The following is a 144179-nucleotide window of genomic DNA, read 5'->3' as shown; positions in this document are numbered from 1 at the left end:
CTTAAAAGGGCCTTTTGCAGGGCATGCCCCAAAGAAAACAGCTCTTTTGCCTGTAAAATAAAAATACAACCCCCCCCAACATTAAAACCCCTCACCCACATACCCCTACTCTAACCCAAACCCCCCTTAAATAAACCTAACACTACCCCCCTGAAGATCATCCTACCTTTAGCCGTCTTCAGCCAGCCGACCACCGATGGAACCGGAGAGGAGATCCAGAGCGGCAGAAGTCATAATCCAAGGGGCGCTGAAGAAGTCTTCCATCCGATTGAAGTCATCATCCAGGTGGCGCTGAAGAAGCCTTCCATCCGATTGAAGTCATCATCCATGCGGCGTCTTCAATCTTCATCCATCCGGAGCGGAGCGGAGCTGATTGGTTCAGCCAATCGGATTGAACTTGAATCTGATTGGCTGATTCAATCAGCCAATCAGATTTTTCTACCTTAATTCCGATTGGCTGATAGAATCCTATCAGCCAATCGGAATTCGAGTGACGCCATCTTGGATGACGTCACTTAAAGGAACCGTCATTCGTCGTTCATTCGTCGGTGGATGAAGATGGCTCCGCATAGGCTCGTCTGAAAATGGCTCAGCTCCGGATGGATGAAGATTGCAGACGCCGCCTGGATGATGACTTCAATCGGATGGAAGACTTCTTCAGCGCCGCCTGGATGATGACTTCAATCGGTCCTGGAGCGGCTGTTTAGGGGTTAAACTATTTATTTAGGTGCGACGAGGTCCGGGATCTGCAGGATAGGGGTTAATAACTTATAGGTGGTGGCGGTATAGGGGGGGGGGCAGGATAGGGGTTACTAGGTATAATGTAGGTGGCGGTGGGCTCCGGGAGTGGCGGTCTAGGGGTTAATACATTTATTATAGTTGCGGCGGGGTCTAGGAGCGGCGGTTTAGGGGTTAATAACTTTATTTAGTTGCGGGGGGCTTCGGGGGCACCGGTATAGGGGGTAGAACAGTGTAGTTAGTGTGGGTGCTTAGTGACAGCTTGTCAATAAAGCTGTCAAAAAGCCGAAGAGCAGCGAGATCGGATGAGTGAAAACTATCACAGTCCACTGCTCATCGCCCCGTACTTGGTGCGCGGCTTTTTGACAGATTTATTGATAACTTAGGCGAGATTTTTCAGGTCCGCGGCGGCGATGGTAGGCGAGCTTAGGCGGGCGTATTGGGGCAGCGAAGGCAGGTAAAGTAGACACATTGATAACTAGAGGCCTAAGGGTTTGATGATCTAAAGCAGACTTTTTTAAACTTGTCTCACCGGTTACCCCTTTTTGCATTTGAGATTTTTTTTCGACCCCCATTTTTTTTTAAATATTCATCATTTTAGCACACAAGTGAGCAGATTATTAGGATTGATAAGGAAGTTCAACTCCATGTACATTCCATATAGGCTTCCTCCCACAAATGGTGATGAGCAATGCCCACACATTTGAAGAGATACAAAATTACCTATGTGCTAACCTTACATTAAGCAAAATATTGAAAAAAACTACACACATACACAAACACACACTCACAAAACATTATCAAATTTTGTGGGGAGCCCAAAACATTTTTAAGTCCCCCCCAGTTTAAGAAGCATTGTTCTTTTTTTATATATATATATATATATATATATATATATATATATATATATATATATATATATATATACAAGAAATAGGAAGGCGCAGAAATCCACAGCTAATTACCACCAGAATGGAAGGTGATATAATCAACAGAACATCAATAATAAAAAATGAATGATAAAAGGGACTGAAGTTATATAATCATGGCAGATAAATATCAAGGTGTATAGTACAAAACAATTCAGAGCATAAATTCAGAGCATAAATTAGGTAGTAAGTAGTAAGAAGCACAGTCCCAAAAGTAGATAAATAAAATACTGGAACACAATCTTCATCAATCTTGCCCCCTTTTTGATGTGCACTTACTTCCAGCAACCTCAATCCTATAAGGTAAGAGTGTAGCGATATCACTGTTAGATTAGGCACCTCCCGTAGTATGGATGGATCGTAGGTCTCTCAGTATGAAGCTTGCAGTTCCTTCTGCAGTCGTGAACCTGTGATACACACCCTTGCTTCTCGTGCTCCTTTCGTGAGTAGAAACTCTCAATTCCTCGGTTATGCAAATAAAACCAGAAATATGCACATAGTGTAAAACCGTTTATTTAACACATATAAAAGCATATAATAAGTCAAACTCACATTTATAATCCTCAACAAATGAGGTATGGGTTCAGCACAAATCACAAGACACTGTGAGGAGTCCAGCAAAGAACATAGAAGAGTTCAGACAGCCACAGGAAGCTCCAGACACACGGTATCAATAAAACAATGTACAGTCCAATACTAGTGACAAATCTAGAAACTCTATTTCTGTATTACTATGCTTCTCAGTGAATTTAAGATTCATGTCATTCATATTGATGTATTCAAAAAATCGAAGGAGAGTTTCTTCCTCCCCCTTCCAAATTAGAATAACATCATCTGTTGGAGAAGGGATTGTTTTGCCAGATGTATTTCTCTTCCCAGTACCCCATGTACAGGTTGGCGTAGCTGGGGGTAAACTTAGTGCCCATCGCCGTACCGCCAACCTGTACATAGAAGTCATTCTCAAACAAGAAGTAGTTTTTTTCCAAGATAAAACCAATCGCTTCTTTGAGGAATAGTTGTTTAGTCTGTGTCAGGTTTGTTAAGGATTGTAGCCAGTGTCCAACAGCTTCAATACCTAATGAGTGTGGGATATTGGTGTACAAAGCGGTTACGTCAATCGTCGCCCAGATGAAATCTTCCCATTTTATTTTACTGATCTTCATTATAGTATCCGGAGTATCCCTAATATAGGATTTCATCTCTGGTACTATAGGCTGCAGGAAATGATCCACATATTCTGATAATGGAGAGGTCAGTGAATCAATTCCTGCAATTATAGGTCTACCTGGGGGATTTTGGGTGTCTTTATGGACCTTTGGTAAATGATAGAAGAGAGACGTTTTTGGCTCTCTTCTATTAAAGAACAAAAATTCATCTTCGTTTATAATCCCTTCATGTTTGGCGTTATCAAGTAGATGGAAATATTGTCTTAGAAACATATTAGTGGGATTTCTTGGTAGTTTTTTATATGTTTTCTGATCGTCTAGAAGTCTCTTGGCTTCCTTAACATATTCATCCCTGTTTTGGATTACTACTCCCCCACCCTTATCTGCCTCTCTAATCACTATTTCTGTATTAACAGAGAGTGCTTTAAGTTCTTCTTTATCCTTTTTGCTCAGATTGTCTTTTTTAATTTTATAATTCTTACAATACTCATCAAATTCCTGGCCTACTAGATTTTCAAAGACAGGAATATAGTGACCTTTTGAGGCAAGAGGATAGAAGCTTGAGGGTAATTTCAGATTAGTAAATTGTTTATATGCTATTTTCATATCGTTATGTTCCATATCTATTTCTAGATTAGATAGGCCCCCACTGGCCCCCAATTCCTCTAAGACTAATATGCTTTCTAAATCCTCCTTTTCAAGAGAGATTTGTTTATTCTGATTTTCTTTAGCTGGTTGATCTTTCTCTATTTTTGCATAATGTCTATTTAAAGTAAGTTTCCTTACAAACTTCTGTAAGTCTATATACAAAGAAAAGGGGTTGGGTCCCCTAGTGGGGGCAAAGGAAAGACCCTTTCTAAATAAGTTTAAAGTATTCTCAGAAAAAGTTTTATCTGTTAGATTGAATATCTTAACGCTCTTTAGTAATCCCAATCTGTGTTGGTTCTGTTCCTTTTTGAATTTTCTACCTCGTACCAATTTTCCCTCTCTACATCCCCTAAATTTCTTTCTAAGCCCCTTTTTTGGCTTTGTCTTCTCCATTGCAGAGTAGGTGGTGGGTTCCAGTATTGTTGGTGAGGACTTAGGTGTTGTTCCCTGGTGCGTGGCCCTAAAAAAAGACTGCTGTTTCTGTCCACCCTTTCTGTTATTCTCAAAATTTTGATGTCTCTTTTGTTTTTGTGTATTTATATGTCCCTGTATTCTCAGGTTGTTTCCTACATATTTGGTATGACTTATCAGTTTGTTTTACCCTGTTAGACGGTGTTCTACCTTTATTACTATTAGTCATTTTCCTAAAGTGATCTTGGGTATTTCCTATTTTGTCATTTTTATCATTTTTATTTTTATTTTTATTTGTATTTTTATTTGGAATAGTTTTATGATGTTCAATCTCAGGATTATTCGGATTATCACTCCAAATGGTACCATCATCTTTGTAATCAGGGGAATATATATCTGTCCAATCCCAATTGGATCCTCCTTCCTTGGGATCATTGTTCCCTTCTTCCCACCTTTCATGGAACACCTGGTCTTCTAAACTCTCTGTATTCATATTCAGGTCGTTATGAGGCCCCTCCCCTGTAATCTCAATACCTGGTATTGGTTTCGTGAGATCTTCCTCTTTTTGTTTCTTTAATTTATAGTCTTTAAGAAATTTAATTCTTTTTTTATTTTCTACTTTTAATTCAAAGGTATCTATTTTCTTTTTGTTGGCCATATCTAGTTCTTTGTAATAAAGATCCCCTTTAAAGTTATTCAGTCTTACTCTGATATCTTTTATTTGGGTAGTAATAGTCAGAACTTGTTTTTGTCTGTATCTGATTAGGATATCCATTAGTTTGAAGGAAATATCCTCCAAGCTAGTATCCCATTCCGTTAATAATTCTACTTCTGAAGGGTCCATGATTGCTACTTTCTCAAACTTGAGACCTTTTGGTATAATTTTGTAATTTACATATCGTTCTACATTTGTGCAATCATGCCTGTTCAGAAGTTGTTTTTTGGGCCCTATTTAAGGTGAGTCGAGACAGTCGGACTCTCACCTCTGATGAAGAAGTGAATACAATATTTAAACCCCTTCGAAACGCGTAAGGATATATGTATAGGGAAGGTATACCCCTACCTGTATTATTGGACTGTATATTGTTTTATTGATACCGTGTGTCTGGAGCTTCCTGTGGCTGTCTGAACTCTTCTATGTTCTTTGCTGGACTCCTCACAGTGTCTTGTGATTTTTGCTGAACCCATACCTCATTTGTTGAGGATTATAAATGTGAGTTTGACTTATTATATGCTTTTATATGTGTTAAATAAACGGTTTTACACTATGTGCATATTTCTGGTTTTATTTGCATAACCGGGGAATTGAGAGTTTCTACTCACGAAAGGAGCACGAGAAGCAAGGGTGTGTATCACAGGTTCACGACTGCAGAAGGAACTGCAAGCTTCATACTGAGAGACCTATGATCCATCCATACTACAGGAGGTGCCTAATCTAACAGTGATATCGCTACACTCTTACCTCATAGGATTGAGGTTGCTGGAAGTAAGTGCACATCCAAAAGGGGGCAAGATTGATGAAGATTGTGTTCCAGTATTTTATTTATCTACTTTTGGGACTGTGCTTCTTACTACTTACTACCTAATTTATGCTCTGAATTTATGCTCTGAATTGTTTTGTACTATACACCTTGATATTTATCTGCCATGATTATATAACTTCAGTCCCTTTTATCATTAATTTTTTATTATTGATGTTCTGTTGATTATATCACCTTGCATTCTGGTGGTAATTAGCTGTGGATTTCTGCGCCTTCCTATTTCTTGTATTTGTGTCTTAATCTTTGAGGTGGTCAGGGACCCCTTTGCCCTCCAGGAATTAGCTGCATTATCTTTTACAGCTATACTTTTTTATAGAGGTACCCACAACGTACAGGGCACTTTAAATAATACTACATAGTAGCGCTATAGGGTGAGTTAAGGGACCTGGTTCCTTATCTCATTCATTTTTGTTGTATATATATATATATATATATATATATATATATATGCACAAACAAACATATACACCTAGAATCCCAGTCCCGCACCTTGTCATATACAGTAGCCGTTTAAATAAATTTTAAAGATTCTTGTTATAAATTAACCTTTGCTATAAATGTATTACGGATAATCACATGTTAAATTCTTTATTTACATATCATTTAAATGTCTTTTGTTATGCCAACTATCAAGCTATAATTTTCGACATCAGGTTTCCAAAACTGCAACATTTTCAGACGTGTTTTGTATTGTGCTTGAGTGGAATACTTAATTCACCACTAATATGTTGATAATGAAAGTAAATTTTTTAAGGTTTTTTAAAATTGTAATTTTGACTTTAGTTTCCTTTTAAGAATATCTGGTTAAATATTTTTTAACACCCACCTTGCAATGACAGATTGTGTGTTATTTTTTATTCTGGGACCGAGCGCAAGTTAATGCATCCTGCAAGCTCTCCACTTATAATCTAAGCCATTATTTTAAAGGTTATTTTTGCCATAGTCCCCTTTTGTGAATTCTCTCCACTATTACATTATTTCTTGGAAATAGTTCAAGAACATTTGTGACAGAAAGATGCTAAACAAATCATGTACCCAGAATCCAACGTTGGTCTGATGAAGGGGAGCGTTCCCCGAAACGTCACTTAATTAAAAGCATTTATTGCATTATTTAAGACCAGTGACAGTGAGTGCTGTCTTCTATCTTATAATATAATAATAATATTAATATACAGTGTGTGTACATATATATATATATATGTATATATATATATATATATATATATATATATATATATATATATATATAACACACAGAGAAAGTCCAGCATTCACTTACAAGCTCTCAGCTAAGATGAAAAGCAAAAATGGAAGGGTTAGTTACTGCATTTGGCCAAATGGGACAAGCCCAGGTAGCAAGTCAAGGTCCCTTCCAAAACCTGGGACCCTAAAACAGCCTCACAATGCAAGCTCTTAATCCAACAAACTGGGAACAAGTGAAGGGTGTAATTACCATAGACATATATAAAACACGGAAGGGGACTGCACTCTCAGACTGAACTGTGTACACATCCCATGACCCTGCAACATGCTCAGCCCTGGATGCTCACTGGCACTCACAGGAAGCTGTGCTGTCCCCAGAGTCACAGGCAGTTAACCCCAGACATGTCTGGGTGCAAGAACAATAGGGAAAATTACAAAATAAATTAATACAACACACAGAGAAAGTTCAGCACTCACAAGCTCTCAGCTAAGATTAAAATAAAAAATGGAAGGGTTAGTTACCGCATTTGGCCAAATGGGACAAGCCCAGGCACCATGTCAAGGTCCCTTCCAAAACCTGGGACCATAAAACAGCCACACAATGCAAGCTCTCAATCCAACAAACTGGGAACAAGTTAAGGGTGCACAGGCGTATGTAATCACCCTAGACATATACAAAACACAGAAGGGGACTGCATTCTCAGACTGGACTGGGTACACATATCATGACCCTGCAACATGCTCAGCCCTGGGTGCTCATTGGCACTCACAAGAAGCTGTGCTGTCCCCAGAGTCACAGGCTGTTAACCCCAGACAGGTCTGGGTGCAAGAACCATAAGGAAAATTACTAAACAAATTAATACAAAACACAGAGAAAGTCCAGCACTCACTTACAAGCTCTCAGCTAAGATTAAAAGCAAAAATGGAAGGGTTAGTTACCGCATTTGGCTGAGCATGTTGCAGGGTCATGGGATGTGTACCCAGTCCAGTCTGAGAGTACAGTCCCCTTCCGTGTTTTGTATGTATATATATATATATATATATATATATATATATATATATATATATATATATATCAAAATTCATTAAAATGATGGTGGAGATAAAAGCATGAGATTAAAATCCTCCATATCGCAGAAGTAAATCAATAGAAATTATTGCATAGGCAATTAGCACACGTAGGCAAATATCCCTGCTTGCCTTTACCCCAAAAAACTCCATATACATTGTTACCAATGCACCAGAGGATTCTGGGTAAGATAGGCATATTAGATATGCAACATCTCAGGCTTTTTTCTTCAAATACTGTGTTAACACACAGCGATCCCCTAATCGGGTAAGTGCAGCAAATACAAAAATCACTACTGAACAGCTGTTTCGTTCTTATTAGAACTCATCATCAGCAGTAGATAGATTTTTGATTGCTGCTAGATAAAGCTCATTCCAGGGATAGATTTTTGATTACTGCTATGTAAAGCTCATTCCAGGGAAAATTCAAAATGCATATCTAGGGCTCCATGTACTAAGCAGTCAGCGAGCTACCCGCAACAAATCTCGCGTCAAAATTCGCAAAATGATATGTACAAAGCCGTCAATTATGTTAAAACTCGCATCTTTAAAATTGCGAGCGTACTTATCCGCCAAACCTCGCTACCGCTCCATTTTTCACTGTAATTAGACACATTTGACCACCAACTCGCCAAAAACGAATGTACTAAAAAATCTATTTGTCCGCTCGCTACAATTTCCGCTCCCACCTCGTTATTTTTGCCTCGCCACCTTTTAGGTGGCGGGCAAGGTACAAAACAATAGGAAAGTCAATCTAGACGCCAGTCTAGACATATATAAAAGGCAGTAATATCAGCATTGTACTTACAGCATAACTGGCGTCTAATTTGTCTCTCATTTCCATGTACATAAATTGCGCCCAATTTGTCGACTGTAATTAAAGAGTAATCTATATTTTAAATTTGTATTGTATAGTTGTCAATCTTTATAATTATTTTTATATTAATATTTATATATTATCAGATCCAGATGAAGCCATATCCAAATTGTAAATAAATATTACAAAAATAACGCTCTGTTATCACTCTTCAAAAAATTTTGAACAATAATAAAGTTATTTAGATAAGTTGAACTTTTATAGGAGCAAAATTCTATTCCCGTGACTACTATGATGTTCGTGACACCTTGCATGTCACGTGTTAATAATTGGCCAGACAATTCAACTGAAAGTTAAGTACATCAGCTTAGTCGCGGCGAGCGAGGCGTCAAATTTATCAACAATCCGCAACTGCTCGCGGCGGGCTAGACTTGTCTATTTATTGGGGGAATATTAGTACATAGCGACAGCGGACACCATTTCGCCCGCGGCGAGTAACGGCGAGTTTATCCGCGTCTACAATGACGGATGAATTGATGGCTTAGTACATGGAGCCCCTAGTTTGCATATCTTATGACCACTGCTTCTTAACTTCCATTTCAGGCGGACCTGAAATGATGGGGCTCCACAGCAGCATCCTCTGCTTAATAAATGGAGCCCGAAGTGCGCAAAAAAGCCGAACTTAAAATATTACACGTGCCATAACCTATTCCCCATAAAAGTCGAAGGAGCAATAAAGTGGAATAAAAACACTCCACTTGCACACAAACCCGATTGCATATTCTCAGGTGCACTAACCAGACATGAAAATATGAATGTTTCACATTCCATTGTTTTTCACATACAAGAATATGTGGTATTTATTCATAAATAAATAAATATTTCTACATATATCTGATGGTATTTTGGCTCAATATATATCTATACCAATCAATCAATCAATATATATATATATATATATATATATATATATATACACATGATTATATACATATATACAGTGGGGCAAAAAGGTATTTAGTCAGCCACCAATTGTGCAAGTTCTCCCACTTAAGAAAATGAGAGAGGCCTGTAATTTTCATCATAGGTATACCTCAACTATGAGAGACAAAATTTTGAAACGAATCCAGACAATCACATTGTCTGATTTGGAAAGAATTTATTTGCATAATATGGTGGAAAATAAGTATTTGGTCAATATCAAAAGTTCATCTAAATACTTTGTTATATATCCTTTGTTGGCAATGACAGAGGTCAAACGTTTTCTGTAAGTCTTCACAAGATTGTCACACACTGTTATGTTGGCCCATTCCTGCATGCAGATCTCCTCTAGAGCAGTGATGTTGTGGGGCTGTCACTGGGCAACACGGACTTTCAACTCCCTCCAAAGGTTTTCTATGGGGTTGAGATCTGGAGACTGGTTAGGCCACTCCAGGACCTTGAAATGCTTCTTACGAAGCCACTCCTTCATTACCTGGGCGGTGTGTTTGGGATCATTGTCATGCTGAAAGACCCAGCCACGTTTCATCTTCAATGCCCTTGCTGATGGGAGGAGGTTTGCACTCAAAATCTCACGATACATAGCTTCATTCATTCTTTCATGTACACGGATAAGTCGTCCTGTTCACTTTGCAGAGAAACAGCCCCAAAGCATGATGTTGCCACCCCCATGCTTCACAGTAGGTATGGTGTTCTTTGGTTGCAACTCAGCATTCTCTCTCCTCTAAAAACGACGAGTTGTGTTTCTACCAAACAGTTCTACTTTGGTTTTATCTGACCATATGACATTCTCCCAATCCACTTCTGGATCATCCAAATGCTCTCTAGCATACTTCAGACGGGCCCGGACATGTACTAGCTTAAGCAGGGGGACACGTCTGGCACTGCAGGATCTTAGTCCCTGGCGGCGTAGTGTGTTACTGATGGTAGCCTTTGTTACGTTGGTCCCAGCTCTCTGCATCTCTGTGTTTGCTCACTGTTCTTGTGATCATTTTCACCCCACGGGGTGAGATCTTGCGTGGAGCCCCAGATCGAGGAAGATTATCAGTGGTCTTGTATGTCTTCCATTTTCTAATTATTGCTCCCACAGTTGATTTCTTCACACCAAGCTGCTTGCCTATTGCAGATTCAGTCTTCCCAGCCTGGTGCAGGTCTACAATTTTGTTTCTGGTGTCCTTAGACAGCTCTTTGGTCTTCACCATAGTGGAGTTTGGAGTGTGACTGTTTGTGAGGTTGTGGACAGGTGTCTTTTATACTGATAACAAGTTCAAACAGGTGCCATTAATACAGGTAATGAGTGGAGGACAGAGGAGCCTCATAAAGAAGAAGATACAGGTCTGTGAGAGCCAGAAATCTTGCTTGTTTGTAGGTGACCAAATACTTATTTTCCACCATAATATGCAAATAAATTCTTTCCAAATCAGACAATGTGATTGTCTGGATTTGTTTCCACATTTTGTCTCTCATAGTTGAGGTATACCTATGATGAAAATTACAGGCCGCTCTCATCTTCTTAAGTGGGAGAACTTGCACAATTGGTGGCTGACTAAATAATTTTTTGCCCCACTGTATGTATATACATACATATACATCTTTAGACATGTACATGCATGTATCTCAATGTTAAAGCCATTTGTCTGCCTTTTTTTTCCTAACACCTGAGACCTCATATCTTTGAGTCCTTACAACTTTTGTGTGCAATATTTTATTTTGAATATTTTTATTAGATGGTGGTATTATGAGTGTAAGTGTAATTTGTAATGTATTTTTTATTTATTTTGTGACACTTTTTTGTTCTGCTAAATAGTTAACCACAGCTCTGAGGACGTAGTGATAATTCTAGCATAAATCGTGATTGCACTCACGCGTTCACATTTACTTTCAACTTGAAATACCTGAGCAATTTAACCTGCACGCAAATGACCGCACAAAATGATATAGCTTGCGTGCAAACATTTGCACTTCACTCGTAATCTGGCCTTAATGTATTAGTAGTTTGTATTCAAGCTTTGCTTCTAAAGAACACATATATACAGTATGCATACATATATAGTATATATATCATATGCCTTTGTACTCTATTCTACTTTTCTATTCTCCTAGCAGAGCTTAACTAGAAAGTGCGGGATATAATAGACAGATAGTGCTTGGCTCTATAGTGAGAATATTCATTAGCTAAAACACTCTTAGCTAATTAAAATACCTGCTAAATAAAATAATATGATTGACATAACGCTAGACACACCTGCAAAGCCTGTAGGTTTAATTATTAGAATTGCTAAGGGGGGACAAGGAGTCTGCTGGTTAACATCTTGGAGAGAAGTAACTGCCTGTATTCTGCTGAATGATGACTCTCATGATATTTGCATGATATTAATACCTTATTTGAAACCCGAAGGTGAGTAATGTGTTTATAAGTTTATTCACTGCTTTGTTATACCGTACTGTAATCACTGATTTGTGTTATTTCAATAAGTTTATAATAAACACTGTAATTATTCTACTGCATTTTTGTGTGTCAGTTTCCTTTTACAGTGCTATAGTGAGACCTAGTTTGCACTTTCCCCAGGACCAGAACATAACACTTACTTACAAATAGCATATTATTTTATCACTTAACTATACAATGTCCTTTTTATTTATTTGACACACTCTTTGTTTGTCTGTTATTGTTTCCACACTATTGCCCACTTCACTGCCTTTGTCTTTTACCATCTATCAGTTTATCATCACTCAGATATCTACAGAATGAGTGACATTATTGCAATACGTTTGAGATATTATACACATCTTGAATATTTTAGAGTTGAACAAAGAGAATACAATACCATGAAATGCCTTGTCTGCAGCATCTCTGCAAGTGAATGGAAAATGCATTCCGATTAAATCTAAACTCTTTTATAGAAGAGATATGGTTTAATTCCAAACAGAAATGGATCTGCTGTCTGTAAAAAGACTCTTCTACAAACTAAACCAACATACTCAACAAAAATATGTATCTCATGTGCATAACAGTGGCCTTGTCATAGTAGATACCAATATATTTTATCACTTAGTATAAACAGCATTTATTTAAGACTCTTAATTTAGTATAATTTAATTTAAAGGGACCTCTTGCTTTTATATAAAAATTGTGTTTTTTCCCCTACTCTTTAAAGAAACCAAAAAGAAAAATGCTACATATTGCATAAATCAGCTATTTTATGTACAGCATTTTCAGGCTACAGAATTTGCTATTTGTCCTTCTAAGGAACATGGAATAAGCAAGAGATTTTTCAGTACTGTAAATATATCGACATTATCCCCAATTTATCATGGTGCGTGCAGACAAGGATCCCATACAGGAATCCTGTACACATACCTCCAGGGCTTCCGATGTAGCATCCACTGCCAGACTTTAACATTGCGCAAGCAAATGCCCGCCCCTTGCTCACACGAGAGCAGGGCTTGTCAATCATAACATACGAATGAGCCTGTGATGTTTGATATCTCTAAAATTGTATAAAATATTTACATTTCATATTGCAAATTATTCTTATTGGTTTAACCCTTTCCTAGAATATATTTAATTGTCTCACATATAGTCATCAAACAAGATAAGGAGAAGAGAGGAGATAAATGAGTACATTTATCTAAAAAAAAAAAAAAAAAAGGACAGAGACTACAGCACTCTTTTAAAGGATAATTAGTATTGTTGTAGTGTAAATACAGCAAAACATTGTGGGTTACACATAGGGGCATATTTATCAAGCTCCGTATGGCGTTTGATGCCCCGCTGCTCCATAACCTGTGGCGAAAAGAAATCAACAGAAATAAACCCGATCAAATACGATTGGGTTGATTAACACCCCCTGCTAGTGGCCGATTGGCCGCAAACCTGCAGGGTGCAATGATAAATGCTGAGAGCATATGCTGTCTGCATTTATCGATGTGCAGCGGACATGATCCGCAATATCGGATCATGTCCGCTCGCACGTTCTTAAATAGGCCCCATAGTAAAAGCAGCTGCATATAAACATATGCAAAATAAGTTATAGATTTAATAACCAAGATTTACTGGCTCTCGGGCTAGACCAAATACACCCCCGTAAGGCAGAATATACATATATAAATATCATGAACAAAACGGAAGAGAAAGGTTCAATATATTTAACCTGGTTAACCACACCCCTACTGTACCCAGAAACCCCCCTGAAGTCACCAGGAGGCTGCTCCTGGACAGTATAGTGATGGCGATCTAAGTTACCATTTATTGTTTCACCACAAGTACAAATTTGCAGAGAAATGCATTTATATGTACGTAGTGTGAAAACAGTCCAGTTACACAAAGCTATCACAATGAATAGGCATAGAGGATGTGTAGAAGTTACAATAGAGTAATAAGGCAACACGCTCTATCCACAGAAAGTTAATACGATCCTAAAAGTTAGGTGTAATACATACATCAGTGTGAGAATATATATTCAATATTTGCAGATAAATAAACTGGTTAATCTCAGTTATATAAGCAGTTCATTCACAAATGCATCAAAGCCAAAATGTTCCTCATGGGGGGTCAATTTATCAAGCTCCGCATGGAGTTTGATGCCCCATGTTATAAAGTAGCAGTCTAAAAACCGCTGCTCCATATCCTGTCCGCCTGCTCTGAGGCGGCGGACAGAAATCAACCCGATCGAATACGATTGGGTTGATTGACACCCCCTGCTAGCGGCACCACAGCAAGTTGCTCATTCACGGACAGTGAGCGTTCTCTCCTCTGTATCCCTCTTCCTCGGAGTCTGTGCACAGCGCAAGATAACAACAAACATCCCTATATATAGCCTAAGTATCGCTGCATTTATCTTGCCTAATATTTAGGTCTGTTACGGAAGACAAAAGATCTGTGACATTTATTTGCATACATTCTTTTTAGTTGTATGCGCGCACTAATACCATAGTGATTGCACAGTACTCCTCATTTTTTATGACGTTTCTCTTGTTTTATCAATTGTGAATTGTTTTTAGTCTGTTATTCTATCAACTATTAGACCCCTCTGTTTAGACGTATTAATTTGGGTCTATAGCATATTTTTTAGATGCCGGCATCACTGTATTAATAACATTATATTATTAATATCTTATTATTCTTCTTTGTGTCATCTTTTTGTGCCTTCAGACAGTTTATTAAAACTATTTTTACAACAATCTTGGGGTTTTAATATATATTATATTTTGGCTATCCTTATTTTGGTATTTTATATTTAAGACATTTTTTTATATATATATTTTATACATACTTTTTATATTTTTTATTTTTGGTCTTATATTATTCTGCCATCTGTCAGTTTCTCACAACACTAAGATTTATCATATATATTTACTTATTGCCAATTTTTGGTCAGCTCTATTTGGAGCGCTTGTGTCCCCCCCCCTTATAGCCTGTTCATTCAATCCCTGTTTATGAGATTACAGGGATTTATAGGGATTTATAGTTAAGACCATTAGTCAGCTCCTACACCATTTCTCTCTCTTTGTACCAGCAGTTTACAAGAACTGCTGGTGCAATGATAAACGCTACATCATATCATGTCCGCTCGCGCTATTATAAATTGACCCCATAGTCTCAGTTTGTATGTCTCCACTTGTTGCTCCACTACATTCAGCATTAGAATATACACACCACTGGTTATGGAGTGGGTAATAAAAGGGATTATCTATCTTTTTAAACAATACCAATTCTGAAGAAGACTGCCCCCTTAAAGGGGCAGTCTTCCCAATAATTTTTATTGTTTTAAAAAGATAGATAATCCCTTTATTACCCATTCCCCAGTATTGCATAACAAACACTGTTATATTATTATACTTTTTACCTCTGTGATTACCTTGTATCTAAGCATCTTCTGACAGCCCCTTATCACATGACTATTATCTATTGACTTGCATTTAGTATTGTGTTGTGCTAACTCTTAAATAACTCCCCGAGCATCAGCACAATGTTATCTATATGGCTCACATGAATTAGCACTCCCCTGTTGTGAAAAGCAAATATAAATCATGTGATAAGAGACAGCCTTCAAGGGCTTAGAAATTAGCATATGAGCCTACCTAGGTTTAGCTTTCAACTAAGAATACCAAAAGAAAAAAAGCACATTTGATGATAAAATTAAATTGGAAAGTTGTTTAAAATTACATGTCCTATCTGAAAAATTAAAGTTTAATTTTGACTAGACTGTCCCTTTAAGTATCTTTGTCCTGTCTCTATTAATCCCCTATGCAATTAATTCTTTTTTAGATTAATTTAATGCTCAAAGTTTCGCAACTTCTATTTAATTATAGTAAAAGTGTTGATTTTTGCAGCTACTTTAAAATATCTAGAAATTATTTAAAGGGACAGTCAAGTAAAAAAAAACTTTCATGATTTAAATAGGGCAGGTAATTTTAAAAAACTTTCCAATTTACTTTTATTACCAATTTTGCTTTGTTCTCTTGGTATTCTTAGTTAAAAGCTAAATCTATGAGGTATATCTGCTAATTTCTTAGACCTTGAAGGCCACCTCTAATCTGAAAGCATTTTGACAGTTTTTCACCACTAGAGGGCGTTAGTTCATGTGTTTCATATAGATAACATTGAGCTCAGGCAAGTGAAGCTCCTAGGAGCAAGCACTGATTGGCTAAACATGCATGTCTGTCAAAAGAACTGAAATAAGGGGGCAGTTTGCAGAGGCATAGATACAAGGTAATCACAGAGGTAAAAAGTATATTATTATAACTGTGTTGGTTATGCAAAATTGGGGAATGGGTAATAAAGGGATTATCTACCTTTTTAAACAACAAAAATTATGTTGTTTACTGTCCCATTAATGCCTTCTCAAAGTTTTCTGAGTGATGCTAAACTCAACCATATTCTTTGTTTAAACCAACATTTTGTTTTGTTTTAAGTGACCCCTGTCTTTCAAATTGCTCTGCAGAAACATTCCCCCGGAAATCATTATTATTCAGCATTACCCTTTAACCTCCCAATGGAACAACGATGAGAGGCATTATGACTGTGGTGGTGCCATTAAGTTTACTCTAATACTAATTATTCTGCACCTCTGGTAATTTCATTCATCACCCAAGCTTTAGTTTTTTAGGTACCCACAGTGTCAAAACCTATATGTCTGCAATTTGTTTAACTGTTGTGTACATTTTGAATCCCACGGATTTTATGACACATAGACAAAGAAAAAATACATTGGGGTGTTTGAAGAATGTTTGACTTGAGGGTTTACTTAAAGCAAAATTCTGAATACCTTTTTACGCTTCTTAAATTCATGATTTCACTATATTTGTAACAATAAAAAAATGCATTATTTGTGAACCGAGTATGCTCTAGCATTGCCAATGAAGAAAATAAGGGAGACTAGGGAATTGACAAGTTTCACATAGAAAATCCACAAGTTATATAGTAGTTAATAATAAAATGATTCTACAATTTGATACAGTTTGGTACAACAAAATTCTTCATGCAAATCATCTTCATTCACACAGTCTAGCTTCATTCATTCAACAACTTTCTGCAAAACTGAATTCTATTTCTCATTTAAAGGGAAAGTCAAGTCAATTTTAAATTTTCATGATTCAAATAGGGCATGCAATTTTAACAACTTTCCAATTTACTTTTATCATCAAATATGCTTTGATCTCTTGGTATTCTTTGTTGAAAGCTAAACTTAGGTAGGCTCATATGCTAATTTAAAAGGCATTGAAGGCCGCCTCTTATACATTTTGGCAGTTTTCACAGTTAGACAGTGCTGGTTCTTGGGTGCCATATAGATAAAAATCATGCTCACTCCTGGTGAGTTATTTATGAGTTAGCACTGATTGGCTAAAATGCAAGTCTGTTAAAAGAACTGAAATAAGCGGCAGTCTACAGAGGCTTAGATACAAGGTAATCACAGTGAAAAGATTAATGTAACAGTGTTGATTATGCAAAACTAAGTAATGCGTAATAAAGGGATTATCTATCTTTTAAATACAGATACATCAAAATGATTAACTAAGAGTACAAGAATACAATATTAAGGGCCAGATTAGAAGTGGAACGTTAATTAACGCTCCCGCTCGAATGTTAACTTAGCTAGAAGTAAGCTTTTTGCACGCGTCGGGTAGCGCTTGTATTACAAGTGGAAAGTAAACTGTTTTTGCTCGTGCGCTAACCTGATGTGCGTGAAAATCCAAATTTAAAATATTTCTCGTGCAATAACCTATTCCCCCATAGAAGTCAATGGAACAAAAAAAGTGGGAAAAAACCCCTAATCAAGTGTGCTAACCCGACATAAAAATATGAATATTTCACATTCCAATGTTCTTGACAAAGCAGAATATGTTCTATTTATTCATACTGTAAAAACACTTTTCTATATATCTGATTTTTTTTTGGTAAATTATTTATTTATACCTAGGGTAACCATATCGTTGCTTCAAAAAGGTACGCATATGAAAAATACATATGTCAGGGTTCAAATAATGGAACATTATTCAAAACATTTCTTTAAACAGCCTTGACATATTTATTTTTCATGTGTCCCTTTTTAAAGAGGCAATATGGTCACACTATCTATACCTATATATATTGAGGATTATATATTGGTATAGATATATACAGATGTATATATATATATATATATATATATTTATAATGAATAATATCTATTAAAAATGAATATTGCATAAATATGTTTTTACATGTTTTATCTACTTAAGGTTAGGGGTCTTGGAGGGATTAGCTGTTAATGGTTAATACATTAGGGGTTATGGTGAAAAGGGGTTGTGTCAGTTAGGGGATTAATAAGATAGGGGTTATTACACTAGTGGTTGTGGTGGTTAGGGGTTAATAGTGTTGGGGGTTTATTCTGGTGTTGGTAATGGGGTATAAGGGTTAATAGTGTAGGGGCTTTATTACAGTGGGGTAGTGGTGGTATAGGGGTTAATAGGTTAGGGTGTTTATTGTGGTGGGGGTAGTAGTGGTATAGGGTTTAAGTAGTTGCATGTCAATGTTTTTAATATTTGTTTTAATAAACTAAACTTGATTTATACAAGCTTTGGTCCATTACCTTCTATAGCAGTCATAACCACTGCTACTGACTATCCACCAGCAGTGAATGCGACAGGATCCCCCTGCACTGATTTATCTACGCCTGGAGAGGGTTAGCTGGTACACCTTAAGCTACCAGCCTGAACCTACCAGTACATAAGTGTACTTGGGCCAACTATGAGTACCCATTTGGCTGTCTATGCTTCTATATTGTTTGGTATACTGATGTACACATGAGGTGCCCCTCTTGTCTCTTATCTTATATTTAGCTCTGGATTATTCTGTGAGGAGGAGAGCAGCCACATAATTGTAATACTGTGCTACATTGATGAAGTTGGATCACTTCGCCATACTGGAAAGTAGTTAGCTGGTACACCCTGAGTTACCAGCCTGCACCTAACAGTACATAAGTGTACTTGGGCCTAAAGTAAGTACTCACTTGGCTTTTTTCATTATTCTTATTGTCTGGCATACTTATATACACATGAGGCGCCCCTCTTGTCTTCTATCTTTTATTGAGGATTTAAGTAGTGTAGCGGTTATTGCAGTGGGGGGGTTATGTCGGTTTTGGCTGTGGTACGTTTATTTTGTTGTGTGATGTATGCAAAAGGGAGGTGGCGATGATGCTTGGAATATTTCCCCAGAATTGCCACCCATTACAATGTATAGTAAATCGACTCTCAGTGATGCTGTCTTTAAATACTGATGTCAGACAATTGCCATATTTAGCTGGCTTTCTTGATGGATCCGTTTTGAATATATTACTGCATTGCGGTTCAATTATCATCATGATCATTAGGGCCTGTGCATATAGTATGAAATAAGATTTGGTGTAAATGTAGCTGTAATCTTATGAAGTCTCTCCCTGCAAGCTCAGTCCATTTTATTGGGTTGTGGTTTAAATTAGACCACTATTTTATATACAAAAATAAACATAAAGGAGAAATGTCTCATATATTTTAAATTCTTCAGCTAGTATAACAAGTCATTGAAAACACATTAAGGAAAAACTAATTTTACATTATAATGTTCATTTAAGAGTAAATACAATTATCTCAGTACTGAAATATATTTCTAATAGTGCTGGAAGAGGAAAAAATCCTTTTTTTCTATTTTTCTATTTTTTTCTATTTTCTAAGATTGCTTTGCACTGTTATACTGTATAGAAAGAACACATACATATACTTACCACTGTTTGTCTACATATAATAAATATCTAGTTGTAGCTGACATTTTTTACAGAAGAGTTATATCTGAGAAGGTGATATTTATCATTTTACATGTGGAAATTTACAGGTAGAAATCTAAGGATAAGCCTAAGATTGAATTTAAACGGAAAAAAAATGACACTCACAACACATATGTGTCTGCATTTGCTCAGAATTTTATTTTTTTATGCTGAAACAGCCTTTGGTTTGTGGTTGCAGATGTCATCAGATTTCAGGAAACCAGATCTGTAGACTTAGTATCAGATGAGTTGCTAATGTTAGAAAAAAAGCAAAAAACATGTTTCATGCCTCTGTTTTATAGCTGCTATTGAAGTAAGCATTTGTGATTGCAATTTGATCTTAGTCTCCCAAGATGTTTTTAGTATTGTCAAAGTAATTGAAACTCCAGGCTAAACTAAAAATGATAGGAAGATTACTTGTTCTCAAAAGTTATTGTAGTGAATCAATTAGCCTGGTTTATGGGTGGTTAGCAACAAAGTTGAAAAAGTCTTTCTAGATCAAATGCAAATATTCATGAATCAGTTATGATAAATACATGACTCACAAATAGATCATCCTAATATAGTTTAGATACATTTGCAGATTTTTATTTTTTTGATGGATAAAAAACAGTTCTGATAACATGGCTTTAATTGTAATTAATTGAAAATTAAGGTCATTGTAATTTTGAGAAGCAAATTAACAGATTTCATTATGTTATGACTTCACATTAAACGGACAGTAAAATCATAATTAGACATACATGATTTAGACAGAGCATACAATTTTAAACAACTTTCCAATTTACTTCTGTTATTTAATTTGCTTCCTTCTCTTGGTATCATTTGTTGAAGGGTTTATCTAGTCAAGCTTAGGAGCAGCAAAGAACCTGGGTGCTAGCTGCTGATTGGTGGCTGCATATATGCCTATTGTCATTGGCTCACCCCATGTGCTAAGTTAGAAACTAGTAGTGCATTATTGCTCCTTCAACAAATGATACCAAGAGAATGAAGCAAATGTGAAGTAAACTGGAAAGTTGTTTAAAATTGTATGCTCTACCTAAATCATGAGGGAAAATTTGGGTTTCATGTTCCATTAACATTACATATTTTCAAATCTGTCTATAATCTTTTCATAATACAAAAATACTTCTAAATATATATAATCCTTACTCGTGTCACTAACTGTCTTTCTAATATTTCAACCTGGATGTCCTCTCACTACCTAAAACTAAATATTTTTAAGATTGAGCTCCTTATTTCCCCCCTTCTTGCAAAATCCCTACCCCCAAATCTCTCTTTCACTCCTCACATCCAGTATTTGGCCAATTCTTGCTGCCTCCACCTTAAAAACATCTCCAAATTTCCCAACTTCCTCACACAAGACACAACTAAGACTTTAATCCAATTTCTAATCATTTCCCGCCTTGACAATTGCAACTCCATCCTCTTCGGCCTCCCTAGCTGCCATCTATCTCCCTTGCAATCCATAATAAATGCTTATGACAGGCTGATCTTCCTTATGCGTCACTCATCGGCTGCACCTCTCGGCCAGTCCCTTCACTTGCTTCCTCTAAACTCCAGAATAAAACATAACATCCTGACTATAACTTTTAAAGCTCTCAATAACACTGCTGAACCCTATATCTCCGACCTAGTTTCCAGATACTCTCCCTTCCATCCCCTTCACTCTACTCATGACCTCCTTCTCTCCTCCTCTCTTGTTATCTCCTCACATTCCCATCTACAAGACTTCTCCAGACTGGCCCCTATTTTGTGGAACTCTCTGCCCTGCTCTACACGACTCTCCCCTAGTTTTCAAACTTTCATGCGCTCCTTAAAGACTCTACTGTTTAGGGATGCAAATAATATTTCAAGTATCAATTGAAACCCAGAAAACTTCAAGGCATTAATAAAGTTGAAATTTATGAATTCATGGAGAAACAAAGAAAAATAATAAAATCATAATAGGATCATCAAAGTGAACATGTTCACTCTGATGATCCTATTATGATTTTATTGTTTTCCTTTGTTTCTCCGTGAATGAATAAATTTCAACTTTATTAGTGCCTTGGGTTTCATTGATACTTGATGTGCAAATTAACCACCCGGCTCGAGCTTCAGCACTTTGGATATCAAGCAGTGCTTTTGAATGACAGCTCACTCGGGAGGTAGGAGCCCCTATCTACAGATCAGTCTGACAGTGAGGAGGAGCTGAGGTTTAGAACGGCAAGAATATCCTCAAGTACGACTAGGAAGCGGATGCGAAATGGCTAACCTGAGGCCAGGAGCTGAGCACAATCTTATTGAAGCAGAGGTCTGGATAGTTAGTCCTGTCGCTGGTGACAGACAGATATAGACCAGAGAGTGATCCTCTGTGAGCGAGCACCTGTGGAGAGCTGAACGGTGGCCACTAAGAGGGGTGAGTCTTATCTCCCATTACTTTGGGACTTTATCTATGTCCATGTATGCATCACACACCTAGAGCCACACTTAAGGAAGGAATTTCAGGTTTGGATTATTATGCATATAATATACACTAACATTTTCCAATTTTAGCTCCTCTCCTCTGTTAGCTATCCCCTTGAACCCCATTAGCTTGTAAGCTATGAGCCTAGCAGCTTTGTAGATCACTTTTATGAGAGATGATTTACAACAGTGAAACTCTGGGCAAGACTCTCTATCCCTTTGTCTCTTATAACTGTAACCTTGCATATTAGACCCATGTCTTTAGCGCCGCGGAACCTGTTGGTACTCTACAGATAACTAATAATAATATTTCCAGATGTTGAAAAAAAACAGCATGGCCTGGGGAGGTTGTTGAGGCCATGCAGTTAGGCTACCATCCAGAGTCTAAACAGTCTGGATACGGGCTGGGACTTCATAAATACAGGTTCTCAATGGGGTTCAGATCAGGTGAACAAGGAGGCCATGTCATTAGATTTTCTTCTTTTATACCCTTTCTTGCCAGCCACGCTGTGGAGTACTTGGACGCGTGTGATGGAGCATTGTCCTGCATGAAAATCATGGTTTTTCTTGAAGGATGCAGGCTTCTTCCTGTACCACTGCTTGAAGAAGGTGTCTTCCAGAAACTGGCAGTAGGACTGGGAGTTGAGCTTGACTCCATTCTCAACCCGAAAAGGCCCCACAAGCTCATCTTTGATGATACCAGCCCAAACCAGTACTCCACCTCCACCTTGCTGGCGGGAGTCGGACTGGAGCTCTCTGCCCTTTACCAATCCAGCCACGGGCCCATCCATCTGGCCCATCAAGACTCACTCTCTTTTCATCAGTCCATAAAACCTTAGAAAAATCAGTCCTTGAGATATTTCTTGGCCCAGTCTTGACGTTTCAGCTTGTGTGTCTTGTTCAGTGGTGGTCGTCTTTCAGCAATATAGGTATCAGTTGAATCAGCAGACCATAATGCTTCTGTAGCTAGCAAGATTGAGTAGGGATGCTGTAGATTCCAAAAAATAATCAGTGAATTAGTTGGATCACACCAGCAGCCTCAGATATTGTGACCGATCATGGCCACCATCCACATATGCCCCCCAAGTTTTTTGAACTTTTTAACAAACATAGACAATCATTTTTCTCACTGCATGCTCCAGTTTAAAAGGTGTATCGAGCATCTGGGAGGTGATCAATTGCTGGACAACTTAGAGGACCCAATCTGCTCTTACACAATAGGTGCTTTCTGTTTGTGAGTATACAGTTAAAAGATATGTTGCCAGGATATGTACTATGCTTGTATTTGTCTTCCTCAAGTTATAAACTGACCCAATACTTTATAAAAAAAAAATATATATATATATATATTTATTTATTGCAAGAAGTACACAGTACAATAAAAATAATCCACAGGTACTGTCAAATAATTAATCATAAATCCAATAACAATGATACAGTCACATATTATCTTTATCGAGACATTTCTACTACCCTACCAGGAAAAAAAACATGAAAAAAAAACACTTACCGGTCTAAAAAACAAATATTGAATGTCTCAGCTAAATGTACAATCTAAATCCATATATACTGTATATATATATAAAATATTATAAAATCCATATATATATATATAAAATCTAAATCCATATATATATATATATATATATATATATATATATATATAAAATCTAAATCCATATATATATATATATATATATATATATATGTATATATATATATATATATAAAATCTTAATCCATATATATATAATATTTATAGTACAATTAATTCTCTTTTTCTCTTTGAGACTAATTTGCAAACTTACAAATAATTATATGCCACTTATACAATGAACATAAATACAATAGCCCCCCACATTATTATACACCAACTCTGGAACATTCTATTTTAATTCAAGACAATGGGGTGTATTTATTATAGTGCGAGTGGACATGATACAATGTAGCGCATCATCTCCGCTGCACATTGATAAATGCCGTCAGCATATGCTGTCTGCATTTATCATTGCACCAGCAGTTCTTGTGAACTGCTGGTGCAATGCCGCCCCCTACAGATTTGCGGCCAATCGTATACTTTTAGATAAAGGGAAAGGGAAAAAGAGAAAAAAAAGGGGAGAAAAAATAATAAACTCACACACAAAAATGAATCATTCCCCTTCTGGACCCAACACCTAGCTCCCGATGTTCTTAAGTCTCTCTCAACATTCCTATTCGTGGATAACCAACACAAAGGTAAAAAAAACCTTCCTGTATAGCTAAAAAAAAGAAAAGGTGATTTCACTAATGGTGAGATAAATTATAATTGTGCTGCTAACGGCCAAGATAACATAATTCCTTTCAATTTAATAAAAAATAATAGTAAACTGAACCTCAGACAATAACTTTATGTTATAGAGATCTATTGTCATTTGCATTTGCTATTCATTAATCAATTCCACAATACTAGGTGTGTTAAAAGCTTTCCATCCTTTAAGTATTAAATTACGTGCGTCTAGGATTGTAGCATTTATCAGACATTTATCCCCTCTATTAAGCGTATTGTTGAATAAAAAAAACATGATAACATAAAAATACTTATTCTGTTACTGAAGTACTTATTCAACCAATAATAAACTCTGTTCCAGAAGTACCTAACCTTTGGGCATGCGCCCAAATACAATGTATAATATCTGCCGTATCTGCCAAATATTTAAAGCATTTACTTTGCTTACAGCTTTTTTTCCATGTACTGTATATATCTTGGAGGGGGTAAAGTTATTAACCAGATTTAATTGGGACTCTCTCCAACTAACTGATGTAGCCTCAGATAGATTAATGCTGTTTTTGAAATCCTGTGTTCCAATTTCAAGAAAGTATTTCTGCAAATTAGAGTTAAGTTTATTTAGATGCTCTTGTCCTAATCTAGTCATCAAGATCTTGTGCCATATTGCGATAGACAGCATTCCTGCTTTATATCACTTAATCCCTTTGTAAATATCCTCCCAACTCCACTCAAACCCAAATGTATGTGATAACTGCAAAAAATAACTCTTAGGGGCCGATTTATCATGTGTCTGGGGGACATGATCTGGTGGTGAACTGCTTGTGCAATGCTGCCCCCTGCAGATTTGCGGCCAACAGGGGTTGTCAATCAACCCGATTGTATGCAATTGGGCGGATTGCTGTCCGCTGCCTCAGAGGCGGTGTACGAGTTAAGGAGGAGCGGTGTTGAGACCGCTGCTTCTTAACTCCTGTTTCCGGCGAGCCTGAAGGCTCATGCAGAAACAGATATATTTGGCCCCATTCGGGCCATGATAAATCAGCCCCTTAATCTGTAAATATGCAAATTAATTTTTAGAAGGAAGTAAATATTTGCCGGATATTGCCTTGAATGTTTGTATTGAATTCATATATTTATGTTTAAATTAGCCAACATAATTGAGACCTTGAGTATTCCAATTTATAAATACTGCATTATATAATCCAAGCACAAAGTCTGGATTCCCCAGGATCGGTAGATAGTGCGAGACCTGAAAATTATACCCAAGTGCAACGCAGTATTTTTGCCATGCTAATACAATATTTGCAAAAGTACACAAATTGAGGATATTGACTGGTAGCCTGGCATGTTGATAATGTAATATAGCTTTCCAATTAAATGAAGTTACTAATTATTCTTCTATATCATAGCAAGTGACATATTCTAGCTCAGTAAGCCAATCAATTCCAAATTTAATCATAGTAATCAATTTATAATAGTTGATGTTAGGTAAGGAAAAACATCTGTACATCTTTAACTGCTTTAATCTTTCTTGTGAAATACATGTTTTTTTCTTACCCCATAGGAACAAAGAACACATATTATTAAACGTAAAAAATTTTTTTAATATAAACAATAGTAGGTTCTGCAACCTAAACAACAATCGCAGGAATAGAATCTAGACCCAATACTTATTCTTTATTACTTATTGTTACATACAAGACAAGGATTTTGCAATGTGTTCCACGTCTTTAAGCTTGTAAGAAGTACATTAAACGTTTAAATAATCATCGTTTGTTAGCAACTGAAAATGGCTGCCTAGCTCCACCCACAGATTTCTTCTTGTGCAGTTAGCGGTTTTCATGCATGACAGTATAGCAGTGCACGTTTAATATTTTACAGTTATCTATTTCAAATGGCACATGCAGAAATCAGCATGTGCGAGTAGGAAAACTTATTTAATAGTCGATCATTATTATTATTATTTATTATTATCAGCTATTTATAAAGTACCAGCAGATTACGCAGCACTATACAAGTAACAGTAAAACATTACAGGGATGCATTACATACACAAACAAACAAGTACAGTATTGGGGTACATTACAGTTGTAGGTGCAATAATTGAGTTATACAAAAGGAGATGAATGCTCTGCCCTTGAGCACAATCAGTAGTAGTTCACTTGAAATACAAAGTGTCCTGCAGGTAGGAAGGCTCTGAAGCTTACAATTTAAGGGAGAGGGAATGGACACAAAGGCAAGGGAAATAAGTCTGATATAAGGCAGGGTAAACTGAGAGTGGGTGAAGTGTGTGGAGAGCAAATGAGAGTTGGGAGCGTGTAACAGAATATGGTAAAGTGTTAGTACAGAGGCTGTGAGTGTGAATTATTGTCTCTAACCTGGTTTGTTAGTGACAGCTGCACCTAATTGCTGTTAGGAGGTTTTTATATATTAAAGGTAAACACCAGGGTGGGTGGTGGAGGGGGGCTTGGAGGGCTAGTGCGTGCAGATTTTCAGAGATATTGCTGTAAGTGTGAGCTGTAACAAAGAGAGTGGTAAGGTAAAACTTCCTGTTGATAAAGTGAAGGAATAGAGGGAGGTGTGTCTTGGAAAAGAGTAGAGGGGGAGAGAGAAGATTGGAATGTACAATAATAAAGGTTAAAACCATCATGATTGGAAAAACTTAACATATCAAAATATACACAAAATAGGTGAGCAGAACTTGGTGGCCATTTTCAGCTCCTAACAAACAATGACTATCTAAAGGTTTCATTTACTTTTTACAGTTGTAGGATGCTTCTCTGGTATGTAACAATAAGTAATCAAAATTATGTATTGGGTCTAGACTTTGGGGCCAATTTATCATAGTGCGAGCATACATGATACAATGTAGGGTATCATGTCGGCAGCACATCGATAAATGCTGAAAAGCATACGCTGTCAGCATTTATCATTGCACAAGCAGTTCTTGTGAACTGCTTGAGCAATGCTGCCCCCTGCAGATTTGCGGCCAATCAGCCACTAGTAGGGGATGTCAATCAACCCGATCGTATTCAATCTGGTTGATTTCTGTCCGCTGCCTCAGAGCAGACGGACCAGTTAAGGAGCAACGTCTTTAGACTGCTGCTTCATAACTGCTGTTTCCGGTGAGCCTGAGGGCTGAGCCTGATTTTTTTTGTGACCCCTTTGCCTTTAAAAGTTGCCAGTTGATTGATTCCTGCATCAGTAATAGGTATGTAAGCTTCACTTTTGTTCTTGGCCAAGCTTGACCTCATGGGAGGATTGCTCAAAAATGTAAGGCCATTGCTTGCCAGTTTTCTTTCTCATAATAATTAGCCAGCTTGCTGCTTGCTTGTCTTACCAGTGCCATTGTTTGTACACAATAAGACAGAGGGCCTGATATTCAAAACACCCCCGGCATGGAGAGAAATCACACAAATTCTTTGGGATTTTTTTTAGACCCTATTTTGTAATATAGGAATCTCTGCTTCACATACAGAACTCTGCATTGTGAGATAAACAGATTTCATGATAAAAAAAAATTAAGGGCCTCACTGTACTGATGAGACTTTGAATATCTTGTCCGAGCAGCAAGGTTTTGAATATTAGACCCGGAGAGAGGAGATGCTACCAGAAAGAGAGGCTTGATGAAAAGAGTGAGAGGAAGAGAAAATAGGTAGGAGATGTTTTACTTCTGCTCACTTGAAGAAGTAAAACTAGCTACTGCCCAGTTGTTCATATGCTGTCCTGTAATTGTTACCTATAGAAATTGTGGGTGAATGGATTTTAAATAAAAAAAATTAATTTCAAACCCCATGAACATGTATTTACTTTTTTTTTTGTCTGCGTACATGTCTACTCCCTTCTTTGGAGGAACACCATCCCCGTGAAAGAACAAAGCATTTCAAAGCATTTAAAAAAAAATGATCTAATATTTTTTTCCTACAAAATGTGTCATTTGATGAGATCTTTTTTAAAGATATTGTATGCGTTTTTTAAAGAATTGTGGCAAACCCCATAATTAGCAAAGTAGAATAAGTAGATACAAGCAAAGACTCTTTCATTCCTAGCTAACCGCAGCCAACCTCTCTAAAGGAAATTCAAAGATTTTGGGTTTTGTTAACTTCTATGGACATTTTATTAACAATATAAAGTAACAGCAATGAATATTGCTTAAAATAAGAAGGGATATAAGTTTAAGAACTATTCCCCAACTGCCATTACCACTTTCAGCCTTTTTAAAGAGGGGTGTTGCACATTTCCTGTTCTTCATTATCCAGACCCCCCTCTAGTATTGTTTAGATATTGACACCTCTTACATTGGTGTGAGGATTTTATTCTCTCAGAAAAACCCTATTTCTGGACATCAACACTAAGGAACTTACAGATGTAATACATTTTATCCTTAACAGAATTTAATTAGCATATCAAAAGCAAATAATAACTAACAATCACCTAGATTACAAGTTTTGCGTTGCGGCTTGTAACGCTGAAAATATGGCATTTTCAGCGTTAAAACAGCACCACAGCTATTACAAGTGTTGTCGGTATAGGTGTACCGCACATCTTTTAGCCTGTAACGCACCGTTAGTCCCGCACACGTAAAAATGAAGTTTTTTCATGGGATTCCCATAGTGCCGGTATTACTAGTTTTGCGTTACAGCTAAAAAGCGAGCGTTACAGCCTAAAATGACAAGATCTGTACTGCCATATAAAGTCAGTAGTTATGAGTTTTACGCTACAAAATTGTTACATAAAACTCATAACTAAAGTGTTACAAAAAACCGAGGCCCTCCCACATCGCAAACACTATAATACATTTATTAACCCCGAATCTGCCTTTCCCAACATCGCCGCCACTAAAAAAATGTATTAACCCCTATTCCACTGCTCCCCGACATTCTCGCCACTAAAATAAACGTATTAACCCCTAAACCGCCACCCTCCCGCATCGCAAACACTATTTATTAACCCCTAATCTGCCGTCCGCCCACACCGCCGCTATAATAAACCTATTAACCTCTAAACCGCAAGTCCCCACAATGAAATATACTAAAATAAACTATTAACATCTAAACCGAAAGCCCCCCACAACTAAATAAAATAATTTAAACTAGTAACCTCTAAACCTAACGGCCCCCTAATTGTATATTAAAATTAAAATTTCCCTAGCTTAAATTAAATTAAAACTTACCTGTCAAATTAAAAAAAAATATATTTTAAACTAACAATTAAACTATTTAATTATTAAACTAAAATTAAACTAACTACCAATTAAATAAAATCAAACTACCAATAAAAAAATCCTAACACTACTCTAAAAATTACAAAAAGTTTCTAATTACAAAAAATAAAAACTAACTAAATTACAAAAAAAACCCACTTAATTACAAAAAATAACAAACAAATGATCAAAAATAAAAAAGAATTACAGCTAGTCTTATCAAAATAAAAAGCCCCCCCAAAATAAAAAAAAACCCTAGCCTACAATAAACTACCAATGGCCCTTAAAAGGGCCTTTTGTGGGGCATTGACCCAAAGATATCAGCTCTTTTACCTGTAAAAAAAAATACAAACACCCCCCCCAACAGTAAAACCCACCACCCAACCACCCCCCCAAATAAAAAAACTATCTAAAATAACCTAAGCTACCCATTGCCCTGAAAAGGGCATGTGTATGGGAATTGCAAACAATCCCTCTTCACTATTAGCCCCTTAACTGATAACCTCCCAAATGCCCATATATTACACAAGTTGAAAGTAAAAGTTTTGTACGCGAGCAAAACCCGCCACGTCCAAAGGTCTTTGGATATCGCGACCACACTAATTTATTCTCCCCAATGGAGGGCACAGAAGAAAAAACTTAACACATTGCTTGTGCGCTAACCCAACAGGAGTTATTAATATTTCACATTACAATGTTCATCACAAACAGGAAAATGTATTAAATATATAGTTTTATATATATATATATATATATATATATATATATATATACACTCACTGGCCACTTTCTTAGGTACACCTGTTCAATTGATTGTTAACACAAATTGCTAATCAGCCAATCACATGGCAGCAACTCAATGCATTTAGGTATCTAGACGTGCTAAAGAGGACTTGCTGAAGTTCAAACCGAGTATGGAAGAAAGGGGATTTCAGTGACTTTGACCGTGGCATTGTTGGTGCCAGATGGGCTGGCCTGAGTAAAATACTGATGATCTACTGGGATTTTCACGCACAACCGTCTCTAGGGTTTACAGAGAATGGTCCGAAAAAGAGAAAATATCCAGTGAGTGGCAGTTGTGTGGGCAAAATGCCTTGTTGATGTAAGAGGTCAGAGGAGAATGGACAGACTGGTTCGAGATGATAGAAAGGGAACAGTAACTCAAATAAACACTTGTTACAACCAATGTATGTAAGCTTCCATCTCTGAACACACAACACATCAAACCTTGAAGCAGATGGGCTACAGCAGCAGCAGACCACACCGGGTGCCACTCCTGTTAGTTAAGAACAGGAAACTTAGGCTACAATTTGCACACCCCTTGGAAAAAATAACTGAAATCAATTGCTTCATGTAACCATCAATGAGTTTCTTACACCTCTCTACTGGAATTTTGGACCACTCTTATTTCACCAACTGCTCCATGTTTCTCAGATTGGAAGGGTTCCTTTTCCCAACTGCTTTTTTGAGATCTCTACACAGGTGCTTTATGGGATTGAGATTGTTGGCCAATTCAGAACTCTTCAGCACTTTATCGTAAATCATTTCTGGGTGCTTTATGCATGTGCTTTGTCGTGCTGAAAGACCCATGACCTCTAACGGAGACCCAACTTTATAACACTGGGCCCTTCATTGCACCACAGAATTCTTTTGTAGTCTTCAGATGTCAAAATACCATGAACACAGTCAAGCATCCAGTGCCTGAAGCAGCAAAGCAACCCCAAAACATCAGTGAACATCCACCATGTTTGACTTTAGGGACTCTGTATTCTTTTCTTTAAAAGCTTCATTTCTTTTTCTGAAAACAGTAGAATGATGGGCTTTACCAAAAAGCTGTAATTTTGTTTTGTATGTCCACAGCACATTCTCCCAAAATGATTTTGGCTTTCTCAGGTAAGTTTTGGCAAACTCCAATCTGGCTTTTTAATGTTTCTGTGTCAGCAGTGGGATCCCCCTGTGTCTCCTACCATAGTGTCCCTTTTCATTCAGATGGTGACATATAGTGTGAGATAACACATTTGTACCCTGTGCCTGAAGGTCAGCTTGAATTTGTCTGGAAGTTGATTGAGGTTCTTTATCCACCATTCGAACAATCGTCAAGGGAGATTAGCTACAGTGCCATGGGCTGTAAACTTCTTGACAATGTTTTGCAGAGTAGACACAGGAACATTTTGAGCTCTGGAGATGGACTTGTAACCTTGAGATTGTCCATGCTTTTCCCCAATTTTTGTTCTCAGATCCTCAGACAATTATTTGCTGCTCTTTCTCTTCTCCGTCCTCACTGAGGCACAGAGAGACACACAACAGAAAGGTTGAGTACATTTTTCACCATTTTAACTGGTTGCCGGTGGGATTTCTATATTGTCAGAACTTATTAATTGATACAGGTGAGTTTAATTACAAATTACAGGAGCATCACAAACTTGGAATACAATTATTTCTTACAATTTTGAGAAGGTGCCAATAATTTTGTCCAGTACATTTTTGGAGTTTTGCATGGAATGTGTCAGATTGGGCTTTTTTTCTCCCCTTTTTTGGGTCATACCAATACAAAGAAAATAAATAAACATGAAAATGCCTAAACATTTGTAATTGCAACAATTTTCTGGTCAAAGTGGTGCATTATCTGACAGAAATGCAGGAGTGCAAATATTTTTGGACATGACTGTATATATATTCTATAAAATGTTTAGAATTTTTCATTACATCTATAATTATTTACATTAATTAATTAATTAATTATTAATATTTTTCTATCTTTTTTATTTAATAAATACATAACGCACCGTAATATAAATCAGGTTAGTGCACCTGATGAATTAGTGTACTCCTGTTGGGTATATAAAACCAACAGGATTATCTTAATTATTTCTGTACTCTAACCCAACATGAGTTTTATTAAGGTGTGTTTATATTTATTAAATATAACAGTTTATTAGCAGCAACAGTTTATTTAAAGGTATTTATGTTGTGTTTAGTGCAACTTTTATTTTAGCCCTAACCCTTTCTGTGAAGTCTTCAGCCGCGCTAACTCAACGTGGGTTAAATTTAATTACATTCAAGCAAACGTTTACTTTCAACTGACTTACTTAATATTCCTATATTGCAATGTTAGCGCGCCACTTTCAATCTAGCTCAAAATTGTTAAAAACATTGTTTTGCATTTCTGCATCATTTAGTTCTCAAAACACATGCACAGTCCTGAGCCTATCTCTGTATATTCTCATATGCTAAGTTTCAACAAAAGGTTACCAGAGAGGTTAATTTGATAACAGAAATAATTTGAAAATAATATTTTGTGTAACTGGAATCTTTATCTAAGTCATAATTTAAATGTAAACATTATTTAATTGCATAATTTAAATTTAATTTAAACATCCTTGTCCCTTTAAATTCTCGTGTTTGTGTGTGGGTGTGATCTTACGAGCATGCATATGTGAGTGTACAATCATTGGTGCATTGAATTGACTGTATACAGCACACACTTCATATATAATAAACTATAACTCATATTGTCATAATTAACATAATAAACACACTATATACACTATTACTATATTATACATAAACTAAGTAAAACTGTGTACAATAATATCAAAGTAGGCAATGTTAAAGTAAACAGGCATAAAAAATGAACTTTTACATTAATTCTGAGCAAAAATCTATCAAGTGCTCACAAGTTAAAAATTACCAAATAATTTTATTACTGTACTACTGGGATATATTATATGAATTCACTAAATAAATTATTTATATTCACTTAACCTTATAACCTTTACTAGACGTTTGTATATATAGATTTATTTTCAACTTAGAGCCCACAGTACAGACATAAAGTTTTTGAGTATTTCTTCTCTAATTACATTTTTTTTTTTATACTTTTCAACTCACTCTTGGAAGATTCATGGCTTAGAGTATTTTTGTTATGAATGGGGCTGTTAAATGTTTTCTTTTGCATTTAATGTATCATTTTCTGTAGTCTTTCAACACCACGCTGAATGTGAAGAAGTAAAGGAATTTTGTGTGGTTTAAGAATAAAAAAAAAATAGTTTGAGTTAAAAAGAAAAAGAGAGAAGGAAATGACACACACACATATTCTCATGTTTAAGTTTGATGTTGTAAATTTGAGGCTGATTATTTCATGACTTTATGGTTAGTTGAAAATACAGTAAAGGAAAACATATTAAAAAAAAGGTTAGTTTTTGGAGACTCTGTCAATATATATTTTCAAGTTCCATGGTTCCTTGTCTACCATAAAAATTTTCCCATAATTTCTAGTCATATGAAAATTGATCCAATAAACATGATTAAAGGTACAGGAAACCCCAAAAATGTATTTCATTATTCGGATAGAAAATACAATTTTTAACAATTTTAAAATGTACTTTTATTATCAAATACGCTTCATTCTCATGTTATCCTTTGCTGAAGGAACAATTCCTTTTTTTTTTTTTAAAGTAAGTCCTGAAATAACCCTGGTAATCCCCAAGTATTCCAATTGGTACATGTGCCACAGGTTGAGAAAATAGGTACTGTATCTACATTGTGAGCATAGTAACATAATTTTGTTACAGCATATGGCTTACCAAAGATCATAATTAACCCCTTAATGACCACAGCACTTTTCTATTTTCTGTCCGTTTGGGACCAAGGCTATTTTTACATTTCTGCGGTGTTTGTGTTTAGCTGTAATTTTCCTCTTACTCATTTACTGTACCCACACATATTATATACCGTTTTTCTCGCCATTAAATGGACTTTCTAAAGATACCATTATTTTCATCATATCTTATATTTTACTATAAAAAAATTATAAAATATGAGGAAAAAATTGAAAAAACACACACTTTTTCTAACTATGACCCCCAAAATCTGTTACACATCTACAACCACCAAAAACACCCATGCTAAATAGTTTCTAAATTTTGTCCTGAGTTTAGAAATACCCAATGTTTACATGTTCTTTGCTTTTTTTGTAAGTTATAGGGCCATAAATACAAGTAGCACTTTGCTATTTCCAAACCATTATTTTTCAAAATTAGCGCTAGTTACATTAGAACACTAATATCTTTCAGGAATCTCTGAATATCCATTGACATGTATATATTTTTTTTTAGTAGACATCCCAAAGTATTCATCTAGGCCCATTTTGGTATATTTCATGCCACCATTTCACCGCCAAATGCGATTAAATACAAAAAATCGTTCACTTTTTTACTAATTTTTTCACAAACTTTTGGTTTCTCACTGAAATTATTTACAAACAGCTTGTGCAATTATGGCTTAAATGGTTGTAAATTCTTCTCTGGGATCCCCTTTATTCAGAAATAGCAGACATATATCACTTTGGCGTTGCTTTTTAGTAATTAGAAGGCTGCTAAATGCCACTGCGCACTACACGTGTATTATACCCAGCAGTGAAGGGGTTAATTATGGAGCATGTAGGGAGCTTTTAGGGATAATTTTAGCTTTAGTGTAGTGTAGTAGACAACCCCAAGTATTGATCTAGGCCAATTTTGGTATATTTCATGCCACCATTTCGCCAAATGCGATCAAATAAAAAAAAACTTTAAATTTTTCACAATTTTAGGTTTCTCACTGAAATCATTTACAAACAGCTTGTGCAAACATGAGACCCCCTGATCCCTCCCAAACAGCTCTCTTCCCTCCCCCACCCCACAATTGTCCCCGCCATCTTAAGTACTGGCAGAAACTCTGCCAGTACTAAAATAAAAGATATATTTGGGCTTTTTTTGTGGTTTTTTTAGCATATTTACATATGCTGCTGTGTAGGAATCCCCCCTTAGCTCCCAGCCTCACTGATCCCCCACCAAACAGCTCTCTAACCCTCCCCCTCTGCCTTAATGGGCGCCATCTTGGGTACTGGCAGCTGTCTGCCAGTACCCAGTTTAGTAAAAAAATGTGCCTTTTTTTAAAAAAAAATGCCCTTTTCTGTAGTGTAGCTTCCCCGCCCCCCAAGATCAACCCCCCACCCCTTCCAGATCCCTTAGCTGTTTATTTACAGCTTTAAAAACTTTTTATTTTTTTACTTTTCACAGTTTATTTTTCTGTAGTGTAGCGGTTCCCTCCCGCTCCCGCCCCGTGCATGCGCCCGTCCGCCGCCCCCCGTGCACGCGCGCGCTCCCATGCGCTCTCCCGCCTGTCCCGCCCCCGATCCCGCCCCCCTCCACACCACTCGGCACATCGATGGCCGCCCACCCGCCTCCCAGACTTGCTCCCACCCACCAACGATACCGGCCACCGATGTCCGGTGCAGAGAGGGCCACAGAGTGGCTCTCTCTGCATCGGATGGCCAAGGGGGGTTATTGCAGGATGCCTCGATATCGAGGCATCACTGCAATAACCGGAAAGCAGCTGGAAGCGAGCAGGATCGCTTCCAGTTGCTTTCCAGACCAAGGACGTACGCCATACGTCCTCGGTCATTAACTGTATTTTTTTTGAGGACGTGTGGCGTATGTCCTTGGTCATTAAGGGGTTAAAGGAAATCCCTAAAATTTTCTATGATGATTCGAATAGAACATACATTTTTAAACAACTTTCAAATTTACTTCTATTATCAAATTTGCTTCATTATCTTGTTATCCTTTGCTGAAGGAACAACATTGCACTACTGGCAGCTAGTTAGCCAATCACAAGAGACAAATGTGTACAGAAACCAATCAGCAGCTAGCTCTCACTAGTGTAGGATATGTGCGTATTCATTTTCAAAAAGGGATACCAAGAAAACAAAGCACATTTTAAAAAAGAAGTGAATTTAAAAGTGTCTTAAAATTACTTTCTGTATCTAAATCATGCAGGTTTAATTTTTACTTTCCTTTTCCTAAGTTAATCATTACTGTAGGATAGACATCCGCAAACTTGGCCCTCCAGAGGTTTTGGAACTACATTTCTCATGTTGCTCAACCAGTTGATATGCTGGCTAAGCATCATGGGAGATGTAGTTCCAAAGATGTCTGCTATAGGAGCTGATCGGAAGCTATGTAATAATCCTGTACTACACAATCAGAGATAATATAATAAACTATTTGTAACAAGTCTAACCTGAAAAAGGAAACATAACAATGTATTAAAGTATATTATAAGAATTATAAATGTAATCACTCATAAAGTTTATATTTAGAATTCAAAGTAGTGCACATAAATGTACCCTTATTAGCAGTTTTGTACGATGCATTAATGTAGAAAAAGAGTTGGTTAGTATAGTTTAGACAGGTATTGTGATAAGTCAAAGGGTGCTCAACTCTTTTATGCACAAGATTAAGATGTCCATGCCCATGGTCTACTGTCTCATGGTTGTTGGGTGTCATGCACCTCAAAAAAGTAATTGCACAGATTAAAAATAGGTAAATATTATGTAACAGGTTCAGAAATGTTTTAGGTAAAGTGTATCCCTTTAAAGGGACTGTCTAGTCCAAAATAAACTTTCATGATTCAGATAGGGCATGCCATTTTAAACAACTTTCCAATTTACTTTTATCACCAATTTTGCTTTGTTCTCTTGGTATTCTTAATTGAAAGCTAAACCTAGGTAGGCTTGTATGCTAATTTCTTAGACCTTGAAGGCCTCCTCTTATCGGAATGCATTTAAACAGCTTTTCACAACTAGAGGGCATTAGTTCATGTGTGTTATATAGATAACATTGTGCCCACGCACGTGGAGTTACCTAGGAGCCAGCACTGATTGGCTAAAATGTAAGTAGCAGTTTGTAGAGGCTTAGATACAAGGTAATCACAGAGGTAAAACGTGTATTAATATAACTGTGTTGGTTATGCAAAATTAGGTGTCATGAATACCTCATGATTTAGATGCTAATAGGTTAATTTTCTTTAGCTTGTGTGCTAAAATCATTTGTTTTTTTTCAGAAGAAATTTGTTGCTGTGTTTTCCCTTAGATAATCCAGAGCCCTAATAAATATATTTTGTAAGATCCACAAGAGAGGACTTTATAGTCTAAATGTTTAGTTTTTTGACCCAACCTTTCAGCACAGAATGATGGAACACAGTGCCTCTATCCAGGAACTACACTGATGCCTTTGACTGGACAACCAGCCTTGCAAATAAATATACTTGTATATGTTATAATGCATCAGAAGCATAAAGAATGCAAAATATATGGTGTTTGGTATCAAAATACTCCTCACAACGTCACTTAGGGATTGACTATATGTGTATATGAAATAGATATACATATCAGAAGTTATAAGATGCTATACAATTTCAGCCAAAGACTCTGAACTTTATGACATGTCTTAAAAAGAGAGGAGTGGATATTTCTGGCCCTTCTGTAAGAAGGTTGGGTTAAGCAATTGATATCAGAGACAGGTATAAAATTTTGTGTCTAACAATTAGGGTTGCCACCTCAGCCATTTTTTCCTGGACACTTATGAGTTACACATGCTGCAGGATATGCAGGGAGGAACATGTTTCTGGAAAGCACTATTCATATTCCCCCCTGCACACCCTGCAGCATGTATAACTTATAAGTGTTCTGTATTTAAGGGATGGGTGGCAACCCTACTAACGATACAAGTTGTTCATTCTACATGGGAGGCTGTTACAGCATGAGTGACCATCTATTCTTAAAATTCAACAAAAAAACAGAACTCCACGAGATAGAAAATAAGCTGGAAAAAACCTTCCATGTATGTCCATTTTTATAATAACTCCACAGGGTGCACAGTCTTTTAGCACACTATGTCTCTTCACAGAAAAAAAATATCCTGAAGCATATCAGACTGACCCTGCCCAATGACAGTCCAGCACCAAAATACCAGGCAATTCTTCTCTGAACAAGGGAAGCAACAACCCCAGACGATCATTTCAGCCTTCTATGTGCCTCGTCAGTGAGGTGCAGTTGTATCTCTCTAAGGGCAAGTGTGCATGGAGTCCACGTCTGGTTTCCCCATTACTCTAAGGTTGACCCAAGAGTATTTAGATAAAATTCAACGAAAGAATAGCACTCCATGAGATAGAACAGAAGCTGGAAAAAACCATCCATGCATGTCCATTTTTATAATAACTCCTCAGGGTGCACAGTCTTTTAGCACACTATGCCCCTTCACAGAGAAAAAAATGTCCTGAAGCATATCAGTCTGACCCTGCCCAATGACAGTCCAGCGCCGAAATACTAGGCAATTCTTCTCTAAACAAGGGAAGCAACAACCCCAGATGATCGTTTCGGCCTTCTATGGGCCTCGTCTGGGGTTGTTGCTTCCCTTGTTCAGAGAAGAATTGCCTGGTATTTCGGCGCTGGACTGTCATTGGGCAGGGTCAGACTGATATGCTTCAGGACATTTTTTCTCTGTGAAGGGGCATAGTGTGCAAAAAGAACGTGCACCCTGAGGAGTTACAATAAAAATGAACATGCATGGAAGTTATTCCAGCTTCTGTTCTATCTCATGGAGTGCTGTTCTCTCTCTTTCGAATTTTATGCAAATTGCTCTTAGGTTACCCTAAGAGTAATGGGGAAACCAGACGTGGACTCCATGCACACTTGCCCTTAGAGAGATACAACTGCACCTCACTGACAAGACCCATACGAGGCCGAAACGATTGTCTGGGGTTGTTGTTTCCCTTGTTCAGAGAAGAATTGCCTGGTATTTTGGCGCTGGACTGTCATTGGGCTGGGTCAGACTGATATGCTTCAGGATATTTTTTCTCTGTGAAGGGGCATAGTGTGCAAAAAGAACGTGCACCCTGAGGAGTTACAATAAAAATGAACATGCACGGAAGTTATTCCAGCTTCTGTTCTCTCTCTTTTGAATTTTATGCAAATTGCTCTTAGGTCACCCTAAGAGTAATGGGGAAACCAGACGTGGACTCCATGCACACTTGCCCTTAGAGAGATACAACTGCACCTCACTGACAAGACCCATAGGAGGCCGAAACGATCGTCTGGGGTTGTTGCTTCCCTTGTTCAGAGAAGAATTGCCTGGTATTTTGGCGCTGGACTGTCATTGGGCTGGGTCAGACTGATATGCTTCAGGATATTTTTTCTCTGTGAAGGGGCATAGTGTGCAAAAAGAACGTGCACCCTGAGGAGTTACAATAAAAATGAACATGCATGGAAGTTATTCCAGCTTCTGTTCTCTCTCTTTTGAATTTTATGCAAATTGCTCTTAGGTCACCCTAAGAGTAATGGGGAAACCAGACGTGGACTCCATGCACACTTGCCCTTAGAGAGATACAACTGCACCTCACTGACGAGGCCCATAGGAGGCCAAACGATCGTCTGGGGTTGTTGCTTCCCTTGTTCAGAGAAGAATTGCCTGGTATTGGGCAGGGTCAGACTGATATGCTTCAGGATATTTTTTTCTCTGTGAAAGGGCATAGTGTGCAAAAAGAACGTGCACCCTAAGGAGTTACAATAAAAATGAACATGCATGGAAGTTATTCCAGCTTCTGTTCTATCTCATGGAGTGCTGTTCTCTCTCTTTCGAATTTTATGCAAATTGCTCTTACATCACCCTAAGAGTAATGGGGAAACCAGACGTGGACTACATGCACACTTGCACTTAGAGAAATACAACTGCACCTCACTGATGAGGCCGAAACGATCTGGGGTTGTTGCTTCCCTTGTTCAGAGAAGAATTGCCTGGTATTTCGGCGCTGGACTGCCATTGGGCAGGGTCAGTCTGATATGCTTCAGGATATTTTTTCTCTGTGAAGGGGCATAGTGTGCAAAAAGAATGTGCACCCTGAGGAGTTACAATAAAAATGAACATGCATGGAAGTTATTCCAGCTTCTGTTCTATCTCATGGAGTGCTGTTCTCTCTCTTTCGACCATTTATTCTTGCCAAGCTCTCTGGCACAGACATCTAAGCTATGAAAGTTTAGGTCTGTTATTTATCCTTTTTATTTTTAAACAACTGTTTGCTTGTGTATAATTCTATTTGTTAACATGTTTTTATTAATAATGCTCTGTGCATGATGTTTTGCATAATAAGTAATTCCTTTATTAATTTTTGCCTTTGTCTATTATTTGAACCACATTACTGAAAGAGACTGGTAGTATTTATGCTGTGATTTTAGGTTATTTTTTGCAAAATTGTGTTCTGGGATTTAATTTGTTATTCTGTGTTTTCCTTAAAATATCCCATATAATAAATAATACGTGATGGCAGCTTAGACATAGTTTAGAGTGGGTGGTATTAAAGGGGAGTTTGGGGCATTTTTTCTAAGTCTAGGACAGTCTTTTAGGGAGACTAAATACACACAGAGAGAAATGCACTCACAGGAACGCACAACCAGCTCAATACCATTGTTAGCCTGTTCTATGGCGATTTACCACCTGGGTGCAACTTCTTTTAGCCCAGCAATGCTTTTCACAGAGTAGAACTTTCCTGTAGTATATCAGTCTGATCCCGCCTATTACGGTCAGTCCAGCACCGAAATACCAGGCAATTCCTCTCTGAACAAGGAACACAGCAACCACAGACGATAGTTTCGGAGAACCCAATATGCAAATTATAAAGCACCCTGGGGAGGTCTCCCTATGGGTGATGGGGGAAACCAGACGTTGACTCCCTGCCCAGTGTGCCTAGAGGAATGTGGCTGCACCTCACTGACGAAGCCCATAGGAGTCCGAAATGATTGTCTGGGGTTGTCATGTTCCTTGTTCAGAGAAAAATTGCCTGGTATTTCGTGGCTGGACTGACTTTGCATGGTGGGATCAGATTGATATACTTCAGGAAAGTTTTCCTCTGTGAAAAGCACACTGGTCTAAAAGAGGCTGCTTCTGGGTGGTAAATCACCATAGAACTAGCTAATGAGCTGTTGTTCATTCCTTGTAGAGCGCTTCTCTCTTAGGAGAACCCAATATGCAAATTATAAATCACCCTGGGGAGGTCTCCCTATGGGTGATGGGGGAAACCAGACGTGGACTCCCTGCCCAGTGTGCCTAGAGAAATGTGGCTGCACCTCACTGACGAGGCCCATCAGAGGCAGAAACGATCGTCTGGGGTTGTCATGTTCCTTGTTCAGAGAAGAATTGCCTGGTATTTCGTGGCTGGACTGACCTTGCATGGCGGGATCAGACTGATATACTTCAGGAAAGTATTCCTCTGTGAAAAGCACACTGGTCTAAAAGAGGCTGCTTCCGGGTGGTAAATCACCATAGAACTAGCTAATGAGCTGTTGTTCGTTCCTGGTAGAGCGCTTCTCTCTTCGGAGAACCCAATATGCAAATTATCTATCTTTTAACACAATAAAAATTCTGGTGTAGACTGTCCCTTTAAAAATACAAGAAACACTATGGCCTAGATTTAGAGTTCGGCGTTAGCCGTGAAAACCAGCGTTAGAGGCTCCTAACGCTGGTTTTAGGCTACCGCCGGTATTTGGAGTCAGTGATTAAAGGGTCTAACGCTCACTTTTCAGCCGCGACTTTTCCATACCGCAGATCCCCTTACGTCAATTGCGTATCCTATCTTTTCAATGGGATCTTCCTAACGCCGGTATTTAGAGTCGTTTCTGAAGTGAGCGTTAGAATTCTAACGACAAAACTCCAGCCGCAGGAAAATAGCAGGAGTTAAGAGCTTTCTGGGCTAACGCCGGTTCATAAAGCTCTTAACTACTGTACCCTAAAGTACACTAACACCCATAAACTACCTATGCACCCCTAAACCGAGGTCCCCCCACATCGCCGCAACTCGATTACATTTTTTTAACCCCTAATCTGCCGACCGCAACCTACGTTATACTTATGTACCCCTAATCTGCTGCCCCTAACACCGCCGACCCCTGTATTATATTTATTAACCCCTAACCTGCCCCCCACAACGTCGCCGCCAGCTACTTACAATAATTAACCCCTAATCTGCCGACCGCAAAGCGCCGCCACCTACGTTATCCTTATGTACCCCTAATCTGCTGCCCCTAACACCGCCGACCCCTATATTATATTTATTAACCCCTAATCTGCCCCCCTCAACGTCGCCGACACCTGCCTACACTTATTAACCCCTAATCTGCCGAGCAGACCTGAGCGCTACTATAATAAAGTTATTAACCCCTAATCCGCCTCACTAACCCTATCATAAATAGTATTAACCCCTAATCTGCCCTCCATAACATCGCCGACACCTAACTTCAATTATTAACCCCTAATCTGACGACCAGAGCTCACCGCTACTATAATAAATGGATTAACCCCTAAAGCTAAGTCTAACCCTAACACTAACACCCCCCTAAATTAAATATAATTTTAATCTAACGAAATTAATTAACTCTTATTAAATAAATTATTCCTATTTAAAGCTAAATACTTACCTGTAAAATAAACCCTAATATAGCTACAATATAAATTATAATTACATTGTAGCTATTTTAGGATTAATATTTATATTACAGGTAACTTTGTAATTATTTTAACCAGGTACAATAGCTATTAAATAGTTAAGAACTATTTAATAGTTACCTAGTTAAAATAATAACAAAATTACCTGTAAAATAAGTCCTAACCTAAGTTATAATTAAACCTAACACTACCCTATCAATAAATTAATTAAATAAAATACCTACAATTACCTACAATTAACCTAACACTACACTATCAATAAATAAGTTAAATACAATTGCTACAAATAACTACAATTACATAAACTAACTAAAGTACCAAAAATAAAAAAGAACTAAGTTACAAAAAATAAAAAAATATTTACAAACATAAGAAAAATATTACAACAATTTTAAACTAATTACACCTACTCTAAGCCCCCTAATAAAATAACAAAGACCCCCAAAATAAAAAAATTCCCTACCCTATTCTAAATTAATAGAGTTAAAAGCTCTTTTACCTTACCAGCCCTGAACAGGGCCCTTTGCGGGGCATGCCCCAAGAAAATCAGCTCTTTTGCCTGTAAAAAAAAACATACAATACCCCCCCAACATTACAACCCACCACCCACATACCCCTAATCTAACCCAAACCCCCCTTAAAAAAACCTAACACTAAGCCCCTGAAGATCTTCCTACCTTGTCTTCACCATCCAGGTATCACCGATCCGTCCTGGCATCCGGTGCTGAAGAGGTCCAGAAGAGGCTCCAAAGTCTTCCTCCTATCCGGCAAGAAGAGGACATCCGGACCGGCAAACATCTTCTCCAAGCGGCATCTTCGATCTTCTTCCATCCGGTGCGGAGCGGGTCCATCTTGAAGCAGCCGACGCGGATCCATCCTCTTCTTCCGGCGTCTCCCGATGAATGACGGTTCCTTTAAGGGACGTCATCCAAGATGGCGTCCCTCGAATTCCGATTGGCTGATAGTATTCTATCAGCCAATCGGAATTAAGGTAGGAATATTCTGAATGGCTGATGGAATCAGCCAATCAGAATCAAGTTCAATCCGATTGGCTGATCCAATCAGCCAATCAGATTGAGCTCGCATTCTATTGGCTGTTCCGATCAGCCAATAGAATGCGAGCTCAATCTGATTGGCTGATTGGATCAGCCAATAGGATTGAACTTGATTCTGATTGGCTGATTCCATCAGCCAATCAGAATATTCCTACCTTAATTCCGATTGGCTGATAGAATACTATCAGCCAATCGGAATTCGAGGGACGCCATCTTGGATGACGTCCCTTAAAGGAACCGTCATTCGTCGGGAGACGCCGGAAGAAGAGGATGGATCCGCGTCGGCTGCTTCAAGATGGACCCGCTCCGCACCGGATGGAAGAAGATCGAAGATGCCGCTTGGAGAAGATGTTTGCCGGTCCGGATGTCCTCTTCTTGCCGGATAGGAGGAAGACTTTGGAGCCTCTTCTGGACCTCTTCAGCACTGGATGCCAGGACGGATCGGTGATACCTGGATGGTGAAGACAAGGTAGGAAGATCTTCAGGGGCTTAGTGTTAGGTTTATTTAAGGGGGGTTTGGGTTAGATTAGGGGTATGTGGGTGGTGGGTTGTAATGTTGGGGGGGGGTATTGTATGTTTTTTTTTACAGGCAAAAGAGCTGATTTTCTTGGGGCATGCCCCGCAAAGGGCCCTGTTCAGGGCTGGTAAGGTAAAAGAGCTTTTAACTCTATTAATTTAGAATAGGGTAGGGAATGTTTTTATTTTGGGGGTCTTTGTTATTTTATTAGGGGGCTTAGAGTAGGTGTAATTAGTTTAAAATTGTTATAATATTTTTCTTATGTTTGTAAATATTTTTTTATTTTTTGTAACTTAGTTCTTTTTTATTTTTGGTACTTTAGTTAGTTTATGTAATTGTAGTTATTTGTAGCAATTGTATTTAATTTATTTATTGATAGTGTAGTGTTAGGTTAATTGTAGGTAATTGTAGGTATTTTATTTAATTAATTTATTGATAGGGTAGTGTTAGGTTTAATTATAACTTAGGTTAGGATTTATTTTACAGGTAATTTTGTAATTATTTTAACTAGGTAACTATTAAATAGTTCTTAACTATTTAATAGCTATTGTACCTGGTTAAAATAATTACCAAGTTGCCTGTAAAATAAATATTAATCCTAAAATAGCTACAATATAATTATAATTTATATTGTAGCTATATTAGGATGTATTTTACAGGTAAGTATTTAGCTTTAAATAGGAATAATTTATTTAATAAGAGTTAATTAATTTCGTTAGATTTAAATTATATTTAAGTTAGGGGGGTGTTAGTGTTAGGGTTAGACTTAGCTTTAGGGGTTAATCCATTTATTATAGTAGCGATGAGCTCCGGTCGTCAGATTAGGGGTTAATAATTGAAGTTAGGTGTCGGCGATGTTAGGGAGGGCAGATTAGGGGTTAATACTATTTATGATAGGGTTAGTTAAGGCGGATTAGGGGTTAATAACTTTATTATAGTAGCGCTCAGGTCCGCTCGGCAGATTAGGGGTTAATTATTGTAAGTAGCTGGCGGCGACGTTGTGGGGGGCAGGTTAGGGGTTAATAAATATAATATAGGGGTCGGCGGTGTTAGGGGCAGCAGATTAGGGGTACATAGGGATAATGTAAGTTGCGGCGGTTTACGGAGCGGAAGATTAGGGGTTAATAATATAATGCAGGGGTCAGCGATAGCAGGGGCGGCAGATTAGGGGTTAATAAGTGTAAGGTTAGGGGTTTTTAGACTCGGGGTACATGTTAGAGTGTTAGGTGCAGACGTAGGAAGTGTTTCCCCATAGGAAACAATGGGGCTGCGTTAGGAGCTGAACGCTGCTTTTTTGCAGGTGTTAGTTTTTTTTTCAGCTCAAACAGCCCCATTGTTTCCTATGGGAGAATCGTGCACGAGCACGTTTTTGAGGCTGGCCGCGTCCGTAAGCAACTCTGGTATCGAGAGTTGCATTTGCGGTAAAAATGCTCTACGCTCCTTTTTTGGAGCCTAACGCAGCATTTTTTTGAACTCTCGATACCAGAGTTAATTTTATGGTGCGGCCAGAAAAAAGCCCGCAGAGCGTTAACAGCCCATCTACCGCCAAACTCCAAATCTAGGCCTATGAAAGGTGACAGGTAAAGTATCATCAAAATGAATTGCATTTAGAGCATTTCATGATAAAATGTGCCACTAAAATATATAAATATACATAAATATACTATATAAATATGTGTGTGTGTCTATATATTTAGCAAGGAAGGCTTGTACTCACTGGATTTTCATATTTTTTATTTAATTCCATGCAAATATGTGACACCATAACATTTCAACATTTCAAAATTGTAAGATTATAAAATCCACAGCACTGTAACACTCATAATCATTACTTTATTGAACACAGGTAACAGTACTACAGAACTGTTACTGCTACATACATATGTCTCTTGTCACTGGCTCACCCGATGTGTTCAGCTAGCTCTCATTATTGGTAGCTGTAAAGCTGTCTTTGACTATAATATATATAGGTTAAACATAGTTATATGCAAACATTAGTGTAATAATGTTCACACTAGAATATTTTTGCACTTTTATATCCCTTTAAAGGGACATTATACACTAGATTTTCTTTGCATAACTATTTTTTTTTTTGCTATAAACCCACTTTCAGTGGGTGTTCCAGATAACCTTTTCAACAGAGCTAAACTGGGAGCTTCTAAGTAAGCTTTTAAATGGTTTTATACTGGATTTTTATATCAGTATCTGTGCATCTTATTCTTTATAGTAGTGTCTATTTCATGCAGTTGTATGGAAATTGGTGTATACTGTCCTTTTAAGTATTTTAAGTGCAGCAGTGCTGTGGACATTATAATCTTAAATTTTATTAGAGACTTGCGGTTATTCTGGTACTATATGTACTTATATATTAAATAAGGGATTAATGTGCTGTGTGGTATTGAACTTTACATCTATAACGTGTTACTGTAGCTTCAGCAGTGGGAGATGTTAAAGGGACAGTAAAGTCAAAATACAACTTCCATGATTTAGATTTAGACTATTTAAGCATCTTTCCAATTTACTTCTATTATTTCATTTGCATCTTTTTCTTGGCATCCTTTGTTGAAAAGCATATTTAAGTAGGGTCAAGAGCAGCAGTGTATTAAAGGGACAGTTTAGTCAAACATAAACTTTCATGATTCAGATAGGGTATGTAATTTTAAACAACTTTCCAATTTACTTTTTTTTTTTATCAAATTTGCTTTGTTTTCTTGGTATGAAAGCTTAACCTAGGTTGGCTCATATGCTAATTTCTTAACCACTGAAGGCTGCCTCTTATCTGAATGCATTTTTTTTTTGTAAATAATTTTTTATTGAGGTTTTTGCATAACAAACGTAAAATACAATACACCTTTTTGTCAAAAAAAACAAACAAACAAGATACAGACAAGAGTAACTGAAATATTTCAGCATCTATAAAGTACATTGGTGATAAGCTAATGAGACCTCTATTTTTCAATAATATATCATGTATGACTGACCAGTTGGGGACACAGTTTTAGGTCCTGCGTGCCAGAAGCTTAGAAAATAATATGTATCTGATGGTCAGATGTCCAGCTCTTTCAGAGCTGCAGTAGGAGCATAGATGCATGTATAGAGAAGTTGGGGGGGAATTCAGTGGGTAAGCACCACTATATATATTAGGGGAAAGGGTGGAGGGCGGAGCTATATATGTATGAAAGATTTTTCTTTAGTTAACGTGGAGGGGACTCTTGGACTAGTCAATATAGTAGAATAGATAAGTTATTTAGCTGGGCCTACTAACTATATGTTATTGCCCATGCATAAGAATATTGGGGGCGTATAAAAGGATATTCTAAAATTAAGCCGGGAAGTTGAACAAACTACTGGAGATAAGACAATACATACTGCACTGGTTCCTTACCTTACAAAAGGAAGAGAGCTACAGCATGACGAGTTGTCTATAGTTAGGGGGGGATATAGTGGGGAGTAAATCATATGATCATGAAAGAATGTGTTATAAGTGGAAAGTAATATTATATAACAATCAGGAACATATTGGCCACTAATTTTACAGTATTTTGAGTATAAGTAAACCTTATGCTAGCCATAATCTCCAGGTAGTCTGGATTACACACCACGTTGCAGGATAGATCTCTGCTACCAATAACATGTGGCATATGCCTGCCAATTGAAAGTCTCTGCCTAACTAGTATAACCATTCTGTAAGCAAGTAGCGCATCATGTATTTAGCATATACCCTGTAGGATCTATATTATATTCTAGTCCCCTAGGAAGCATAAGTGAATATACCAAACATATACCTACCTATCGCAAAAATATGTATATAGAGTAAGGTTAACAAACCCTAATATATAATGATGCACACCATTAACTGCAAAGGTGTCTATTCATAACAACACTATAAACTGTGCGAGGTGAATGAGCTATGTAGTTAGCTAATACCTAATTCTAAACCTTTATTACAAGTAAATGGATGTAATCAGTGTACATCATATATGCCAAAATAAATGTATATGCAGAAAAGGACAAACCTATACCAGTAGATAGCTATAAAGTTACAAGGCCTATAGTAAACTTTGTACAGGCTGGGCACAATCATATAGGATTTAATAATGATAATGGTCTGTTCTGTCGTGTAGCGTATATACTTTGCTTTTAACGGCTGAGTCATATTGTCTATTGTAGGCGTGACTTATAACTAAGAAGGGCCACGTGAGGTCACAGATTTAATGATAAAGAATGTGAATCCATGTAAATAAATACTGGAGACTACAAGCTATGTAGATATAGCATACCAGTGAGGTTATCATAAGAACTGCTATAAGGGGATGCAATGGGGCTAGCAAAAGAGCCAATCACCCATTGCCCACTATGTCTCTTCTATTATTAGGAACTCACGCAAGAGCAGAGCTGAGGCTTAAAGAATAAAACAGCCCCATTAGGGTATGTTGGGCCTTAAAAGTACGTATACATGTGTAGGTCTTGGTAAGCGATAGATTATAAGGAGCATTCAGGGAGACTAAGACGTTACAAGCATTAACTATAAAGATATTCATACATGTCACAATAATAGCAATACACATAGTTGTTCAGGGTTGGCCGAAAAGAGTAAGGAAGCAAACAATATATGAACTTATCTAAACATTGCGTGTTAAACTTGTCCACTAACCAAAATGGAGCATGAAAAAAAACAAATATTTCCATATAACATTTGAGAAGGCAGTAAATAATTATATCTAATAAATATAAGAACACACATTTCTCACTCTAATGCCTAACCTTTCTCTATTACTGGGCCATGAGAGGAGACTACAGCCCCCACTAGCTCAGGTATGTAAATCAGAGGAGAATATAGGGATTGTAACCTAGGCCTATCTGTATTTGAGCTCTATAAGCAGTTTTGTACCCAGAAAACAAACATGTGTTCTTCCATTTTTGTTAGGAGTCCGCTATGACATATAAGAGAGCTAGGTCCCTTAGCATCAGACAGCTGATATGCATATTTAACTGTATTTTAGCATTTAGAAAACTATAGCTACATGCCATATAAATGTACAACCATTTCACATAACATTTAAGGAGTAATATAATCAGAGTGGAGAATTAAGCCATTGGTAGCAGGCACTTGTATAATCTATTTCAAACAGTCCTAAAAAGTCTGTGAGTCAAATATTTCAGACCATTTAGTCGTCATGTTAAGATCCAGCAATATGTGGGGTTGATAAGGAGTCTAGGTGAGGATTTAAGTGTGCACACGTACACAATCCCTCTAGAATAAAGTGAGATACTCTACCCCACTCCTGTTGTCCTGAACAGTGAAGGCCTTGCAGGAGGAAAAGGTTCACGGGGGGATCGCATGATCCAGCAAACTGGAAGGAGGTATAGGAAACAGACCCGGCAACTGAGCAAACAAGTTGAGGCTAATCTTATCAGGGAAAGAATGGGAGCCAGACCCTCGTAAGGGTATTTTTGAGAGTATGGTGTAAGGGTTGGGTAGTAACTTAGCTCCGCTTTTAGTAGCCGCTATTTGCCCCAACTTCTGAGGTGCTGCACTTCTCCAGAGCAGTGTGCTGCGCTCAGCTCCCGGTACAGCAGCCTCACCCGGTTCGGCTCTAGCATCCGTAGGGGGGTCTCCAGATAAGTTAGCCACCTCAGGACTTGAGGGGCTAAATACCGTTATTCCAAGACTGCGTGCTCTGGCCTTTACTTGTATCTGTGTCTGCGACATCATCTGATCTGTTACACTCTGTAACCCCGGCCTCAAGGGGACCAGAGAAGGCAGTCGGGTACAATTGACTGGATCGGTTCCTTGCCGCTGCGCTGTCCCCAGACAGGGGATCTCCATGTTCACTGCAGACCCATCTGCATAATTCTGGTGTAAGGCTGTGTTAGACTGTGGCAGGTCTAGTTCCGGCCAGTCTGTCTCCTCTTTTACTGCTTTAATCAGGATAGCATTCTGTGACGGAGCTACCGCAGCTCTCAATTCAGAAATGAGATCTTGGTGGTATAAGTCCAGAGAGCGTAAGAAAGTAGATAGTGCCCCAGTGATTTGCTTCTCCATTGAAACGCTGAAGGGGCGAGTGCAGGAGGTATGTCTCCTTCTGCCAAGATGTCGCGTGGGCTTATTCAAGTATAATGGAGCACGTTTGTAGTGGCTTCAGATAGCCTATAGGCCTTAGTGCCAATATTTTGTCGATGACACACTAGCCTGGTCTCCAACTGGATAAACTTTATCTTGATATATATTAGGAGCCAATTGTGTGAATTTATACGTTCTCAGGGTGCCATAAAATAATATTTTATTGTTAAAATCCAAGGAGCTCCATGTTGGCACGTCTTGCTGCTTAGGCAGTTGGCTCCGCCCCCCATCTGAATGCATTTTGACAGTTTTTCACAACTAGAGGGCGTTAGTTCACATGTGCCTTATAGATAACATTGTGCTCGTGGAGTTACCTAAGAGTCAACACTGATTGGCTAAAATGCAAGTCTGTCAAAAGAACTGAGATTAGGGGGCTGTCAAAAAAGGCTTAGATACAAGGTAATCACAAAGGTAAACGTGTATTAATATAACAGTGGGGAATGGATAATAAAGGGATTATCTATTTTTTTAAACAATAAAAATTCTGGTGTAGATTGTCCCTTTAATAGGGACTAGCTGCTGATTGGTGGCTTCACATATATTCCTTATGTCACAGGCTCACACAATGTGTTTAGCTAGCTCCCAGTAGTGCTTTGCTGCTCTTTAAAAAAAGCATACCAAAAGAATGAAGATATGTTATAATAGGAGTAAAGTGAAAAGTTGTCTAAAACTGTGTGTTCTATCTTTATCACAAAAGAAAAACCTTGTGTTTCCTGTCTCTTTAAAACAAATCCCATAATCTTGAAATATTTTGAACTCTTATTTTTTTTGTCCTGGTTCATAAACACAATCAGTAATAGTTACATATTATGATTGGGAGTAATTATATATACACACTAGGGCCGATTTATCAAGCTCTGTATGGAGCTTGAAGCCCCCTGTTTCCGCGCGAGCCTTAAGCCTCGTCGGAAACAGACGTTATGAAGCAGCAGTCTAAAGACCGCTGCTCCATAACTTGTCCGACTGCTCTGAGGGCGCGGACAGAAATCAATCCAATCGAATACGATCGGGTTGATTGACACCCCCTGTTAGAGGCCGATTGGCCGCAAATCTGCAGGGGGCGACATTGCACCAGTAGTTTACAAGAAATGCTGGTGCAATGATAAATGCCGACAGCATTTATCGATGTGCAGCGGACATGATCTGTTACATCATATCATGTCCGCTCGCACTTTGTTAAATATACCCCTATAAATAAAAATGTCCTCTGAATGAAAACAAAGCATTTTTAATTTGAAAAAAACATGAAGAAAATACTTTTTAGATTCAAAACAGCTGTATCAGTTACCTCCTATTAATGTGCAGGAGCTTATAGTACTTCCTGTTAACCCTCATTGTTTGATGGGCACTTCCTGTTAATGCTCAATAAAAGGTAATATAAAGTAAGTATAAGATAAATAGCATTAGTAGCAAGTGTACAACTGATACATTAGTTTATATTTAAGTTTACCATATTTTTATTTCATATTTATTTTTTGGCAAAATATTATTAATATTGTTGCTTTTTCATATGGATGATAGAACATTTTTTTATTTCAGTGTCCCTTAAATTGAGAATCTATGTATGACAAGGCTTTTGTGTGTGTGTGTGTGTGCATGTGTTTAGGTTTCACATACAAAGGATTTTTTTTAGCTATGAATATTATATTAATAATTGGAACAAGTGAAAGCATTGGTCCATAAAATCGTTAAACTGTTAATAGATGTGGGTGTATTCAGATATTTCCACCACCTAGGAATTAGATTAGCCAACATTAAATTGATTGTGAAAACACTGGCTATGGCTGCTCCATATGGTATAACCAGCAAACCTGACTTATTCAATTTATTAAACGTGGTTGTGCTGAGAAAGGTTTATCTTGTAAATAAAGTCCTTATGGATTAGGATACTTTCAACAAAGTATCAACTTCTCAGTTCTTCCCTATACTGTGTCTACCAAGTTGTTTCTTGGCAGGTTTTTTATTTTGTTGAACTAAAAAACCATGACTTGAGGCAGAAAAAAAAAATCATCATGTTCAGAATATTAAATCAAATGTTATGAGTGTACAGGTTACATGAATTTTAAGACCTGCTGGACTGGTGCCATAAAAGAAATGGAAACATTCTTAATTGCCAAGAAAAATGGCTATTTTTTTTTATGAGTCAGTCAGTTTTCTGCCACCTTGACCCAAGGCCACATCCTGCTTAAAATGCACTTCTCACTCATCTAATTAGAATAAAAACTCTGGTGGGCAAAACCAAATATTTGTTAAGTTTTCTTTCACTCTTTTCCAGCAGTAAAATAGTTAAAGTTTGTGTAAGTTTTCTGGTTATCATTTTTCAGTTTGAAATAAGGTACTAAATATACTTTAATAACAAACGCCTAAACAAGTTATGCGCTAAATGTAGCAGTACCGCACTTTCCATATTGCTGCCATTAAAAGTTACAGAAAAACCTTCTTGTGTTGTGGGATATGGTGTGATAAGCTCAATACCGCACAAAAGCCAAGTCCTCCTGACTTGACGTGCTCATGTAAGTTTTCCGCCAAAGACATCAATGGAGAAAACACCTGCAATTGCGGAATGGCGATCGCTATAACGCATTCGCCATTGATGTCTATGGGGATAAAAAGGTTATGTATTAACCTAACACCCTAACATAAACCCCTAGTCTAAATACCCTTAATAGCCCTCCGACATCACCAACACTAAATAAAGTTATTAACCCCTAAACCACCGCCCCTGACATCGCCAAAACTAAATGAAGTTATTAACCCCTAAACTGCCGACCCCCCCCACATCGCCAACACTACAATAAACCTATTAACTCCTAATCCGCCGCCCCTGCATCGCAAATACTAAACTAAACCAATTAATGCCTAAACCACCAAACACCCAAATTGAGACAAAGTAAATTAATCTATTAACCCCTAAACCTAACACCCCCTAACTTTAAATTTAAGTTACAATATAACTATCTTAAAGGGACACTGAACCCAATTTTTTTTCTTTTGTGATTCAGATAGAGCATACAATTTTAAGCAACTTTTACATTTACACTTGTTATCAAATTTTCTTCATTCTCTTGGTATCTTTTTTGAAATGCAAGAATGTAAGTTTAGATGCCAGTCCATTTTTTATGAGCAACCTGGGTTGTTCTTGCTGATTGGTGGATAAATTCACCCACCAATAAACAAGTGCTGTCCAGCGTACTGAACCAAAATATAGCTTAGATACCTTATTTTTCAAATAAAGATAGCAAGAGAACGAGGAAAAATTGATAATAGGAGTAAAATAGAAAGTTGCTTAAAATTGCATGCTCTATCTGAATCACGAAAGAAAAAATTTGGGTTCAGTGTCCCTTTAAAATAAATAAAAACTTACCTGTGAAATAAAAAAACCTAAGCTTAAACTATAAATAATAACAGGATTATTTAAAAAAAACTAAAATAAACTAAAAATAAAAAAAAACTAAATTACAAAATTCAAAAATCCTAACACTATGAAAAAACAACAACTAAAATTATAAAAGAACGCTAAAATTACAAAAAATGAAAAAAAATAAGATTACAAAAATAAATAAACTAAATAATTCAAAATATCTAATACCCCAATAAAAACAAAAAAGCCACCTCAAAATAAAAAAAAAACCTAATCTAACAATAAACTACCTATAGCCCTTAAAATGACCTTTTGTAGGGCATTGTCCTGAAGCAATAAGCTCTTTTACATTAAAAAATTACAAAGTACCCCCTAACAGTAAAACCCCCTACCCACCCAACCCCCCAAAATAAAAAAACTAACTATAAAAAACTAAGCTACCCATTGCCCCTAAAGGGGCATTTATATGGTCATTGCCCTTAAAGGGAAATCAGCTCTTTAGTGCCCATTAAAAAAAAAAAAGCCCTAATCTAAAAAAAAAAAAAACCCCTAACACTAACCCAAAAAAATATACTCACTGTTCCTCAAGTCCAGACATCCATCTTCTTCAAGGCAGCGTAAAGTCTTCATCCAGGCAGCAACATCTTCTTTCCTTATCCCGGTGGCGGGTGGAGAAGGTTCGGTTCGCCGGCGGTACGGACGTCCAACACAGAGCCTCCTCTTCATGCGATTACCACCGCACACTGAAGATTGAATGCAAGGTACCCCTTTGATATTGGCTGAAATTTTCAAATCAGCCAATAGGATGAGAGCTGCTTAGATTCTATTGGCTGTTAAAATAGGATTAGGGGCTAATAGGTTTATTATAGTATTTGCAATGCCAGGGGTGGCGGTTTAAGGGTTAATAGATAGTTTATGGATGTTAATGTACTTTGTAACATATTTGTTATGAGTTTTGTGAAACATAACTACTGGTCTTTTTTAGCGGAATGGATTGCGGAGGTATAAGCTATAGCGCTAGCGTAATAGCCGGATCGCACAACCTGTAATACCGGTGAGCTGAAAATTCCACACTGAAAAGCCATTTCTTAAGTGCGGAATAGAGAGTTGCAGTATAGGCTAAAACGCTAGGGGTATAGCCGTACCACTGCAACTTGTAATACGGGTGAGCTGAATATTCTGCTCACCAAGGCCAATTTTTCAGCGTTATAGCCATACTTGTAAACTAGGTGAGTGTTTGGTAAAATGCTAAATAACCTATAAAAAAAACTAGGTTCACAAATATCTAACAATATATTTAATTAAATTTCTTAGGTTTTATATAATTGTTTCAATAATCCCATAAAAATAAATATATCATCAATTAACCAACACAAAGAATATGACATTTTAAATGGATAAAACTGACGATATGGCTACAATTGCCTCTTGCTATGGACATTCATGGTCTGATAAAAAAAAAATTGTGGCTGCACATGTCTAACCGTCATAATTATAATGATAAGATATCAGTAACTGTTTATTTTATTAATTTATTTATTTTGTGTTTTAAATGTTACAAGTAATAGATACATGTACTCTGAACCAAACATTTTTTCTTAATAACCAAAATAAATAGGAGAGCCAGGTTAATATAAAAAAATAATGTATATTGGTAGAACTATTTAATTTTTTTACTTAAGTTTTTTAATACTGAGTGTTTCCAGCCCTGAAATACCAGGTACTTTTAATTAGAGCAACAGAAAACAACTAACCCCAGACATAGAACTTAGCTTATTTGGGACTTATCAGTGAGGTGCAGTTACATCCTTCTAGGCATATAATCAAGGAATCCACATTTTTTTTTTTTTATTTATCTTAAGGTGACCCTAGAGATATTTGCATACACAAAGAAACTATAGTAATGTCCCTTAATTGAGAATGAACAACATTTAGAAAAAAAATATATGCTTCTTTGAGTCTTCTTTGGGTGCCATATCTTTTATCTGTATGTCCTTTAATAAAAAATATACTGTATTATATCATTGTGATATTAAATATTTTTTGGAGGAACATTAGTATCAGGGTGTGTATTTATTGTCTGTCCAGGCAAAGGACCCAAATGGTAAGTAATGAATAGGATAAGCATTCTAGCACAGTAATTAATAGAGTCATGTACCTGACCCACAGATATATGGTCCAAAACTGGAATATTTGGAATATTTAAAGAAGCAATCTGGAAAATAGACCAATAAATAACACTAAGAAATATTAACCTGTAAGATGTCACTAACTCAAAAAAAGGCTAGTTTGTCTGCAGTTTTGTTAGCCCTGTTTTGTTGCCATCATGAGTCTTGAGCCTCATAATTAATTCCATAAGCAGAACAGGTTATTAGGTTTTATGTCTTTTCTTTTCTAATTCAGTTGCTCATTATATTTTCCTTATGTTTATTTAATTTTGATACAGACATATTTCTTACATACTCTGGAAAAGTAGACATATTCTGTAATGAACATCTTATTCCAGTCTGTCATCATTGTGTTTGACTAGCTACTATCTGTAACATTTGTTTTGGAACCTCAATAAAAAAAATAAAAATAAAAAAAAAATAAAAAAACAATGATAGGCATGACAATTTGAGACATGGGAGAGGGGTCCTGACCCATCTACAAATGTGTTCTTAAATGATGATGTTAAACTCCTTACTTTAAATGGGTCTCTAGAATCTCCATATTCTGTACTGATTACAGGAAATTCTTATCAATTTTCAATGTACACTATGTTAGTTTAAATGTTTTACTTAACTTTTACATAGTGTTCAACAAAAATCTTACATATTTTGCTACTATAATAACAACAACAACTGGAACTGCCATGTTCTTCTCAATAAACTCTTGTTACATTTTTATCAGTCCTAGAATGTTAAAGTGACAGTCTACACTAAAGTTATTATTGTTTTAAAAGATAGATAATGCCTTTTGTACCCATTCCCCAGCTTTGCACAACCAACATTGATATATTAATATACTCAATAACATTTAAAGCTCTATATTTCTGCCTGTTTCTAAGCCACTATAGGCAGCCTCTTAATCACATGCTTTTTTATTTGTTTTCACAAAGGGAGACTGCTAGATCATGTGGGCCATATAGATAACATTGTGCTCACGCCCAATTAGTTATTTAAGAGTTAGTGCAGCACAATACTAAATGCAAGTCAATAGATAACAAATATAAAGTCATGTGATCAGGGGGCTGTCAGAAGATGCTTAGATACAAGGTAGTCACAGAGGTAAAGAGTGTATTAATACAACTGTGTTGGTTATGCAAAACTGGGGAATGGGTAATAAAGGGATTATCTATTTTTTAAAACAACAAAAATTATATTGTAGGCTGTCATTTTATCAAGAAAATGGAGAAACGCACTCACTGAGACAGAACAATAGCTAGAAAAACTTCTGTGCTTGTCCGCAAGGCCAGTGCCACTCAGGGTGCGGTCTCTGTTTGCACACTATGCCTTTTCACAGAGAAAAACCATCCTGTAGCATATCAGTCTGATCCTGCCCAATGACAGTGCAGCACCGAAATACCAAGCAATTCTTCTCTGAACAAGACAAACAACAAACCCCAGATGTACGTTTCGGCCTCTCTTGGGCCTCGTCAGTGAGATGCAGTTGCATATCTCTAGGGCATGTGTGCAAGGAGTCCAACGTCTGGTTTCCCCTTTTACTCTTAGGGAGACGCAAGAGTCATTTACATAAAATCAAGAAAATGGAGAGACGCACTCACTGAGACAGAACAATAGCTAGAAAAACTTCTGTGCTTGTCCACAAGGCCAGTGCCACTCAGGGTGCGGTCTCTGTTTGCACACTATGCCTTTTCACAGAGAAAAACCATCCTGTAGCATATCAGTCTGATCCTGCCCAATGACAGTCCAGTACCGAAATACCAGGCAATTCTTCTTTGAACAAGACAAACAACAAACCCCAGACATACGTTTCGGCCTCTCTTGAGCCTCGTCAGTGAGATGCAGTTGCATATCTCTAGGGCATGTGTGCAAGGAGTCCAACGTCTGGTTTCCCCTTTTACTCTTAGGGAGACCAAAGAGTCATTTACATAAAATCAAGAAAATGGAGAGACGCACTCACTGAGACAGAACAATAGCTAGAAAAACTCTGTGCTTGTCCACAAGGCCAGTGCCACTCAGGGTGCGGTCTCTGTTTGCACACTACGCCTTTTCACAGAGAAAAACCATCCTGTAGCATATCAGTCTGATCCTGCCCAATGACAGTGCAGCACCGAAATACCAGGCAATTCTTCTCTGAACAAGAGAATCAACAAACCCCAGATGTACGTTTTGGCCTCTCTTGGGCCTCGTCAGTGAGATGCAGTTGCATATCTCTAGGGCATGTGTGCAAGGAGTCCAACGTCTGGTTTCCCCTTTTACTCTTAGGGTGACCCAAGAGTAATTTACATAAAATCAATAAAATGGAGAGACGCACTCACTGAGACAGAACAATAGCTAGAAAAACTTCTGTGCTTGTCCACAAAGCCAGTGCCACTCAGGAAGCAGTCTCTTTTTGCACACTATGCCTTTTCACAGAGAAAAAATAATGTTTCGGCCTCTCTTGGGCCTCGTCAGTGAGGTGCAGTTGCATATCTCTAGGGCATGCGTGCAAGGAGTCCAACGTCTGGTTTCCCCTTTTACTCTTAGGGAGACCCAAGAGTAATTTACATAAAATCAATAAAATGGAGAGACGCACTCACTGAGACAGAACAATAGCTAGAATAACTTCTGTGCTTGTCCACAAGGCCAGTGCCACTAAGGGTGCAGTCTCTTTTTGCACACTATGCCTTTTCACAGAGAAAAAATATCCTGTAGCATATCAGTCTGATCCTGCCCAATGACAGTCCAGCACCGAAATACCAGGCAATTCTTCTCTGAACAAGGCAAACAACAATCCCCAGACGTACAGTTCGGTCTTGTCAGTGAGGTGCAGTTGCATATTTCTAGGGCAGTGCCACTAAGGGTGCAGTCTCTTTTTGCACACTATGCCTTTTCACAGAGAAAAACTATCCTGTAGCATATCAGTCTGATCCTGCCCAATGACAGTCCAGCACCGAAATACCAGGCAATTCTTCTCTGAACAAGACAAACAACAAACCCCAGACGTACGTTTCGGCCTCTCTTGGGCCTCGTCAGTGAGATGCAGTTGCATATCTCTAGGGCATGTGTGCAACGTCTGGTTTCCCCTTTTACTCTTAGGGAGACCCAAGACTAATTTACATAAAATCAAGAAAATGGAGAGACGCACTCACTGAGACAGAACAATAGCTAGAAAAAATTCTGTGCTTGTCCACAAGGCCAGTGCCACTCAGGGTGCAGTCTGTTTTTGTACACTATGCCTTTTCACAGAGAAAAACTATCCTGTAGCATATCAGTCTGATCCTGCCCAATGACAGTCCAGCACCGAAATACCAGGCAATTCTTCTCTGAACAAGACAAACAACAAACCCCAGACATACGTTTCGACCTCTCTTGGGCCTCGTCAGTGAGGTGCAGTTGCATATCTCTAGGACATGTGTACAAGGAGTCCAACGTCTGGTTTCCCCTTTTACTCTTAGGGAGACCCAAGAGTAATTTACATAAAATCAAGAAAATGGAGACACTCACTCACTGAGACAGAACAATAGCTTGAAAAACATCAGTGCTTGTCCACAAAGCCAGCACCACTCAGGGTGCAATCTCTTTTTGCACACTATGCCTTTTCACAGAGAAAAAAATATCCTGTAGCATATCAGTCTGATCCTGCCCAATGACAGTCCAACACCGAAATACCAGGCAATTTTTCTCTGAACAAAACAAACAACAACAACAACAACAAACAACAAACAACAACAACAAACAACAACAACCCCAGCCGTACGTTTCGGCCTCATCAGTGAGGTGCAGTTGCATATCTCTAGGGCATGTGTGCAAGGAGTCCAACGTCTGGTTTCCCCTTTTACTCTTAGGGAGACCCAAGAGTAATTTACATAAAATCAAGAGACGCACTCACTTTATTATTATTATCGGTTATTTGTAGAGCGCCAACAGATTCTGCAGCGCTATAAACAAAGGGGAGTACAACAAAACAATTATAGGGTAGAGGGCCCTGCCAAGAGTTGCACTGTTGTAGTCAGCTCGTAAGAAGGTGATCTACAAACAGCTGGACTTTTAGGCTTACATGCTAAGAGGGTTCAGGGGATTGCAGTGGAGGAGAGGAACTGGTAATAGGAAAGGTTAGCGTAGGTTGTATGCGTCCCTGAACAGTAGAGTCTTTAGGGAGCACTTGAAGCTTTTAAAAGTAGAAGAGAGTCTTGTGGAGCGAGGCAGAGAGTTCCACAAGATGGGAGCCAGTCTGGAGAAGTCCTGTAAACGGGAGTGTGATGAGGTGACAAGAGAGGAGGAGAGTAGGAGGTCATGAGCAGAGCGAAGGGGACGGGAGGGAGAGTATCTGGAGACAAGGTCTGAGATGTAGGGGGGAGCAGTGCTGTTGAGGGCTTTGTATGTAAGAGTGAGAGTTTTGTGTTTGATCCTAGAGGCAAGAGGAAGCCAGTGAAGGGATTGGCAGAGAGGCTCAGCAGATGAAGAGCGACGTGTAAGGAAGATGAGTCTGGCAGAGGCATTCATTATGGATTGTAAAGGAGCTAGGCGGCAGGTGGGGAGACCAGAGAGGACAGAGTTGCAGTAATCAATGCGGGAAAGAATGAGAGAGTGGATTAAAATCTTAGTTGTGTCTTGTGTAAGGAAGTGTCTAATTTTAGAGATGTTTTTAAGGTGGAAGCGGCAGGCTGTAGCCAAGGACTGAATGTGAGGAGTGAAGGAAAGATCTGAGTCAAATGTGACCCCGAGACATCGGGCATGCGGGGTAGGGGTAATGATGGAGTTGTCGACAGTTATAGAGATATTGGGGGTGGAGATTTTGGAAGAAGGGGGGAAAATGAGGAGCTCAGTTTTGGAGAGATTTAGCTTGAGGTAGTGAGAGGACATCCAGGAAGAGATGTGAGAAAGACAGTTAGTGACACGGGTTAGCAAGGAAGGAGATAGTTCTGGTGCAGAGAAGTAGATTTGGGTGTCATCGGCATACAAACGATATTGGAAACCGTGGGACTTAATAAGGGAACCTAGTGATGAAGTATAGATTGAGAAGAGAAGGGGACCGAGGACAGAGCCTTGCGGTACTCCGACAGAAAGTGGTGACGGGGCAGAGGAGGCCCCAGAGAAGGCTACACTGAAGGTACGGTTTGACAGGTAGGAAGAGAGCCACGAAAGGGCTGTGTCACAGATGCCGAAGGATTGGAGGGTTTGGAGCAAAAGAGGGTGGTCGACAGTGTCAAAGGCTGCGGACAGATCAAGGAGGATAAGCAGAGAGAAGTGGCCTTTTGATTTAGCTGTAAGTAGGTCGTTGGTGACCTTAACAATAGCTGTCTCTGTGGAGTGATAGGGACGAAATCCAGATTGCAGCGGGCCAAGAAGGGAGTTTAACGTAAGGAAATGGGATAGGCGTGCATATACTAGTTTTTCAAGAAGCTTTGAAGCAAGAGGGAGGAGGGAAATAGGGCGGTAGTTGGATGGGGAGGTAGGATCAAGGGAAGGTTTTTTGAGGATCGGTGTGACCAGTGCATGTTTCATTGATGAGGGAAATGTACCAGTGCTGAGGGAGAGGTTGAAAATGTGTGTTAGTATAGGGGTAAGGGTAGCAGAGAGAGAGGGGAGCAGCTGTGAGGGGATAGGGTCAAGGGGACAGGTAGTGAGGTGAGAGCACAGTATAAGTGCTGAAACTTCGTTCTCAGTAACAGGGGAGAATGAACTAAGTTTCAGGTTATGAGGGTTGTGGTTGAGTGAGAGTATTTGAGGGGGGGAGAGAATGGAATTGTGTTGAGAGCTGATTTCATGTCTGATGGAATCAATTTTGTCAATGAAGTGACTGGCACTCACTGAGACAGAACAATAGCTAGAATAATTTCTGTGCTTGTTCACAAAGCCAGTGCCATTCAGGTTGCAGTCTCTTTTTGCACACTACGCCTTTTCACAGAGAAAAAAATATCCTGTAGCATATCAGTCTGACCCTGCCCAATGACAGTCCAGCACTGAAATACCAGGCAATTCTTCTCTGAACAAGACAAACAACAAACCCCAGATGTACGTTTTGGCCTCTCTTGGGCCTTGTCAGTGAGGTGCAGTTGCATATCTCTAGGGCATGTGTGCAAGGAGTCCAACGTCTGGTTTCCCCTTTTACTCTTAGGGAGACCCAAGAGTAATTTACATAAAAATCAAGAAAATGGAGATACGCACTCACTGAGACAGAACAATAGCTAGAAAAACTTATGTGCTTGTCCACAAGGCCAGTGCCACTCAGGATGCAGTCTCTTTTTGCACACTATGCCTTTTCACAGAAAAAAAATATCCTGTAGCATATCAGTCTGATCCTGCCCAATGACAGTCCAGAGTAAAAGGGGAAACCAGATGTGGACTCCTTGCACACATGCCCTTAGAGAGATGCGACTGCACCTCACTGACGAGGCCCACAGAAGGCCGAAACGATCATCTGGGGTTGTTGTTTCTCTTGTTCAGAGAAGAATTGCCTGGTATTTCGGTGCTGGACTGTCATTGGGCAGGGTCAGACTGATATGCTACAGGATATTTTTTCTCTGTGAAGGGGCATAGTGTGCTAAAAGAGTATGCACCATGAGTGGCACCCTATTATAAAATGAACAGTCACGGAAGTTTTTCTAGCTTTTGTTCTGTCTCAGCTGAGTGCATCTCTCTCTCTTTTTATATTTATGCAAATTGCTCTTGGGTCTCCCTAAGGGTAAAAGGGGAAACCAGACGTGGAGTCCTTGCACACAAGCCCTTAGAGAGATGTGACTGCACTGATGAGGCCCACAGAAGGCTGAAATGATTGTTTGGGGTTGTTGTTTCTCTTGTTCAGAGAATTGCCTGGTATTTTGGTGCTGGACTGTCATTGGGCAGGGTCAGACTGATATGCTACAGGATTTTTTTTCTCTGTGAAGGGGCATAGCGTGTTAAAAGAGTATTCACCCTGAATGGCATCCTATAATAAAATGAACAGGCACGGAAGTTTTTCTAGCTTTTGTTCTGTCTGAGCTGAGTGCATCTTTTTCTCTTTTTATATTTAGGCTGTCATTTTAAACATTGAAACACCACTGGTAATAAACCCATGTATATTCCTTTATTTTAGTTGCAATAGCTTCTTATATCAATGACATTTTCCTGCAGATACAATCATGTGACCCAATGTATATCCAAAATAAAAGAACAAACATATTTTGAACCACTGTTAATCTTTGGTAAATCTTAGGCTTTAATTTCCATGGATTTTATTCTTGACCTGTAATTTTCCTAGCAGTTCAGTATGATCCTTTGTATATTAGATCATTTTATTCTTAGGAATTGCATTCCCTCTTTCTTCTGCCACTAACAATTTTCTGTGTTTGTAAAGGATTTTTTTTTAGCACTGTATGTGATTCCTGAGGGTGCTGTATCTGATGATGGGTTTGAAAGCTTCTACTTATTTAGGAAAGCATTTAGAGTTGGTTAGTATTAAATATCTCTAGTCTTTTTATTACCCTTAACAGAACAATTAAAATATTATCCTATGCCAAAATGAACATGTGACACTATCACTCTAACATTCTGACATTGCTTTTTCACTCACCATTCATTCCTCCTGATCAAACACATCTACTTTTTCACCACCAAAAATGTGTTGCTGATGACTTCCTTGTGCATTTGATTGTTGGTTTGCATTGTTTCATGGGAACATGTGAACATGTGTAATATATCAGGTTTTTAAATATATTAATCAATACAATACACAGCTAAGTCATGAAACCTAATGTGGCAGGAGGGAGATTAATACAGAAAAACAGAGATAGTAGCTAATTGACTTCTGCATTTGTTTTGTTCTTTTTTTTTTTTTTAAATCTTTCTTTTTTATTATAACCAGCAAACAATACATAGGCATTCAATATAACTCATAAGCCACACAGGGCTTAGTACAATTTGATATGTACAAGCAAAAAGAGAGCATTTTGGCATGCATTGAAAGAACAGATATAAAATAAAAATATTCATCGCCAATATGTAACAAATTTATTGTCCTGCACGGTTTGCTGGAATTTTTTACCTTTTAATGACTTAACACAAAAACTATAATGAACACTCTATTATAAAATTACCTAATAATAATTTTCTTGACTATGAAAACCCATAGTCACAACAAAAAAAACAAACAAACAAAAAAAACAAAAAAAAAGAGGAAACCCCCAACATCCCCGTATGGGGGGATCTCTCACTCGGGCCCCTCCGCGTCCGGGTCCGACTACCCCCTCCATCCTCCCGTACAATTACATATCAAACTTATTTCCAATAATCCTTATACATCCACTTCCCTTACAGTTGAAAGCCAACTTGTAGGAAACACATTGGATATAACCAGCTCAGCAAACGAGATGGAGTTCAAAAAGGGGGCTAAGATCCGTCTTTGTATAGAAAGTGGATAGGATTTAACCACAGGTAGCCAGTCTAGCAAGAAGATTTTTATCTTTGCTTCTGTTGAAAAGACTGTATAGTATGATTCATATAATATCTGGTATTGTATTTCCTTAAGAAATACTGAGAAACTGGGTGCCACATGATCTTTCCAGCTCTTCAATATTAAATGTCTTGTAATTAAAATAATAATATTCAGGATTTTAGAGTGCCTTTTAGACCTATAATCAGAGCTTGTAAGAAAAAATATGTCCATCGCCGTATACTTATTATAATCTTGATAATATTTGCTATACCAAAACCAGATCTTTAACCACAATTGCTGTATTTTTGGACACGACCAGAATAAATGTAGGATATCTGCTTTAGGAAATACACAGCGAGAACAAACAAAGCTTTGAAGAGGATAGAACCTGGACATTTTCTCCGGTGAGAGATAATAATTATTTATAAGTTTCATATGTGATTCTTTCCATGCTGTAGATACCAATACTTTATCTATCATCCCAAAACTCTGTTTTATCCTATTCTGTTCTAGGTCTGGAAAATACCGCTTCCAGAAGTTATGTAGATTATTTTCATGTAAATCCCCTTGCTTAGCCAACATAATGTCATAAATTAAAGAAATTGGTGTAAATCCTGACGCAAATCTACGTATGATATTCGTAATATCTGACCAATCCAATAAAGCTTTACTATCCCATTTCTGTGAAAAAACAAAATGTCGCAATTGGAAATAAGCATATAAATTTGAATTTGGAAGATTAAACTTCTGAAATAGTCCTTCCGAAGTCATTAATCTATCAGGACCAAAAATTTGACATACATAGGAAAGACCAAGCTCAGCCCACTTTCTAAAAACCCCTTGAGCAATACCTGGCAGAAATTCAGGATTTCCTATAATGGGAAGAAACTCCGAGAATGCTGGCGATACCTTAAGGTAGTTACATATCTTCTGCCATGCAATAACAATGTTTTTTATCGACCTTAATTTCATAATATTAAGAGGTAGTTTCTTTAATGGGCAATGCAAAATAGCCTTTAATGCAAAAGGTGTAACTAGAAATATCTCTAAATCTAATGAAGTAAAACGATTTAATTCTGTAATCCATTCAAAGGCGATTTTAGCCAAAGAGGCCCAATTATAAAGTCTTAGGTCTGGCAGTGCTAGTCCTGCCGTCTCCCGTTTTAACATTAATTTTTTAAGCGCAATACGAGGTTTCCTTTTCCCCCAGATAAAGTTAGACTGCCATCGCTGTAGATCTAATATATCCTTATTAGATAAGAATAAAGGGAGATTTTGAAGCAAATACAATATTCGGGGGAAAATAATTGTTTTTGTCAAATTGACCCTAGCGGTAAGAGAGATAGTTAATGAGGACCATAAATCCAAGTCAGTTTTAATTTTTTGCAGTAGCGGGCCATAGTTCAGCTTATACCAAGTTTCGGGGTTTCTATGTAAGATAATACCCAGATACCTAAAACAGTCAACCATTTTAAATGGATGCGGCAGTAGCTTTAGTCTAGATTCAGAAAAGACCAATAATTCACTTTTGCTATAGTTAATCTTATACCCGGAAAAGGAAGAAAAAAAATCGAACAGCCGCACGATCAAGGGGATAGATTTATGCACGTTATCTATAAATATCAATAGATCGTCTGCATACAGTAATATTTTTAAAGTATGACCCCCCATCAATAACCCAGCTAAACTATCCCTTAAAAGAATTGCAAATGGTTCTAATGCCAGATTAAATAATAAGGGCGACAGCGGACAACCCTGTCGCGTCCCTCTTTTCAACTCAATCTTAGGGGATGAAATACCATTGACACATAAATAGGATATAGGGGCATTATAAAGGTTACGAATAAATTTCAGAAATTGATTCCTAAAACCGAATTTCTGCACTGCCATAAATAGATAATTCCAGTTGACTGCATCAAATGCTTTTTCAGCATCGACCGTAAGTATAGTTCCCTCGCTATACCTTTTATATTCTCGTCCCTTCCTATCTAAGTTCCAGATATAATCCAACACCGCCGTAACTTGACGAATATTTCTAAACGAGTTTCTATTTTTCATGAATCCTGTCTGATCTAAATGTATGATTTTATCTAGGGAAATCATAAGTCTGGCAGCTATAATAGATGTCAATAGCTTATAGTCTGCGTTAAGTACTGATATAGGTCTATAAGCCCCAGGATCCAAAGGGTCTTTGCCTTTTTTTAAAATTAAGGAAATACGAGCTGCGGTAAAGTTGCTAGACATTTTATTTCCAGCAAAAAAATAATAATTAAATAAGCTGCCCAGAGGAAATCTCATTTCTTCTGCTAGCATTTTGTAGAATTCAACTGAGATGCCATCTGGCCCCGGAGTCTTATTACTATTTGCTGCTTGGATCGCTTTTAAAATCTCTTCCTCTGAAATTGGTTGATTTAAAGCATGAAGTTCCTCCTCCATAATTCTAGGTAATTTAACTTTCATCCAGAAATTTGTAAAATTATCAGATTTCACTTCTGTTTCTGAATATAATTGCTGATAAACATTAAAAAATATTCCATTAATATCCACCGGATCCGTATATATGGCATTCTCATCTCTAATGGCTGATATACCGTTTTTGTTTTTTCTAATTTTAACCAATGTAGCAAGAAATTTAGCAGAATTACCGTAACTGCCCTTAAATTGATATTTTGTTTTCTGTTCTTCCTGGTGTGATCTTTTCCTCAGAAAAATATCCCTCTCCCTTCTAACCTTGCAGTACTTATCCCAATTTTGAGGAGATCTATGGATACAATAATATCTAAAAGCATTTCTCGTTTGTGCAGCTAACTGCAATTCATATGCCATAGTTTTTTTCCTCCAGATAGAGAGATAGGACTTGATGTCCCCTCTTATTACCGCCTTCGCAGCTTCCCAAAACACCTCAATTTTATTAAATTGAGCGATATTAAATGTTGTGTAATCCTTCCATTTCTGTTTTAAAAAATTAATAAATCTTGGGTTATTCACTAAGAACCGTGGGAAAAAAAAATGAGTGAGCCTGGCCTTTTGCAGATGATGCTGTCAACAGAGTAACTGAAACTATCGCATGGTCAGATATAACGATATCTTCAATACTTGCCTCTGACCTACAGGTAGCCAATAATTTGGAGATAAAAACTATGTCTATTCTAGAAAAAGTTTTATGAACTTTTGATTCACATGTAAAATTTTGTTGATCCGGATTTTTCAACCTCCAAATATCTACTAACTTTAATTCATGAATAAATTTCTTAAAATATTATGCACTATTTTGGTATTCCCTGCTATTCTTTAATGACAGTCTGTCCAATTCAGGGCAGATAGACATATTAAAATCCCCCCCTAAAATTAAATTCCCTCCTGAGAAAGGAAATAACTTTTGTTTAATATTATCCCAGAAGTCTACTGAAAATTTATTTGGTCCATAAACATTACACAAGACAAACTCACATCCATTCAATTGTATATGTAGGATAATATATCTACCCTCTAAATCAACTTGAATATTATTAATTTTATAATCTAAGTTTTTATGAAGTAAAATTGCTACTCCCGAACTTCTTTTCACTGCAGGGGCTGCTACTAATTCACCTATCCATTTACATTTTAATTTAGGTAATTCTGCTTCCTTTAAGTGTGTTTCCTGTAACATAACAACATCTGGGTTAAATTTCGCTAAATACTTAACAATAAGTTTACGCTTCCTGGGGGAGGTAATACCCCCTACATTCCAGGACAAGATTTTTAAATTAACCGATATTGTTGTCATCTAGCTCCTATCCATTATACCACCAAAGACCAATAGATAGAAGAGGGCCGACCCGGGGTGGAAGAGTCCAAGTGAGAGAGAGGAGAAAAAAAAAAACAAAAAACAAAAAAAACACACAAACTAAAAATACCCCCTCCTAAATTAAAAAACAAATTAAACTGATTCATTATTATATATAGAGTGATTGACCAGCATAACCAGATTTTATAACAAGAATAAACCATATAGCCATACATTTTCTTATAGACATACCTAACTAAACCCTTTCTTTTATAGGATATATTAACCCTATCCATGTTACCTTTTCAGTGTTTATTTAAGAGAGAGCATGTCTTTATTGTATAGCCTCTATAAATTCATGCGCTTCTTGACAGTTATTAATTATCCGCCTACTATCCTTGTCTTGGACTATAATCCTAGCAGGATATGATATCCATGCTTTTAAACCTTTCTGGATTATTTTTGTACAATATGGTACCATAAGTTTCCTTTTAGCAGAGGTTTCTGGGGAAAAATCTTGGAATAACAGCAGCTTGTTATTATCTAATAAAAAAGACTCATTTTTCTTATATAATTTCAGTAACTCCATCTTATCCTGATACCTTAAAAGCTTAAAAATGCACATTCTACTTCGAGTATGACTACTTTGCCCAGAGTTCCTAGGCCCTACCCTATGCGCCCTTTCTACTATTAAGGGAAGTTGGTTTGATGGAATTCCTAGCGCTTGAGGGAGCACAACTGATGTAAAATTCAAAAGGTCTTCATATTGAGAAGTTTCTGGTAGGCCTACAATTCTAATATTGTTGCGCCTGGAGCGATCTTCTAGATCCTCCAGGCGCAATTGTAGATTCATGATCTTATCATCCTGTTTCATAACTATACTTTCATGTGTGTTGACTAGATCTTCTAAATCTGAGATTCTACTCTCCGCCTCATTCATTCTTGTTGCAAATTGTTTAACTTCATTAGCCAAAGATCCAATTTCTGAAGATATATGATTAAGCTCCTTCTTAATAGTGTCAAACTGTGGAGTGAACATATCTGAGAGTTGTGACAATAAAGATTGTGTATCTAATGTAGATAAAGACGTGTCCGCCAGCCCTTCTGCAGGGACGTCTGTATTCTTATTCCTCCTGTCTTTTATTTTTGGAGGCATCTTAGGAGAATTTTGCTTAACTTGAGTAATGTACCTATCCATAGGCATTTAAAAAGTGTAAATAAGTGAAAATTATATATTAATATCAAAATATTATGAATTCAACACAGCTAATGTGACAAAAACAAAACGTGAAAAAAGAAAAAAAAAAAAAAGTGATCTGGCTAATCCAAAGTAGCCTTCCTATCCCTGCGTATTCTTGTCCCCCCCCCCTTTTTTTTTTTTTCCCCCTTGTTATATAAGTGAACTAAGTAAGTGAATTTTCAGAGCCTTTATCCTAAACCACAAAATGTTTTATCCTGCAGACAATGAGGAATATAAAGTTCTACAAAAGATTTTTTTTTTTTTATCCCCTTTTCTTTCTTTTCCTCCCTTCCTCTCGAACCTAATGCCCCAATTTGTTACTTAATGAGGGCGCAGAATTAAATAATTGCAACAATCTTTGGTTGCAATATCCCAGAAATTATTTCAAACAAGTGTACGTATAGGCAAATAAGAAAAAAAAACAAAAAAACATCCCTTTTTCAAAGCATAATATAATCAGTCCTGGGATATAGCAAAGTTCTGCCAATAGAAACTGCAAAAGCTTGAATATTCAGAAAAACTTCTCAGGGTAAACCATCTGATACTTGCAGTGTCCCAACATGCGAACACAACTTCAGAGAACCTATAGTTTTTGCTAGCTAAGTAAGCAAGCCAGCTACCGTCCACCAGATATTTTAAATGACTGTCTTTAAAATACTGTCCAGAGAGTAGGATGAAAAAACAATTATACTATGAGTGGCCTTTTAGTAATCTAAGGCCTCCCCTGATTTTACAAACCGCATAATAGAAAAGTACCTGTTAGGCCAGCTTACTCCAGCTATATTCCCATCTATGTTTCTCAGGTAATGCTGCAAACAAGCTGTTTTATAAACTTGCTTTTTTAGCAGGTTAAGATCTTCAAATGGGTGCTACTCCATACTGCTGTGTCTTCCTCTTGCATATAGTAGTTACTGTTACTGTGACCTCCACCTCCTCGGGGTAATCTCAAGGCTACCTCTTAGCTGTATTCCGCCTGTGTGTCAGCCAATAACCTCCTGGCCCAGTGGATAGCAGCGACTTCTGTCTCAGCTCCTTCACCGCGAGGAGGAAGCGCCACTAGCGGATCCCTCCGCCCAGTGGAAGCCTCGACCTACCAGCAGCTAAGATATGTCGTGTATCCACCGGCTCTTACGGCTCCTTCTGTCTCGGCGGCCCGATTAATCTATTGCCGCCAGGATTTGCCGATTCACAGTGCTCAATTTGCGCCCCTTCAGAGTGGAGTGTGTGGTTCCTTACCACTGGGCAAAAACCGCCAACTCCGGGACTGTTCCGATGCTGAGGCTTCAGACGCAAGCCTCACTCCCCGACTCTCTCCCAGAACCAGGCTGGGTAAGCGGGTCTCAGCAGAGGGTAAACGCTGTATTGGTTGGGCGACTCGTAGCCACCATGAAGCTGTGCAGCAAGCAGCGTGTCTGTCAGCTCCTCCCTCACCGGAAGTCATGCCGCCGCATTTGTTTTGTTCTAACTAATTTTATAGAAGACAAACAAATACTAAAGACATTCATCAGCATTCATTTCCTTTAAATTAGCTTTAAAGGGTTAAATACTTATCTTTAGCATGCTGGAGAGCCACACTAATCCCAACCCTTCTTCACAGAGCTCCTGGCCGCACTAACCAGAGGCTTAGCACAGCGGATCCCAGAGTCTGTGCTAAGGGACCTTATCCTTTAAAGGGCCACTGTAAGTAAATATTTTCTATGCCTGTTACTAACTAACTACCCCAAATACGCTTTTTATCAATAGCATTTCACTAACATATCTCTACCGTATATCAGAAATCTTGTCTGCAAATTTAATTGTTTTCCAAACCCACTCCGTGGGTATCCTTTGCTCTGTACCAATCCGTTTACAATACCTAGGTTTCAAAATGGCACTTTAAACACAAAGTTATTGGTTTAAGTATTTTGAACACTCAGTACTGAAAATAATGGGCAGGATAACGTGACATCATTGGCGAATAAAAGATATAACTTTTAGAACGTTATGAAACTTCGTTTTGGAGAAAATATAGGTCAGTAGGTTTTAATTAATGTTTATTAACTTTAATATGTTAGTTGTTTTGCTTAAAAATTATAACAGAAAGTAATCCTTTAAGGCAAGATCTGGGATTTTGCTTAGCAGGATCTGTGATGCAGAGTCAGGATTAGTGCGGCTCCCCAGCGTGATAAAGGTAAGTATTTAACCCTTTAAAACTAATTTAGTGCGGCTCTTCAGTGCACTAGAAGATAAGTATAATCCTACAGGTGAACTTTTTTGCCTGTAGAAAGGAACATTTAAATTTGTTTAACGAAATAACAAATGTAAATGTTCCCCGGATATTTAGCATTAATTTAATTTTAAATAAAACAAATATTAAATAGCGCAGCATACAAATATTCTCAAAAACACATTTTTCTAAATATTCGCTCTCAAAGATTCGTTCGAAACACATTTTTCAATGCTACGCAAGTCTAGTAGCTAACTTACTGTGAGGAAGTTATTCCAGTCTGAATGTGCATGAAAGTTGAGTCTATGGTAACTCTAGAAATAATTGAAAATATATTCTTCATGCATTATGCTGAAACTTTTCTATGTAAAAGGGACACTGAACCCAATTTTTTTCTTTTGTGATTCAGATAGAGCAGTGTTTTTCAACCAGTGTGCCGTGGCACACTAGTGTGCCGTGAGAGATCCTCAGGTGTGCCGCGGCAGACTGACAACAGTGCGGGGGTGTCCCTCTTTCAAATGTTGAAATATTGGGAGGTATGCGACAGGCTCATCAGGCATCATTTACAACCATGACATTGATATTCATTCACAGACAATCATTATGATTGTTTGTGAATGAATGTCAATATGTAATGTATAGTTTGTAGGAGGCATGGCATGACAGAACAGTACAGTGTGTTTATATATATATATATATATATATATACTGTATTATATATCCTGTATTAGGCTACAATGTGTGATTTTGTAAAATTTTGGGATGGTGGTGTGCCACAGGATTTTTTAATGTAAAAAAGTGTGCCACGGCAAAAAAAAGGTTGCAAATCACTGAGATAGAGCATGCAATTTTAAGCAACTTTCTAATTTACTCCTATTAGCAAATGTTCTTCAGTCTCTTGTTATCTTTATTTGAAATGCAAGAATGTAAGTTTAGATGCCGGCCCATTTGGTGAACAACCTGGGTTGTTCTTGCTGATTGGTGGATTAATTAATGCACCAATAAACAAGTGCTGTCCAAGGTTCTGGGCGTTCTTTTTCAAATAAAGATAGCAAGAGAACGAAGATAAATTGATAATAGGAGTAAATTAGAAAGTTGCTTAAAATTGCATGCTCTATCTGAATCATGAAAGAAAAAAAAATTGGGTTCACTGTCCCTTTAAAGGGACATAATACTCATATGCTAAATCACTTGAAACTGATGCAGTATAACTGTAAAAAGCTGACAGGAAAATATCACCTGAGCATCTCTATGTAAACAAGGAAGATATTTTACCTCACAATTTCCTCAGCTCACCAGAGTAAGTGCTGTGTAAAAAGTTATACTCAGCTGCTGTCCACCTGCAGGTAAAAAAAAAAAATATGAAGAAATGAACAGCAGCCAATCAGCATCAGCAGTGCTGAGGTCATGAACTCTTACTGTGATCTCATGAGATTTGACTTATCTCTCATGAGATTTCATAGTAAACTTCCTTTACCTGATTGGTGAAATAATATGAGAGTTCACGATGCTCATTCCCTAAGATGTCCCGGGACAGACACACTAAAATGCTGCTTAGAAATCCTTTACAATGGGAGGTGGCTACTGAGGAACTTTTGAGGTAAAATATCTTTCTTTTTTACATAGAGATGTTCAGGTGATATTTTCTAATCAGCTTTTTACAGCTATACTGCATCACTTTCAAGTGTTTAAACATTTGGGTATTATGGCCCTTTAAGTATAAGTTTATTGTGGTCCACTGTCAGTAGATAATGGTCTCATTGATTGCTTAGAAAAAGCTTTTGGAAATACTATAACATATCCCAAAAGCCAATCTACTCAACTGGAATCTAGACTATTCTTACTGCTTTTCTAGCTACAAGTACACATGCCCTAGCCTGAATTTAACCATAAAGCCCTTGATACTCATGGAAAATAATATTATATCATTTTTGTCTGTTTTAATTCTATATTTTAGCATACAGACATAACTTTATGCAAACAATGAAGCCCATGATACTTTATTCAATTGGTGTGCTGTGGTAAAAAGAACAAAGATATTGACTCACAGAGATATAACAGTTTGCAGTTTATTTTAAATATATCAAATGTAAAAATAAATATGCAATTGGTTATATCTCTAATAACATAATATAACACTTTGTTTCTCAATTACCCATACCAGGTCATAATTCATGATCTTTTTATTTATGCATATTTTCATTATATCTTAACTAGAGCACAGGTGAAATAATCAGGTGATCAGTAACCATGGTTACTAACCTGCTCTCACCCTTCATGATTATTTCACCTGTGCTCTAGTTAAGATACCATGAAAATCTGGCTTGTTAAAGAGACATTAAACCCATTTTTTTTCTTTCATGATTCAGATAAACAACATTCTAATTTACTTCTATTATCTAATTTTCTTCATTTTCTTGGTATTCTGTGCTGAAAAGCATATCTAGATAGGCTCAGTAGCTTCTGATTGGTGGCTGCACATATTTGCCTCATGTGATTGGCTCACCCATGTGTATTGCTATTTATTTAACAAAGGATAGCTAAAGAATGAAGCAAATTTGATAATAGAAGTAAATTGGAATGTGGTTTAAAATTGTATTCTCTGTCTGAATCATGAAATCATTTTTTGGGGTTTAATGTCCCTTTAAGGGTTCTGAGGACTGGAGTTGACAAACATTGATTAACATATTAATTTATTTTCTTTTGTATATAGAGCACATATATTTTGCAATTTTACTTATGAAGTTCATTATAATTGTAAAATGATTACATATTTATAAAACAATGCAATTGAAAGGTAATATATAAAAAAAAAAATATTATTATTATTTATTTCAGGGAGCTAATGGAATCCAGAAAATGAAATATTTTGCTTGTGTGTTTCCACAATGTATAACACTCTATTATACCTTTTCCAAGGGAATTGTATGTGGAACACGAGTTTGAAACAAATTTGATTTTTTCCAAACACCATAGCTGCTCAGATCATGTTATCTTCAGCTTTTTTGCCTAACCAAGGAAAGGAAAAGTGTTTGGCAGCATGCCCACACATAGGAAATGTCTGATTTATTGTCACTAAAACAAGCTGCAGATGTCCGAGAGGTCTGTACTCTGCTGTCAATTAGAGTGCCTCACGCAATGAAAAACATTTGTATAGCAGAGTATTCTGTAACTTGAAGAAAGGTACAGTGTCTTAAAACAATGCGGAGTTTTCTTCAGGTGTATGCTGAACACTTAGACAAGTTCTGTCCTCTAGAATATTATATTGATTCAGTGACAATTAGATGATTTAGTAGATTGCATGTAAGTGCCAGACAAAAACACTTCAGGTGACATTTATAGTGGCATTTGAAATGCAAAACATTTTTGTAATACGCTTCAGTGCTTAAGTTTGCAAAAATGATTCAGTTAATCCTAATGTATTTAATTCGTAAGCAAAAACACTGCAACTTCTTATCGCAACAGTGAGCTCCTTTCCAATATTTTAGAGTTTGCTGTGTTAAAACATCTGTTTATTCTCAGAGATTTTTTTTTATTAACAGCATTTAGTGAAAGTTCTACTGTCTTTCAGATTTCATCTCCCATTGTGCTAAAGAGGAGGGAGAAAAAAGAAGCTCACTGGTAATTTCCCCCCCATCTAGTGATAACCCTGGACTGCCTTTCTACACCCCTAACTGCCCAATAATGCAGATGACCCATTCTGCATCCATGACTCCGCCGCCTTCACTAACTTTGCTTAATGAACAACCTCAACTCTGCCCTCATGTTTTGTGAAATCTATCAGTGTTTAAATCCTCGGCTTTCCTTTGACACTTTATTAAAATGTCACACTCATACATAAAACACAATCAGCCTACCTTGGTTGCCCTTGATGTCCGAGGGAGAGGGCCGGCATTAAAGATGGCCTGGGTAAAGCAACAGACATTAGCCTTGCTTAAAGAGAGCATTGGTAAACCATAAAATGACTAAACCAACCATGTAATCTTATTCTCTAGCTTATAAAAATAATCTCTAAATGCAAAAAAAACATTGTATTTTGTTTAGACTATGGAATGTAAGTACATCCTTCTTTTTCCATATAAATCCCTCTACTTGGTCAAGAAGTAAACTAAAACCATGATATAAATACCTTGGGTCTTAAAACCTCAGCTATTTAGCCTTTCCACCACCTTAAGGCTTGCAGCATTAAATTATCAGCAGAGGGTGCAGCTTGACAAGCAATTGCTTGTGAAATGTTAAATGCCAAGTAAATGAGGTTCCCAAGAGTGGACCTTGTCCACCCAGCAGTTGACAAATAGGGGTGTATATCTCCAAGAAAAAAAGATTTTCTTTCACCTGCGGTCAAATGGGTGTTTACAGTAGCATGATCCTAATTAAGCAGAGGTAGTCTGGTGTATGCTTGGCTTTTAAACATTCAGGACCTGATGCTCTAAAGCACTCCATTCTGGGGAGATTATCTAACAAGTCTCCTCAGTACTGTTATGTTCTTCAAAAATGTGTAAGGGTAAATTGTAGCTTTAGTACTGTTTATCTCACTATGAAGGGTTCTAGATCTGAAGGAAAAACACACACATTTCAGTATATGCTCAAAAAATCTCCCAAATATTTTGTGAGATTTCTCTCCATACAGTGAGCTTTTGATCATCTGGTCCTCAGTAAGCACCATTTATAGTTTGCCAGGATTTGACCAACCATGAAAAATCTACCTGGAACTTGTAGCTATAGAGTGGAGAAAGTGATTTTAGTAAGAGCCCACCCAAATAACCAGACAAGACCAGTGTTAAGGTGAAAACACGAACAGACTTTATTGGGAAAAACACACTGCTTTTATACACATTGGCCATCTTGATAAGAGCCTTATCTGATCCCCAAATTACCGCAATGCCCACCCCTCCAGACAGGCTGGTGCCTCCCTAGGAACAATAGTCACATAGGGATCCATAGGGATCCCATAATGGCTAGGTCACTGTTTTGGGGTGATCCAGAGGGAGTGTTGGCTATTCCCAGGTACCATTGGAGAGCTCCAGGCCCCAAGGTGTCACAGTCCTAAAAGCGACATGATTCATTGCTGGGGGCCGGAGTGGCAGTCGTACACCAGGTCAGCCAGTAGTAGTAGTGGTAGAGGGGGGTCCGAAACCCAGTGTTCCGAAGTGAGCTCCCTCCTGGCAATCACCCCAATCCTTGCCCTTCATATGAAGTACAAATCCCCAAAAGAGCGGAGCTCTAGAGCAAAGGGCCTCCTGAGCAACCTAAGTTGAAGTTCAACGGGGATCCCTAGTGAACCCAGCTGGCGAGTAGTTCCACAAGCCTGTCTCTTCTGAAAGGGGCTTAGAGATCAGCTCTTTCAGTGACACAGTACAAGCAATGTAGAAACAAGTGAAAAGGGGTTGGGAACAAAGTAATCCAATATTGAGGGAGTGTGGCCTTGGCAGCTTGGTATCCGTGACACTTGCATATGCTAAATATGCTATTTGCATTTCAATTTATAAAAACAAATGCAAGCTATAATAGGTTTAAACTTGTTTGTTATTAACAAGCAAAATATTATTGACTTAGAAGGTAATCTAGATACAACCATTGTAATTTATTAATCCTTTAACCCATTTTGCACCATTAACAGTTTTCAAGGATGTGGTTAACCCTAAAAAAGATTTATTATTCTAAATAGATAATCAGCATTCAGATTTACAGAACAAAGTTGCCAGATATGTTGACTTTGATGCAATGACCAGTGAATGAATGATTGATTGATAAATTAAAAGATAATATAGATGCTAAGATCCTAAATTATCAATCTTTAAACCAATTGTGTTGACTATTTCCTACACATAACTGGAAAAAAAAAGTGCCAAGTTTTTAACTAAGTAGACAGAAGGAGGAAATGATCAAATATACATTATATGTGCAACTTTATAAACTGGGTTATCTAAACTATAAATAAGTTTACAGATGACCATCTAGCGAGGAACACTCTAAGTTAGTCCTTCCCTTTGCTTGAACTCATAACTGTGCCTCTTAAATTGTTGCAGTAAAAAAGTGGAAGCAAAAATTGAGACCAAGGGGTATATTTATTATAGTGCGAGCAGACATGATACGATGTAGCGTATCATGTCTGCTGCACATCGATAAATGCTTCTGTCCGTGGCCTCAGAGCAGGTGGACAAGTTATGGGTTCTGTTTGGCTCGCTGGAAACAAGGGGTATCAAGCTCCATATGGATAAATCGGCCCCCAAAACTCCTATTATGATGATGCTTTCCAAAGATTTCAGAAATAAATAAGTTAAAGTTGTGATTATGCTTTTGATAGACCCCTTCTGGTCTATTAAACACCAATCTAACCCTGTTTTACCTATGGTGTTTGGTAACCCAGAAGTTCACAATGTCAACATAATTTTAGAAGGTGTCATAAATTTAAGTCGACTGTTGAGTAACCTCATGTCCACAAGTAAAATACTTTTAGATCTCTCAAAATCATATTTTGATTGCATACAGTATGGATATTGTTGTAACAGTTATTTCATATATGATAGGCTTTTTGAAGAGTTATAATCAGGCATATATATATATATATATAGCCACCCAATAATGATCAAATGATGTATATAACTTTAATAAACTGGAAAGCTTTCGGTTTATGCCATAACTAACTGGTATATTCCTAAACACATAAAAAGTAAGATATTTTATTTGTGCTGCCTACAACAACACTATAAAGTTTCTGCACAACCATAAAGTGGACTGTGTTTTTGGGACAATTTAATTAAACAATTTGCTGACCATATATTATACATTAGAATTTAAGTCTAATGTGTTTACAGGTATTACCATATTGATTTTAGATTATACTAAAATACTGCATTAAAGATTTCAATTTGCATCTTCATTCTCTTGTATGTGTTTTATATTAGATGAAACAAACCTTTTTAAAGGCCATTAAAATATTTAGTTGTTTCACCGAAAAGAAGGTATTTTAATATGTATTAGATATGCAAAAATACTACTTTTTCACATTAATTATCCGCCATAAAAAAAAAAAAATAGTTTCTGGGGTTATACAGTTTGGACAAATATTGAAAACGTTATTAGTTTGTTAACAGAATTTTGTTAACCCCTTCTTGCCTGTGAGAAATATTTTCAGTACAGCAGAGGAGCACCTAAACAGCAGCATAAACTTTAATAAAGTGAAAGTAGTAAATAGTGTTACTTTTACAAGCCAGCAGCAGCAGATCTTTTTTGTGGGGGGTGGGGATTGGCTAAGAAATAAGTAAAGGTTACATGCATGATGGCTTATACAGAAATCAATCAAGGAATAATTAGGAAATTTAGTGGTTTTGAACTTTTGAAACCTTGCCTACCTGAATAGTGTAAATCTGAAACGTTGAACCATTTCTCTTCTGCATAAAAGCTTTTTTTCTGCCCTTAGAGTAGTTGCATAAATGAATAAACTTAATTGTTTGTTGCATCATCATTTATTTCTTTATTTATTAAAGAGAACTGTCATTTTTTAAACATTTTTAAATGAATAAAATTATAGAGAAAGTGGGGGGCGGAGCCAGCTGCCAAAGCAACAAGACGTACTATTGAAAAGCTCCTGAAGGCAGATCACTAAAATGTATATTTATGACATTCTAAAAGCCTAATTAATTGATATCTTGCTCTTGGCTTGACACTAGACTATGGTTTCTACACTTGGGGTCCAAGAGAAAATTTAATGGACAAATTGCCGACACAGAAACTAGCCAGCTGAAATGGTAGCAGGGACTACAGCACTACAATTGATAGATACCTACATAACGGGCTAGCCTACTCCCTGGCTTCCCACCCAGCTGGGTAACAGTATATCTGTGATATCTTCAAAATGGAGGAATACTTAACATGTTTTAGTTCACTACTGGAAGGTCTGAGTGATAAAGCTGATAAACATTTTCACGGCTTATGGACTTGCATTTCAGAACTGCGCAACCAAGATGGCGCCTCTTTCCTTCCCTACTATTACACTTCTGTGGAGAACAGGATAGAAGACTCCTCGTTTGCTCTAAATCTTCATCAACGCACACAAGTCAGGAAGTCAGAACGAGTTGTAGCAGGCATCTTACAGGAGTCAGAAAGTGCGACTCGATGCGGCCACTGTCTGATGTTCCACAGGAACCAACCTGACTACTACCGGGCACCACCTCCAGATCTTCTCATCTCCCTACCTGGGCTCCCAAAAAGATCTAACATCTGACATTTTCAAAAAGCTGGGAGAAGTAGACGATTACCATGGGTATTTGGTGGAGCACCTCCCTATACTAAGTAAGGTACCTACAGCATGGGAGGGAAAAACTCAGACTGTAGATCGGCCTTGTACACAGGGATGGCATATCCTCCATTACTCCCTCTCACAGTGGTCTTGCTTTGCTAGCGAAGCTATTCTTCTGGGACCTTTCTATAAATATATCGGCAGAATGGGGGTCGGCTAGCCACAAGAGCAACGCTTTGTAGTAACTTATCCCCCGAGGAAAGTTTTACACATAGCCCTACGTTTGAATTATAGAGGACATTGAAACTTGTTGATGATGGCTGACAGCCTGAAATGTATCCTCATTAATACTATGTGCTTTTACCTGTATATATGTTCTATGTTGCTAGAAGGGGTCTATATTTGCCTAGCCCTGTCAGCCATATGATGTCAATTTGAACAAGCTTTTCCTTTCTGGGAGATGCATCTAAATGGACTCCGTAATCTAGATGTAACCGTGGGTAAATATAGAGACAGCTAAGGACACTTATTCTTACAAAGACTATTACTCTTAAGGGGATATAGGTCTCCCCTTTTATTTACTCATTGGTAATGATATTATCCTAAATGTCTATGACCTTTTATTACCCTGTTAATATTTGCTAGTTATATTTCTTTATGTTCTCATATAAGTGTGATTTTGTTATATGCTCATAGTTAAACGGACTATACTTTGCACTGCATTAGGTGAACTTTCTACTGTTACATCTTCATGCACACTATGTTTTGGTTCTAAACTACCCCCACATATTCATAATTAGCCTTCTGATTTAGTTTCCTTTTTGAGATCATATATGTTGAGCCTGTCAGAATACCATACGGGTTTATAAGCCATAAAATGTTTGAAGTTATATGTTCACAATTTTAATTTAGATCGAATATATACTGCAGCCCTATGACAATGGTAGGTTGAGCTCTCCCACATTCTACTACATGTAGTAGTGCATTTTCCATGTAAGTTCATGTGTAAGGATGGGTGCGTATAGGTGTATCTATGAGTGTTTTTGTATATATGTGTCCAAGGGGAATTAAGTATTTAAGAGACCTGTTATTTCATCCCCTGTTTGCGCTAGAAAGAACCTAGGAAAGTCCCCTTTTAACTTTTGACATGTCGTATAAAGGTTTTTCATATCAGCTACATCATACTCTCCTTGAGGCACATTGTACATTGGCATTCTTAAATTACTTTATGGATGATATAGTTTAACATACTCTCTCATTCGACCACCATTCTGATTATACTTGGAAGCCCATACTGAGGTTATGTCTTTTATATCAATGTCACACATTATTCTTATTAGCTTAAATCTTAAAGTATGAGGCCCTACTTTGTTCACATTGAGGCACATGCTAGCTATATACAGGGGTTGTATAATCACTTACTCTCTAATAATCCACATAGGGACATGGTTCTTGGTTCACTTAGCTAGATTCTGTCATAACCAGAGCTGACCTATTTGAGACATCTAATAAGGTCTTAAACCTTTACATGTAATGGATATCCTAGAATGGGCTAACTCACAATAGATTATTATAACCTCTCTTCTATGTCTTTGCGAAAATATACAGTGAGATCACATAGTTATCTTTTCCCTATTGCTCTTTTCTAAATTCTTTGCTAGACGGCTCTCTAAGAGGATAGCTTCCCCCTTTATGCTGTTTAACTTTTTGATACTAGACAATATATGTTTGTCATAGCCCGCACCTCCTAAAGTAGAAAAGAGACCTGAGTTTTATTGTGTTATCTTACCCAGGGGAGCTCCGCCCCTCCTTCCCCCCTTTTTATTTCGAGCGGCTCTTGTCCGCTGCATTTTACCCTTTCCCCTTCACACAATATGGCCCACTATTGGCCAAAACAAATGCTAATTCTCCACTGACTAATTTTATTGGAATTATTAGAGTACAGATAGTGGAAGTGGGGGAACATTCGCTATAATATAATATAAAATGAAGTTCCATTTTATTTGCTCCAGACACTTTTCTTACAATTTATCTTGGCATCACTAGTCTTATTCTTACATGTCTTCGCCACATTATAGAGTTCGTCACCATCATTCCAAAGACTGAATTAGAGACAGCTCTATTTTTCATTATTACTTATATGTGTTATTCATGTGACTATAGGAATAATAGTTGAAGATGCAATCTTTAATTTCCTAGATGTTCTTTATGTATTAATTATGTATCTATTGCCTTGTTGCAATTTATGAGTCTGGACAAAATTCATATGTATTTCTTTATTTCGCACAACTTCAATAAAAAACATTTAAAAAAAAAAAAAATTATAGAGAAAGTTATTGAGTTTTTTGGATTCATCCATATTCAAATTCACATGTCTGATATGTATTACAGAACAGACATGTACTTCCTATTCAAGAAACATAAACATTTTTCTTTCATAATTCAGATAGATACAATTTTAAAAATGTTCAATTTAGTTATTTAATCAAATTTGCTCTGTTCTCTTCATATCCTTTGTTGAAGGAGCAGCAACGCACTATTTGGAGCTAGATGAACACATCTGGTGAGCCAATGGCAAAAGGCATATATGTGAAGCAGCATTGAGCTCACAGTAGTGGGTTGCTTCTCCTGAGCCTACTTAGGTATGCTTTTTAACAAAGGATACAAAGAAAACAATAAGTTAGAGAAAAATAGTCAATTGGATAGTTGTTTAAAATCACAAAATCTATCTGAATCATGAACGTTTTATTTTTACTTTAATTTTAATATCAATATAAACAGCTGTAACTTAAAGGGATATTAAACCCAATTTTTTCTTTCATGATTCCGATAGAGCATGGAATTTTAAGCAGCTTTATAATTTGCTCCTATTATCTATTTGTCTTTGTTCTCTTGATATATTTAATTGAAATGCAGGAATGCAAGCTTAGGCCCATTTTTTGTTCAGAACCTGGGTAGCGCTTTCTGGTTGGTGGATAAATGTAGCCACCAATCAGCAAGCACTATCCACGGTGCTGAACCTAAAATGGGCTCGCTCCTAAGCTTACATTCCTGCTTTTCAAATAAAGATACCAAGAGAACAAAGAAAATGTGATAATAGGAATAAATTATAAAGTTACTTAAAATGGCATGCTCTATCTGAATCATGAAATAAAAAAATTGGTTTAATATCCCTTTAACATTTCTTAAAATAATAATCTTTCATGTTCAAAATACAACTATTTCCATTTTTTTCTTTAAATGTCATCAGCCTTTTTCATTATATTTGATTTGTGTTTGTTATACCTATAAAGCACCACAACCTTCTTAAATGTAAGACAGTTTTCATGGTGCATTGTAGACATATTCCAAATGGTAACATAAATGTGGTGACAATATTACACGAAGTGTGGAAATGCAGTTAACATCTTTCACAAATATGCTTCAAATATTTGCTATGTTATTTTCTGGTATCGGTTTCCCTGTGTCTCATTTAGATGATTTTTTTGGCCTTTCACACTTTAAATACATTTATGAAATTCTGAATGATTTCTGCAGCTTCTGTATCAGGTGGGGCACTTTACAAAAAGATTTAATGGATTAACTAAGATGATGTGAAAAATTGGGTACCTGATTTATTACCTGTAATTTCTTGTTTTGCCTACTCCAGCATTTTTTCATGAAACAGAAATTTCAATCCCATGCAAGCCCTTGTTAGAATAAGTGTTTTGTTGTGCTTTAAGTTATGCCCTTAGGGTACAGCAATGCACCTTTCATTGCTTCTAGAACCAGACACTTTAAACAGGAAGTTTAATTTTATACTGTTAAAAAAGAGAAAACAGTACTTAATTATCTGGCTGTGAAACAGCAGTGTTCTTTCTTAATTTTAGTAGCTAATAAAAATCTGTTCCTGCAGTTAACTTCTTTTACTTCGAAGGCAGTCCAACTACAGCTATTTGAATAGAATATTTTATGAACTGTTATATATTGCACTATGGTCTATGAGTTCTACTATGACATATTTTAACACAAGATTTATTAGTGTTTTTTATTTAAAACAATATATTAAAAAGAGGAGAAAAACGTAATCCTTTGCAAATTTTAGTTATTAAAAAAACATAACTTGTACCGAAACTTCTAATTTAGCATTTTTTCCACTCCCAGTTTTCCTATAAAGAATTAAACCTTTTTTTCAACAACTTTTCACACCTGGATCATTAATTTGACATGTCTTCTGCCAAGACACAAATTATTGTATCAGATTCAAAATGATTTGTTTTTTTTTAATGACTGAGTGAAAATTGACCAAAACCTACAACCATTTCCTAGCAAGGTAGTACTTAAAACATTTAATATAATAAAATAATAATAATGATAACAATAATAATAATTTAAACGAAAAGCCATATTTATTTGGGAAAATAGAAAATGCTTTTTAAATAATAAGAAAGTCCTGCTTGTTACAGGACTGGCCTGGAAACATATATGTGAATAAAACCCTCACATGGCACACAAAACTTAAAATTTTATCAAATCTTCTATTAATATTTATTGACTTCCCCTAGAATAAGGACTAGATTACAAGTGGAGCACTAAATTATTACACGCCTGCACGCGTTAATTAACCAGTCATTACAAGAGGCTGGTTATTGCTACTGCAAGCTCGCATTAGCAATTAGCGCTTATAAAATTAACCAGAGATCAAATCTCTGGTTAATTTTATAAATATGCCCCAAAATACTGCATAGTGTGTTTTATTAAAAAATAAATTTAGCAGCATCTTTATTTTTTAATAAAATTACTGCACTAGGCAGTTTTTTGGGTCTAACATTGGTGGGAGTGGCTTTACATTGCGGTCAATGGGAACTGTGTGTTCCCAGTAAATATATATGTTTATGCTTATATATATATATATATTTATGTGTTAATACAAATATATTAAAAAAATAGTTACAGGAGCACCGAGGATGTGGGTAAAAATCAAATACTTTATTAATGTTTTTATAGGGTATCATCACCCAGAGGGTAAAATACAGAGTGATATCAAATGAAAAAATAGGCTGACCGGTTTCGGCTACTGCCTTACTCCTAGCCTGCTTACTTAGCAGGCTAGGAGTAAGACAGTAGCCGAAACCGGTCATTTGTTATCACTCTGTATTTTACCCTCTTTGTGATGATACCCTATAAAAACATGAATAAAGTATTTGATTTTTACCCACATCCTCAGTGTTCCTGTAACTATTTTTTGTATATTTGAACAAGTATTGGCCAACAGTGAGCACGAGGCAATGGGTATAGCTGCGGAGGATGGGCTACAGACTACAGATGACTGATCCTTAACAAATGGGATAGTGAGGACGCTGCTGAGCACTGAGTAAGCAAAGCCATCCAAAAGGACAGGAACCAGCAATCCAGGCACTTGTGCAAGAGGTAAGCATACCTGTAAGGGGTCTACGCTGCACTAAGTTAGTGAACAGAGGATGCAAAAGGGAAGTCTTCAACAATTCAAGCACACAACCCACAAGTGGTGAGTCACTTTGGACCATTTTTTTTTTCATATGTGTGTTAACAGTATCCCTGTTGTATTGAACTGAGGGGATAGTGAATTGGACAGTGAATCTGATACAGGCTCCCGAGGGGACCATTTGAAACTATATAGTACATACACCCCACACATTCCCCAACTATTTTTTTGGTACTGTATACAAATATAAACACATAATATATATGTATATAATCATATATATTTAAACATGCTGCCATTGTTGTGCTACTAGCCCCCTTTGCTGCACAATGTTCTGATGCTGTCTATGACAGCATCAGAACTAGGCTCCTATATGAGCCTATGGAAGCACGCTCTCATGAGAGCAATGCTTCCCAGCAATGTGAACACGAGATCGCGTTCGCATTGCTGAAAACTTTTAATACCAGTGTACATTAGCGTGCGCTGGTATAAATATTTAAGATTCTAAATATTTGTTCTTAAGACCGCTGATGCTTAACTATTATTTTAGGTGAGCTTGAAACGATGGAGCCCGGAAGATACTTTCTAAGCTTGTTAAATTGGGCCTTATATCTGTTATTTAATGTCATTCAACATTCAATTAATGTGGTTATTTTTTTGTTTTGAAATTATATTTCATGTTTACATTATCATGATTTTCAAATGCATTTTTTACATGGATTTATACATTAATTACATTTATTATTCATTTAAATATCATTATAATTTATCATAAACCTAAAAGAACATTTTGCCATACATTTAACACTGCAACTAAAATAGCAAGTCACTGGGAATACATTAAGTGTATATTATACACTGTCTGTGTAGGGCCAACTGTTAATGGCCTATATACTTTCGGCTAGATTTAGAGTTTTGACGGTAACGACCCGCGTAGCTAACGCCGGCTTTTTTCTGGCCGCACCATAAAAATAACTCTGGTATTGAGAGTCCACATAAAGGCTGCGTTAGGCTCCAAAAAAGGAGCGTAGAGCATTTTTAACGCAAATTCAACTCTCGATACCAGAGTTGCTTACGGACGCGGCCAGCCTCAAAAACATGCTCGTGCACGATTCCCCCATAGGAAACAATGGGGCTGTTTGAGCTGAAAAAAAACCTAACACCTGCAAAAAAGCCACGTTCAGCTCTTAACGCAGCCCCATTGTTTGCTATGCGTAAAAACTTCCTACGTCTGCACCTAACACCCTAACATGTACCCCGAGTCTAAACACCCCTAACCTTACACTTATTAACCACTATTCTGCCGCCCCCGCTATCGCTGACCCCTGCATATTTTTTTAACCCCTAATCTGCCGCTCCGTAAACCGCCGCTACTTACATTATCCCTATGTACCCCTAATCTGCTCCCCACAACGTCGCCTCCACCTGCCTACACTTATTAACCCCTAATCTGCCGACCGGACCTGAGCGCTACTATAATAAAGTTATTAACCCCTAATCCGCCTCACTAACCCTATAATAAAAAGTATTAACCCTTAATCTGCCCTCCCTAACATCGCCGACACCTAACTTCAATTATTAACCCCTAATCTGCCGACCGGAGCTCACCGCTATTCTAATAAATGTATTAACCCCTAAAGCTAAGTCTAACCCTAACACTAACACCCCCCTAAGTTAAATATAATTTTAATCAAACGAAATTAAATAACTCTTATTAAATAAATTATTCCTATTTAAAGCTAAATACTTACCTGTAAAATAAATCCTAATATAGCTACAATATAAATTATAATTACATTGTAGCTATTTTAGGATTAATATTTATTTTACAGGTAACTTTGTATTTATTTTAACCAGGTACAATAGCTATTAAATAGTTAAGAACTATTTAATAGTTACCTAGTTAAAATAATTACAACATTACCTGTAAAATAAATCCTAACCTAAGTTACAATTAAACCTAACACTATACTATCATTAAATTAATTAAATAAAATACCTACAATTACCTACAATTAAACCTAACACTACACTATCAATAAATTAATTAAATACAATATCTACAAATAACTACAATGAAATAAACTAACTAAAGTACAAAAAAAAAAGAACTAAGTTACAAAAAATAAAAAAATATCTACAAACATAAGAAAAATATTACAACAATTTTAAACTAATTACATCTACTCTAAGCCCCCTAATAAAATAACGAAGAGCCCCAAAATAACAAAATGCCATACCCTATTCTAGATTACTAAAGTTTAAAGCTCTTTTACCTTACCAGCCCTGAACAGGGCCCTTTGCGGGGCATGCCCCAAGAAGTTCAGCTCTTTTGCCTGTAAAAAAAACATACAATACCCCCCCCCAACATTACAACCCACCACCCACATACCCCTAATCTAACCCAAACCCCCCTTAAATAAACCTAACACTAAGCCCCTGAAGATCTTCCTACCTTATCTTCACCATACCAGGTTCACCGATCCGTCCTGAAGAGCTCCTCCGATGTCCTGATCCAAGCCCAAGCGGGAGGCTGAAGAGGTCCATGATCCGGCTGAAGTCTTCATCCAAGCGGGAGCTGAAGAGGTCCATGATCTGGATGAAGTCTTCATCCAAGCGGGAGCTGAAGAGGTCCATGATCCGGATGAAGTCTTCTATCAACGGCATCTTCAATCTTCTTTCTTCGGGAGCCATCATCTTCCATCCGACGCTGAACATCCTCTTCTCCCGACGCCTACTAGCCGAATGAAGGTTCCTTTAAGGGACGTCATCCAAGATGGCGTCCCTCGAATTCCGATTGGCTGATAGGATTCTATCAGCCAATCGGAATTAAGGTAGGAAAATTCTGATTGGCTGATGGAATCAGCCAATCAGAATCAAGTTCAATCCGATTGGCTGATCCGATCAGCCAATCAGATTGAGCTCGCATTCTATTGGCTGTTCCGATCAGCCAATAGAATGCGAGCTCAATCTGATTGGCTGATCGGATCAGCCAATCGGATTGAACTTGATTCTGATTGGCTGATTCCATCAGCCAATCAGAATATTCCTACCTTAATTCCGATCGGCTGATAGAATCCTATCAGCCAATCGGAATTTGAGGGACGCCATCTTGGATGACGTCCCTTAAAGGAACCGTCATTCTTCAGTTGGACGTCGCCGGATGAAGATGGGTCCGCGTCGGAGGTCTTCAGGATGGAGCCGATCCTCATCGGATGAAGATAGAAGATGCTGCTTGGAAGATGATGGTTCCTGGTCCGGATCTACTCTTCTTCCCGGATAGGATGAAGACGTTGGAGCCTCTTCTGGACCTCTTCAGCCACCGGATGATGGATCGCCAGCCCCCGCTTGGGTTGGATGAAGATTTTGGAGCCAGGACGGATCGGTGATACCTGGTGAGGTGAAGACAAGGTAGGATGATCTTCAGGGGCTTAGTGTTAGGTTTATTTAAGGGGGGTTTGGGTTAGATTAGGGGTATGTGGGTGGTGGGTTGTAATGTTGGGGGGGGTATTGTATGTTTTTTTTTACAGGAAAAAGAGCTGAACTTCTTGGGGCATGCCCCGCAAAGGGCCCTGTTCAGGGCTGGTAAGGTAAAAGAGCTTTGAACTTTAGTAATTTAGAATAGGGTAGGGCATTTTTTAGGATTAATTTATTTGTTATTTTATTAGGGGGCTTAGAGTAGGTGTAATTAGTTTAAAATTGTTGTAATATTTTTCTTATGTTTGTAGATATTTTTTTATTTTTTGTAACTTAGTTCTTTTTTATTTTTTGTACTTTAGTTAGTTTATTTCATTCTAGTTATTTGTACATATTGTATTTAATTAATTTATTGATAGTGTAGTGTTAGGTTTAATTGTAGGTAATTGTAGGTATTTTATTTAATTAATTTAATGATAGTATAGTGTTAGGTTTAATTGTAACTTACGTTAGGATTTATTTTACAGGTAATTTTGTAATTATTTTAACTAGGTAACTATTAAATAGTTCTTAACTATTTAATAGCTATTGTACATGGTTAAAATAATTACAAAGTTGCCTGTAAAATAAATATTAATCCTAAAATAGCTACAATGTAATTATAATTTATATTGTAGCTATATTAGGATTTATTTTACAGGTAAGTATTTAGTTTTAAATAGGAATAATTTATTTAATAAGAGTTAATTAATTTCGTTAGATTAAAATTATATTTAACTTAGGGGGGTGTTAGTGTTAGACTTAGCTTTAGGGGTTAATACATTTATTATTTATTATTATTTGTGAGCTCCGGTCGGCAGATTAAGGGTTAATGTTTGAAGTTAGGTGTCGGCGATGTTAGGGAGGGCAGATTAGGGGTTAATACTATTTATTATAGGGTTAGTGATGCGGATTAGGGGTTAATAACTTTATTATAGTAGCGGTGCAGTCCGGTTGGCAGATTAGGGGTTAATAAGTGTAGGCAGGTGGAGGCGACATTGTGGGGGGCAGATTAGGGGTTAATAAATATAATATAGGGATCGGCGGTGTTAGGGGCAGCATATTAGGGGTACATAGCTATAATGTAGGTGGCGGCGCTTTGCGGTCGGCAGATTAGGGGTTAATTATTGTAGGTAGTTGCCGGCGACGTTGTGGGGGGCAGATTAGGGGTTAATAAATATAATACAGGGGTCGGCGGTGTTAGGGGCAGCAGATTAGGGGTACATAAGTATAACGTAGGTGGCGGTCGGCAGATTAGGGGTTAAAAAAATTTAATCGAGTGGCGGCGATGTGGGGGGACCTCGGTTTAGGGGTACATAGGTAGTTTATGGGTGTTAGTGTACTTTAGAGTACAGTAGTTAAGAGCTTTATGAACCGGCGTTAGCCCAGAAAGCTCTTAACTACTGACTTTTTTCTGCGGCTGGAGTTTTGTCGTTAGATTTCTAACGCTCACTTCAGACACGACTCTAAATACCGGAGTTAGAAAGATCCCATTGAAAAGATAGGATACGCAAATGACGTAAGGGGATCTGCGGTATGGAAAAGTCGCGGCTGAAAAGTGAGCGTTAGACCCTTTTTTGAGTGACTCCAAATACCGGAATTAGCCTAAAACCAGCGTTAGGAGCCTCTAATGCTGGTTTTCACGGCTAACGCCAAACTCCAAATCTAGGCCTTTATTAGCACTCATTTTAATATTCCACCATATAAATTGGTTATATTACTCTATAGTGACAAATTTCAAGAATTATCTAATCACCTCAAAAAAATAATCAATTTGCTCGATTTGTTTCATTAGCAACAACATTTTACACTATTCAACTTTAATTTTCTTATGAACATATGATAATAAACAAATAGTCAGATCTTCATATGTAAAAAAAATACAAATCAAGAACAAATTCTAAAGCTTGCATTTTTTTTTAAATCATTGTAATACAATTGTAACTATGCTTGAAGGTAATATTTAGTGTTTGTCAAGATATGGTATGCTATAGATGTCATTAACTTAACATTTAAGAGAGACTATTAGCTATGCTTCTTAAGATAAAAAGCAACCACAGAAACATATGGTTCATTTTTATATCTTTACATAAAATATCTTAGTTATATTATTTCCATGAATAGATGATTCATCATAATAAAGAAGAAAAAAAAAAGACTAAACATTTAGCCACTTTGTATTTGGATTAATTCCAAGCCATTTCTTTTGTGATTTTCATGTTGCTACCATCTTTCTATTATTTAGGGTAATGTGTCTCAAAAACATCAATAGTAAAGCATATCACTTAATTCTAGAAAGAGGTTAAAAAGTCACTAAAGTTCAAATTAAAGGTTTATGTTTCAAATAAAGAATGCAATTTAAATATATATATATATATATTTAATGTAAGTGAGGTGGCGGACAACAATCATCCCGATCAAATACGATCCGGATGATTGACACCCCCTGCTAGCGGCCAATTGGCCGCAAATTTGCAGGGGGCGCCATTGCACAGGCAATTTAGCTACAGCGGATCATGTCCGTCTGACATTTGTTAAATCTACCCCAATGAGACATCTATTAAAAAAAGCGACATTAAATGAACACTAAAGTCAAAATGTAACTTTCGCAATTCAGATAGAGCATGCATATTTCCAATTTACTTACTTTATCAAATTGTGCACATTCTTTTATGTTAATATTTTCTGAAGCGCCAGCTCTTACTGGGTTCACAGTATATATGTTTAAGTATTTTATTATTGCTGATGACTGTCACATTATACAAGGGTAGTAAATATAATCACATTTTAAAAATTTTCAGAAGAAAATATATTTCTCATTTGAAATTCAAAGTAAGTTAAACCGCATTGTCTTGTACTTCTGTATTTAATGGTTCTTCAACCCCTTTATGCCCAAGGCAAGTGGATAACATCGGAATGAAGTTCCTATGTAGATGCTTGCTTGAAAAATGAAATCACATCATTGTCATTGAGATGTGATTTCAAGGCTGGGTTCAGATTATGATGAAAGGCATGCCCCCCAGTCTGGTTTCACATTAGACAAAAGGAGGAGGCTGCAGGACACCAAAAAAGGTAGAACATGAAATGTCCTAAGGGAGTGAAGGGGCAGACACGGTTCTTGGGCAGCAAACCTCATCCACTTTTATTGTTTAAAAAGATAGATGATGCCTTAACTACCTGATATGTAAACCTCATGATTTTAGGAGCAAGGAGTTAACTTCTTCTCTGTGTACTATTTTGTTTGTCTTTGTGTATTCTCCTTAACCAAGACATGACACTAGATGATGAAAATATGAAAAACATGTCATATTCGGTATCAAACTAATTCTCATGATGTCATGGGAAAATTGTTTTTATGGGTGTATGCGCTGAATATGTATAACAAAAGTTATAAGATGTTCTATAATTTCAGCAAATGATTCAGAGCTTTGTGACATGTCTTAAAAGAGAAGGGTGGGTATTTCCCTGACCCCTTTAGAAGAAGGTTTGGTCAAGAAAAAAGTATACAACTGATTCTAACAATATAATTTTGTGATTCAACATGGGAGCCTGTGTACTAACAGCGTGAGATACTATCTTTTCTTGCCATTCTTCCTAGCACAGACATCTAAGCTAATACAGTATTAGTTTCTGTATTTCTCCTTTTATTTTAAAAACTGTTAACCCTTGTACCCACTAAATAAGTTACAGGCTTGCCTAAAGTGTTTAGACAGTGAGAAATTGGTCAAGGTTTAAAGGGTCTGTTAACCCTTTTGGTGCCAAACAAGTGACTGTTGCAGTGTTAGCTAATCCTGATCATTACACTACCCATTCCCCAGCTTTGCACAACCAATGTTGTTATATTAATATACCTTAAAAGCTTTAAACCTCTACATTTCTGACTGGTTCTAAGCCTTTGAAGGCCACCTCTTATCTTAGTACATTTTATCAGCCTTTCACCGCAAGACAGTGCAAGTTCATGTGTGCCATATAGATAACAATGTGCTTACTCCCGTGGAGTTATTTATAAAGCTGCACTAATTGGCTAAAATGCAAGTTTTTAAATAGATCTGAGTTTAAGGGACAGTCTTCAGAGGCTTAGATATAAAGTACTCCCAGAGGTAAAAAGTATATTTATATAACAGTGTTGGTTATGCAAAATTGGGGAATGGGTAATACAGGGATTAACAATAAAAATGTATGAGTAGAGTGTCCCTTTAAGTATAGAAACTTTCAGAATAGGTAGGTATACTACAGCCAAAATTAGCTATTTCTAATGCCAAAATAAAATAAAATGCACCATCTGTAAACAATTTACTATTCTCCAGCAGAAAAAATAAAAGGGGAGAAAAATTTAAGGTATACTGTCCATTTAAAACAAAGGGTTTTAGAATAAATAAAACATTATAGAGATCCCAAAAAAATGTCAGCATGAAATCACCTACACCATAATTATAAGAACCAAATCCTAGTGATACAGTAAGAAGAAGGAGCCAGATTACAAGCTTGCACGCTAACTGCGCTAGAAGTAAACAAATATCACGGACAGATTATTGCTCATATTACAACTTGAACGTAAGAAACTCAAGTGCAAAAGACCAATGCATTCTATCTTCAGGACTTTGGATACCGTGACCCTGCTTACTTCTTCACACCATAGAAACCTATAGGGTGCAGTGCAAATTATCACTCATGCACTAACCCGACACTGCTTAAGACCAACTGTGCTAACCAGAAATGAGTAAGAAATTCTTTAAATTCCTAAGTTCTTCACATAGAAAATGTTATTTTTATTTTTAAATATATATTTTAATATATATCTGATTATTGTGTTGTAAAATATATATATTATTTTACAAAAACTAGCAGCACAAAAGATATTAGTATTTTGCAAGTCCTCTTTTTCCTGCCTTTCATTACCGATTATAGGCAGAAAGAAGGTGCACAGAGATTGTATTAATTATTAATATAATATTTTGCATAGATAGGAAGGACAAGATAGATAGAAGTATAAAGCTATAAACAAAAGTAAAGATTAAAGCCAATCTTTCCCAGCACTAGGACAATTCCTGCAAAATGATTTATACACAACCATTAAGAAAAAGGATTAACTATAAAATGACAGACTCTTAAATTTCTAAATAACAATATAGTACCATAGATACATCTGATATAGATAAGTTTATTTTGCCAAAAATTAGTAAATGTATATTCTGGCAATTAATTGAAAAAAGAGAGTATTCGACCTAGATAAGCACATAAATATACAATTCCATAAACTATTGATTCTAAATTAAAGTTCAACAAATCCTATAAGTAAATACTTAAGGATTCCAAATATAAAGTTCCAACAAAAGTCCCGTTAGGAACTGGGGATCCCCAGAGCTGGCTCTATAATTCTAGACCTTCAAATGTAGCCGATTTGTATGTGCAAACAAATGTGGCCTTTTTCTCTCCAAAGCCTTGATTTGCTACTATGTATCAGCTCTCAACATTGAGATCCCTTGTTAGGCAATTAAGCAGCTAAAGGCAACAATTTCCCTGAGAGGTATATTCCCTTTGTAACAACTTTAGTTGGTTTTAGAGAGGAGGTCTTTTTCAAAACAATTGCTCACTCTTTTCACTGTGCGGTCCTCTGCCATGGAATAGCTACTCGGAGTTACTCACTCAGTAGGTATGATATCCTCCTCCCTTTCACCATGTGAATCACCAACAAGCTGTAGTTACTGCTAAATGGGATGTACTTGTTGCTTTTACGGAAAGTTATTAGACTGCTTGGCATTGCACAGGTTGCTTTGAGAGAGATGCGACTGTGAGGAGAATCCTATCAGCACAGATGATTATACTATCCGAATAAAGTTGGCATTTGGCAAGTACAAAACGGAATCATTACAGATGACTGAAATTAAGGTGCAAAGGAAAATGCAGCAGTCTAATGGCTTTCCGTAAAAGCAACAAGGACATCCCATTCAGCAGTAACTAACTACAGCTTGTTAGTGATTTGCATGGTGAAAGGGAGGAGGATATCATACCCAATGAGTGAGTAACTCCGAGTAGCTATTCCATGGCGGAGGACCGCACGGTGAAAAGAGTGAGCAATTGTTGTTTTGAAAAAGACCTCCTCTCTAAAACCAACTAAAGTTGTTACAAAGGGAATATACCTCTCAGGGAAATTGTTGCCTTTAGCTGCTTAATTGCCTAACAAGGGATCTCAATGTTGAGAGCTGATACATAGTAGCAAATCAAGGCTTTGGAGAGAAAAAGGCCACATTTGTTTGCACATACAAACCGGCTACATTTGAAGGTCTAGAATTATAGAACCAGCTCTGGGGATCCCCAGTTCCTAACAGGACTTTTGTTGGAACTTTATTTTTGGAATCCTTAAGTATTTACTTATAGGATTTGTTGAACTGTAATTTAGAATCAATAGGATATGGAATTGTATATTTATGTGCTTATATAGGTAGGATACTCTCTTTTTACAATTAATTGCCAGAATATACATTTACTAATTTTTGGCAAAATAAACTTATCTATATCAGATGTATCTATGGTACTATATTGTTATTTAGAAATTTAAGAGTCTGTCATTTTATAGTTAATCCTTTTTTCTTAATGGTTGTGTATAAATCATTTTGCAGGAATTGTCCTAGTGCTGGGAAAGATTGGCTTTGATCTTTACTTTTGTTCCTAGCTTTATACTTCTCTCTATCTTGTCCTTTCTATCTATGCAAAATATTATATTAATAATTAATACAATCTCTGTGCACATACCTATATATCTATATATCTATATACTCTATATCCATATTTATCTCTCTCACTCTCTCCCCCTCTCCCCCCTCTCTCTCTCTCTCCCTCTCTCTCACCCCTGACAATTTCCATGATTTTCATATATAAATAATTGGATGTTTGGATCAGCAATTTCATTTTGATCTATCAAATAACTGAAGGACACAGTAATATTTCAGTAGTGAAATGAGGTTTATTGGATTAACAGTAAATGTGCAATATGCATCAAAATGAAATTAGACAGGTGCATATATTTTGCACCCTTGTCATTTTGTTGATTTGCATACCTGTAACTACCTAGCGCTGATTAATTGGAACACACAATTGGTTTGGTGAGCCCATTAAGCCTTAAACTTCATAGATAGGTGCATCCAATCATGAGAAAAGGTATTTAAGGTGGCCAATTGCAAGTTGTTGTTCTCTTTGACTCTCCTCTGAAGAGTGGCAACATGGGGGCCTCAAAACAACTCTCAAATGACCTGAAAACAAAGATTGTTCAACATTATGGTTTAGGGGAAGGCTACAAAAAGCGATTTAAGCTGTCAGTGTCTACTGTGAGGAACATAGTGATAAAATGGAAGACCACAGGCACTGTTCTTGTTAAGGCCAGAAGTGTCAGGCCAAGTAAAATATCAGAGAGGCAAAGGCAAAGGATGGTGAGAATGGTCAAAAACAGTCCACAGACCAACTCCAAAGACCTACAACATCATCTTGCTGCAGATGGTGTCACTGTGCATTGTTCAACAATTCAGCGCACTTTGCACAAGGAGAAGCATGGGAGAGTGATGCAGAAGAAGCCTTTTATACACACACGCCACAAACAGAGTCACTTGAGGTATGCTTCATTTTGGAAGAAGGTGCTGTGGACTGATGAAACAAAGATTGAGTTATTTGGTCATAACAAGGGGCGTTATGCATGGCGGCAAAAGAACACAGTGTTCCAAGACAAACACTTGCTACCCACAGTAAAATTTGGTGGATGTTCCATCATGCTGTGGGGCTGTGTGGCCAGTGCCAGTACTGGGAATCTTGATAAAGTTGAGGGTTGCATGGATTCCACTCAATATCAGCAGATACTTGAGAATAATGTTGAGGAATCAGTCACAAAGTTGAAGTTACGCAGTGGATGGATATTTAAACAAGACAACGACCCAAAACACTGCTCAAAATCTACTCTAGCATTTATGCAGAGGAACAAGTACAATGTTCTGAAATGGCCATCCCAGTCCCCAGACCTGAATATAATTGAAAATCTGTGGGGTGATTTGAAGAGGGCTGTCCATGCTCGGCAACCATCAAACCTAACTGAACTGGAGATGTTTTGCAAGGAGGAATGGTCCAAAATACCTTCATCCAGAATCTAGACACTCATTACAGGCAATAGGAAGCGTCTAGAGGCGTTTTTTTTTTTTTTTCAATAACAATTTTTATTTTGTAAAGAATAGAGTTATATACATCACATATACATTTGTTAATGCTACAATTCTGCATGGTCATACATCCAATATCTCAGTACACGTGAAGTGTGAACAATAAACAGAGAAAAGAAAAAACACAAAAAACAAAAACAAAACAGAAAATAAATAGAAAATGTACAGGAGCAATGCAGTACTTGACATTAATTCACAATTCAGGAAATATATGTGTGATCAATCCAGAAGAGCCCTGTTAGTCTAAATGTTTATTTTTATCAGCTACAACGTGATACATTGGGCGCCATGTACTAAGGCGTCAATTTTTTTCGCACAGACCGTATCGAAATAACCCGCCGGCATTCGCACCATGCGGATGGCACTTCGTTACATGAATGTACTAAAAACCAAGCCGTAAAATTTCGCGTCTATTGTGTGTCGAAGACAATCGGATTATTGATAACTTTGAAGCTTTGTTCAGCACGAAAGAGCAAAGTTAAGAAGCAGTCTGCGACCTGATTGGTTTAGTTCTTTACCCACGTGACGATCTACCTTGGAAAGACGACCATCAAAGCATCAATAACTTTGGTTAGGTGCCTCGAAAAAGCAGACTGGCTGATGCCAATTATAACGCTAGGCACAGCTTGGAATGAACCGGTGGCAAAAAAGTGTAAGGCTGCCAACAGTTTTAATAGTCCGGGTATGGCTTGTGAACGCGCTGTCATTGGTTCAAGGTATTCTGCTATTTCATTGTAAAGTTGCATAATAGCTTCTCTGTCCAAACGGAATCTCTGGATAATCTCTCGATCAGATGCTTTCCAAACCCATACGTGGAAGGAAAACTCTAGGGACTCTAATTCTTCTACCTCTCCTTCTTTGCAAGTTGTTAACCGGTGCCACCATGCACACAAGGTAACAGCAATTTCCGATTACAGCGAATTTACGTGCGATCGAACATGTAGTAAGTGGAAAAAGGCTTCAGAACGATGAGTTGAGTAAAATTACGATCGCTGATGAAAATAGTGGTTTTTCGAGCAGATCGCAGATTGATACATACGAGAAGCAGATTGTGAGCAAATTTTGAAGCGGAAATACAGACGGACGGTCACTTCGAAGCTTAGTACATGGCGCCCATTGTCATTCGCTACTTTACAAATTCCCCTCCACCTTCCTAATGTGTCCCATTCAATTGTTGTTACAATCAAGTACCTATTGTAATTATAAGGTATGTGTGACAAATCTCTCTTTCAGGTGTTCCTTCCAAGTTATCTTAAGTTGCATGAACTCATCTAGCCTCCTTTGTTTAATGTAGTAGTATGCCTCTAACAGAACTGAATAGTTGTACTCGTGTAGCCATTGAGTCGCTGTCGGGATTATGGTACTTTCCAGTTTCTAGCTATGAGTATTTTTAAAGCTGTTACTTGCTAAGTTAAAGAGTTTATCTTGTGTTGATGAGAACTTCCTGGGTGTTTTATGGAAGAGCCATAAGCATGGATCTAACGGCAGTGTCTTCCCTATTAATTTAGAGGTTTCCATTGATATTTCTTCCCATATCGGGGTTATGCTGTGACATTGCCACCAAATATATGCCATGTGGCCTATAGATGCTTTCTCATCTAGAGGCTGTAATTTCTGCTAAAGGAGGCTCTACTAAATATTGATGTGATATTTCTGTTGGGGGGCCCAAATTTATGCACCTGTCTAATTTCGTTTTTATGCATATTACACATTTTCTGTTAATCCAATAAACCTTATTTCACTACTGAAATATTACTGTGTCCTTCAGTTATTTGATAGATCAAAATGAAATTGCTGATCCAAACACCCAATTATTTATATATGAAAATCATGGAAATTTTCAGGGGTGCCTAAACTTTTGCATACGACTGTGTATATACAGTATATATATCTATATATATCTATATATCTATATATATCTATATATCTATATCTAGATAAATATGGATATATATATATATATATATATATATATATATATATATATATATATATATATATATATATACACACGACCAGGTTTGGAAGCTAGAGACACTCGACTCCAGCAGAAGTCAAATACCTTGAAACATACAATATCATTTTTATTCATTTTTAATTTCTTTTAATTGTTTTAATTGATATACTTGAAATTCTTATGTTCTTCACATACAAAAAAATAAAACATGTCCTTTTTATTTATATTTACTTATCCCATTGTAACAACAAATAGTGTGGCTTTTGTAGTGCTATACTCCCGATAACATAATAAGGATTCTGTAAAAAAGAGAGCATTTAACACCCTTTTTGTTAGTTGCGCTAATTCTTCTAACGTAATTTGAGCTTACATTTGAACGCAAGCTATAAGTTTCAAGTTGTAATAATACCAGTGCAAATTATTTCGATCACAATATCGATTGAAAGTATAGGCTTCGCTTGAGCAAAGTCAGCTGTGCTAGTCCTTTTCTGGTTAACACGCTTCACCATGGACTTGTAATATAAAAGTTGCACGCTAATGGTAGCATGGTCTAGCAATATTAGTTATTGCGTCTGCACTATCATCAGCACACCACTTGTAATCTGTGTTACAAGGTGTCTCAATATGTGTGCGTGAGAGAGCTAATATGGTGCCCTAAAATGCCATGTTTACAATAAAGGGACATGAAAATCAATTTTTTTCTTTCATGATTCAGACAGAGCATAGATTTTTTACAACAACTTTCCAATTTATTTCTACTATCAATTTTGCTTCATTCTTTAGTATCCGTTGTTGAAATAGCAGCAATGCACTACTGGTAGCTAGCTGAACATATTGGTAAACGAATTACAAGACGCTTATATGTGCAGCCACCTACCAGAAACTAGCTCCCAGCTCCCGAGCCTACCTAGGTATTATTTTCAACAAAGGATGCCATGATAACTAAGCTAATTAGATAATAGAAGTATATTAGAAAGTTGTTTAAAATTGTATGCTCTGTCTGAAAAATGACGGAAACATTTGGGGTTTATTTTGCCTTTAACCTTCCACTTTTGTAAGTTATTGTAGAGTTATTGTGGAGATTGTAAGTTATTTTTGCATGAAGTCACACACAAAAAAAAAAAAAAACACAAGCTGCACTGTCAATTGGGCTCCACTTGTAATGTAACCTAATATAATTATATATAGGTAAAAATATTTTGAATTTATATTCAACATTTATTGTATACTTTCAGTATAATTTGCATTGGAATACCCTCCTGCAACCTAAATGGTAATTGGTTGGTCTTTGCCAAAACTCATTTGTATTGGTCCCTCATTGGCCACATAAAGGATATATTATAAACTTACTCAAAATACTTTTCAATAAGTATTTCTCTTTACTGCAAAACAATGCAAACTTTTCTAACAAAATGGCAGTTTAAAAAATGTTTTAAAAAGATACCTTTTAAATGCAGATTTAACTGATGACATATGATTAAATAAATTAAAGGAACACTAAACCCACATTTTTTATTTCATGATTCAGATTGAGCATGACATTTTAAGCAACTTTCTAGTTTACTCCTATTATCAATTTCTCTTCGTTCTCTTGCTAACTTTGTTTAAAAAGCAGGAATGTGATGCATAGGAGCAGGCCCATTTTTGGTTGAGAACCTGGGTTATGCTTGCTTATTGGTGGGTAAATTTAAGCCTCCAATAAGCAAGCTCTATTCATGGTGCTGAACTTAAAATGGGCTGGCTGCTAAGATTTACATTCCTGCTTTTAAAATAAAGATAGCAAGAGAACAAAGAAAAATTCATAATAGAAGTAAATTAGAAAGTTGCTTAAAATGGCATGCTCTATCTGAATCATGAAAGAAAAAAATTGGGTTCAGTGTCCCTTTAATTGAGTGTCCTTTTAAAGGGACACTGGACTCAAAAAATTTCTTTCGAGATTTTTCAGATAGAGCATGCAGTTTTAAGCAACTTTTTAATTTACTTCTATTATCATTTTTTCTTCGTTCTCTTGCTATCTTTATTTGAAAAATAAGGCATCTAAGCTTTTTTATTAGTTCAGGAGTCTGGACAGCACTTTTTTATTGGTGGATTAATTTATCAACCAATCAGCAAGAACAACCCAGGTCGTTCACCAAAAATGGGCCGGCATCTAAACTTACATTCTTGCATTTCAAATAAAGATACCAAGAGAATGAAGAAAATTTGATAATAGGAGTAAATTAGAAAGTTGCTTAAAATGTCATGTTCTATCTGAATCACGAAAGAAAAAATCTGGGTTCAGTGTCCCTTTAAGTATACTGATTTTCTATTATAAAACAGTGTTCACAAATATAAGTTGTATATATTACAGTTTTTTATGAAACACATGACAGAAATTGTTTTGCTATACAGAGAACTAGCTGCATCTTATCTCAAACGATGTCGGCAGTTTATTGTCTAGTTATGGTCTGTTTACTGTTGTGATAGCTTGGTGAACATCTGCCCAATATTTGCTGTTACTTAGTGTTGAAGATAATAGGAATTATACCTCCCTTAGAAGCTAATATGAAGAACTGGAGCCTAATGAAAAGGAAAGATAATGAAATGGAAAGATTTACTATCAATTACACAAAACAATTGCTTAAAATACATCATGCACAGTTGTAGCTTTTATTTTTAGCAATGTATAATTAGCTCATTAGCAGATATGAAGAATATGAGGGACTTATGCACTATGGTACTATGAAATAAAGAACTAATGGTAAAACTAACACAATATAACCAATTAATGAACTGGCTTCAAATACTATAGAATACTTATTGGTATTAAATGTGACATTAGAGGATTTATATTGTTTTGAAATGGTAAGGGAGTCACTTTCAATGAGACTGGGGTATATTTAGCATAGAAAACAATATTCCATTTTTAAATGTAATTATAAATTATTAACAAAACATAACTTAAAATGCAGTTTATCCTATCATAAAGATTTGTGTAATCCAAACATATGTGATTTTATAGGTTGACATTACAGAAGCATTGTAATTTATAGTACAAATTGATATTTTTGATACAGGTATATTTTTCTCTCAAAAACACCAGTACAAAACATAATACATACTACTCAAGAGTTCCAATACCTATAGAATAAATGGAAATAATCTGTGTTTGATAGGTCATTAAATGTTCCTAATAGAATATTGGAAAGAGGAAAATAGTGATCAAAACACAAAAACAATTTAATTTATGTTCTATTTTTTTGTTATTGATAATGCCATTAACAAAACCCATAGACAATTCTAAATGTTATTTATTTTGTTTTGTTTTTTAATTCAGAGGAAGAATACATTCCATTAGTTTTATGGTGCATGAGAGAGAACTAATTGGTGGTGCTCCATATTTTTTATGGTGAACTAAGCTTCACAGATTCAAGTACCCCAAGAAAGTTTAGTATTTTCAAGCTTCTTTTTTTATTTTAATAGTAATTTCATATAGGGAAATATCCTAAACATTTAAAGGATAAACAAATATGCAGTAACTATTATTTCCAATGGGTGTTTGTTTCTAAACACATTTAACCTGTATTTATATTGTTGCTTTTTCTCATAGAAATGTAATTCCTCTGTGTAGATTCATGGAACAAACAGAACATATTTTTTTTTAGATATTTATGTGAGCTCATACAGAAATTAACAAAAACTTTTCGCTAGATTACGAGTTGTGCGTTAGGCTTAAAAAGCAGCGTTAGCCGGTCCTAACGCTACTTTTAACGGCCACTGGTACTACGAGTCTTGCAGGTACAGGTTCACCGCTCACTTTTTTGGCCAGACTTGGAAATACCGCAAATCCACTTACGTAAATTGCGTATCCTCTTTTTTCAATGGGACTGGCAAAGCGCTGGTATTATGAGTCTGACAAAAAGTGAGCGGTAGACCCTCTCCTGTCAAGACTGGTACCGCATTTTAAAGTCAGTAGTTAAGAGTTTTACACTACAACACCGTAGCATAAAACTCTTAACTAAAGTGATAAAAAGTACACTAACACCCATAAACTACCTATTAACCCCTAAACCGAGGCCCTCCCACATCGTAAACACTATAAAAAATGTGTTAACCCCTAATCTGCTGAACCGGACATCACCGCCACTATAATAAATATATTAACCCCTAAACCGCCGCATCGCAAACACTAGTTAAATATTATTAACCCCTAATCTTCCGTCCCTAACATTGCCAACACCTACCTACATTTATTAACCCCTAATCTGCCGCCCCCAACATCGCCGCCACTATATTAAAGTTATTAACCCCTAAATCTAAGTCTAACCCTAACACCCCCTAACTTAAATATAATTTAAATAAATCTAAATAAATATAACTATCAATATAACTATCATTAACTAAATAATTCCTATTTAAAACTTAATACTTACCAATAAAATAAACCCTAAGATAGCTACAATATAACTAATAGTTACATTGTAGCTAGCTTAGGGTTTATTTTTATTTTACAGGCAAGTTTGTATTTATTTTAACTAGGTAGAATAGTTACTAAATAGTTATTAACTATTTAATAACTACCTATTTAAAATAAATACAAAAGTACCTGTAAAATAAAACCTAGCCTAAGTTACAATTACACCTAACACTACACTATAATTAAATTAATTCCCTAAATTAAATACAATTAAATAAAATTATCTAAAGTACAAAAACAAACAAACACTAACTTACAGAAAATAATAAACAAATTACACGATTTTTAAACTAATTACACCTAATCTAATCCCCCTAACAAAATAAAAAAGCCCCCCAAAATAAAAAAAACCCTACCCTACACTAAATTACAAATATCCCTTAAAAGGGCCTTTTGTGGGGCATCGCCCCAAAGTAATCAGCTCTTTTACCTGTAAAAAAAATTACAAATCCCCCCCCAACATTAAAACCCACCACCCACACAACCAACCCTACTCTAAAACCCACCCAATACCCCCTTAAAAAAACCTAACACTAACCCCTTGAAGATCACCTTACCGGGAAAAGTCTTCACCCAACTGGGCCAAAGTCCTTAACGAATCCGGCAGAAGTGGTCCTCCAGATGGGCAGAAGTGGTCCTCAAGACGGACAGAAGTCTTCATCCAGACGGCATCTTCTATTTTCATCCATCCGGCGTGGAGCAGGTCCATCTTCAAGACATCACTGAAATACAAAAAAAAATCAGACAAATACCTAGTTTTAGTAGATACATTTCCCATTTCCACTGAAACCAATGACATCAGGAATATCCCTATGTTTTCTGTATTTATTCTTACTTAATATATATAAATATTTAGATAGAGAGGCTTGGTTGGCTAAAGGAATTGTATGAATTTATAGTAAAGGGACACTAAACACTAAATACATTTCAAGCACCTCCTTCTAATAATGGCCATTATGGAACCTAGGGTAAACTCCAGTTGAGTTGTTGCACTGGAATATATTGGAATATAGATATAAACATTGTGGCACCCTTGACTAGAGGCTAAGCAGGGAATAACCTTAATAATATGCTAATATAATGTATTTAGGGCCGGCTTACAAGTGGAGCGGTATTTATTGCTCCTGCTCACATGCTTTCTCTGTTAAAAATAACATTTTTGCGAGTTGGGTAGCACTCATATTACAACTTGAAAGTAAAAGGTTTTTTCTCGTGCCCGATGCGTGCAAACCCGATTGTATTTTCTCAAAAGCACTAACCTGACATGAAATATTAATATTTCAAATTCCAATGTTCTTCACATAGCAGAATATGTTCTATTTATCTATATATATATATATATATATATATATATATATATATATATATATATATATATATATATATATATGTTATTTTTTGGCAGAATATATATCTAGACCTATAAATATATGATTATATATAGGTATAGATATATACAGATATATATAGAAATATTTAAAATTAATTAGAACATATTCTGCTATGTGTAGAACATTAGAATGTCAAATATTTACATTACATACATACGGCTAGATTACGAGTTGTGCGTTATGAGCGGCTCGGTGCTAGCTTGCAAGTTATTGTCACCGCTCACCTCCCTATAGCGCTATTACAGCCTTATAGCGCTATTACAGGTTTGCAAAAACCCGGCATTATCAGGCAATAAGTGAGCGTTGAGCAAAATTGAGCTCCATACCGCACTCCAATACCAGCGCTGCTGTGAGCTGGTTTTAGGTGGTTCGTGCACGATTTCCCCATAGACATCAATGGGGAGAGCCGGCTGAAAAAAAGCCTAACACCTGCAATAAAGGAGTGTAAAGGTCGGTAACGCAGCCCCATTGATTCCTATGGGGAAAGAAAATTTATGTTTAAACCTAACATCCTAATATAAACCTCGAGTCTAAACACCCCTAATCTGCCGCCCCCGACATTGCTGACACCTACATTACACTTATTAACCCCTAATCTGCTGCCACCCCAACATCGCCGTCACCTACCTACACTTATTAACCCCTAATCTGCCGCCCCCAATATCGCCGCCACCTACCTACACTTATTAACCCCTAATCTGCTGCCCCTGACATCGCCGCCACCTACATTATACTTATTAACCCCAAATCTGCCGCCCCCATTGTCGCGCCACCTACATTATACTTATTAACCCCTAATCTGCCACCCCCAATGTCGCCGCCACCTACCTACACTTATTAACCCCTAATCTGCCGTCCCCAACGTTGCCGCCACTATACTAAAGTTATTAACCCCTAACCCTAAGTTTAACCCTAACCCCCACTAACTTCATAATTAAAATAAATCTAAATAAAAATTAATATCATTAACTAAATAATTCCTATTTAAAACTAAATACATACTTACCTGTAAAATAAACCCTAAGATAGCTACAATATAACTAATAGTTACATTGTAGCTATCTTAGATTTTAGTTTTATTTCACTGTTAAGTTTTTATTTATTTGAACTAGGTAGAATAGTTAGTAAATAATTATTAACTATTTACTAGCTACGTAGTTAAAATAAATACAAATTTACCTGTAAAATAAAACCTAACATGAGTTACACTAACACCTAACCTTACACTACAATTAAATAAATTACATTAATTAAATACAATCAACTAAATTACAAAAAAAACCACTAAATTAAAAAAAAATTTTTATCAAATATTTAAACTAATTACATCTAATCTAATAGCCAAAATAATCAATAATAAATAAAAAAAAGCCCCCCAAAATAAAAAAGGGCCTTTTGCGGGGCATTGCCCCAAAGTAATCAGCTCTTTTACCTGTAAAAATAATACAAACAACCCCCCAACAGTAAAACCCACCACCCACACAACTAAACCCCCTAAATAAAAAAACTATCTAAAAAACCTAAGCTCCCCATTGCCCTCAAAAGGGCATTTGTATGGGCATTGCCCTTAAAAGGGCATTTAGCTCTTTTTCCACTCAAAGTCCCTATCCCAAAATTAAAACCTACCCAATAAACCCTTAAAAAAACACTAACCCCCGAAGATCCACTTACAGTTTTTGAAGACCCGACATCCATCCTCAACGAAGAGGCAGAAGTCCTCAGCGAAGCCGGCAGAAGTCTTCATCCAAGCGGGCAGAAGTCTTCATCCAGATGGCATCTTCTATCTTCATCCATCCAGCGCAGAGCGGCTCCATCTTCAAGACATCCGGCGCGGAGCATCCTCTTCTTATGACGGTGACTGAAGAATGAAGGTTAATTTTTTATTTTTTTATTTTTTTTTTTAAATCAAAGTTTTTTTTATTGAGGTTATTAGCAATACAGCATTCATTACATGACAACATATATATTAACTCTGCAGACATATGACACCATGAATGACCTCTACAACACACAATGTACGAAAAATATCATGTCATTTCAAAAGATAGTTAAGTCTACATAAAAAATAAAAACAAAAACCAAAGAGAGAACATATACATAATAATGAAACCTCTTTTTCTATTTTTCTTTACTGAATGTTAGTGACGTACCTCTTTAGTATAGCATTCTGTCCTTTGGTATGATACTTTCATCTGACTAATGTAGAATAAGGAATCTAACTGAGAGGTACCTTTTCCCCTCCTAGTCTAATCTATAGGTCACGCATGAACCTATCACTAATAGCTTATGTCGCTAGAGGAAATTGTAATGATACATAGCCACTTACTCAGCTATAAACCATTGCGGATGAACACCGCTTATGTGTTCACTTACAGAATGGGTGAACAATATATTTCTTTACCCCCCCTCAAAAAAGAATGCACCTCCACAGCTGCAAAAGACCACTCATGAGCCTATGGAGTCTATATGATATAGGGGAGGGCTATAATGCTAAATATGGTCACTCTTGGACCTTAGGATAATATTGAGAAAGGGGGGGGGACATGTCTGGATGATGGACTACATAATGGCATTAACATTAAGCATCTAGGTAAGGAAGGATATCTCGTGAGCACATCATGAGGCTAACGGGGTGGAGAAATGAGAAGGCAGACAGACATTGAGCAATCTCACCTTACAAAAAATTAAAATTATAGGCAACATAAAAGACCGTCAAGTGTACTACACAATATTTATAAAAATAGAGATCTGAGTTATTGCCTAGCATATGCAAATGGCCTGTTGACAATATGTGAGGAAGCAGAAAAAAATTCACATAGTATATAAACCGACCAAACCAACTCACTTAGTAGTGTAGTGTTATAATGCCTTTGAGCATGGATTCAAGAATTACAAAAAAAAAATTAAAAAATTCCATGTAAACTTGGGTACGTAAACCCTGCCTCCCGGGTGCGGGCCCTACACACGGAAGGTCAGGAGCATGTAAAAATTAGAAGCTGGAAAAATACTAAATGATTATCTGTTATACCCCTCAAAACAATATATTAGTCCTCTTTAACACTTTGAAATAGTGCAGAGAAACAACTCTAGAGAAGCTGAGCGACAGAAAGGCATATGAATGGGCTAGGTTAATTAAATATACAACCCCACTCCATGCTCATTATTAGGCTCCCTAAAAACTGTATGGACAGCAAACAAAAAATGAAATGCCAAGTAAATATTAGAAGGACAACTGTCATGCTATAATAAGAGTAAGGCAATAGGTTAACATAAAAAAAAGGGGAGAAAGCTCTATAACCTTATATTTAGAGAAACCTAAAAATATACATGTAATTATTAACCCCAGCCCTAAATTGCATTATAATTAGAAGCTAATAGAATAGTTAGGCTTTTAAACAAGTTCTGCTGGTGTAGGGTCACATTATTTAGGCGAGGTGTGTACTATAATAAAATAAAACAGGTCTGTTAATAACGATATGCCTAAGCCTCCATCCCACCCCACAAAGTGCCAAACAATGCAAAACATATCAAAGAACTATTAGAATAAATAAAAACAAACATAGAACTGCAACATTAAGAACTAACTCACAATTTTCCCACAATACCATAATAGCAATGCAAGTAATAGTATGAAATATGAGGCAAAAAGGAAAAAACCAAAGAAATGAGGATGGGAGCAATAACTGTTAAATAAAGTCATGGACAACCACAGCGATCAGCATAGTAAAGATGAACCTCTTAGTTAGCCGCATGGCTCTTGTCAGAAAGGGAATGTTAATTAGCCTATGCCAAGGCGATTCTGGCAGCTTTCAAAATCGGGACATAGTCCCTCAGACATCAGGCTCTGAAAGGCAGCAGGGTCCAGCACTATGTCTCCGGACAAAAGAAGCAATTCCAGTTTCCTCAGTAACCCATCAAATGGTAAGGCACTTACAGTTTGCCCTTGTCCATGAGCTCCCGGTCCATGTCTCCAAGGCAAATCATTGTAGGATACTTTAGGGACACGAAGTTGGGGAACCATCATCCCATTGTTGCTCCGTGCTTGCGCAGCCAAGTGTAAGTTGGTCTCCCGGTATTGCACACCGCGTGAGGGAATCTGCTGCGCACTTTGTTTATCTAAAGTTGGTGCGGCGTCTTGTACCAGGGACTTCTTGGGGCTCTGTGTTAGTAGGTTTTTACTTTCCATAAGTCTCTGTTGCTCCTGCTGCCACACTATCAGCACTGTTCCTAAGTCCCTCTGTAAATCACGGAAGTGCTGAAACAGAGATGACCGGACCTTCAATTCCCACTTATCGATCGCCTCCATTACTTTTGGTCTGTCTTGCTCCATTTACACAATATCTGTTGTACCGACCGAGTCCCCAGCCAGGTCATCCAAAAAAGCAGGGTTTATTGCTGCAAATAGTAGAGTTAGGTTTGTTGTAGTTCCTAGTAGCTCAGGAGAAATGGCGTAGTTGTTGTACAGGCCACAGTACAAAATTCCCAATTAGGGCTTCATTTCAAGATGTTTCATATAATATTGGTATCAAAAGATAGAGGAGACTCTATACAAGGCTTTTTTATGAAAAAATAACTCTCAATGTCACTGTTGGCTAAGGATATCCAGCGAATTAATTAAATAAAGTGGAGAGCTCCCATATTTTCCTCCTAGCTCGGTTGCTGGCCAGATACGCCCCCAGAATGAAGGTTAATTTAAGGGACGTCATCCAAGATGGCATCCCTTGAATTTCGATTGGCTGATAGAATTCTATCAGCCAATTGGAATTAAAGGTGAAAAAATCCTATTGGCTGATGCAATCAGCCAATAGGATTGAGCTTCAATTCTATTGACTGATCCAATCAGCCAATAGGATTGAGCTTGCATTCTATTGGCTAATCCAATCAGCCAATAGAATGCAAGCTCAATCCTATTGGCTGATTGGATCGGAATTAAAGGATTTTTTCACCTTTAATTCCGATTGGCTGATAGAATTCTATCAGCCAATCGGAATTCAAGGTATGCCATCTTGGATGACATTTCTTAAACGAACTTTCATTCTTCAGTCGTAAGAAGAGGATGCTCCACGCCGGATGTCTTGAAGATTGAGCTGCTCCGCGCCGGATGGATGAAGATAGAAGATGCCATCTGGATGAAGACTTCTGCCCGGTTGGATGAACACTTCGACTCGCTTGGATGAAGACTTCTGCCGGCTTTGCTGAGGACTTCCGCCGCTTCGTTAAGGATGGATGTCGGGTCTTCAAAAACTGTAAGTGGATCTTCGGGGTTTAGTATTAGGTTTTTTTAAGGGTTTATTGGGTGGGTTTTAATTTTAGGTAAGGGACTTTGGGCGGAAAAAGAGCTAAATGCCCTTTTAAGGGTAATGCCCATACAAATGCCCTTTTCATGGCAATGGGGAGCTTAGGTTTTTTTTTTTTTTTTTTTTTTTTTTTATTGAGGTTCTGAATAAGGCATACATAAAGTATAATAACAAAACGTCACAATGAAAAATAACAGATAGATAAAAAGAAAATGCAAAATAATGTTATGGAAGTGCAATGCCTAATATTCTGTATGCTCCCTAGATGATAAAAGAGGCCACTCTCGGACCTCAGCTAGTGATATATATCCATAGTACGGGGGCTATTTCAAAAGTAAAAGACCACTTTTGGATCCTTAAATGAGAACCTCACTTTTTTTTTCTTTTTTAAAATTTAGTAGCAGAGGCTGTGAAACATGCTTAAGTAAGCTTTGGAAACTTTAGCTAATAACTGTAGAACAATCAAACATAAGTAAATGAGGTGCAGACACTTAGGATATAAAAAGGGTTATGTGATAAAGCTATGTTTATTAAAGATATAGGATGTGTTCGCTTTACTGGAGATCCCTACTGTTAAATGGGCAGAGAGGGGAGATTAAGATACAGATAACTGACAAACTCTTGGGCTTTTGGAAAACTGCACTGTCTCAATAAGGGAAGGTCCCACAAGATAGGATCCATTCTCTTGCAGGATGAGATGTGTAAGCAAGGCAACCTAACACATGAGAAATATTGTTAAGTACAATTAGGATTTCGCTATATGTGTACCTCAGGAAGGAGATTTACAGCTTTTACCTATATAGAATGAGGGGTGATCTTACTACTAAGAGGGGAAAAAGGTATATTTGGCTGTTAGATGGGGTCCTTTAAGTATAACAATGCAGACTATTAACAGTGAGGTAAACAGTTATTCTGGGTTAGAGCTAAATCGTTAATTGGGACAAATAAATACTAATGTGTGTCTTTATATATAAATTTAACTAGATGTAGTTTCCAGCCTTGGTAATTGTAAACCCTAGAGCATAGGTTAGATCGCACATTTAAATTGAGGGGAGACGTCCCGCCATCTCGGCCGCTGACAGCAGGACGTCATCCTAAATTAGTAAGCAAAACTGCTAGGGAAATAAACAAAATGCATGACTCAATTGCTGCAAGGTATTTAGGTTACATATCTACATCAGCCTAAATGGAAGGTAGATAGATATGAAGATAAGAGGCTGTAAAGACAATCGTTTTTGCTGAACATTAAAAAGATCCCATAAAACAACAACAAGAAAACAAAAACATAAAAAAAAGCTATACAATTTACATCAGATGGTATGTCAGAAAAAAATTAGCTCCCAATAAGTAGAAAAGTACAAGGTCTTAAAGTGGTAATATATGGAATGTTGTTGAATCGTTATCCTAACTGGAGGCAGTAGAATAAATGTTCTGACCCTGGAAAGCATGGAACAGCAAAAAACAAGGGCATCTACCCCATGAGTTAAACTAAGCTAGAAAATAGAACCCTCGTTGTGGCCAATGTTACACTAGCCGACGTGGGCAAGGAGAGTCTCCCTAAATTATCACCTTCCTTTTCAATGTACGGTGCAGTCAGATTAGAAGGGACCACTGATGATCCATCTTACTCACAGTAAGGCTGCCTGGCATCTGGCAGTAGCAAGTGGAGCTTGTGAGCAGTGAAGTCCAACATGGCCATAAAGAGCAGTCCACAACACGCCGCCCGGGTCCCAGTTCAGGTAGGTCAGGGGTAAATGTGAGCGGTTAACTGAAAGAAAAGATGCTCGTGAGTACTGTGTTATCCGCGGTTGTGCGCATCTGGTAATCTTAGTGTTGATTTCGGCCGGGATCTCCTTTATGATAAGTTTCACAAGCATCCGCTGCCAGGCTAAAGTGGTAGTAGGTCTGCCTGTGTCGACGTCTTTTTCCTCAGCTCCCAGACTTTGAATGTGGCTCTCTATGGCACATATTACTTGGTTGAGTCCGGTGCCTGGGACCACATGTTCGGCAGGAGCAGAGTGTGAGTCCCTCTGGGGGCTAACTTGCTGGCTAGTGCTTAGGGGATCAGTGGTTAGAGGGGCACAGGTCTGGGATACATATGTAGAACCCTCAACAGCAATCTCCGAACTGTTTGCCAGAATGCTGCCCTGTCGCGTTGTCATTTCTCCGTTCTGGCAGATAGTTATTGCTACAGGCCCATCAGCAGGAGGGCGAAGGTGCCGGGGCCCCAAGGCACTGCCACCCCCACAGCCAGACGGGTCAGTTTCAAGACAGGCAAGTCGTGGGAATCGACAAATGTCGCTATTCGTGGGTGAGTGATAGAGTTTGCTCTCTAAGGCAGAATGATGGTTCTCTATTAAGTTGCGCAGTTCTGCGAAGAAGGTTGCGGGGATCTCCATGTCAAATATCTACGGTCAAACATTAAGCATACATGCAGTAAGTGATATTCATAGGATAGCTTGTAGTGTCTTATTGCTTTGACACCATGCAGGGTTCTGCGGTATTTCCCTGCTTCTTAACGACAGAAGCAGGTGTTCGCTCTGCCGGGGGGTTAAGTTAATAGGCCGCAGCCTTTGTGCCTTACCGGGGTTGTGTGGATAGCTTCAAATCAAAAGATGAAAGTCAAATACCCTGTAAGGTGATCATCTGTGCTAGGTTGGCTCAAAAAAAAAATCCTTGTAACAGGGTAGATAAAAAGGGTTTTAGGCAGATTTGTGCTAATGATGAGGAGAGCTGATGAATATGTGACCAGTCATGGCCGCCTCCCGGAAGTTCCCGGGAGCTTAGGTTTTTTAGATAGGGTTTTATTTTTAGATTAGGGGTTTGGGCAAGGAAAAAAAAGCTAAATGCTTTTTTTAAGGACAATGCCCATCCAAATGCCCTTTTCAGGGCAATGGGGAGCTTAGGTTTATTTAGATAGGGTTTTTATTTGGGGGGTTTGGTTGTGTGGGTGGTGGGATTTACTGTTGGGGGGTTGTTTGTATTTTTTTTTTACAGGTAAAAGAGCTGATTTCTTTGGGGCAATTCTCTGCAAAAGGCCCTTTTAAGGGCTATTGGCAGTTTAGTTTAGGCTAGGTTTTTTTTTTATTTTGGGGGGGCTTTTCTATTTTGATAGGGCTATTAGATTAGGTGTAATTAGTTTAAATATTTGATCATTTTTTTTATTTTGTGCAATTTAGTGTTTGTTTGTTTTTTTTGTAATTTAGTTAATTGTATTTTATTAATGTAATTTATTTATTTGTAGTGTAAGGTTAGGTGTTAGTGTAATACAGGTTAGGTTTTATTTTACAGGTAAATTTGTATTTATTTTAACTAGGTAGTTAGTAAATAGTTAATAACTATTTAGTAACTATTCTACCTAGTTAAAATAAATACAAACTTGCCTGTGAAATAAAAATAAAACCTAAGATAGCTACAATGTAACTATTAGTTATATTGTAGCTAGCTTAGGGTTTATTTTACAGGCAAGTATTTAGTTTTAAATAGGAATCATTTAGTTATTAATAGTAAGTTTTTTTAGATTTATTTTAATTATATTAAAGTTAGGGGGTGTTAGGGTTAGACTTAGGGTCAGGTTTAGGGGTTAATAACTTTAGTATAGTGGCAGCGATTTTGGGGCAGCAGATTAGGGGTTAATAACAGTAATGTAGGTTGTGGTGATATTAGGGACAGCAGATTAGGGGTTAATAATATTTAACTAGTGTTTGCAATGCGGGAGTATGGCAGTTTAGGGGTTAATATGTTTATTAGTGGTGGCGATGTCTGAAGGCCCTTCAACCTATGAAATCAGCCTTAGGGCTCCATGTACGAAACAGCGAGAGCTGCTCCGGAGCCATTGTGGGGCATGTTCACATATGCGAGTCTGCTTTCTGCAATGTAAGAAGCAGTGTTCAATAGACTGCTGCTTCTTGCACTCCTCGCCCCCTCAGAGGTGGCAAAGAGAAATCACAGAAAGCACGTTCGCTCTCAGTGATTGACAGTCCTTTCATTTACGCAATTGGTTGCGCGAATGAAGGGGTGGGCATTACACACTCATCGGAATGTGTAATGATACATACAGGCCAGCGGATCAACAGATCCGCTGCCCGTATGCAGCGAAGGTGGGCGGACAACTTCGCAAGTTGAGAAGTTGTCCGCCCACCATTTAATTTATGGGCGCTTAGACTTCTGTTTTTTTTTATATTAGCAACAAAGATAATAGTTTCATGTTGTTATTGCGAGGTAAAGATTTTGAGCTTCTGGCGTATTAATGACATAAACATTTTAGGAGTGTGATAATTGCAAAAGCACATTGCCAATGTTTTTTACTTTATTGAATAGTTTGCTAAGGGATGACATTCTATAAATATATATATTCTAGAAATATATGTCATAGTTATGGATACATAGCTTTTTCCAAAATTATGTGTAAATTTTAGATCATTCTTATTGACAAAGGCAACACATTGTAGCTAATCTTCAAAAATATAATTCTGTCATCTATTAAATGTTTCTAATAATTAACTTGTCTTTGTATTTGACAATAATTTGATGTCTTCAAATAGGCCCATGTATAGATTTGTTGATTGCCTCTTCAAGGAACTCAAATCAATTTTTTATTCATTTTATTTTAGGTTTACAAGTTTATATTTAGAAAGAGATTTGTTACAATATTTTATAAAATTACTTTATAAAACATAGCAATATATTTTCCTTTTCACTGGATTAGAAACAATGCAGAGATTTATTTAAAGGGACATGACATCCACACTTTTTCTTTCATGATTTAGAAAGAGAATGCAATTTTAAACATCTTTCTAATTTACTTATATTTTCTAATTTGTTTTATTCTCTTGATATTATTTGCTGAAAAGCATATCTAGATATGCTCAGCAGCTGCTGATTGGTTGCTGCACATAGAAGCCTCGTGTGATTGGCTCACCATGTGCATTGCTTTTTCTTCAACTAAGGATATCTAAAAAATTTAGCAAAATAAATAATAGAAGTAAATTGTAATGTTGCTTAAATTTCTTTTCTCTATCTGAATCATAAAAGAAAGATTTTGGGTTTAGTGGCCCTTTAAGGGTATTGTGTATCATAAAAATGTATTCTTTAGTATTATTAATAACCCAATTATTTCATGTTTGTGGTTTTCTCCTAAAATGTATTATCATCTTAAATTAATTTCCTCAACAGGGTACTTAGAAAAATGCCTTTGTGATATTGATTTTTTAAGATACATATCTGTATCTATAAATGCTTGTATCTATAAATACGTTCAAAGCATCTGGATCATTTTCAGGTGTGAATGAAAGTCCCTTCTTACCTCTCTTTGGATTAGTACTTGGATTGGACAAACAATGTTTTAATGTTGGTGTTTGTTGAATTTGTGAAATACTTATTTGCTTAAAATTATATCAAATCTATTATATCTACACCCTCTTCTCTTTGACCTTACCTTTTTTTTAATTAGTGTTTACTTTAGTGATATGGTTTCAGTCCATAATTTAGAATTTCCCATTTTTGATGGTGTTTTAAACAATCCAATTATATATATGTTGTTCCTTAATATTTTTAGAACTATATTCGCAATTTGGGATAAACCTTAGACAATCTTTTTATTTTTGTGGGGTTCTAAAATATTTAAGGCCAGATTAAGAGTGGAGTGAAAAATTGTGCTTTCCTGAGTGTGATATTTCCGCTCCACTCGTAATACAAGCGCACGCGAGGTCGTGTTTGAATTGCATGGAAACTTTGCATTCACAAGACTACGCTTTTACAGTCTCCAATGGGAGCATCGTTCTCATGTGGATAGTCACGGCAGAGAGCCTAGTGCAGCGAAGGGGGTAAGCCATGAAGCGGTGGGCAGCAAAGTTTAAATATACATGTATATGAATATATACATATATATGTATGTGTTTATATGTGTATATACACATATTAACACACACATATATAAATATATATATATATATATATATATATATATATAGATACTGTATATATATATATATATATATATAAAGCATATACATATGTATTTATAATGATAACACAGTCCATAGACCTCAATGTAAAGGCACTTTTCAGTGCCGTGTTTTTTCTACCAACCCACACCCGCACACTTTAACCCCTTAAAACCGCTTTGTGTAGTTATTTTAAAAATTAATTATGCTCAAATTTATTATATTAATAAAGGAATGATGCACTGTAAATTGGGGCAATTGAGGAACATTTTTTTAAATTAAACAGTGGTCCGACCTCTGTTTAATTTTTGGAGCACAAATCGCTACCGCAAACTCGCGGTAGCATTAACCAGCCACTTATAATGGCTGGTTATTTAACGTGTGTCCATAAAAGGGCAAATTTGCTTGTTTACGGGGTGCAAGGATAAATTAGCGCTCCACTTGTAATCTAGCCATTAGTATTTTTCCATTTGAAGATGATATCTATGTATGGTTATACATTTTAAACTTTATTTTTATGTTGATTATTATTTAGTTTTCTATTTTTTTAGTGATGAGTTATAATACTCTTCTATTTTTTTTTTAAACTGGTCTCAAAATCTATAAATCTTTATAATTACTTGTTATTAGTTGTTGCTGTTTTTTGTCCTTCTCTAATTTTATCTAAGTATATTTTTTCTTATTCTGTGTGATGTTTTCTTCAACTACAATTTTCCTCTATTTTCTATATCCTAGTCGTATCCTAGTCGTAAACTGTACTGTCACTGTAGGGATTTTATATCTACTGTATTTCTTTAATTTTACTTTGTATTTTCCTTAAATTTGTTCCTAAATCTAATTAAAATTCAAATTTGATTCAGCAAATGCTCCTCTATAATTATTCACGCTAACTGTTGTGCACGACCAAAAAGGGGTATATCACTGCTCTTTGTGCGCATCTGTAGTAGCATGCGTATTACGATTTTAAAGTAAATGTGTTCGCTAAGCAATTGAATTTAATACACATTGGGTTAGCACAACTTCAGAGCTCTGGCTAACTGTCACGCTCAACTAAAAAGTTGCACCAAACACATAAAAAATTCATGTTGCAGTACAGTTTCATTCATAATAACACTCTAATAAAAATTATTTTAAAAATAATATTGCATAAAATGTTTATAAAGGCTCAGAGATATGCAAATGGATTTAACAAAGATATACATACACATGTCTAAATATTTATATGTAGCTATATACACCTCCCCCACACTTCCACGATATCCTGCCCTGACCTTGCTACAACCCACTATAACAATACTCTCTGTACTTGACACTCTCGCTCCTCCCCAACTTCACAAAGTGCCACGTCGTCAGCTCCAGCCCTGGCACTCCTAGCAAACACGCCACCAACAAAAATGCTCCCGGACTGCTGAACGTGCCTGGAGGAAATCCCGCTCTGAATCTGATTTCATGCACTTTAAGTTCATTCTCTACTCTTACTCCTCTGCCCTTCCCTTAGCTAAGCAAACCTACTTCTCTTCTCTTATATCCACTCACTCCTCAAACCCTAAAAGACTCTTCTCCATTTTCAACTCTCTCCTCTACCCACATGCACCACCACCCTCATCTGCATTCAGTGCTCAAGACCTGGCAGACTACTTTTTTTTAATAAAACACTTCCCTTCTGAAGAAACATTCCAATACAAGCCTAAAATCTCCCAACCTCGCTCCCAGTCACCCCTCTGCCACCCTCTGCACCCTCCTCCCAACCACTGAGAGTGAAGGGGGTTACGTATTGTCTTCCTCACACACTGACATTATTAATACAGCCCACTTGACCCTATTCCTTCACATCTAATACCTTCTCTGTCTCCCACCCTCACTCCAGCTCTTACACACATATTCAACCTATCCCTTTCTACCAGCTCATTCCCTGCCTCCTTCAAACATGCAAAGGTCACGCCATCCTCATATCACCGCCCCATATCACAGCTCCCGCTAGCTTCAAAAATCCTTGAAAAACTATTTTTTTGTTTTTTTTTCAAATACTTTTTTTATTGAGAATCTCAATGGTAAATAAAACAATTTTATAACATTGCAAATTGGAATCTACAAAGATTGTGAATTTCTCATAAACATTTTACAACATATATGGTCAGGTGAGTTTACAGATAATAATTCCAATGCATATTAGTCCGTACCATGAATCCTAGTTTTTAACTTAACTAAAAATTGACTTAAATCAAACTAATAACATAGTCTCATTGTTCAATTAAATGAAATATAAAAATGATGTTACCAAAAAGTCAAAGCATAGCAAAAGCAGTCAGTGAATTATGCGTTGTGCCAAGGTCTATTTCCCTAAGCTTTTAAGGTACTGTTCCCATGTGATCTGCAATTCAAGGAAATTATCCCTATTGTTTGAGAGATAAGAACCATACTCCTCTAACTCAATAAGTTCCGTAACTTTATTTTGCCACATTTTGAGAGAAGGAACTTCTGGGGATTTCCAGTTTTGTGCCACCAGGACTTTGACACTATTTATCATAATTTTCAAGAGGGGTCTAAAATGGGATTGGGGAAGTTTGGTAGGTTTATTGAGAAGCCACACCAAAGGATTCAGTGGGCGGGTCATGCGAAAAACACCCTCTACTTCTGCTATAACGTTCCTCCAGAGGGTGTTTAGTTGGGAGCACCACCACCACATGTGGCCCATTCCACTCCCAACGTGGCCGCATCTCCAGCATGTGTTACTAGTTTTAGGGAACAACTTGTGTAATCCCCTGGGTGTTAAGTACCAGGAGTGTAAGATTTTGAGGTTTACTTCTTTAATTCTGGATGATGAGGAGCTGGCTTTTGTGTGTTGGAAGATATTGTTAGCAGTAGCAGGTGTAATTATCAATCCTAGCTCTACCTCCCACGTCCCTATCGAGTGTATTAAGTCACCTGGTGGGGGCTGTGTAAGAATTCTATATATACAAGATAGACCATGTCTGAGTGGGGGGGGGATGAGGAGAGTACATTCTCAAGGGGCGTCAATGATCTAGTTATGTTTAGGTGGTGCTTGTGATTTGTCACATAGTGGTGAATAGTGATGTCACGAACAGTTCGCCGGAGAACAGTTCCCGGCGAACATAGCTTGTTCGCGTTCGCCGCTGCGGGCGAACATATGCGATGCTCGATCCGCCCCCTATTCTTTATCATTGAGTAAACTTTGACCTTGTATCTCACAGCCTGATGACACATTTCCGCCAATCAGCAACAGACACTCCCTCACAGACCCTCCCAGCTTCTGGGCAGCAGCCATTTTAGATGCATTACAATCTTGCTTTCTTAGTGAGAGGAGGTTTAGTGTTGCTGCTGCTGACATTATAGGGAAATAGATAGCTAGGCTAGTGTATTTAGTGTCCAGTACAGTCCTGAAGGACTCATCTAATCTCTGCTGTAAGGACAGCACCCCAAAAAGCCCTTTTTAGGGCTAGAACTTCAGTTTTTTTCAGTCTTTTGGTTAATTGCTCTGTGCCAGCCACCACTCATATCTGCTTAACAACAAAACTTTTAAATCATTTTGCTAGTGTAATCTAATTTCATTTTCTATCAGGCCTGTGTGTCAGGCTTACACAGCATATACTGTGGTTAATTGCTCTGTGCCAGCAGCCACCACTCATATCTGCTTAACATTATTGTAATTTTTTTTTTTTTAAACTTTGAAATCATTTTGCTAGTGTAATCTAATTTCATTTTCTATCAGGCCTGTGTCTCAGGCTCACACAGCATATACTGTGGTTAATTGCTCTGTGCCAGCCACCACTCATATGTGCTTAACATTAGTGTAAATTTAAACCAAAAAACTTTTAATTCATTTTGCTAGTGTAATCTAATTTCATTTTCTATCAGGCCTGTGTGTCAGGCTCACACAGCATAGACTGTGGTTAATTGCTCTGTGCCACCACTGATATCTGCTTAACAATCATTAGTGTAAATTTAAAAAAAAAAAACTTTAAAATCATTTTGCTAGTGTAATCTAATTTAATTTTCTATCAGGCCTGTGTGTCAGTCTCACACAGCATATACTGTGCTTAATTGCTGTGCCAGCCACCACTCATATCTGCTTAACATTATTGTAAAAATTTTTAAAAAAACTTTTAAATCATTTTGCTAGTGTAATCTAATTTCATTTTCCATCAGGCCTGTGTGTCAGGCCCACATCATATAGTGTGATTACTAGCTCTTTTTCCACCACTTATATCTGGTGTAACATTAGTGTAAAATTGTAATAAATATTTTTTATACATCAGTCCTCTTCTAGTGTTATTTAATGTTAGTTGCCAGGCCAGCCTGGCTGCCATTAGTGCCAGCCTGTGTGTCAGACTGCCATCATATACTGTGCCTACTTCCATACTCAGTGCCAGTCCACCACTCCTATCTGGTGTAACATTATTTAAAATTTTGTAAAAAAAAAAACTTTTACATCAGTCTTCTAGTGTTATTTAATTTTAGTTGCCAGGCCAGCCTGCCACTAGTGTCAGCCTGTGTGTCAGGCTGCCAGCACATACTGTGCCTACTTCTATCCTGAGTGCCATCACACCTATCTGTTGTAACATTACTGTAATTTTTTTTTAAATTTTTTTTTACATCAGTCTTCTATTGTTATTTAATTGTAGTTGCCTGTCTGCCAGCGTGTGTGCCAGGCCCACTTTCCAACTAGTGCCACCAATCATATTTGTTATGACAGTAGTGTAAATATTTAAAATAAAAACTTTTTTGACTGTGAATTATCAGTCTGCTAGTGCAATTGAATTGCAGTTGCCTGCCTGCCAGCGTGTGCCAGGCCCACTTGCCAACTAGTGCCACCAATCATATTTGTTATTACAGTAGTGTTAATATTTAAAATTAAAACTTTTTTGACTGTGAATCATCAGTCTGCTAGTGCAATTGAATTGCAGTTTCCTGCCTGCCAGCGTGTGTGTCAGGCCCACTTGCCAACGAGTGCCACCAATCAAATTTGTTATAACAGTATTTTAAATATTTAAAAAAAAAACTTTTTTGACTGAGAAGCATCAGTCAGCTAGTGTAATCTAATTGCAGTTGCCTTCCTCCCAGTGTTTGTGCCAGGCCTACTTGCCAACTAGTGCCACCAAACATATTTGTTATAACAGTAGTGTAAAAATTAAAAAAAAAAATATTTTTTGACTGTGAAAGATCAGTCTGCTAGTGTAATCTAATTGAAGTTTCCTGCCTGCCAGCATGTGTGCCAGGCCCACTTGCTGCCAACTATTGCCACCAATCATATTTGTTATAACAGTTTTGAAAATATTTAAAATCAAAACTTTTTTGACTGTGAATCATCAGTCTGCTAGTGCAATTGAATTGCAGTTTCCTGCCTGCCAGCGTGTGTGCCAGGCCCACTTTCCAACTAGTGCCACCAATCATATTTGTTATAACAGTAGTGTAAATATTTTAAAAAAAAAAAATTTGACTGTGAAACATCAGTCTGTTAGTGTAATCTAATTGAAGTTGCCTGCCCGCCAGCGTGTGTGCCAGGCCCACTTGCCAAGTTAATGGCACCACTCATAACCCACGTTATTCCAAACAATTTAGGAATGTTAGGTGATTTAGGCCCTTCATGGCTTAAAACCAGACTCTGCATCAACTATGTAATTTTTCGTGGGAGTTTTGCCATGGATCCCCCTCCGGCATGCCAGAGTCCAGGTGTTAGTCCGCTTGAAACAACTTTTCCATCACTATTGTGGCCAGAAAGAGTCCCTGTGGATTTTAAAATTCACCTGCCCATTGAAGTCAATGGCGGTTCGACCGGTTCGCCGGTTCGCGAACATTTGTGGAAGTTCGCGTTCGCCATTCGCGAACGCAAAATTTTAGGTTTGCGACATCACTAGTGGTGAACCCTCCTGTAGGAAAACCAGTTGGCGGCCCATGAGTGACCTCTCTCTATCAACTGGTCTTGACTGCAGAGCTGTTCGTTTGAGGTAAGTTGAGTCACTAAAGTCTCTTCCACCCCCTCCTCCTCCACCCAACCCCTGGTGAGAGACAACAGAGAAAATTCATTGTTGTGGACAAGGGACATCAGTGTGCCGGGACAGGAAGACAGATATGGATTTATTCTATTAGCCTGTTGCCATATTTTAAGGGTTTCCTGTGTGAAGGGGTTGGTAACCTGATGGTGGGCCCCGTGAAGACTATAATGCCTGCAGACAGATGGAAGGTGGATCTCATGACTAAGACTTCCCTCCAATGTAATCCATCTTTTATGTGATCTGTGTATTCTCCAATCTAATATTCTCTGAATAAATATAGACCTACGATAACTCTCGATGTCTGGTACTCCTAGACCACCATGGGTTGTAGGGCGTGACATTATCTGCTTACTAATCCTGGGGGGTCGTCTGTTCCAAATGAACGACCCAAATAGTCTTTGCATCTGGAGGGTGTAATTATTAGGTATGGGAATGGGTAGTGTGTACATAATGTAAAGCAACCAGGGGAAAGCATTCATTTTAATTGTATGTAGTCTACCAAGCCAAGAGAGGTTCTGTCTTGTCCATGAGGAAAGATCCCTCATTAGAGCTGCTTTAATTGGAATATAATTCACATTGAAAAGTGTGTTTATGATATCAGCAAGATACACTCCCAAATATTTCAGTGGGCCTTTGCTCCATTTAAACGCACAGCCGTCTGCTATCAATAGTGCTCTCTGTCGGTCCAGGGCAACACCTAGCATTTCAGATTTAGTCTTGTTTATTTTGAAGTTTGTTAGTGATTGGAAGAGTTCAAATTCATTTAGTAATGGTGGTATAGAGTTAGTGGGGTCAGTTAGCGAAAAAAGGATGTCATCTGCGAATAATGACAGCTTATATGTCTCCCTGTCTATTCGAAAGCCCTGAATTTGTCTGTTTTGTCTGATTTTGGCTGCCAAGGCCTCAATCAAGCATGTAAACAGCAGGGGTGAAAGGGGGCAACCTTGTCTTGTGCCGTTTGATATTTGTAAGGGTTAGATACAATACCATTAAGGGCAATATATGCACTTGGTTTGTTATATAGGGCGAAAATTTTATGTAAGATCTTAACTTCAAACCCAAACGAGCGAAGAGCGGCCTGTAGGAAGGGCCATCCCACTCGGTCGAAGGCTTTTTACGCATCTGTGGACAGCCAGGCTGAGGGGATGTTTAGCGATCGTGCGTGCCACATCAGGTGCAGGTTTCGTACCGTGTTGTCTTTGGCTTCCCGATAGGGGACGAATCCCACCTGATCTGGGTTTATAATGAGGGGTAATATTTTATTTAGACGATTCGACAGAATTTTTGCATAAATTTTAATGTCCACGTTTAATAACGAAATTGGTCTATAATTTGGGATGTGTAAGGGAGATTTATTTGGTTTAGGGATTAGGGTGATTCTTGCTCTCAGGGCTACCGGCGGAAATGAGCAGTTCTCATCAATAGTGTGAAAGTATCTTAAAAGATATGGAGTTAGGATGTCATGAAACGCGACATAGTATTTGTTACCGTATCCGTCAGGGCCGGGTGCTTTCCCTCCCTTTAAGGACTTAATTGCTCCCAGAATTTCTGACATTGTAAATGGGGCATCTATTTCATCTCCCTGTTCAGAAGTGATTCTAGGGAGACCCAGTTGAGACAAGTAGGAATGGATGGCGTTCTCTGTCGGTGTAGTAGTATGTTGATTTAGGTTATATAATGATTCGTAGTACTGTCTAAAATTTTCAGCTATGTCGATTGAGGAGTACCAATCTTTGCCTTTGTTGTCTTTAATGTGGGATATGTATCTATTAAGGGTCTTTTTTCTAAGCTGTCTGGCTAGCATTCTTCCTTGTTTGTTTGCACCCTCATAGAACTTTCTCTTGAGGAACAGGGCATTCCTTTTAGCATCAGTCCCTAAATAGTAATTCAGCTGTTGTCGTTTGTGTTCAAGACTATCTAATAGGGAGCGGTCTTTGGGGTGGATTTTATGTAGGTCCTGTATTTTGTTTAAGTCAGAGAGAAGTGACGACAGATATATGTTGTTTTGCTTGATTTTAGCGGCTTTCAGGGCTATTATCACTCCTCTCATGTAACATTTGTGGGCATTCCATAGGTGTTGGGGGTTAATGTCCTGAGTATCGTTCAACTTAAAATATTGCTCTAATTTACTTCTCATTTGGATACAGATCATTGGGACTTTTAGTAGGGTCTCATCTAGTCTCCAGGTGCGTTGCCAGTGAGTATGTGGTGAATAGTTTAACGTGCAACTAATCATAGCATGGTCTGACCATGTGATAGGATATATTTTTGTGTCTGAAACTTGGGCAAGAGTTGTAACATCTACCATAAAGTAGTCAATTCTAGAGTAATGTCGATGTGGGTGTGAGTAGAAGGTGTAATCCCTATCACTCGGGTGACTTAAGTGCCAAGCGTCGTGGAATGTTAGTGAAGTAAGATGTGTTTTTACCTGGTGTAGAACTTTAGTGGGGGTTGATGAGGTGCCAGTGGAGCAGTCCAGGTAGGGATCTAAAGCTATATTAAAGTCGCCCCCAATTATCAAACTGCCTCTGGCTGTCTCTAAAATTCTTTTACTGATATGTTGGAAGAACCGGGGGGAGTCAACGCTAGGGGCATATACATTTACAAGGGTAATACGTCTGTGGTGGAGAGACCCAGAAAGAATTAGGTATCTTCCCTCCCTGTCTCTAATGACTGAGTCAACTTGGAGAGGGACATTTTTATTAATCAGGGTACATACACCATTATGTTTGGTATTTTTTGAGGCAAAATATGCATGGCCAAATTTCAAGAAGGAGGATTTGGGTTCATGACCTTTTTTGAAGTGAGTCTCTTGGAGCATTACAACATCACTTCATAATCTCTTATAATCTCTGATAACTATGGACCTCTTCTGTGGAATATTAAGACCCTTAACATTATGTGATACAATTTTAAGAGTAGACTTATCCTGTGCCATCTTGGGGGATAGGTATGTGGCTCTCATTCAGGAATACGGTATGGTGGTAAACAAAGCTATAGGCCCTTGGCACAACTCCACATTTGGACATATGAGAAATTAGGAACACATAAAAAGGAACAATAATATGAAAAAACTGCAACAAACATTTTTTGGAACTTAGTGTATCTCTAAAATTATACACCTTCATTGGGGGGAAATGGGGCCTTATTTACGCTCTAGTTAATAATATTAATATTTGTAGTGTAGAACAGTGGTGGGGTCACTCAAAATAAAATCTAGCCAAGGCCTTAGATCTATAATAACTTAGCTACATATCTAGTGAACCCCATATGAACTAGTCTGATTAGTGAAGATTTGGAGGTCTAACCTGAGGGGTAAGACCTGTATATGTACATAATTGTGGAATAAACACCAACAGGGGGGCAAAATTTTACAGTGACTCAAATACAACAACAGTTCAATAATATCAACATGAAAATAACTCACATCTGCGAAGATGACAGTTAAATCGTAAACACTTATAGTGAAGATAGATGACAATTAGATCCTGGGCACTTATAGTGAAGACAGTTAACAAGGTTAATGTGCAGCCTCAAATACTGCAGAACCGCACATCAATCTTTTAAGGTAACAAAGGCATTGTCCCACGCTTTCATGGGCACTTATAGTGAAGACAGTTGGTTAGGTTAGTGTGCAGCACTAAATATCTCAAATACAGTGGTATCACGTGATATACTTTAAGACAGAGATTTTGCAGATCTAAACCATAAATTACTTATTGGTGAGTTCAACAGTCTTACCCAACCTGTATGTCCTTTTTGTCCCTTCGAGAGGGCCCGCAGCAAGTCATCGCTGCAAGCAAGATACTAAACCATATTTGTAAAGTTAATCATTAGATCATATACACTTATAGTGAAGACAGCTGGAGTGGTGCGCAGCCTCTGGAGGGTGAGGGTCCGTCTTTCTTTTCTTGTGTTGTTATTTGGTCCATTGAGGGTGTTGCTCCTTGGGGTTATCAGAGTTAGTGACTCTTGAGCGAGAGGGTGTTTCGAGCACGTTGTCTTCTGGGGGAACAACCTTGATGTTTAGTGTCTTGGAAAAACTGTCCAGATCCTGGAAATTCTTGTATATGATTTGGGCTCCATTATGGGAGGCTATTAAGCTAAAGGGAAAACCCCATCGGTAGCGGATGTTGTGTTCTTGTAAGGCTTTATTAAGAAATCTTACCTCCCTTCTTCTCTGGATTGTTTGTGGACACAAATCTTGAAAAATTTGCAGAGAGTGACCTCTAAATGAAAGTTCCCTGGTCAATCTTGCAGCATGCCATAATTCTTCTTTAGTAGTGTAGCGGAGGAACTTCAAGATCACATCTCTGGGAGGTGCGGGCGGTTTAGTCGGGGGCCTGAGAGCCCTATGTATTCTTTCTATGTCTTCGGTTTGGAGGCTGGGGGATCTTGGCAGTAGAAAGGCATATAGGTCTTTTAGATAAGATTTTAATTGATCTTGTTGGATCTCTTCCAGGATGCCTCGAATCCTGAGGTTATTACGTCTTCCGAGATTAAGTCCTCTAGCTTTTCCTGTAAATTTTGAACAATGGAGTCCTGTATAGACAATTGGGTTGTATTGGAACTGACTAGATTATTAAGGGCCTCTTGGCCTTCCTTGAGGTAGTCAATGCGTGCACCCATATCTGTTAAATCTTTTTTGAGATCCCTCATCTCCTCTTTTATGAATGACTTGAGGGAGGCAAAATCAGACTTAGATGGTATGTCTGCGAGTTGTGAGCGCAACAGTTGCAGTGTATTATGGCCTAACGTAGAGGGTTCTGTTAGGGGGTCCTGAGAGGTATCCCCCTTAAGATGGGGGAGTTCGGATGGGGGTGTTTCAGAAGAGTGGAAAAATGCGGTTACTGAGGGTGTAGCCGCAGCTGTCTTATTTGCTTTATCCATTTTCAGCCCCTTCTTTTGCGACATGTCAGAGGGTAGATATGTTTACTAGGATAACCAATAGCTTCCTCAAAACCCCTGCACAACCGGACTTCAAGTCCCCCACATACAGCAATGTCTCAACAGTTAATACCGTAAAGTCCAGCAACCGGGCTCCAGGGGCAAATATATCACCACGCTCTGATGTAATGGAGTTTGAGTATTTCAATTATGTCTGAGTGTGTGGCGCAGCAGGGCCCGATATTTTAAACTCTTTGGTGCAAAGGACAGTCTCAAATAGAGCTCTGGATTATCCTCACCATTCAAACCCAGGTGTCAGACTATGTTCCCTGGCCAGAGTGCAGTCACAACTCCCACCCAGTATGCATTTCTCTTTACATGCGGTAGTGTAAGCGTTGTCTGTAAGTGGGATAAAGTTATGGCTCACCCAGAGGGCTCTGATCCTGCCTGTGTGTATTCACAGGACGCTTGCCAGAGCATCTGGTAATATCAGCCTGCGGGTATGTGTGCTGTCTGGGTATCTATTTATGGCGTCGGTTTTACCCGTGCTTGCGTGATCTCCTCTCCCTCGTGGGAACCAAGATGGCCGCTGCTACTATAGCTGGAATGAGTAGGCCGTGTGGAGCTGATGTTAAAGTCTCCCCAGTGTTCCGCTGTGGGTCTGTTCCGGGGCTAGATAGAGTCATCAGTGTGGGCAGTTGTTTTTTTAAAGGAATCAGCATCTCCATCTGTTCTATTTAGTTCAATTGAGCTACGGCCGATACGGAGCTCTGCTAGAACGCGGCCATGTCCCAGCATGGCTTGGCTCCGCCCCCCGAAAAACTAGTTTTTGATCGCCTAACACACTCCTGTCCTCCAACTCATTGCTCGACCCCTTGCAATCTGGCTTCCGTCCCCAACACTCAACTGAGACTGCCCTCACCAAGGTTACTAACAATCTCCTTTCTGCTACAAACAAAGGCTACTATGCTATACTCATCGTACTTGACCTCTCTGCTGCCTTTGACACTGTTGACCATCCCCTTCTCCTACGGACTCTCAGCTCTCTTGGGCTCTGTGACACTGCCCTCTCCTGGATTCACTCTTATTGTATCCTTCTCCATCTCTTTTGCTGGTGACTCCTCCTCTCTTTTGCTTCTGTCTGTTGGAGTACCTCAAGGCTCCATCCTGGGTCCTCTACTCTTCTCTATTTACACTTCTTCACTGAGTAAACTTATTAAACTTATCAACAGCATTGGCTTCAACTATCTCCTCTATGCTGATGATACCCAGATCTATCTATCCACCCCTGCACTCTATCCTTCTGTCAAATCTCACATCAGCGATAGCTTATCTGGCATTTCCTCCTGGATGGCCTCTCACCACCTAAAAATAAACATGTCCAAGACCGAACTACTTCTAATCCCCCCCTCTAACTCTACTTCAGTTTCTTATTGTTCTATCACTGTTGGTTGCACTACTATCTCCCCATCACCCCAAGTCTGCTGCCTTGGAGTTACACTCGACTAAAATCTATCCTTCATTCCCCACATCCAATTGCTCTCTTCATCCTGCCGCAACCACATACGCAATATCTCCAAAATTCATCTGTTTCTGAGCGCTGAAACTACTAAACAGCTAATCGATTCCCTGGTAATTTCCCAACTTGGCTACTTTATTAACCTGCTAACTGGCCTCCCTCTCTCCCCTTCAATCCATCCTAAATGCATCTGCCAGGCTAATCCACTTCTTCAAATGCTCTGTATCTGATGCACCTCTCTGTGAGTCCCTTCGCTGGTTCCCCATACACAGCAGAGTTAAATTCAAAATTCTCACCCTGACCTACAAAGTCCTCACCAATGCTGCCCTACCCTACCTGTCCTCACTCATCAACAAATATACTCCAACCTCCCCCTAAGATCCAACAATGACCTGCTTCTTGCTTCATCTACCATCACCTCCTCTAATGCTAGACTACAGGACTTCTCTCATGCAGCATCAACCCTCTGGAATGCACTTCCTCAAGCTATCAGACTTTCCCCTAACCTCTCCTCCTTTAAACATTCCCTAAAGACCTTTTTGTTCAGGGAAGCTTATCACCCGACTCAGTAACAAATTAATTTCACTTACATAAAAGTTGTCCTCATCTATCTCCTCACTAATATCATTCTCAACCTCAGCAGTCCCCACCTCCTGTTTCCCTTCCTCCTACCCATCTATATTGTAAGTTTCCACGGGAACAGGACCCTCAATTCCCCCTGTATTTGTTTTTAAAATGTTATATTTTATTGTATTGTTTCACTGTTGTACTTTTTTGTACCCATGGACAGCGCTGCGGAATCTGTTGGAGCTTTATAAATAAAGAATAATTATAATAATAATAATATATACTATATATATATATATATATATATATATATATATATATATATTAATAAAAGTGATGCATCAGCTCACCTATATCATACCTATAAGTGTATCCCTGGTAAACTAAATACTTGAAACCAGGGGTGCCTGGGAACATAGAATAAATTTGTTAATACTGCAAGAAAAAAGTATGTTCTAACCGGCACTAGCACTTAAATTATCCTAAGATAGAAATTAGATAATACCCTGGGTCATTCAGGTGAGGAGATCAACCCCCAGGTGACAAGCTCCCTTCCCCACAGATGTCTCTAAATAACAGATTGATGCAATACACATTTATTGAGCTAATATAAGGCATAAACAAAGCCTCAAAAAAGCTTACAGCAATCCAAGGTGTAATCAAATAGTTACCCTGTAATTGAAAACAAGTTAAATGTTATCTAGACACATATATACAATTCCAGCATCCACCAATGGCCATTGGGTATATGTACTTATACTAGTCCCACATGTGGTATAAGAGTGATCACTGATCCTTTGTTAGTAGGAATCCCGTCAAAGCTTAGTCACAACCAGCAGGGCAAGCAGATAGTTAATCCCCAATAGATTGGTTTAGTAGCGCAGTGAAGCAAGATATGGTAATGTCTTTGCAGATCTTAGCAGCACATTTAAACAGGGTGTAGTAATGTCTTGGCGGACCTTAGCAGCACAGTCAAGCACAGTATATTAGTGTCTTTGCAAGCGTATATTCAATAGTCACAACCATGCATAGCTGCAATCGATACTGTCATATTACTCAACCTCTTCAACCCCTTGGGTGCTACCTTTTGAGAGACGTACCCTCATTCATGGATCCCAATCACAGGGCATACGGTGTTGGTTATTGGAAAACAATATCGGCAACGGTTTATCTCAGCTGCAATTTCCACTTACTTTAAACTCCATGTAAGCGTGCCACAACAGACATTGTTTAGGAGACTCCTTGTCATACCTTGCTGCTGCTGTGCAAAAGTAGTTGCGCTCCCAGATGGTATCCGGATCAGGAGTATCCCTAAAGAAATTGCCAGAGGCGGATAAAGACAGCCCGGTCGGCCTAACCAGACTGTTAGACAAACAGTGTAGTCACGCAACACGTGTTTCGGCACAGGGCGATTCTGTATGGCTTTCTCAGGAAAGCATGCTTGAGAAAAACGTACAGAATCTCCCTGCAGCAAAAGACTTGTTGCGTGGCATGCTAACAGGGAGTTTAAAGTAAGTGGAAATTGCAGCTGAGATAAACCGTTGCTGATATTGTTTTCCAATAACCAACACCATATGCCCTGTGATTGGGATCCATGAATGAGGGTACGTCTCTCAAAAGGTAGCACCCTAGGGGTTGAAGAGGTTGAGGAATATGACAGTATCGATTGCAGCTATGCATGGTTGTGACTATTGAATATACGCTTGCAAAGACACTAATATACTGTGCTTGACTGTGCTGCTAAGATCTGCAAAGACATTACCATATCTTGCTTCACTACGCTACTAAACCAATCTATTGGGGATTAACTATCTGCTTGCCCTGCTGGTTGTGACTAAGCTTTGATGGTATTCCTACTAACAAAGGATCAGTGATCACTCATATACCACATGTGGGACTAGTATAAGTACATATACCCAATGGCCTTTGGTGGATGCTGGAATTGTATATATGTGTCTAGTTAACATTTAACTTGTTTTCAATTACAGGGTAACTATTTGATTACACCTTGGATTGTTGTAAGCTTTTTTGAGGCTTTGTTTATGCCTTATATTAGCTCAATAAATGTGTATTGCATCAATCGGTTATTTAGAGACATCTGTGGAGAAGGGAGCTTATCATCTGGGGGTTTGTCTCCTCACCTGAATGACCCAGGGTATTATCTAATTTCTATCTTAGGATAGTTGGCGTGCTAGTGCCGGCTAGAACATACTTTTTTCTTGCAGTATTAATATATATATATATATATATATATATATATATATATATATATATATAGAGAGAGAGAGAGAGAGAGAGAGAGAGAGAGAGAGAGAGAGAGAGAGAGAGAGAGAGAGAGAGAGAGAGAGAGAGAGAGAGAGAGAGAGAGAGAGAGAGAGAGAGAGAGAGAGAGAGAGAGAGAGAGAGAGAGAGAGAGCCCTTTGCAGCTAAGTAGCTGAAAACAGGAAAAATCAAATTTATACAATATTCATATGCAGTAAAGTGTTTAACTATGTATATACTGTAAATATTTCACATTCCCATATTCTTCACCTAGAAGAATATGTTCTAAGTATTTTTAAATAGATACTCCTGTATATTTCTGTATATATCAATACCTATATTTAATGAATGAATAGAATATATTTTGCTATGTGACGAACGTTGAAATGTGAAATATTCCAAATTTCATGTCAAGTTAGCGCACTTGAGTAAATGCGATCAGGTTAGCATGAGAGGAAGGGTGTAACTTCGTTTTCCACTTTTCACGCTCCATTGCAGTCTATGGCTGGGGAATATGTTAATGCGTTTGCAATATTCAAAGTTCAGCTTTTTGCGTGTGTCAGGTTACTTTTCGTGCACAAACTTTTAATACAAGCGCAACCGACTTCTGTCTAGCAAAGTTAACATGCAAGCGGGAGTCCTTAAAGGTATGTTAAACAGTCAGTTTCATTGTTGTATTAAAAAAAGGACTGAGCAGTTGCTTATACTTAATAGAAAGCATTGCAATATGTATTATTTATCTATTTAAATTGATTTTATTTATTTGTTTACACTTGATTTGCGCTGTATCTTTTGCTTCCTACAAGGAGGAAGCCTTTGCCGGAAGGTTTATCTTAGCCTGATGTAAGGAGGATAGGTGAGAATTGGCGCTTATATCAACCCTAATGCCAAGTATAGAAGGGTCTCTCTCTAAGAACCCTGAGGAGGATAGTAGAATAATTTAAGCGGAAATACTGGCGCTGAAAGCAGGGTAGTACACAAATACAATATACGGGTAACCTAAAAGGGTCTACCTTAGCAGGAATATAATCGTTATAAAAGTTAATAAATGGTTATAGCCTAATATATATCTAAGAAAATATATTTAATAGTGTAAAATTACAATACAATCAAGATTAAAAAATCAGTGTTAATAAAATCAGTACATATATACTAAAAAGTAATTAATGGGGCCCTTTAAATTAGTTTGAAAAAACATACAGAAAGGGGAAAGATTAACCACAAATCTATATATATATATATATATATATATATATATATATACTGTGATTGAGGATAGAAGAAAACTATACTCAAATAAATATAAGTATAAAGATGGCAGAGATATTCAAACAGTATAAATAAAAACAAATAGCAATACAAACAGACTTAATAACTGGACGTCCAGCGTAAAAACCAGGGGTTAAAACAGTAATAATCTGGGGTTAAAACAGTATTAACCTGAAAGTGCACTATAGTGAACAAAAACACTCGTGACTAGATGATCATACTAATAGCATTGGATCAAGCTAATGGGCGAGTGAGGTACCTTGCGCTAATCTGTGGAGCACAGATTGAATATTGTTCGTCCTGTACCTCCTCCTGAGGTGGGTGTGTACTCCTAGCGTAGTTCACTTACATCACCCTTTCTGAAAATGTCCAGCTGATTTTGGGAGGAACAGAATGTAAACGATCTCTGGGGTAATAGCAATCCTTTAGATGATGGTAGATAGTAACTTCAAGGCACTCTTATTCTGTGGTGCTTAGTGCAGGTACTAGATCATCTGGCAGTATATTCAATTTGTAGACTGGTGCGCTCCCTCAGAGGGCTGTATTCAAATTCACAGGCCTTGGGGGTAGTGAGCCAGGCGTTGGTAGTTGTCCTGTGTGCTTTTTCAACACAATAGCGATCCTTTCGGCGGCTGTATCAAGTTCACAAGCCTTAAAGGAGTTCAGCTTAGCAGTAGTTCTTCTTGTAGGAAATGAGACACAGTCATCAACCGGTTTCTCCCCTCACTTGGGGCTTTTTCAAGATGTGCTCTCATTGCTGGCAGGTATTCCTTTATAGGGCTATCCTGCATCCTTATTGGTTAGTTCAAAGGGGTGTGTGATCCCAGTTAAGGTGGAATTTGAGTTATATCCCTTAAACATTTAAGGAGGTATCTTATTGTCTCTTGTAGTTTTTTGAAAATGTCCCGTTGTTAATTTTAGTTTAACAACTAGTATACTAAAAGTACATATTGCTCCGGAAAGGAACAACCATACGTGTAATATGGTCACATCCATGGTGTCAAGTGAAATCAACTTAAAATTATGAGTAAAGTCTGTTCAAGAGTTAGTATTTTTTGGAGTCCTCAATTTGATTAAACACATAGGTAGAGGTAAAAGACATATGTCAGTATTGTACAGGGAATATAACGTTTTTACAGAGTTTTACATTTGATAGTTACAAACAGAAGTAAATTAGGGACAAAAAGAGAGAACTGGGGGTTCTCATTGTCTTAGAGTTAAAGTTAAACACATAGGTAAAGAATTGTTCCCATATGTGTATATGATACAGAAAATAGACAGACATTCTAGATATTTCACGTTTGGTGGTTGCATATTGGGGCATACTTATCTGATCAAGAGTCAGTATTGTTTGGGGGATGATAGTATGATTAAACACATAGTTAAAGGTTAAACACATATGTCGATATTTGTTCTCTTTTTGATAAATATTATAAAATCTTACATTTGGTACTTGCAAACGGAAGTTAATTATGAAAAAAACGGTTCTTAGTGTATTAGGGGTAAAGTTAAACACATAGGTAAAAGTTAAACACATAGGTAAAAGTTAAACACATATGTGTATATGACATTGACAGACTATTCCAAAGTTTTACATTTGGTACTTGCAAACGGAAGTTAGTTATGAAAAACGGTTCTTAGTGTATTAGGGGTAAAATTAAACACATAGGTAAACATTAAACACATATGTGTATATGACATAAAAAATGTAGACAGACTATTCCAAAGTTTTGCATTTGGTGGTTGCATACTTGGGCAAATAATGAAAGGAGGTTCCGATTGTTTTTAAAAGGCATATCTAATAGAGACCCTTAGGGGAAGTTTTAGTCAAACATAAAAGGAGCTACATCAAGTTCTGAGTTTAAGCCTAATGGGTGCAGTGTTTTCATGGTATATATCAGTTCGGCTTCCTTTTTTAGGAGCTTTGTTTCAAAATTCCCTCCTCTCCATTCTGGTTTGACTTTCAAAATCCCCCAGAATTTAAAGTCTTTAAGTCGGTTATTATGGACCTCTCTAAAGTGTCTGTATAGGTGTGTTTCCTTGTTGCCTTTTTCTATGATACAAAGGTGTTCTCTAATTCTTTCGCGGAGTGTTCTAGAGGTCTCTCCTAAATATTGCATATTACAACTACACTGTATGAGGTATATGATTCCTTTATCTGTACATCTGATAGTGTCATTTATATGGTAGGTTATTCCTGTTTGAGTTGACGTATATTCTTTGGTTTTATTTGTGTAGTGGCAGGATCTGCAGCAATGGCAGGGAAAGAAGCCTTTGACTATGTTCCCTAGTAGGTCATGTTGTTTGGACTGATTATTTGTTTTAAACTCGCTGGGGGCCAATGTGCTCTTTAGGTTCTTTGATTTTTTGTATATAAATCTTGGGTTAATAGAGATCTTATCTCCAATAATTGGATCCTCTCTAATTAGGTGCCAATGTTTTTTAATAATACGTTCGATAGTCTTATGGTCCCCATTATAGTTTGTAATGAAAGGGACAGATATATCCTCTGTTTCTTTTATGCCTATAGGATCTTCATGTCTTTTATATTTAAGTAAATCTTTTCTATCTATGTCTTTTATTTTATTGAAATTATCCTGAATTGTTATATCATCATACCCTTTGTCATTAAATTTCTTTATTAGAATTTTAGACTGTTCTTCGTAGTCTATTAGGTTAGTGCAATTTTTTCTAATCCGCAGAAATTGTGCTTTTGGTATATTTTCTTTCCACTTTGAAAGGTGGCAGCTTGTAGCATGAATAAAGTTGTTGGAATCTATTTTCTTAAAGAAAGTTTTGGTATTAAATTGGTCATTGTTGGTTTCAATGTCCAGATCTAGAAACGAAATTTTATGTTTATTTATTTCGTAAGTGAACTGTAATCCCCTGTCATTCTGGTTCATGGAGGAGAAAAGTTCTAATAGTGTTTCTTCAGTGCCTTTCCAGATAATCAGAATGTCGTCAATGTACCGCTTATAGGTCACCAGATACTGCACCAAGCTATTGGTTCCCAAAAATTCGGACTCCCAATCCCCCATAAAAAGATTGGCATAGCTTGGTGCAAATCTGGTGCCCATAGCGGTACCTTTAATCTGTAATTAATCTTTAATGACCTATAAGCGGTACATTGACGACATTTTTGGGAACCAATAGCTTGGTGCAGTATCTGGTGACCTATAAGCGGTACATTGACGACATTCTGATTATCTGGAAAGGCACTGAAGAAACACTATTAGAACTTTTCTCCTCCATGAACCAGAATGACAGGGGATTACAGTTCACTTACGAAATAAATAAACATAAAATTTCGTTTCTAGATCTGGACATTGAAACCAACAATGACCAATTTAATACCAAAACTTTCTTTAAGAAAATAGATTCCAACAACTTTATTCATGCTACAAGCTGCCACCTTTCAAAGTGGAAAGAAAATATACCAAAAGCACAATTTCTGCGGATTAGAAAAAATTGCACTAACCTAATAGACTACGAAGAACAGTCTAAAATTCTAATAAAGAAATTTAATGACAAAGGGTATGATGATATAACAATTCAGGATAATTTCAATAAAATAAAAGACATAGATAGAAAAGATTTACTTAAATATAAAAGACATGAAGATCCTATAGGCATAAAAGAAACAGAGGATATATCTGTCCCTTTCATTACAAACTATAATGGGGACCATAAGACTATCGAACGTATTATTAAAAAACATTGGCACCTAATTAGAGAGGATCCAATTATTGGAGATAAGATCTCTATTAACCCAAGATTTATATACAAAAAATCAAAGAACCTAAAGAGCACATTGGCCCCCAGCGAGTTTAAAACAAATAATCAGTCCAAACAACATGACCTACTAGGGAACATAGTCAAAGGCTTCTTTCCCTGCCATTGCTGCAGATCCTGCCACTACACAAATAAAACCAAAGAATATACGTCAACTCAAACAGGAATAACCTACCATATAAATGACACTATCAGATGTACAGATAAAGGAATCATATACCTCATACAGTGTAGTTGTAATATGCAATATTTAGGAGAGACCTCTAGAACACTCCGCGAAAGAATTAGAGAACACCTTTGTATCATAGAAAAAGGCAACAAGGAAACACACCTATACAGACACTTTAGAGAGGTCCATAATAACCGACTTAAAGACTTTAAATTCTGGGGGATTTTGAAAGTCAAACCAGAATGGAGAGGAGGGAATTTTGAAACAAAGCTCCTAAAAAAGGAAGCCGAACTGATATATACCATGAAAACACTGCACCCATTAGGCTTAAACTCAGAACTTGATGTAGCTCCTTTTATGTTTGACTAAAACTTCCCCTAAGGGTCTCTATTAGATATGCCTTTTAAAAACAATCGGAACCTCCTTTCATTATTTGCCCAAGTATGCAACCACCAAATGCAAAACTTTGGAATAGTCTGTCTACATTTTTTATGTCATATACACATATGTGTTTAATGTTTACCTATGTGTTTAATTTTACCCCTAATACACTAAGAACCGTTTTTCATAACTAACTTCCGTTTGCAAGTACCAAATGTAAAACTTTGGAATAGTCTGTCAATGTCATATACACATATGTGTTTAACTTTTACCTATGTGTTTAACTTTTACCTATGTGTTTAACTTTACCCCTAATACACTAAGAACCGTTTTTTTCATAATTAACTTCCGTTTGCAAGTACCAAATGTAAGATTTTATAATATTTATCAAAAAGAGAACAAATATCGACATATGTGTTTAACCTTTAACTATGTGTTTAATCATACTATCATCCCCCAAACAATACTGACTCTTGATCAGATAAGTATGCCCCAATATGCAACCACCAAACGTGAAATATCTAGAATGTCTGTCTATTTTCTGTATCATATACACATATGGGAACAATTCTTTACCTATGTGTTTAACTTTAACTCTAAGACAATGAGAACCCCCAGTTCTCTATTTTTGTCCCTAATTTACTTCTGTTTGTAACTATCAAATGTAAAACTCTGTAAAAACGTTATATTCCCTGTACAATACTGACATATGTCTTTTACCTCTACCTATGTGTTTAATCAAATTGAGGACTCCAAAAAATACTAACTCTTGAACAGACTTTACTCATAATTTTAAGTTGATTTCACTTGACACCATGGATGTGACCATATTACACGTATGGTTGTTCCTTTCCGGAGCAATATGTACTTTTAGTATACTAGTTGTTAAACTAAAATTAACAACGGGACATTTTCAAAAAACTACAAGAGACAATAAGATACCTCCTTAAATGTTTAAGGGATATAACTCAAATTCCACCTTAACTGGGATCACACACCCCTTTGAACTAACCAATAAGGATGCAGGATAGCCCTATAAAGGAATACCTGCCAGCAATGAGAGCACATCTTGAAAAAGCCCCAAGTGAGGGGAGAAACCGGTTGATGACTGTGTCTCATTTCCTACAAGAAGAACTACTGCTAAGCTGAACTCCTTTAAGGCTTGTGAACTTGATACAGCCGCCGAAAGGATCGCTATTGTGTTGAAAAAGCACACAGGACAACTACCAACGCCTGGCTCACTACCCCCAAGGCCTGTGAATTTGAATACAGCCCTCTGAGGGAGCGCACCAGTCTACAAATTGAATATACTGCCAGATGATCTAGTACCTGCACTAAGCACCACAGAATAAGAGTGCCTTGAAGTTACTATCTACCATCATCTAAAGGATTGCTATTACCCCAGAGATCGTTTACATTCTGTTCCTCCCAAAATCAACTGGACATTTTCAGAAAGGGTGATGTAAGTGAACTACGCTAGGAGTACACACCCACCTCAGGAGGAGGTACAGGACGAACAATATTCAATCTGTGCTCCACAGATTAGCGCAAGGTACCTCACTCGCCCATTAGCTTGATCCAATGCTATTAGTATGATCATCTAGTCACGAGTGTTTTTGTTCACTATAGTGCACTTTCAGGTTAATACTGTTTTAACCCCAGATTATTACTGTTTTAACCCCTGGTTTTTACGCTGGACGTCCAGTTATTAAGTCTGTTTGTATTGCTATTTGTTTTTATTTATACTGTTTGAATATCTCTGCCATCTTTATACTTATATTTATTTGAGTATAGTTTTCTTCTATCCTCAATCACAGTATATATATATATATATAGATTTGTGGTTAATCTTTCCCCTTTCTGTATGTTTTTTCAAACTAATTTAAAGGGCCCCATTAATTACTTTTTAGTATATATGTACTGATTTTATTAACACTGATTTTTTAATCTTGATTGTATTGTAATTTTACACTATTAAATATATTTTCTTAGATATATATTAGGCTATAACCATTTATTAACTTTTATAACGATTATATTCCTGCTAAGGTAGACCCTTTTAGGTTACCCGTATATTGTATTTGTGTACTACCCTGCTTTCAGCGCCAGTATTTCCGCTTAAATTATTCTATTATCTTAGCCTGATGTCATGTACCTTCAAAGTTAAGGATTACATTAAAAAATTCAAAAGCATGTCACAACTGTCATGGAAATTTTTGTGACATTATTAAAACATGTATTATTAATTACCTATTATGGAATGTATGGCATGGTATTATAAAACAGGTAACGGCATTCATTTTTTGTATCAATAATAACATTATAAATGTATTCTTTGAATCTGTACATATTTTTTTTTATCTAAAGTAAAATAATATATTGTATCTCCTCATATGTCCAAGCTTTAAAAATATTGTATAATACTTTTCTATCTCATTATCAGGAGGAAAGTATTAACTTGATACATTCCACTTTAATAGAGAGTAGGTTTATGGAGCAATTACAAAACAGTATTTCAGTTATTTAAAAAAAAACAAAAAAACCCCATGACATTTTCATGTAATATTTATACATAACACATATTTCTTAATTTTTTATGTAATTAAATTAAAATAATACTTAAAGGACCACTCAATGCAGTAGAATTACATACTTAACAAGTACAGAATAAAAAAAACAATGCAATAGCACTTAATCTGAATGTCAAATAACCAGTAGATTTTTTTCTGACAAATTTATTTTTTCTCCTGTTTTCCGGTCCCCTGTATCATGTGACAGACATCAGCCAATCACAGACTAGTATACGTATAACCTGTGAGCTTGTGCACATGCTCAGTAGGATTTTGTTCCCCAGAAAGTGTGAATATAAAAAGACTGTGCAAAATTTGATAATAGAAGTAAATTGGAAAGTGTCTTAAAAATGCTGCTCTTTCTGAATCATAAAAGTTTATTTTGACTTGAGTGTCCCTTTAAATTATACTATGAAATTAACATTTCTTTTATGCTTTAATAACCTAATTTTAACAATTGCTATATTTTTTAAAAAAATATTATGGGCCAAATTATGAGTGGCACGTTAACAGTTATGTTCAAACGAAAAGGGGTTTATCACGGGTATTTGCACGTGTCTGGTTTAGCGCCTGTATTACAAGTTGAAAGTAAACTTGATTGATTGAGTACAATCCCAATTTACGCTAGAATAATTACAGAGTGTAAAGTATAGTTACACTCATAATAACACTATCTAATAAAAATTATTATTAAAAAAAATGAACAAAAAAGTGCTCAAAGATAGGAGGTCTCAGGTGTTAGAAAAAAAGGCAGGCAAAGGGCTTTAACATAGAGATACATATGTATACATGTCTAAATATGTATATTTATCTATCAATATATGTTTATATGTATGTATATATGTATTTATAAGTGTATATATGTACTTACAGACATATATAGTGATCAAGTGTGCATGCACGAAACGCGTTTGCAGGTGTATCTGTTCAAACACACTGTGATTTGATTTTATGGACGCCGTATATCATTTGTACTTTTAAATGGATTGAATAAAGCATTGGATTTATCTTTTGTTTGGAGTATTTCTGGACATAGTGCACTTCATATCTTGGAATTTCTATATACACACATAAACACTGAAATATATATGTACACACATATATTCATATTCATATATATATGTGTGTGTGTGCATTGGAGCACTACACAGTTAAGTAGCTGAAAACATGTAAAAATATATTAATGGAATATTCATATTTAATTAATTGTTATACTGTATATTTACTGCAAATATTTTAAATTCCAATGTTATTCACATAGGGGAATATGTTCTATGTATTTTTAAATAGTCCTATACATATCTGTATATATCTATACTTATGTATAATCATCTGTATATGGGTATTTATATATATATATTTATACTGTGTATATATATATATATATATTGCATACGAAGAGAGAAGCGCTCTACCAGGAACGAACAACAGCTCTGTAGCTTGTTCTATGGCCATTTACCACCCGGAAGCAGCCTCTTTTAGACCAGTGTGCTTTTCACAGAAGAAAACTTTCCTGAAGTATATCAGTCTGATCCTGCCAAGTAAGGTCAGTCCAGCCCCGAAATACCAGGCAATTCTCCTCTGAAAAAGGAACATGACAACCCCAGATGATCGTTTCTGCCTCCTATGGGCCTCGTCAGTGAGGTGCAGCCACATTCCTCTAAGCACACTGGGCAAGGAGTCCACGTCTGGTTTCCCCCATCACCCATAGGGAGACTTCCCCAGGGTCATAATAATTTGCATACAAAGAGAGAAGCGCTCTACCAGGAATGAACAACAGCTCAGTAACTTGTTCTATGGCAATTTACCGGCCGGAAGCAGCCTCTTTTAGACCAGTGTGCTTTGCACAGAAGAAAACTTTCCTGAAGTATATCAGTCTGATCCTGCCAAGTAAGGTCAGTCCAGCCCCTAAATACCAGGCAATTCTCCTCTGAACAAGGAACATGACAACCCCAGACGATTGTTTCGGCCTCCTATGGGCCTCGTCAGTGAGGTGCAGCCACATTCCTCTAAGCACACTGGGCAAGGAGTCCACGTCTGGTTTCCCCCATCACCCATAGGGAGACTTCCCCAGGGTCATAATAATTTGCAAACAAAGAGAGATGCGCTCTACCAGGAATGAACAACAGCTCAGTTGCTTGTTCTATGGCGATTTACCACCCAGAAGCAGCCTCTTTTAGACCAGTGTGCTTTTCACAGAAGAAAACTTTCCTGAAGTATATCAATCTGATCCTGCCAAGTAAGGTCAGTCCAGCCCCGAAATACCAGGCAATTCTCCTCTGAACAAGGAACATGACAACCCAAGATGATCGTTTCGGTCTCCTATGCCTGGTATTTCGGGGCTGGACTGACCTTACTTGGCAGGATCAGACTGATATACTTCAGGAAAGTTTTCTTCTGTGAAAAGCACACTGGTCTAAAAGAGGCTGCTTCCGGGTGGTAAATCGCCATAGAACAAGCTACTGAGCAGTTGTTCGTTCCTGGTAGAGCGCTTCTCTCTTCATATGCAAATTATTATGACCCTGGGGAAGTCTCCCTATGGGTGATGGGGGAAACCAGACGTGGACTTCTTGCCCAGTGTGCTTAGAGGAATGTGGCTGCACCTCACTGATGAGGCCCATAGGAGGCCGAAACAATCGTCTGGGGTTGTCATGTTCTTTGTTCAGAGGAGAATTGCCTGGTATTTCGGGGCTGGCCTGACCTTACTTGGCAGGATCAGACTGATATACTTCACGAAAGTTTTCTTCTGTGAAAAGCACACTGGTCTAAAAGAGGCTGCTTCCGGGTGGTAAATCACCATAGAACAAACTACTGAGGTGTTTTTCGTTCCTGGTAGAGTGCTTCTCTCTTCATATGCAAATTATTATGACCCTGGGGAAGTCTCCCTATGGGTGATGGGGGAAACCAGACGTGGACTCCTTGCCCAGTGTGCTTAGAGGAATGTGGCTGTACCTCACTGACGAGGCCCATAGGAGGCCGAAACAATTGTCTGCGGTTGTCATGTTCCTTGTTCAGAGGAGAATTGCCTGGTATTTCGGGGCTGGACTGACCTTACTTGGCAGGGTCAGACTGATATACTTCAGGAAAGTTTTCTTCTGTGAAAAGCACACTGGTCTAAAAGAGGCTGCTTCTGGGTGGTAAATCGCCATAGAACAAGCTACTGAGCTGTTGTTCATTCCTGGTAGAGCGCTTCTCTCTTCGTATGCAAATTATTATGACCCTGGGAAAGTCTCCCTATGGGTGATGGGGGAAACCAGATGTGGACTCCTTGCCCAGTGTGCTTAGAGGAATGTGGCTGCACCTCACTGACGAGGCCCATAGGAGGCTAAAACGATCGTCATGTTCCTTGTTCAGAGGAGAATTGCCTGGTATTTCGGGGCTGGACTGACCTTACTTGGCAGGATCAGATTGATATACTTCAGGAAAAAAATTTCTTCTGTGAAAAGTACACTGGTCTAAAAGAGGCTGCTTTCGGGTGGTAAATCGCCATAGAACAAGCTACTGAGCTGTTGTTCTTTCCTGGTAGAGTGCTTCTCTCTTTGTATGCAAATTATTATGACTTATTATTATGTCCCCCCCCCCCCCCATTATTTTGCTCCATTGACTTCTATGGGGGAAATACATTACAGAGTGTGAAATATTCGAAGTTCTGATTTTTACGCACATCAGGTTAGCGCACAACAGAAAACAGTTTACTTTTAACTTGTAATACATGGGCTATTTGACACATGCAGAAACTTATTTCTAGCAGAGTTAGATCTCGAGTGGGAGCGTATAATATAATAATAAGTAATCTGACCCTATATCTTTACCAATTCTGATAGCTAATAGCAATAAATAATGGAATTATATGTTAAAAGCTATAATAATCTTAAAGTATAAAAAATGTTGAACATTTTAAAACTATTATATTTATAACATTTCTGAAAGCTAATAACAATAAAGTTCAAACTGATTATTTTCCTTTATTTTATAGAGGTAGCATGACCTTTACCAATATTTCTTCAACCGTTTTTTCCATTATTTTTACTTTTTATATAACCAATAATTCTACCAAACATATCTGAAGTAAAAAATTAATGAATTTAAGTTCTTATGCAAATGCAAAAAGCATTTAAACAATTAAACATAAACTATATACTGTAGGTGTATGTAGATTTAAATGCAAATCCATACATGATAAGCTTCTTTAAATTTATAAAAGATACTTCACATGGATTAATAGGTGCCCTTAGTAAATTCTCAAAATACAATAAATATTGACTCGTAAAGTTTATGATTGAAATCTATTGTAAACAGAATGAAATCAGAATAAATAGTTATGTGTTATATATATGTGTGTGTTTGTGCTTGTGCATGTGTGTAAAAGTCACTTATCCGGAACTAATAAGAATCTTCAGTAGACAAGTTATTAGGAATTTCTTGTATTGAGTATTAAGTTGACTAGTAACTTTTATCTTCTGACAAGTACATTTTTACCTAGGTTAGAAAAAAGT

Source organism: Bombina bombina, chromosome 8 (genome assembly GCF_027579735.1).
Source record: "Bombina bombina isolate aBomBom1 chromosome 8, aBomBom1.pri, whole genome shotgun sequence".
Classification (NCBI taxonomy): domain Eukaryota; kingdom Metazoa; phylum Chordata; class Amphibia; order Anura; family Bombinatoridae; genus Bombina; species Bombina bombina.
Note: the sequence above shows the minus strand (reverse complement) of the source record.